The sequence below is a fragment of the Phasianus colchicus genome, chromosome 5 (genome assembly GCF_987193195.1).
Source record: "Phasianus colchicus chromosome 5, bPhaCol1.hap1.1, whole genome shotgun sequence".
Classification (NCBI taxonomy): Eukaryota; Metazoa; Chordata; class Aves; order Galliformes; family Phasianidae; genus Phasianus; species Phasianus colchicus.
In genome coordinates this window covers 3,600,256-3,722,151 of record NC_143440.1, presented here as the reverse complement: position 1 = coordinate 3,722,151, position 121,896 = coordinate 3,600,256, and the positions used below count along the sequence as shown (strand labels likewise).

The 121,896-nt window shown below is 38.1% G+C and overlaps 1 protein-coding gene and 2 long non-coding RNA genes across 14 annotated transcripts in view; 1 reads left to right on the top strand and 2 right to left on the bottom strand.

Moving 5' to 3' along the window:
• Positions 1 to 8,839: 8,839 nt before the first annotated feature.
• LOC116237893 (uncharacterized) lies at positions 8,840 to 67,977 on the bottom strand. 7 transcript variants are annotated; one of them, XR_016466603.1, is made up of 5 exons: positions 67,916 to 67,977; positions 63,011 to 63,096; positions 62,510 to 62,596; positions 53,298 to 53,408; positions 8,840 to 9,849 (listed from the first exon to the last, which is right to left on the bottom strand). It is a non-coding gene; the product is annotated as an uncharacterized LOC116237893 (long non-coding RNA). The 7 variants fall into 7 exon arrangements; XR_016466606.1 differs by lacking the exon at positions 8,840 to 9,849 and adding an exon at positions 15,166 to 15,363; XR_016466604.1 differs by lacking the exon at positions 8,840 to 9,849 and adding an exon at positions 44,050 to 44,871.
• Positions 67,978 to 76,247: 8,270 nt separating this feature from the next.
• The window catches only part of ANO5 (anoctamin 5), a 50,341-nt gene continuing 4,692 nt past the window's right edge, over positions 76,248 to 121,896 (top strand). Inside the window, exons 1-21 of one of the 6 annotated variants that reach the window (XM_090140188.1) lie at positions 76,248 to 76,424; positions 85,294 to 85,338; positions 87,731 to 87,801; positions 92,471 to 92,518; positions 98,170 to 98,214; positions 99,536 to 99,649; positions 103,853 to 103,921; positions 105,029 to 105,313; positions 105,651 to 105,764; positions 106,859 to 106,974; positions 107,725 to 107,859; positions 109,404 to 109,509; positions 109,599 to 109,659; positions 111,140 to 111,291; positions 114,689 to 114,763; positions 115,375 to 115,597; positions 117,386 to 117,555; positions 118,645 to 118,742; positions 118,985 to 119,115; positions 119,891 to 120,096; positions 121,115 to 121,296. In XM_090140188.1, the coding sequence (XP_089996314.1) occupies positions 76,364 to 76,424; positions 85,294 to 85,338; positions 87,731 to 87,801; positions 92,471 to 92,518; positions 98,170 to 98,214; positions 99,536 to 99,649; positions 103,853 to 103,921; positions 105,029 to 105,313; positions 105,651 to 105,764; positions 106,859 to 106,974; positions 107,725 to 107,859; positions 109,404 to 109,509; positions 109,599 to 109,659; positions 111,140 to 111,291; positions 114,689 to 114,763; positions 115,375 to 115,597; positions 117,386 to 117,555; positions 118,645 to 118,742; positions 118,985 to 119,115; positions 119,891 to 120,096; positions 121,115 to 121,296 (2,507 nt within the window). In that variant the 5' untranslated portion in view covers positions 76,248 to 76,363. The other 5 variants (XM_090140189.1, XM_090140190.1, XM_031607178.2 and 2 more) reach the window with 5 other exon arrangements.
• Positions 96,280 to 121,896, bottom strand: part of LOC149917662 (uncharacterized) — a 48,874-nt gene continuing 23,257 nt past the window's right edge. Inside the window, exons 2-3 of the long non-coding RNA XR_016466602.1 lie at positions 100,923 to 101,032; positions 96,280 to 96,759 (exon numbers count right to left, since the gene is read on the bottom strand). This is a non-coding gene — a long non-coding RNA (uncharacterized LOC149917662). The remainder of the gene's footprint in view (positions 96,760 to 100,922; positions 101,033 to 121,896) is intronic.

The following is a 121,896-nucleotide window of genomic DNA, read 5'->3' as shown; positions in this document are numbered from 1 at the left end:
TGTCTCTAACTCAGTACCACAAATTGGAATTGTTTTCAACTAATTCTGGTATGAGAAGTGACCAGCAGCTAAGCTGACATCTACAGTCATAGAAAAATATTATGTTGAATTCACACATCCTTTTAAGACATTTTCAACATAGTAACTGACCTGCAGATACTGAGAATGGGGAATTCTCAGTGGTGGGAGTTTTCCTCTTGGAAACGATGCTACTGCTAAAACAAAGATGTTGAGTTTTCACGGTATTAAGATGGGTATCCCAATACAAACCATCTTCCTTCATGTGTAAAACACTGTCATTAAACTATAAACACTCACACAGGAAAAGAAAGCATGCCAAGGAAATTTATTCAAAATACCTAAACTGCTTGAGTCTGTAAGATCTGGCTGGAAATACCATGACACACATTTTCTAGGACTGGTAATCAAGGACAAAGAGAAACCATCTTTTCTCTTGGTTCGTGATTCATTCCCACTTCTACTCAATTGTGCTTTCTACTAGAGATTATGACCCCACTTGCTTGCATGGAATTCAGTCAGAATGAAATAAGGCTACAGATGTGTACCACAGAGGATAACACACTTCTGAAGAAGTTTGCCATTTTTCAACAAAAAAAGCTCTTAGTTTTTTTTTCCTAGGAGCTTGCTTACATTGTTTGTATTTGAATGTGAACACACCAGCAATTAGTTAGATGACCATCTATGATAATTCTTTCCATAAAAAAATATATACAATAGATAATGCCTTAACAAGGAAAAAAGCCCACAAAATTAAATACAACCAATGAATCCATTTCTGACAGTGGTATAGCAGGGTGCAAGAATTTCCAAACAAAAGTATTCAAACACCGCTAGTTTCATTCCAAAATAAACTTTCATTAGTAAGCCTGAGAAAAGTACAGTAATATCGTAAATAAAACTCATTCTGTTAGAAGCATTTATATTAATAATCTCTGACTAGTTCCCCAATATGTGCCATCTGGCATTTGTTCATCTTCTTGCCCAGCACACAAGTCAGTCACGACTCAGAAGGGACATGCTGGTGAATTTTTTAGAAGATGCTAAGGAATAGTCTCAGGTTCCTTTCATTCTTTAGAATGATTTTTTCCTCGACATACAGCTTTATTTTTCCCTTTCTTATTTTTCAAATTGAGGACAAATTACAACAGCTACCTCAAAAGTACAGATAATAACAGATACAGTGGCCAAAGACCTGAAAAAAAAAAATCACAAAAGAATCAAGCTTTTTTTTTTTAATCTGAATCCAAAAGACTCTAGCATATGCCTTGGCTTTAAAGAATGAAGACGACTTTTCAGGCATAAGGGGAAGAAAGGGAACTTAAAAAAAAAAAAAATCACAACTACAGGTGTACTCTCCCAAAAGCTACTGTCATGGTTTTATGTTTTTTAGTTTTCAGTATTCCACATCAAAACATCACGTACTGGAATTAAAGTGTAAATGCTCCGATTCCAGGTACCTATCCCTATACATTACAGAAGTCATGGCTCTGACCCTTCCGAGTGGGGCAGTCTCTTACTGCCTGGCAGTGGGTGCTGGAGGATGCTTTCCTAACCATTCCAAGCTTTTCATGTTTGACTCAGTCTCAGGAAGTCTCTCTCTCTCCCCTATCTTATTTATTAGTCTCAATTTCAATTAGATTGTATTATATTGTGTTATCTTGCATTCCGATATCATAGTTAGTAAAATAATTTTTCCTCCATAGATTGTTGCCACTGTTTTTTTTCCCTCCCTTCCATTTTCGTGGGGCAGGGGAGTGGAGGGGCAGGGGCCTACTGCCCCCTGTCATGGGCATAGATTGATCTAGTTAACTCCGTGACAGCTACCAAGAAAATTTTACATACACAATGCTGAGCGAGACATATATTTGGTTTCCTTATTATTTCCAGGTGATCAGTTCTGTGCACTAGATCAGTGCATCACTGTCCAGGAGGTACCCACAGAGTACCCAAGGTTTCATCACAGCTCTATAGTTTGGTCCCAGTTGTACAAACACTACAAATATATTTGTCAAAGTGTCCTGGGGAAAGATGACAGTTTGAAGTTCTAGGAGAACAAGTGTTTTGATGCACTACTGGGAGAATATTGTGTGAGAATAAATTCACTGAGAAACGTTGTTAGTACCAGTGTTACCCAGAAGGGAGAAAAAAAAAGAAGAAATCACATTTCTAGATTTGTCCTCTTCTTGGTGCACACCTCCAGCATGAAGGATCACTGCTGACATGAGCAGTGATCTGTGCATCTGTTTAACCTTAGCACTGTTATGTATTACAAGATAAATACAAATGATAGCTTTTTTTTTTTTAAGAACAGAGATGAAATACCAACAATTAACTTGTAAACTAAAAAGAAAAGCCAAGCAAGAAATCATTTAACTCCTCTTGCATATCATTAAGTGATTAAGTTATCCATTAGTCTGGGATAACAACTCACTCATTTCTTTTGCCAGCAGGAATATCATCTCATTTCTGGGTGGATTATCAGTAAGAGTCCTCATTAAAGAGGAAAATCAGTTCTTCCCATTTCTTCTCATGCAAAGTTGAGAAGGGACTGAGCTTTCACATGGAAACGGAATGTTTTCATCAGATCTCACACTTCAAGACAGCAATTTGAATTAGGTGAGCTACTGATAATGCAGTAGGAAGTTGATTTGATCTGCTCTCTTTATCTGTCTTGCAAAGTTCCAGTGATTTGCAGACATTAACATTTAACTTTTACTTTCTTGTTTGTTATTTTAATAAAGCCTTGGAACTTGAGCCCATTACCTCAGGGCAGAAGCAATTTCACTGAGAAATTGGAGATAAACACCCAGCTCAATTTTTGATGTTATTCTTTTGTCCTTACTAATGTAAAAAAAACCCAGCTCGTATAAAAATGACAGTCCTATGGAGTGAAAAATCACCTTGACCAAGCGTCTATTCAAATTCCTATTTATTGCTGCAGGCTGACGGATGGGTTTTTACACTGACATTTTTACACTGTGAAATTCCACTCTTCAAAGCCCCAAGTGAAGTCTGTCTGGCTGTGTGACAGGAGAAGAAACAAAGAGTATAAGATCCTGTTAACAAGTGTGGTCTCACGCAGCCACACACTGCTGTAGATCCCACACCTGTGATCATTGTTTACAGCCCCTTAGTTGCAGCCAGACTAGCAGTCCAGGATAGAAAATAGACCTCTGCTCCTCAGCAGCCTATGTGAGCTAGACATCACATTATGGAAACGTCATTTGATGAGATACGAGGTGCCATTTGAATAAATGTGAGAATTGACCTATTTGTCCATGCAGTTCCCATACAAATCTCACATATCAAGCAACTTTTAAAGATGCAAAACTTTAAAAGTTTTGAGACAAATATAATCCAGTGCCAAGTTGGGTTTGTTTTTAGTTTTTCCTCCAGATCTGCATCACACGTCTGCAGAGAAAGAAGAATTTTGAAAAACTTATCTGCAAAGCAGGCTCCATTAGAGGGGACTGAATTCCCAGGAGACTGTTTTTGAGTGTCATATTCAGATGAGATAAGGTTTCCCTGTAGAATAAGGCAAGAAATTTCAAGGGAATTACCATGCATCAATAATGAAACACAGAAGTTAAACAATGAAAAACACACTACAGTCCTGCATGCTTTCAAATCCATGAACACTTGGAAGTTTCCAAAGCATTCCTCTCCATGGAAATACACACATGCCTTTATCTAAAGCACCTGACCAAATTCTGATAAGCATTTCTTTACACATCTCCCATATGATGGAAGAGGCCAAGTAGAAGGGGAAGCAATTGACAACAGGCATTTTACAGCCCTAGCAATCTCAAAATGCTTTGTCATGGTATCAACCCTCATTTCTCCAGGGCTCTGATAAACCAGTAGGAGAAACTTGCACTTGAACTGTAGAAAGCATAATAGATTCTTTTGTTGCCAAAAGGAGAAAATACCTCATTGGATTTCTCCATAAGCCTAGTTCAGCTCTCATTGAGAGCTGTGTTTTGTCCACTGACAGTTCCTCACCATGGACATTTCTGGGAACTCACATGCCTCGGGGATGATAGGGCAGAATTTGATTTAGTTACCTAACCTTTCAACCTTCATAAGACAGAGCAGGCATCAAAATCTCACACCCACGCATAGTTTATCATTTAGGCTTAAATCTGGTAACAGGGCAATCACATACAAATTTTAGATAACATCTAGGATTTAGACTATATTTTAGCTGTGGTAAACAGCACTATAATTTTGTAGGTGTATTTATACTGGTCTCTGCTTGGAGTAGTAGCTGAGCATAAGGCAGCTAAGAATGTTAGCATTTTGAATCCCACACAGAGTAAAATTTAATACACCCATAGAATAAATGTACAAGTCTGTGACTTCCGTCTGGACTAAAAGCAGTTCAGAGGCACAACAAAGAGCATTGCAAGTCACAGGTGTTCCAGTCAATATAGCCATGATACACTGAGAAGTTTGATTACACATGAGCTGAGCCCTATACTTATGCAACCATCATTTACATTCAGATTCTACTGTTTGTAGTACCACTGCATTTCTTGGAATTACCTTGAAAACATATAATATACTTATTAGATGGTGTCAAAAAAAATTTCCTCATTTCTCTGATTGCACATTTTCAATCCTGGCCCCAATCAAAATACAATGTAGTATATACATCTACTTGCCACTAGAAGTATACCCCTACATTAAACTCAGTCTTAAGAGGGAAAACATTTGTATATATTCCACTAGTATAAAGAGTGATTGTAAAGTAGACAAGTTATCTCATCTCTAACCTCCATTACTCATGGGAACTGATTAAAGAGATAGATAGGATATCACCTTTATTATGTGATTAGGATATCACCTGTTAACAATTAATGACTACACTGTGATTGCTTGCACAGAGACAGGAGTATTTGAATTAGTGCTAGGAATCCTGCATCCAGCCTGTTTCTACTTTTCTTCTACAAAACATTGTTTTTTATTTTAAAACAAACTAATTCAAATATAAACCCCGTACGTCAAAAGCTTGTTCAAATGAGCTACTTATTTCTAGAGCACTTATGTACAAGTGGTTGTTACACTATATAACACAACATTTTACCCATATAGTGATGGTTCAAGTTGTGTTTGAGTTTGTATTCTACATAATATTAAACATTATAAGAAAGTAAACTGCTTTTCACCTAAACATACACATGTGATAATAGACAGGGTAGAGCATTTTGACTAATCGTTTTGCCAGTTTCACAAGCAGCTGGAAAGAGATCACATTCGTTTTGTTTGGTTTTCTTTTTTAATTTAAAAACCTCACACAAAATTCAGTCATTTGTGAAAATCATCTTAGTGTAATTGCTACGCCAATACTATTTAGTATGCTCCTTTCTCTTTCTTCCTCTGGCTGAAATATAGATGAAGTAATTACATGTAATTAAACTTATTCTTTCCAATGATCTTTCTTGTTTCCTTTTTACATTTCATTACAATTACTGCAGATTTCCTTTCACTAATCAACTTGCACTTTTCAAAAAATTTCACGTGTTTCACGCATCTGAAGAGACAACACAAAATTTAGTTGCTCTTTCAGAATAATCACCTCTGTCATCACTCTACATTAGAAACAAGCTAGCCAGAAAGCCATTTTCATAGTTATCTTTCAACTGTTTTATTTGTTCTAAAGAATGCTTGAACAAGAATCTCTTAAGAAGTAGGTTCCTTTTAGTTTGCTCTGGCAGAAGGCTGTTGCACATAAAAGATCTGTACTGCACATTAAAGGTCTCACAGTGAGGTCCACACAGTAAAAAGAATAAAAGTTAAACAACAGTACAAAATGATTTTTTTTTTTTCTTTTTATTGCAGGTTAACATTAACATGAATCATTAATTACCACAAAGAAACCTCAGAAGTTAAATCTTGTAGTTCAACCAGTTGAGGCAAAAACATTTGAAAAAATCTGCATCCTACCTTTCTTAAATTGACTTATTTAGTTTTGAGGCTTTTTGAGATAAAGACAGTCTTTTTATATATTCTATTATAAAACCTGAATATGTCTAAAGATCTAGTAATACATAAGTAACACTGCAACATGAACATCAATAAACAAAAGAGTCAACATCAGTAGGATATCTGTTCTTTATGAAGTTATAAATGCTGATATTTTCCTAGTCCTAAACACTCTAGGAATGTAAATACTTCCCAACTAAGATTAAGTGATACATTATCAACATCTCCTATATTAAAGATTAAAGAAATGCACTACAACCTCAACTAAAGTAGTTAATACAACTCCCATTCTTATCTTTTAGAATTTGCTTGTTCAATTTCTATTAAGATAAAACACAGTTGCTGTGTCAACCTAAACATACAGGCATCAACATCAATGCTAGTAAACTCTTTCTATTGAAGACTGGTTGTTTCCAGTTCTTTCACATTGGAGTAAGATAACAACACAATCTACAACATTATTCCCACTTAAAACTTAAGCAGCAAAGACATATTAAAAAATCAACCAAACAACAACAAAAAAAACCCCACAACAAACTTACCTAAATCTCAGCTCTCCCTAACCACAATTAAAAAGACATCACAAGCAAACATCTAGCTTGCTTGTATATATAGGAGGTTGATGAGCTCAACCCAAAATTCTCTACCCAATAGTTACACCACAGTGGTTAGTGCTCACCTGTTTGCTATGGTAACAGAGGCTGTAATTAAGTGAAGGTATTAGAATCAGCTGGGAGCTTTGACAGTTGGTGGCTCTTGAGGTCATGTTCTGAAGGTGTTTGTTACTTGTTTTAAGTCTAACTTTTTTTTTTGCTGCTCTGGGAAGAGTTATTTTCAGATGAAATATAGCCAATAGTCCCACACTGTAGAAAACTAAGCTCTATTATCTGTAGGTGGGATGTGTCTTTGATTTAACTGTAATGCTGAGCAAAAATATCTAAATGAGGGGAGCAGCTGGGGCTTGGTCCTGGATTCAGGCTTGGGTCAGTATTAATATATCCTCAGAGAGGTGTCTGAAGTACTGGAATTAGTCATAACTAATCTGCTAAAACAAATGTCTGCAGTTCCTCTATCCCTGGGCATGTATAGAAATCCACCTAATCTCTCCTGACCCAGGATGTTCCTTTCCTGGAGCCTTCCTTTCCTTTAAAGCTATTTAAAAAAAAAAAAAAGATAGTAGGAAAATAAGCATCGATTGAAGGAATCCTTCTGCTTCATATAATGCACTGGTAACTTAATTTAGTTGCATCTTCTAAGGTATCTAGCCTTTTTAACAGCATGTAGTTGATTTTTGGTCTTTTTTTCACAGGGAATAGTTAGGCTAAAGGGTTTGCTCAGAACTGAAATTTAAACTACGTAACAGATGGATAATAAAAATTCAGCCATTTTAGAAATAGGATTGTAATCAAAATGCTGCAATGTCTTTCCTTCTACTTTAACTTAAAGAATTATACCCTTCTGATATTTAAAGTGAAAACTTAGAATGGGATAAGAATTAGACTCTGAAAAAGCAGAATGTCAGAAGTCCTCTTCACAGCTGGGTTCTGATTAGTCCACAGTTACAGAGAGGATGATGTAAACAGTAATCGATTCCTGATGTTATTATTTTTTTTTTTTTTAAATGTAGAAATCAGTTTCTTGGCTATAAATAAATATAATAAATTAAATGTTTGGGCATTCCAAAACAGAAATAGCTAGAGAACAGAAATAGCTAGTGCTTGATTTGCTCCTTTCCCTTGGAGATTTACCTTGAGCTGTAATTAGGGTCAGGGTTAAGGTTTGGAAAACAGACAAGATCTTAAAAGCAAAATCTTTTTTTTAAAAAAACCTTTTTTGTTAACTTCTATGTGCTTGTACAGTTAGGAAGAGGAATGACATCAGCACTGGCTAGTGCCCTGTTTTGCATCTTATTTTGGGATTGGTCACAGATACAACTGTGGTTAGTATTGAGACTGAGATTAGGGCTAGGGTCCAGGCATCAAAACCCCAGTTCTTTCTTGCTGATTTCCAGAGCATCCACAAATTTGGATGCAATTCTGCTTTGAAAAAGTACCATGTCTTATTTTGCTTTCTATTTTAAGAATTCACAGCTGGATCCCCAAAGAATTATAGTATAACACCACTGCAGTGCCAAGGATTTGTTTATCTACTGGCTTTAAGTGCCTCAAGGGAGGGAAAAAAAAGAAAATAAAGAAAATACATGTATGTCCATCGGTGAGCTAGGCCAGCTGTTTGGCAGTACAGATTTGAACAGGTGCTAATGCTGGGCAGTGGGTACACAAACTATGGTTACACCAAGTGGCCATTTTATTCTGTGCTGTGGGTAAAATGATATAGATGTAGACATAGTTAATCAGCTAGAAAGCTTAGCAGATTTGCCACCTGCCCAATCAAACCTCGAAGGCAGGGCTGTCTTTTGGGAAATGGACTCCTAAATCTGTTGTGCAGTTTCCTGAGACAGCTGTTTTCTGTGCTGTAATGCTGTTCCCCACCAGATGCGCTCTGGCATCTCTGGGAGTCTGTGTCACCTGCTGCTGTTAATGGATAAAGCTTTCAACACCATCTTCATACTTTTGCCCTGGGTGAAATGGCAGAACATGCAACTATGATTCCAGTTTTCTACTTGGTGAAAATTATTCACTGATTTCACTATATGTATTTCATGAATATTGTTTGATCGGATATGTATAACAATAAAATTCACAGAAAAATATTATATATGATGAACTAATACTCACTTGAAAATCTAATTTAAATTAGCTACTATTTCCTTTTTATGTGAAATTGCATGAAACACTGAGAAGTAGTTTTTAATAAGTAGTCTCTAGCTCTCAGTAATTCAGCTCCTGAGTTTGACACATTTAAAGGTAAAGACAAACCACCTTTCAGTGCAGACAATGCTGTGTGTGCACAGCAGGTCCTAGGGGCTGTTGAGGGCTGTGCTCTGGCTCCCAAAGCTTTTTCACCTCAAGTCCAAGTGATGAATAGGGGACTGGCCTCTTACTTTTGCCTCTAAAGATTGCTGCTTCCGATTCTTCCCAGTTTTTCCCTCATAGAGGATTTAGCTCAAAACAATTGTTCTCACCTTGTATTTTCCTTTGAAAATTTGTGCTTTTACTCTGCATCTGAAAATGTCTTTACTAATACTTATGGGCATAGGAAAATACATTATTTTTCTCAACAAAACTATGATACTGCTATACAGGTTTACGAGGAGAAGTTTATTTTGCCTTTCAAACATGAGGCATTGGCCAGCATTCAAGGAAGCACATCCATCTGGATGAACAACAGGCTTGTTCCAGTACTAAGCCAAATTCATTGCTGGAGTAATACCAATTAATTTTTGAAAGGGTACACAGGAGGTATGAATTTAGCCCATCAGAAGAGGCTAAATTGATATATCTTAAGTATTCTGGCAGGACATACCAGTAGGCTGTGTTCTACAGTAAACAGCTATATGTAATATGAGATACACAGGTTTCCTTTACAACAAATAGGGGGAAAAAAAAAGGTAATTTTGCAGCTAAGTGTATATGTCCTCAAAACAGAATTGCTACGGTATATGCATTCAGCTGTTTTCCTCAACCCTTTTCCGATAGAATATAATAAATATGTGCCACAAATATTTTTATATATGATATCATTGAGCCTGTATGAGTATTTCAGACCACACATCCATCAATAACTGCAGGCACATATGCTGAAGACTGAATCTATGCCACTAAAACCTGGATTCTTTATGGATGCTTGTCTTGATTCGTTGGTGTCCTTCAGATGATGAAAAGTAGTAGGAAATCCATATGCTGGAGCTCACTGCCTCCCGTGTAGGGGAAAATGATCATACTGGGAAAACAAAATTGCAATGAAGAAACGTGCCATGAGAAGGAAAATGCAATATTGCAGGATGTGTGTCAAGAGGCTATTCCAGCCACTGAAACCTACAAAATCTGTGAAATTCATCTGAGTTTCCTGTCTGATTGACTTACACTGAAAAGGATTATTAAACTTGATTATTCAGGCTTTCGGGGATAGTTGGTCACAACCTTAATGTCATAAATAGAGTTTTCACACTCAGTGGGGCAGATAGCAGGAAAATTACCACTTTCTTTGTCTTGCCATGGTGTAGATAAATTTCAAAAACAAGACATTGAAATTACATGCCTAAAAGACCAAAGAATTTGCAGTGTATCTCATAAGCTGTGATGCAGTGAGACACTGAATTTCTGCATCAGGTTTAAAATTACCTGCAATATCTTGGAGTCACGGGGACAGAACTTATAGTTATGTTTGCAGTCTGGAAAATATCAATAAAAATGAGAGCTTAGGTAAATATCATTCAGAAGCCAGCTGGCGCTAAATAGGACTCCCATACATACCCTTAGGATTTCAATAGAAATTCTAACTGTCTTCAGCAGGAAACTTGTTTGATATGAGAACCCATATATGAGATTGTCAGACACTAAAATTATAAAGCTTTGATAGTGACAAGAAGCATATTGCACTTGCTTCGATTACCCAGCATTCATTATTGCTCACTACTGAACCAGAAAATATCATACACAAAAAGCCTACATTATTGAAGTATCAAAAAAAAAAAAAAAGAGGGATAATAGATATTTTGCTATAAAGTACCATAAAACACACAACACTTTTAAACATATCTTTTAAACATATACCTCATTTTTACTTTCAACAAAGGATTTCTGAGTTGGTGTTCAACATACATAGCATATCATAAAACAAGTCCTCTGCAGTATTTGCCTGGCAACATCAAGGAAAAGAAGGTGATCAGGAGCAGTCAGCATGGTTTGTCAAGGACAAGCAATGCCTGACCAACCTGACTGCCTTCTCTGATAGAATGCTTTGATTTGTGGATAAGGGGAGAGTGGTGGCTCTTATTTACCTTGACATCAGCAAGAGTTTCCACACTACCTCCCACTATGTAGTCCAGTTATGGTCTGGATAGGAGGATAACTAGATAAGTAAAAATAACTGGCTGTCTGGATTCAGCAGATAGCAGTTAATGGTCATTCTCTACCTGGATGGGGTAGATCCCCTGTTAGGCATCCAGGAGTCCTGGCAGTGTGCTGAAGCATCACCTCAGAAGACTGTACTGAGACCTGTCCTGCTTGACATCACAGTTCACACATCTCCTCCAGTGACCAGAAAGAGGTGGAAGAACTCAGCAAGTTTACAGGTGACCATAACAGGGGGACCAACTGATTCTGTCAATGGTGAGGTGGGCAAGCCTATCACTCAGAAGCACCTAGATTTCCTGGAGAATAGGACCAACACGAACATCATTAAATTCAACAGAGATAAAGTCCTGCAAGCAGGAAGAAACAACCCCTAGCAACAATCAAATATTCTATCCAATGCAGGAGAGACATCAACAAACTGAAGCAATTCCAGCAAAGAGCCAGCAAGATGCTCAGAAAGCTGGAGTGCTTGCTCTATGGGGAGAGACAAAGTAATAGGGCTTGTTCTGCCTAGAGGAAAGACAACTTCTGGGGGATTGAACAGCAACTTTCTAATACCTGTGAAGAGGCCCTCAAGAAGATGGAGCCAGGCTATTGGTAGGACTGCACAGCAGAAGGATGAAAGGAAGCACATATCTCTGATGATGCTAATTCTAGAATACATGCTTCTGTGGGAAACATGAAAGGAATTAATCACATTTCCTCTGTTCTTTTATTGAATGGATAGGAAACCTTTGCATGACTTTATAATCTGTCATGCATTTCAAAATGCGGTATTCAAGGAATCCCTGACAGAACTCCAGAAGGAAGATGTGTCCCAAGGATTAAGAATTTTCGAAGTATCTTCGAAACATTTTTTTCTCCCTTGTCCACTAATCTGCACTACACAAAGTTCATCTCTAGATGAGGATAAAATTCTCAGTTTTTGCACATAACTCCCAGTGGTATAGACAATGAATTTTTAGCAAAATAATTGCTCTTCACAGTCATGTCATATTTATTTAGTACAATATTTGCGAAGATGTGTTTTAGGAATTATTCATCAGCACAGTTTCTCAGCAGAGGTTTAACTGGGTAGCCTGATTTCTTATAACTGTTTCTGTTTTGGGAGGAAATAAGTTCTGAGTTCTCCAGGATTAGCATGCAAATTATTATTTTCCATTTCAGTTTTGGGTCCTTCCTTGCTCATTGCACACTGTTTTCTAGCTGTGAAGGGGCATTTTCTTTGCTAGCCATGAAGATGAAAGAATTAAAATGCAAACTGTAACTTTTGAGAAGAAGAATCATTTTAAAGCTCAGAGACTCTGTGACCCTTTCTCAGACCATGAAAAAGGGAATTACTACTTTATGGAAAATTTAGCTTTTAAAAAACAGATTATTTTTTGATCATCAGTGAAGACTCTGATGCTTATGAGAAGCAAGGCTGTTGTCTTATTAGAATCTTGAAGCTAGTGTTGACTCATCTGCATTAGTAAATAAAAACAGCACAGTATGACTCATGTGTGTATAGTTCCAAAACAGAGAAGTTGTGGCCAAAATACCTTTTCTTGACAGTCCCTAGCTCATGCAAATCACTGAATTGAGATTGAAAATTGTCTGGGAAATTCCTGACTGTCAGAGGGCAAGAGCATTGCATATAACTTAGCAACTGTGGGGAAAAAATCCAACTCTGTATCTCAGCATTAGTTATTATCCCACTAAGAGGCATCCAGGAAGCTTATGAGTATAAAGGCACAACAATAAAAGGAACATACACTCTTTTCTAAATCTTGCTAGAGAAGATATTAATAAATATTTTAGCTGATATTATCAGGCAAGTGTTAAATATGGGGAGAAGGGGTCGAAGAACTTTACCTACTCTGAATTGAAAAATGTTGGTATAACATTAATGATTTGAACAAAGCTAATCTGTTCTGATAATGAAAAACCAACAAACAAGATCAGTATGACTGTGGAATTTTACTAGGCTTTTACAGACTACACTATAATATTTTTCCCCCTGACCTGTATTATTCTAATATTCAGTTTTGTTCTCTTGTTAATGTGCTTCTCTTATCTGTTACCAATGGATATTCTAATACCAGATTCTCCTCCAATTGACTTTTATCACAGCTTCTTTACATCTATCCGACAAACTTTCTACAATGCCAAACATGCCAAATACAGAGAAACACAAAATATGTTCATAGAATTTCAGATGGCATCCTCCTCACACTATAAATACAAAATATCTTAAGACTTTTCTAAGAAGCCATTTTGTCACCTATATGAAAATGGAAGCAGAAATTTATGCCCTGTGAGACTTCTCAAAAATATACAAAATTCTGCATTTTCAGAATGCAGCCATTGCACATCATGCAACATGGAAGATTTGCACAAGATACCTCTGCGGATCTATTAGCTCACACACTCTGAGCTGCTTTATCTGATAATGATACGTGCCTGAAAAGTTCAGGCTTGTTGAGTAAAATGATGGGTACTGAACATCTAAATCAGTGAAATTATTATGCCTTCACACTGAACAAATCTTTTAAATAAATTCTCTTTTAAACTCCTTTTAGTCTGATCAGTGGCTTCCCAAAATTTCACTGTAGTAGGTCTTTCAGATTTACACTGATAGAAATGAAAAATGGGATATAACTGGCTCTATGGACTAAACTTTCTTCTGTGCATAGTCAATGAAATGTGGAACAGTAGGTTTTGCTGAAAACCTTAACATGGAGTTCTTCAAAATATAGTTCTCTATATTATTGACAAAATTTTGTCTATTTGTCTATAGATCAGAATCATTGTTACGGAACCAAGTGCTATAATGGAGAAGAGTCCAGCTACAAAGAGCATATCAGCTGCAGATCCATTTAAACAACACAATTTACCCTTGATTTATGCTCTTCTAATTGGAGTTCAACCCTGCTGCTTCCTCCATTTCCTATTCCCTACAGTACCCACAGCTTGGGTCAATCAACTGCTCCAAACCCAGGTGGACTTTATCAAATCTCTTACTATAACCTGTCAGACCTTCTAATCATATTACTGATTTTCCATCATATAACATCAGTAATTATATTATTAGACTTGTGGGTTTTTTTCCCTGAACTGATATAAAATTACCTCTGCATATTAATAACTTTTCCATCATGAGACTTTAATGAAGCAGAATATCAATGAGATGTGTGATGGTGTGGAACACTCTTAGTGATATAAAAGATGTTCAATTTTAGAATAGGCATATCATTCTGCCCTATTACATCTTATTTATTTTTCTTCTTTCATTTCCCTCAATGTGGGACAACTGTAAAATTTTATTTACAATTCATAGGGAGAATGATTAAATAGCTCTCATCCTTTGTCCATTGAACAGCACTGCAAATCACAAAGGCATTCACTTGGTAAGAAGAAATTACAGTTATATTGTCTCATTCTTAGCATCGTTTGTTGCTTTGAAAAACATAAGAAAGTATGTCAAAATGTGGCAGAGATTGTAGTTGTATCAAAAATAAACTTATTAAAGAAGACAGATTTTTTATTAACAAGTCAGAAACCGAATGATTAAACAGCTTTCTCTCTGTCTTGAATACCAAACAGAAATCAATATACATTATACAGTACTGGCAGCTGAGATTGCAGAAGATCCAAGGACAGCATAAAGATTGTAATTTACAGAAAATATTTCACCAGGACAACAGTTGCAATATGAAGTCTAGTTTTGCCCACAGAATATATTCACTTGCTCTTTTCAATATGAATTTAGAAAAGTTACTTGCATAAGCTGTAAGAAGGTGGTGTTTTTGTTACAAATCCATAACTGTCAAGTGAAAAAGAATTGTTTCTACATACAAGCAGTTGCTCTAGAAAGCCTTATAGAATATTATGTATTACAGCCTGATGGCAAACACTGTCAATGATTTTATTACTGCAAGTTGTGACAATTACAAAAAAAAAAAACAACAAACAAACCAACAATAGAAAGCCTACCTGCAAAACACTGTTTCTGTAACTTCTTTGCAACACTCAGCAGAAATATCATAAAAAGTCTACATTCATCCAGTTTTCACAGTAATTCACTAATTATCAGCTTCATGTAGAACTTCATGACTAGAACATAGAGTGAATTTTATTCTACCCATTCAAATGTCTAAAAGATTATTTCCATATAAGATTACTATCAAAGGACCTATAACATGCAGTAGAACAAATGACAGTTGAAATATTTGAAAAAGTGCAAGAATTTGGTTTCCTATAGCTTTATTTGTAGCAGAGGTGTGGCATACCTGACATACGGCAACTATTCTTTCCAAATGAAAAATATAAGATTTTACCTAGTTTTATGAGTTGTCCTTCATTTTCTTTTTCACTTACTGGATTTAACATGGTAGAACTGAAAATAAAATAAAAATAAGTAATAGAAATGTGGGGCATAGTGGCAAGAAAATGCTGGAAGTGTAACAAAGAGAATATAGATATATGCTAATCACCATGATCATCATATTCATCCTATTACTTTAGCTTTAGCAATATCATTGGAAATTATTTAGTGCTAATTTTCAGCATCTTACTTAACCAACCGAAAACAATACCACACAGAGAAACCAGCACTTTTGTAAAATGGTTTGGTGAAAAGATTCATGTGCATCACATAACTCATATACATTTAACTAGTCACTACCTATGCATATGAGCCATAAACTAACACTACAAAATATGGTTTGTTCTCTGGGGTTCTCTTTGTGTTGTCAGAGTTTATGTTACCCAAGATTAGAGTTCAGGTGTAATATCATCTCATTATTGGAGGCACATAGCCAATGTCTGGCAGCCCACGTTAATTACCACTGGTGGAAATTGTATTCATATCTTGCTGTAGGATAAGAAGGTTTTGTAACATCAAAAAATAACAGAAATCTTAGTAATTTAGGATACAATCTCTAATAGTCAAAAGCTATCAGGATTAATTATGTTGAATACCCAAACAATTTTAAAAGGTTAGCCTCCCTCTTGTAAATAATTGTCATATTTTCTTTAATGCTCCTTTAATTTCCAAGCACCTCACTCTATTAACGTTCAGGAAATAGAATCTTGTTTCTGTATTTTTTAATGGTTATACCTACTGCACACAGAGTCTAAGCCTGTATCTTGGAGATAGTTAATAACAGTCATGAAAAGATCTGCTATATTTCTAATTAGAATTTCAAATGAAAATACAGAGGCTTGTAGAAATGGGATTATCTGCTGATAATTGGTTGTTTTACATTATATATGTTTGTGCTATGAGGGCACAGGAAAAGCTATTGGAGGAAAAACTAGATGTCTGGTTCATTCCTAAAATGAACCTAGAATTCCAAGCAAAATAAAAATCTCCCAAAAACTTGCTGAGCAAGTGAAACAAAAACATTTGCAGTCTGGAAGAAAAGATAGGTAGTACGTGAACAGGAAAATAGAGACCAAATAAAACTTATCAGAAACACACTGCAAGCCAGTGGCAGACAGAAAGACATACTTTTTCCCCCAATTTACACTCCCTCCTGTGTTGTATTGTCTCTTATACTTTTGGGAGAAGTTAAGAACTCAGTAGAAATTGTTTTTAGAACTGTTTGGAATAAATTGGTCAGATACATGGCAGATAGTTCTGCAAACTCAATAGTTATGTGATATGGAAAATTGTTTTAAACAGTGTTGATGATTTTTAAGGTTGAGTCCCATTACATGCTCAGACAATTGTGCTTCTAGATACCTTTAATATTTTAACAGTACTCCCTTCAAAGCACCATATTGACCACTAAGGAAACAGATTTGCAGCTGTTCTACAACTGAGCAAGAGTGTTCCCTATTATAATACTCAATGGAGTCTCAAGAAAGCATAACTAAATGAGGATTGTTTTTCTAATTCTTTCATCTGTAGTCAAAACTGCTAACTCTGTTAATCTTCTATTATAAAAATACCTTTTAAATTTACCAATTGCAATGTTAGACACTTATAAATTCATAATTTAGATAAGAATCAATATCATAAATGGACAATAACCCAAACCAAAAATACCCAGCTGTCATTAGCACAGTCACTCTCAGCATCATATAAATCTGATCCTCACTAAGTTGTACAAAAATCTGCAGGATTGTTGTTATTAGGTAACAAGACTGGTGAGATGTGTACAACAAGTTTAGACAATGAAGCCAGTATTAGCTGTTATTCAAGATGCCAAGAGCCTCTTTTAGGAAAGTACTTAAAAACAAAATTTTCAACGACAGCTGTATGATTTCAGAATTTGGATAATGTAATGAATATGCCTGGTTTAAAGATTCTGTGTATTAATTTAAGAGGGCAAGACTGCAGGCATGGAAGGCCTAAGCTAAATAACATTTTTAACAAGTTAAGAAGAATTTATTTTAGAGTCTGCCAAGTCCTGTGTTCTAACTGAATATGTGAAAACCACTGCTAAGATGGAAAACATTAGAACCACAAAAATATATCTAAGTGGGCTAAATTATAAAGGAGAACAGAGAGAAGATAGCATAGAAAACATTGCTAAGTGGTTGCTGAAAGTCGTCAGAAAGATGATATAAGAATTGATTGGAGCAGACCACAGGTCTATAAAATCCTGAATTAGCAAAGAAAAAAAAGAAAGAAAGAAAGAACAGTTTAAACCTGAGCACCAAGAAAATTAAGAAAATTCTGATGGTCTCCAGTACTAAGTCTCACATATCCAGTTCTGCGTTCTTTGCAGGAACAAACCTCTGTAGCTTGTTGACTGTTGTTTTGTTGTTTTTATTGCTGTTATTGCAATTTTCCTATATAAATAAAAAGGAACAGGGAACAAGTCTCCTTCACTCTGTTTTCCAAACAAACTGCAGCAGTGTTAGTGGGATGGAAACACAAGGTATGTCTGTTCCAAAATGGAAATGCAAACTTAAACCCACACTGCTACCAGCAATTCCAAGTGATTGGCTTTGCACATGTTCTGTGATTTGAATGATGTGAAGACTTGAACTTTACCTGCTAGTCACAAAGGGCCAAATGTAGAAAACAGATGATATTGGGAACATTATACATGCCTTTAGTGTATAAAGCAAAGAATAATCAAGAAACATGTCAGAAAGATAGAGAGTAATCTAAATTTCCAATTCTTTTTGAGCTTTTATTTTCCTGACTTCGAAGTAATTAAGTTGAAAGATAAGAATACAGTAGAGTTTGGATAACAATTCCTGAGCTGAATTCATCAGATGACAACTCAATGCTGCTTGTATGGCATATTTCAATGCCAAAAAAATGCCTCTAAAAGGCTTTGTGCAATTATCCAACAATGACCAATATCCATTATTTTTTCCTTTCAAAAAGCTTACAAATCCCTTTTACTGGTAGCCAGAAAGTTGAACAGTTTTTTTGTTATCTAGAGAAAAGGCTAAAGCAAAAAGACATGGATTTCTCAAGATGACTAGATGATTTTATTTCTCTGCTGCTTTTTAACACAAACTCAAAAAGAATCACACTATGCACTGCTTGACACAATGAGCCTCTGCATGAAGACAGCAAGCTTCCTATTCCAGTTGGATCGTGCATCCGCTTTTCAAAACATGCTGAAGATTCAACAATATGTGAACACTATGAAGTAATTTCCCACTTGAAAAGGTTAATATCCATCTATACAGAGCTAAGTCCATTTATCATAATAAAAGATATTTTCTAAAGGCTTAGCCATGGACAGGACCATCCATGAGGACAAAGACACCTGAAGCAATTCTCAAAAGAAGTTAAATATATATCTTGCCTGAGCTTTCTTTCCCCTCCTTTCTTTTTTCTCAGTAACCCAGGCGGTAGTAAGATATTCAGGACAAGGTCACTCTGCAAAACTGCATTTCTATAAGAAAAAAAAACTATATTTCTATAAGAAAAGTGCTCTCCTGACTCAGATTCATAGAAAACACTTCTCAACAGCATCTTCTGCTGTTTAAAATAACTAGACCATCAGCATTTAAACACCTTGCCTGTTGTGAGGAAAAGGTATGCTGATTGTGCTGGTAGCTCCATGGGCTCCTCATGCTCTTTTAAGGGGTTACACCACTATGAGTTCTTTATACAGCTCTTTCAGGACTTTCTGTGGGGTTAGAGCATCACAAGTCCACATCACCCACCTTATCTCCTGGAAGATAAAAGCTAACCAACTTTGCTTTGAAGATACATTGCTTATTATTTGGTAAACACTACGCCTGGTGTCTCCACAGCCACTAACGTTCTTGCTTGAAAAAGGCTTCCAATCTGCTTGTGACATTTTCAAGACATTTCAGTTAATAAAAGTGGATCCTAAGAAACTTCAAGGCCATTGGAGGTTATGCCACATTATGATTTGTTTTATGCTCTTCACTAATGTATCTCATTTTTCCTTTCTCTGTTTTCATTTTTTGTGGTGTCAGTTGCATTTTGTTTCTCTGCAGACTTCTGGAATTTCAGGTAGGCTGAAGTTAAAGAGAAACAATAGTGTATGCTTGGATGACTAAAGAGATACCACTGACATGAAAGGCTTTCAGCTGAATCCTGATATGTTCCAGTATTTGAAAGGGAAAAGTAAAGATCTTTTCCTATGCTTAACTCCACATGTGTGGACACAGATCTTTTACACACTTCTATCACAGTAAAACATACTTGCTAGACATGAAGTCATTAACAAGACCAGAAAGATTTACTGGAATGCTATAACCAGTTCTAAAGAGAACACACGTCCGATCACTGCTCCACCTTCAGGACTTGTCCTGTTTCTACTGGGGATCCACAAAAGAGAAAAATAAATTTCAGTAACAGTTAAGTAATCAAGAACAAAGCTTTTAGGTTTGTAAGACTGTAAGCAAGAAAGAAAGTAATGTTACTAGTTTGCTCTTAACATAACTTACTATACAATATACTAAACTTTTTTTGTTCAGTCATCAAAATTATTATTAATGAACTAGGCATCAAGTACTATGAGTGTACAGTGATGAATATAAATGATAATCTTACTGGATCCAGGAACACACAGGAATAAAATTAGTTGCAATTAATGACTATTCTTAGCTATAATCTTTGTTGCTTGGGTTTTGGTTTTTTTTTTTTTTTTTTTTTTTTTTTTTCACAGATCAAAATAAGATTCGAGTGTTACATGAAATCACTTTTTCATTGTTGCATTGATCATTTAATACAAATAATTCTCCTGAAAATTGGGCCATTTTCCAGACACTGTAAATTAATCCTCCAGCTACACAATTAAAGAAATCATGCTGAAGAATGAGGTAGCAATTTTAGGTAGTAGCTGATTTAGATTCAGCCATATGTGACTCAAAGATATGATGTACTGTACCTTTGCCCCCTCAGCAGAAGCAGCAGTCTGAAAACCATTGTCCACCAGGTTTCTTTGTTATCACTCTCATTGAGAAAGCTGCAGTGCTTAAGATAGCAAGCAATTTGCTAACAGTAGAAATAGTTTCTTTCTTTATTACCTGTTATAAAAGCTAATGAAATGCTTATTTGTGACATCAAACTGATGGTCTTGAAGACAGATTATTTATTCTACTCAGAGGATTGTCACACCATAGACAGAACCTGGATCAGCTTTCTTTCTCACTGCAGCAAATCAGCCTTGGCCAGAAACAGCTAATCTGCAAATGATGGAGCGTATTCATCTTCAGGCCTATTCAGTTCTGGGTCTCAGTACAGAAACTGCCAACAAACATGTTAATTAGAGAGAGTCTAATTCTGTAGAAGCTGCTGCCATTGGAACAGAGGCATTAGTATTTGTATGGACTTGACAAGTGTCTGCCATGTGATACAAAACGATGGAAATGCTCCAAGAATAGGTAATGAATGTATAAGAGCTTTCAGCTGTGACTTCTCCTTCTAGGTCACATCTCTTCATCATTTAGAGCAGAGGTCTGCTGGTCTCTAAAAATCTGGCAGTTTCTGGATTTGAATCAGAGTAGGTAGGGGGTGCTAGGAAACAGGAAGAAGAGACTCAAGGTCAGATTGGGCATTTATCCAAACCCAGCTGTGGAAGGATTTCTGAGAGAGACAGGAAAATTAGGCAGATGTCACAACATGGTACTGGCAGAATTTCTTTTTCCCAGTTTCTCTTTACTTGAGGCCAAGAACATCCAGATCCAAACCTGTTAGAGCAGGAGAAGGAAAATCTAGCCAAACCAGCCTGATCCAGGAAGCATGGGCAGCAGAACTGGAGAACAAGGTACAAATGAGTCCAGTTCTCACAACAAGCTATCCTTTCAACAGCTGGTTCAAACAAAGGCACTGCAAACAGCTATAGGGAAGAAGAAAACTGCAAACTGAAGCAAGCAGTTGATAATATACTAATTACTTTAAAATATGAGGCATGTGATCTAACTACAATTTACACCGTGACTGCTCATATAATCTTTGTGTCTAATATTCAGCATTTATTTTTTTAGCTGTGTTGTGTGAGTCATTATTTAAATCTATGAGCTTTGTACATTTCCATAATAGTTACCTTGTCTCAAAACTAGTAAGGAACAGAGAAAAAATTATGGATTAATCATAATATATAATAGAATGTGTGGAACTTGAATGGGTTACAAATATTTTAAGGAATTCCTGAGAAGTACAAGAAGTCCCTAAGTAACACGATTGCAATTGATAGATAACTCAGTGAGCTTAGGAAAATGCAACATTAACATTGTACCGTAGTATTTCCTGCCACATTCAGTATGGCTTCTTTTACATCTTGAATCTCCTTCATTTAAAAAAAAAAAAATTGAAATGGAGAAGATTTAAGGATTGTAAGCATTATAATACTGACATCATATACAGATGATTAAACCTCTTTTTCATTGAGGTTTTAGATCCTGCTGAATAGCTCATCACTTGTCTGTAGTTAATATACAAGGGAGCACTCTGACATAATTTTAGAAAGGATAAATGAAACTGTCATAGAGGTTTTTGCATAAGAATAAGTATTAACATAATCACTCTAAAAATATTTAAAAGAGATAAAGGTCACTTGCTGACCCTTCACATCTAGGAATATATTGAAGTTGACCTCCCTCTCTTGACAGTAAACTGATCAAGAACCTGCAGTATCCAGATATAATACTGTCTGCTAATGCTTTTGCAGTTAAGGAAGGATTTTCCTTATCATTCACAGGATTTTCCTTATCATTCCTTGGTTTTGGAGATTTATTTCTCCACTTGCTTATCCTTTACTATTAACGCAGTAAATTTGCCACTGTGTAAAATGGGATTTAATTACTAGATTTTTTCGATTTGTGAAAGGGACAAATCAGATTATTTTCAATTTTGAGAAAAATATTACTTTTGGATTTGAGGTCAACACACAGACTTCTGCAGATATCTAACACCCAGAATTACCAATCATTCTGTTTTCTTATATATATGGAGTAAAAAAAAATCACATTAAGATCTGATTAGAAGCACTGACAAACCAATGGCTGTCTCATGTGCCTAAATTTCCGTTTCACATGAGATAAATTCAGAACTTATGCAAAGCTGCCTACGTCCCCCAAGCCACAAATTTTGAAAAGCAGCTGCTACTCCAACCACAGTGTCATTAAGAGGTCTTGGTATTTGACACTGTAGAAAACCAAGAACTTTAATGTGGGGCTTAAGTGTGCCACAAGCGCTACAGGGATTCTTGAACAGTACCTTTGAATTCATCATAGTTAATTCTTCTAGGGGTGATTTTTGCCTCCGGTGTGTAATAATTAGTTTCTTCAAATGTAGTATGCATATAAAAATGCATGGCAGATCAATGCATGGGAATAAATTTCACACCTTACACATAAGAAATCTTAATTGCATTTTTGTCCGTGTCTTAGATATCCCTACTGGAAAGCTGTGACCACTCTTTTAGTTTGGAGAAAGAAGCACTTTTCTGAGTGGGTTTCATAACAGAAAACTCTTTCAGATGCAGTTAGTAATGCTGCCGCACACCAGCCTAATGAAACAGAATTTTGTATAAACAAGGAGGTACTTTTTAGATAACGTGTTATTTTCAATTGTAAGGCAAAGCAGGTCATGATGCATAGCATTTATTCTTTGCTTTGCATCTTAAAGTATTTCAGAAGATAATTAATCCTCTGAAGTAATTAATACTAATCATTTAGTAGATGATAATTATGGTAGTCTATTGCTTTCAACTAATTAGTTGTAAATATTTTCATGATACACTATAATGTTTTATGTGCAACTGTTATGGTCTGCTGGGCTATAATGCATATTTTATGATGTCTATTTCAAAGTGGTCCACTGTGCACATGCATGGCAGGTCACAACTATCAACAGATTATCAGATGCACAAGCTAGAGGACCAGAACTTGTGTGCTGGAAATGCTAAGCACAGAGTGAAATATTTAAGCCTCCTTATGCTAGGTGAGGAATCAGTAAGGACTTCAAAAATCAGGGGCCTTCCTGGCATGCTTTTGGCAGAGCTTCAACAGATTTCAGCAAGTGTTTTCTGTGGTTGAGGTATTCAGTAAAATGCCTGATTCATGAAATTCAGCAAGGTTTAGGGATGAGAAAGGCACAGAAGTGCTTAGCACTGCCAGGATCGATGAATGCCTAAGCTCATGCTGGAGACAGTGACTTCTTTTTGCCTTAGACTATTGCTTTTGCTGGTGAAGAACTTAGTATCATTTGAATGGAAGTAGTACTTCAACAGCAAAACAAAGCAAAGTTTTAGCATTAAAATGTGTTTAGAGTAAGAAAAGCAATGTGTCAGAAAACACTTCTAAGGGTTCTGTCTTTTATTCTTCCCCCCAGTGAATCTACATCAGATCAGATAGGCTTGCAAAACAAATTATTTTTCTAAATGTCATCCCTGGCATACAGAATCTCCAAGATTGAAAGTCAGCACATGTTCATTGTACTTCTTGCACAATTACCAATAATCATTTTGCAGTCCAAATCTGAAACGGCAGTTTTTGACAGAATGGAATTTAGCTCAGCTCTCTACAAAACCACTGTTTTAGTACCAGCTATAAAAAAATGTTGGATCCCCACTGCAAATTAAACCACAAGGCTACACTTTTTTTTTCTTTTTTTTTTTTAAATGCAAAGACTATTTAAGCATTCCCCTTCAAACACAGACTTTCACCATTTACCTTAATCCAGCAGAAAAGAATTTTCATGAGAAGAAATTAATGCGGGGCTGAAGCCAGCATTGGCTGTATATGTACTTATTTATAGGAGTACAAACAGGATCGATTCACTGAGTTCACAGTCAGATACTGCAATGCTTTCCTACCTTACAGCATTTTAAGTCTAGAAAAGCCCATTTCAACCATGCACTCTAACCTCTTGTTTAGCAGTGGCTGATTTTCATGCACCAGTTCCAGCTTCTAAACATTTTAAAGCTAAAACTTTGCTTTCTTCTGCTGTTGAAGTACTACTGACTTTCAAATGATTCTTAGTTCTTCACCGTCAAAGCAGTTGTAAAAAGGAAAGACATTTTCTTTCAGAAACACAATCAGGTTTGATTCTATTATTTCCCAGGGATTAAAACACACCAGAATTCTTCACAAAGTGCTCCTCCTATTATTAATTAAACTTTACAATTTGAAACATACATGTAATAACATCCTAAAATTATCTCGTCTTTTTGCCCTTTGACTTTGCTGCATTTTTCTACTTGACTAAACTGCCTTCTGTTAATAAATTTTGTGCTTTATATATAACTATTATAAGTACTATTGTACTTATAATACCTGTACACAGATACTGCTTAGAAACAAAGCTTTGGGGAGATTCTTTATTATTTTATTGTATTTCCAATAGTCCTATTTAATATTTTTTAATACTTATCAGTATGTATAATACTGTACCTAATCTGGAGCTACATCAGTGGACTTGACTTTGTCAAATAAGCATTTTCAGACCAAAATTTTAGATCACTCTAGGTAGCTTATGAGGGGCCCTGTTTTAGATAGATGTCAATCTGAGGTAGAATGTGCAGACACTTTCTGGTAACTATTTTAGTACACAGATGTGTGTGCTTAATTTTCCTGAGTACCCTTTGGCATTTCTGAAATGTTATCTTTGCCTAGTTACATTAAAACACAGTTTTATTAACACAGTTTAAATTAAATTGAAGCTAAATTTAAATGCAACTTCAGTGCTTTCCTGTAAGCAGTAAATCAGACAAATATTTGGACCTTTTTGATCTAACAGAACATAAAGCATATGGTTACACTGACTGTGTTGGCCTGAACTTTTAGTTCTCTGATGAACTGACTCATCCTGGGGATATTATTCAAAGCGTATCTGAAATTCCAGAAACATACTTCTAAATATCCTTCTGGACTTTTTCAGACTATTTACTCTAGAGAACTGCAGAAAAGAAACTGTCATTTTTTAAACATCTCTATTGAAGAAATATATAGAGAAACTTGTTTTTTCTCCACATCTTAACTGACAGTAGAACATAGTGGTCAACGAAAGCACAAAACCAATGAAAGCAAATGAAAGAGCCCCTACAATAGGCAAACTATTTCTTTTTCAATGAACAAATGAAAAAAATATATTTTTCCAAACAGAAGAAAACTTTGAGTAAGGCTGAATTAATCACTTTGATGAATAGTATATAAAAGAAGCTAACAACAAAAGACAAGGGTGGGGATAACGTTCCAAAAAAGAAATGGGTTTCTTTATTCTAAAATGAAATTCATGCTTTCATATTTACGGAGTGAGGGATTTTACCAAGGTACTTTTGTTGTATAAAGTCTCCTGAATCTATTTTTGATGAATTCAGTTGGATGCTAAACATTTTTACAGTGTTCTATACTTATTACTCAAAACCTCCTTTTGTTTTATACAGAACAATTTGTTTCCTTGCAAGTTTTATTCTTGGTTTTAGAGTTTCACATTGATTAGTTCACTTATGTTGGATGCTCAAATAGCATTGGGAAGCCAAGAGCTTATCTAGAAAGAAAATTGAAACTGTCTTTCCAAAACAATCATTCTTATAATAAACCACACTTTCTTTGTCACAGCAGGATTAAAGCTATTGTGTTAATTCTACATAAGGTACGGGGGAGATTTTTGGACACATTTTTCTGTACACAGTGAAATGTTGTCCTTGAATTTTACTTCCCACTCAGGCATTTTTTTTCTATTAAGATTTTTATTCTTTCTCTCAGCAGTTCTGAAAGTAGTTTCATGCTTTTCTTCCATGGGCACAGTCTTTACCTAGCTTTACCATCTTATGCCTGAAATGCAGAAGACAATTAGCCTTTGCTAATTGTTTCCCTCTTCCCTCCCCCCCTTCATCTTCAAGGATTCATGTCAGTGAAAAACTCATTTATCTGAAAAGTTATATGTAGATCTGGTCACTTAAACATCTCAGTTTCCAAGTCTACTTGCTACCCTCCATATTCTTCCTCATCTCTGAAGTCTTTTTTCTTCCCATCTCCCATTCTTGTTATTTACTCTCGGACTATCAAACAATCCCTTCAATAGATAGAGTTAATATCTATTGTCATGCCGCATCATTAATGACATAGAACCAAACTTTCAGATCTCCTTTATGGTGGAAATATTACATTCTTTTAAGACCACTCTCACTTCTTCATTTTCTGTTCCCACCAGGTTTACTGTCATGTTCTCTGTAGTAATTTTTAAACATGACTCGAATCTTCTTAAACATATGAAGTGCAGTCCACTTTTCTCATCAGCTCAAAATCTGTCATGAAAAGTGTGCTTTTTTCCGATCAAAAGACTAGCTGTATTTCAGGAATTTTTGGCTCTTTCAAATTTCAAGTTCCTACTATAATTCATTGAAATATTAGGGCTTTTCAAAATAGAAAGAAAATAAATTTATAGATGAAAGTATAGAGAAAATAAGTATAAGAATTTATCTCATTTCCTGTAATGAATATTCGTGAGCCTTTGCAAAGAAGAACATCTGCACAATGTAAGCCAAATTTTGAAAAAATTCATACAATTTTAAAAATATGAATAGTTGTGCTGAATTTATGTTGTACAAACCAAGCTTTCTTTCTTTTTATTCTAAGACAAACTTAATTCTTTGCAAACCTGAAGAGAATGTATTTCAGCAGGAAAAAAATTATGCTGACAACACATTTGAACTGCTCAATATACTGCTTTTTTGTAATAGATATTATGTCACAGTCACATTACATACAACCCATAGGAATCTCAGCTGAGCCTCGAGGTGGTATAGAAAAGCTCTAAAATTTATAACCAAATCAAAACTAAGATTTTTTAAAAGTCTTGAATTGTTTTCATTACAAGAGTTTCTATTTCACATTCTTGGAATATGACTTTGCAGACTCAAGGAGGTACCTTGAATGTTTCGGCACTGGATTTTGTATGGTTTTCCCTAGAGCAATGGATTTATGTGGAAGTTCTAATACTGTAGTAGAGGAACATAAACTTACAATATTCTGTAGTGTGGTTAGTGGTAATTCTTTGTTAAAGCTTTACTTTTTAAAAAATATTTTTGCTTCAACAATTCAACTGAACTGACCATAACAACATGGTTTTCTACAATGAATATTTTTTTTTGTAATAAATGGCTTGGAGAATTATATATCTTCCAAGAAGGTTACTAAAATGAACAAGAAGCAGCTGTATGCAGATAGTTTTTTTTCCCCGTATTTAGACTTCCTCATTCAATCTGCTCCTTCCAGTCTTTCAGAATCAAAACTTGGTTTCACTCTTGAAGCCTAGTCAAGCCTAATAAAACACAATGTATTTATATAACTAAAATCTATGGCTGGCTGCTTTTCACTCTCTTTTCTGTATGTGCAGAAATACACTGCTAAGCATTGTCTCTCTTTGCCACCTAGCGGGAAGCTTGATTTTACAATTGTCTTTGAGCTACTTCCCAGTAAAAATTATCATAATGGGATCCCACACCATCATAAAACTTGCAAAAGATTTTGAGTGGGCATTTTGGAAGCATGGTCAGTGTATGAATGATGCCTATAGTATATATTATAGGGAAAATTGCACATAGAAGTCTTGAAGGCTGCTGAAAAGACATATGTGGACTTGGAAATAAATAAGAGGTTCTTTTTTTAATTTACACCTACTAGCAAAGTAGGATTCATTTCTGAAAAATTTCTGAAAAATAACGTAGTATGATCCTTGTATACTTTCTTGTGTTGTCTGTGTATGTCTGCTTATCGATTCCCTTTTCTGAAGTTAAGTTGGAATATCATCAAATCTTTCTTCAGATTATATTTTTATGCAAAAAAAAAAAAAATTGATGTAGGTAAAGACTAGAAAAATTGCTAATATTTTATTAAGCTTTCTTGGCCATGTTATGGAAATGGCAACGCTTGCTGATCTATACATTTAAAGAAAACAAAACCTTTTTCACATCTCTCCATACATCTGTTAACTAAATTTTCTTTAACTTTACAACTGGGCCAAAATTCAAGGTCAAGTCTTGGCAACTGTCCCCAGTGCTACATGGATGCAAACAGTCAGAACTCAAGCCCTGAATAGTAGTGTCTCCTGTTTGTGCTTGTCAAGTTTGTCAAGCCAATTGCTGTTTCTATGTTTCATGTGCCTTGGAATTATTTAAACTGCTCGCAAATGCCCCAACATCATACTAACTGGATCCATGCTATCAATGTTGTAGATTAATTTTTAATCTATTTCATATGTATTTGATATTTAAAACACATTAGCAATGACTGCAGAAATAAAAATACAGATCCTTAACATTATTATTTGCAACTACTACTTGAACCTATAGCATATCTATAAACCATCATGTCAAATATTTACTGAAATTATACATAACAAACAAAAGTCTAATTTGTGCAAAAGTTCACAGACACAAGCCCCAAAAAGGCAAGCACCCACTGCCATGTGGAGAATATTCAAGAGACCCTGAGTCAAATGTTTTATATGTTTTCACTCTCTTCAGAGTATATATCGTAACTCCAGCTATTTGCAGTAAGTCTTCTTGAATCAAGTCAGTAGAGATTGGCATCTTGTATAAGATGTACTCAAACGCACTGTATTACTGTTTGTACTATAACAGGGAAACAGGATAACAGCTCACATCTCCTAGCTAACATGAAGCATGTTGACATTTTTCAGGCTCTTACACAGAAAGAAAATTACTCATGTCCTCATGTCCCCTTTCTACAAAACAGTTTTATTTAAATAGAAATATCTTCTCCAAATTTCCATCTTGCTTTAATAGCTTTCTTATGCTTCTTTTTGTATAGAAGAAAGCTTCAAGCAATCATTCTTAATTCTTAAAATTTGATAGAGATGGAAGTGGTGATTCATTACTTTCTCAGTTATGTATCAGCTCTTGATTTTGGTCTTTTTCCAGTATTTCAGTGAAGTTAAAGACAAGGGAAATCAAAGAAAGTCCTTAATCATGTTCCAGAATATCAGAGTTATTCTCTGCTTGGCATTCACTGAACAGTTACTGGCACGAATTCATTGCCTGGAGATGCAACTTATAAGTGGAAGTGGGTCAAGGAAGACCCACAACTGATTTACCAAAGGACTGCTTTGATGAAAAGACAGAAAATGCATTTCATTCATCTTTCATTTCCCCAAAGTCAGTTCAAGTCTGTTACACAAAGGTAAGTGATTAGAAAAAAAGAAAGAAAAAAAAAAAAAAAAAAAAAAAAAGGCCTAACAACCTTCAGTGCTTCTAGCTAGTTAAGAAATGACTGTATTCTACTTAATGGTACTAACTTTTGGAAACTTTCCATATACTAAAGACTGTTTCTAAAGCACTTTGATATTTACAACAGCTTCTCCTTCTACAGTTTGCTTCCATTCTTCAGGCAGACATCAGCTATACTAGAAAAACATTTTCCACATTTAGGTTACACAAAGCATACAATATAATAATCAATGTGATTTTAAAAATGCTAAGCAAATAATTTTCATGATCTCTACAATATTGGTCTGTACTATTACTATAAATTGCATCAGCTTCCAGCTCTAACCAAGGAAGCATGCAGTTATTCTGATTTATGGTGCACTCATCCAAATTGTATTGACTCAGCTATGTTGGTTAAAGATGAAGCTTATTGTATGAAGTGCTGGGCTGGTATAACATGAGTAGATAATATTGGACATGCTAAGCTTACATCTACTCAATTTGAGCATCCATTATTGCTAACACATATTGGTGGCATTATGAAACAGCTGAATAACACAGTTTTGAGAAACCAACACAATCTCACAACTTTATCCTTGTTTTTCTCACCATACTTTAAAGGGCATCTTTGCCAAAATAGTCAAAGTACTAGAACTATTGTTTCTGCAGTCCACAGAGGCAAAAAAGAATGCTTTTTCCAAAATACAAGCTTTAGATACTTAAGTCAACTGCAGCTAACAAGAAATTGACAATCTGTTAAACTGATCTTGAAACACAGTAGTGTAAGGAGATCAATAAATGGTAAGAATGTAAAGAAAATAGATTCAGTGAATAAGCATAGATGATAACATGATCATTTAATCCAATTAAGATGTGTAATTCAATAGCACAACCTTCACCTCACCATCAATTTCAAATGTATTTCCAAGTGTTTTTGTATTATATGCAACAGATTACTGATGGTCGATCCATAGTCACAATGATTAAAAAGTAGTGTAGAACATTTAATGTTCAAGAATTTTATGGCTAATGATAACATTGCCAGAAAAGAACAGTTCTCAAAGAGATCAATAACTGACATGTCCAAGCACAGGTGACTAATCCAGAACCTTAAAAAGCTCAGTGCTATAATATTATCTTGTAACAAATAGTTTTTAAAAATCAAAATTATTGTGTTCATTCCTGTAATTTAGAAATAAACTGCTTCTTTTCCCTTGTATTTCACCATCTCAGTTATTTCAATACTTTAACCCACTTATTATTCAGATACTCAGAAGGCCTAATAGCAATCAAAGAATCAGAATATTCCAAGCTGGAAGGGACCCATAAGGATTATCATGTCTGAAATAAAGTAACTGGAAGTTCTATCTATATCAAGCAAAAAATATATACATTACAAATTAAATACAGCTGGAAACACATACAAACAATGCTCCTATAGTAAAATAAAGTATAATTTTCTTACAGAGCCTCCACTTTCTGCCTGTTACAACAATCGGACAGCCAACATAAACCTTAAAAACATGAAATGTCATATGTATGCAGTAAGCATTGAGCACAGTGGTCGTAAACACACGCAAACTTATCAAAAGCTTTTCCATACTAAAAGAACAAGCAGGTTGGAAACAGAGATAAGTTGTACTTAAAATTACTATGGTATAAATGAGAAAGAACTAGGATTATATAGTTCCACTCACAGAGTATAAAAGATAAATCACCACAGGTTGTTAAATGAGAATGTATTAAATATATTATTGTTGGTGAAGAACATGAGTGAAGTATTTTCCAAGGGAAAAAAAAATGGGTTACAGGAAACTGACTGCTAAAATTGCTTGGAACAATATTAACTTAAAATGTTAGCATTCTGAGATAAGGAGAGGGCATGAAAGGCTACTAAATTCAATAACGAGACTAATAGAGAAGAATGGTCAATAAAAACCAGGAGGGCAATAAAATTTGGAATGGCTTAATTTGACTTAAAGCATGGGCACACTAAGCAATTAAGCATTGAGAAATACACATTAATGAGCCTGTGGGGAAAAAAAATGAATGGGAAATTTATACATAATGGCCATATGTTCCAAAACTTTGAGCAGGAGTAGAATGTGGCATCATGGCGGATAAAACTAAGTATTCTTAGCACAGTGCTTGAGGCTGCTAAAAATAAAATCAAAAGAATGAAAGATCAAATTTCAGAACAAGTCTGGCTCTGATGTGAGAAGGTGAAAAACTTCTAGGATTAGCTTTCTAGTACAATATAACATACTTGGTCTAAATGTAGGCCAAGATGTCTTAGGTGAAATTTCAGGACGTATAATTCTGTTGTTACACAATGCATCAACATTTCATGACAAATTCTTGGCCCAAAACATGAAATTCCCTGGTTTGACAATCATGTATGTAACATGCAGATATTTCCATTCTCTGAGTAGATTTTTTTTTTTTTTTAATCAGGTTATCAAAAGGAATGTTTTAAGTAAGCTTTTAATGTGTTCTCTATAATTCCAAAATTGCTTCCATGATTGTATCATACCACAAGTTGGAAGGGGCCCACAAGGATCATGGAGTCCAACATCTGGTTCCACACAGGACCACCCAAAAAACCAACCCTATGTCTAAGAGCATTGTCCAAAACTTCTTCAAGATTCAGTAGCTTGGTGCCATGACCACTTCTGTGGGGAGCCTGTTTCTATGCCCACCACCCTCTGGTGCAGGATCTTTTCCTTACACCAAACCTGACCCTCCTCTGACATAGCTCCATGCTGTTCTCTCTGGTCCTGTCACTACCACCAGAGAGCAGAGATCAGCATCTGCCATTTGTTGCTCTTTGAGGGAGCTGTAAGGGCATCATGAGACCACCCTTCAGTCTCTTCTAGGTTGAACAAACCAATTAACATCAGTATCTTTTCATGTACTTACCCTCTAGACTGTCACCATCTTTGTAGCCTTCTGCTGGGTGCTTGCTAATAGTTTTATGTCTTTGTTATATTGTGGCACCCAATATTTCTGTACAAGTAATTTCTCCATGGTTGCAGATATGTGATTTTAAGTGTAGAACATTTACATGTGCTCAAAAGAAAAAATGGGCTTCTGTTACTTTCATTGCAATTTGGTAGCAATATGGGCCATGATCTTCTTTAAAACAGTTTCCATGACTGTTTGGATGCTGAGACGTATAAACAAGAAACAGGAATTTCCAATGATCAGTAAGGCAGCAAACCTGCCATGGCGGATCAAGACAAAGATACATCTTTATTTCTCAGGTACTATCTCTATTAAGTATCAAAGAGCCACTAGATACAAATGAGAGCTAACCAAAATAATCGCAGCTTTCATTATAATGGAAGCATCTGGATAAATAAATAAGATCCACTAATAAATTCAGTAATTTTACATCTTATCATGAAAACTTTGTAAAAAAATAATAATAAAAAAAAAGTAATTTGATTTTATCTAACTTTACCTCCACAGTATGTTCCTATTTAATGTACTGGAACCTATTGATCGCTAAAGGCATAGAGAATTCTCTTGGACTTGTTATGCATTTTCCTCAGTTTGATATTTTGTAAATATCTGAACACAAATACATTAAAGTGAGTACAATAAAAAATGAGAGTTCTAATTATTGATTGTTTCTAAGACTTACTGTCACTTTGTTTAATTTCTATTCTGTTTTAGGTAAAAAGATGCCATACAGGATTATTTGTGACTACTGGTATGAAGTCACATCAAAGAAAAAGCTGAAATTTTCTTTTGCTTTAACTTTTCCTACACTTTAAGTAATAAAAACACTACACACTGGCACAATGCATCATATTTTGGAGCACTCAGAATATCTCAGAGCAATATAAGGTATTATGTAATTTCTCATGAGGAATGGCATGCACGAAGTTGATAATGTAATAGCATTTACTGAACCCAGAAATAAATCCTAATATACAAGCTCTCAAGAAAACATCATAGTTTTGTTTTTTTTTTTTCACTTGTGGTCCTATACTGAATAATATGAAATGTAATAGTGTAACTGAAATTATAATTAATATGGACAAATAGCAAACCCCAGATATTTTTTTGTTATTTTATTTCTGTTACTCAAATGTAGACTATACAATTGTAAAAATATGTGACAGATGAAAAACAATAAATGCTCATGTCCTTTGTACTTCTCACTGTTAAGAATAATACCATAAGACAAACAATATATTTTTTTAATTTGTGGTTACACAGCAAACACAATAAGACAATTTCTACTAGGAAATGTGGTTACTGGAAAAATTTCACTGAAATAATATGGATTTCAGACAGCTATTTTGATGTAATCTGAGATTACTGAAATAGAAATGTATTCAAATCCACAACTTTCAGCTGATGACAGCATGAATGACACAAAAGTAGAGCAGTAAGTTTGAGTAGAACTATCTGAAAAATATTTGAAACCTTCTACTTGTATAGACCATTTTCCATTATTTATTCAAAAATCAGATGTTGTTAATAGAATAGATGTTTTTAGTAATTTCATTATCACTAAGATAAATTAACAACATTAGATTTTCAGCTGATGGAATTTTTTCCTATTTGATCTATATTTTTGACATATATTAAGTCTAAACTACTTTTACACGAGCAGTAATCTGTTCATCTCAACAAAACACAAAGGATACTTAAAGAGTTGCCCATTCCATGTATTTTATCTTAAACTCATAGTGCTCATTTTATACATCTAGCCAATTTCTTTTTTCCCACTCACCTACCTATAGCTTATTATATAATTGAAAGGTGAGATTATTTCCTGCCACATCTTATTCTTTATTTTATTGTTTTATTTTTTGCTTGCAAATACAGAAGTGAAGCCTATTCCATCTGGAGAACTGTGCTGGAAGTGAAGAAATCCAATTTTGCAGTAGCTAGCCTTGTAATTTATTATTAAGATAAGCTGTATTTTCAGTCATTATCAGGCATGGTTCCCTAACTTCCCATTTATAACCACATGCAACTTACTCATTTGTCACCACTTTCATTCCTCATGCCATTTCTACTTATCGTTTCCCTTCTTTTCCTAGGCTTATGCTAATTCAGAGTCACAATTCAGTTTTACACATCCGCCATGACTGCATACATTGCAACTGCATAGGAGAACAGACATGGTTTCTTTTCATGTTCACGATATTCATGAATGAGCTGCAGGTTTTTTTTGAGTTGAAGAATGCATCAAGCTAGATTGATAGCTCATTTAAATCATAGTGATAGGGTAAATTTGTGAAGAAACTTATTAACAATAACTAACGCAGAATATTTTGGGCTAAAGTATTTTACTCACTAAATTTCATCCTTGCAAGGTGTAGTTTTGTCTCAAGGTATTTAGACCTGTGTCTTCAACTTGTTTTGCTCATGCTTTGGGTGCAGTCTGAAGTGCTTTTGCACTAGCTTTTAACAATAATTGGTACCAGTAGATCCACTCAAAGTGAAAACTGTGAGTGCCCTTAAGGCTGAATAATTCCTTTCCAAATTATGATCCAATAAAGAAACTATGTCCAAAAATATGTCTGCTTTCTGACTCTATCTGTTATTCTGATGAAAATACTATCTCTTTTGAAACAATTTGACATACTAAATCAGCTTATGTTGCCTAACATAATGACCGTATAAGAAAGAGACCTTTAGCACCAAAATAAAAGTCTCTACCAGTAAACCTAAACAAACATGAATTTCTGCACAGCAGTAACTGAACTAAATATATATATATTTATATATATACACATATATATACACATATACCTGTTCTTCAAGAGTATTATTAATGGGAAGAAATAAGGAAGTAGTCAAACAGGTTTAGTTGTAGAAATAAACCAACGTAGGTAGGTTAAAGTGAAAGAAGCAACAAAGTCAACATCCCAGCCCCTCCTCTAGGCATTGACTGTGAATTATTATTACAGAATATACTCTAGGCTATAGCCACAGTATACAGGATAATTAAAAACCATTCAATTTCTTCCCTCAGATTAATTTTCATCAAGCTAAAATGTGACACAGAGGAAGAACTGGCTGAATATATGTAATCGCTACATCTTGAAATACTTTATTAAGTAAAGGCATTCAATCTATTAATTAGTGTATTGTTACAGGCAATTAGAAACCACAATTCTTAATCCAAACAGAGTAAATTACAAATGAAGAAATACTGGATTACCATTTGCATAGATATTTTGATTTTGGCTCACAGCATTGTTTCTTGAATTCAGTGATGTACAGGAAGAAATTAATATGAAAATTACAATGAAGATATTTCATTACAATATGATACAGATCCTCTCTTTGTGAGAGACATTCTTTGTATAAGCCTTAAGCCAATATCTGGCTGTTATCTTATTTGTACAAGGCTGTACTTGAAAATCAGGGACAATAACTGAGAATGCATTATTTTATTTAGTTGTATTATTTTGGTTCCTTCTCCTGCATTGGATTTGTGCAGAGAATATTCAACATGTTTATCAAAAAATTCACAGGGTCTGTACAACTTAAGGCTTTCAATGAGACTTCAGTGGTGCATCAGCCCATTACATGTGAGTGACTTTCACCATAATTAATGCCCCTTTTGGAGCAAGGTTTTCATCTCTAATTAGAATTTGTTACTCTCCAAATAGAAAGCATTTTGGTGCTTCAATGGTGTACCCTTTTCTCTGTCCAGGACCGCAGTGGCTCTGTATCATGGACGCCTGCCATTAGTAATAACATACAGATGGATTGTGTAATAATTCTTAATAAATTATTAGGTGTTCAGGAAATTATTGGTATGATTGCCAGATTGATGCTTTTTCCAGCTTGTTGATGGCCAGAACTAGGGCTCTCTCTATGAGTAATAACTGCACTTTTAGAAAGAAATTATCAAATAAGCCATATATGCTACAGGACATGAAAAAGCATGCACTAGGAATCAGTTCTCCTTGCACCTCTCCTTGCACAGAGCTAAGAAGTTTAGCATTTCTCTCTCCTCTGCTTCACCTGGTATATTTTAATGTAGAAATTATCTTAGGCAATAATTCAAAAAAAGCAAGATCTTTTATTTGAAGCAGGTGAAAATAAGCATTTATATTTTGAGACACTTTTCATGTACATCTTTAACTTTTAAATAGGCCTTTTAAACTCTGTCCGGGATTATGTGATGTTCTTGAAGGAAATATGTTCACTGAGAAAGAAGGTAGGGAGTGGGATGAGCAGAATCTACTTAAATAATCTACTGATCTCATTTAATAGAGGGAGAGAGAAAGAGAGAGAATGACTCTATTACAATAAGAAGGTTTCTCTCTATAAAATAAGGAGAGATTGTTGCCATGGCATCAGCAAAATTCATCCTTCACATAATTGCACGCACATGAACCTTTCTTGACAGAACAGAATTATAAATGTAAAAGGTAAAATATTTTCTATTATGTTTCCTTACAGAATTTTAAATAGATATTTGCATTATATTTAGATGAAATCATATAGGTAATTATCTCTTGCAAATATCTTCCAAAGCAAAGCAACAAATATTGTGCTGACATGAAAATGCACATCCTCAGAAGGCACTAGGTAACTCAAAGCACACAGAAAAAGATGCATTCACTTTCAAGCTATTCTCCAACATAGATTTCTCATGCATGAGAAACCCTCTCAACCTTGACAAAACCATATTCAACTGATAATCAACAGGCTTAAAGCTGTTCCTGGAATGACTGAACAACTCAGAGTCATGTTCCTGGGGATGTGTTCTTCATATTCCTACTGTTATTATTACTACATGGGCTAAGAAAGTATAATCTTATGTTCCACTCTATTTGTGTTTACAATGCATATGGTATTTTATGACAATTTCCCCAAGTGCTCTGAGTACTTAGCAGAGAAACTTTTATTAGAGAGTTCTGAGACCCACAGTCAGATAGCTATTCAGGGGCCTGAAGTCAAAAGGCATTGCTAGATTTTCAATGCACTTCTCCATTTCATGCACAGAGATTTCACACAGGTCTTCAGTGTCAACACAACACTGACTTTATATGGTGGTATAATATCATTGCTCACCTGATACTATTAGTCCTTGCAGTTATAGTGAATTTAAAGATAGCCATTTTGAAGACAAGAGGAATCACCTTTAAAAGGCAGCAATCCAATAACCCATGTTCTTGTACAATACGTGATAAATAATTGTCTGCTATGCTAATTTCTGATTAAGTAATAAATGTGTATGTTCAAAAGGATCACTGATATGTTGATGATCCCAAGTGACTAGAAGATTTCCAATCATTGAATAAGGTCTTTAATAGGCGGATTTTTTGTTGGTTTTTACTGTTTTATATATACATATATAAATATAAAATTAACTATATATATATATATATATATATATATAAAATAAACTCCTTTACAAATGTAAGCATAATTTCTGAGATTTGTCTGACGTTAACTTCTAGCCATTAGACTGTGTTGCATTTTCAGTCAGCTTAAGCATTCTGCCCATGTAATACACAGGTGTAATTAAGCCATCTTTTAAAGTAGACAGACTGGGCTTCTTTAGGATGCAAAATAACTTCCGCACAACAGATCTGGAAATAACAACCCCAAAGTATTTTCACAAAAGCCACACATGCAGGTAGTATAACCTCCTAATTCCTAAAGGAAAGTTCTTTCTCCATAAGACCTCTGAACACATGATTTCTCATAGCCAAAGCTCTGCACAGGGAGTTCACAGTTGGTTGATTATCCATTATGATCGGAAAGTCTTTTCCAGAGGCAAGACCATTTTGAGCATAGTCTCTCAGTCTGACAATCTGACCTACATTCCCTGCTCCTAGATGCTTGATGTTGCATTTAGTTATACTGAAGTTAAATTTGGACTTTCCAGATGAGGAAGCCAAAATATTCAGATGATGCTGTATAATTGGCTTCTCTTTGAGTGGATGAAATTTGAAACTTCACATTCTCTCTGCAGGATCTGTGGTCCTTTTCTATAAAGATAAGAATTCACCCTTCAGTGCTCTCTACCTCACAGTTTCTACCAGCATGACACTCTTGGAAAACATAAGGAGGGAAAAAAAGAGTGCAACTTTGTATAGTGATGTCTTTAACCCTTCCTTTTGCCAGCTATCAATCCACATCCAACCACTTTGTATCTTCAGTGCTAAAGCTACCCACCCTGTAGGAACTTTGCTGCACAGATCTAGAACTCACATTTGCTGTGCTGACCCATCAGTCTTTCCTTTCCTTCGTTACATCAGAGTGAAAACAGATGTGCTTTGCTGCGTTCTAACATGCCATGTGTTGCAGACTGACAAGAAAGATTATAAATAATATAGAGCTTCATTCTCATTACAGTGATTGTAATGAGAATGATAAATGGGTTCAAATAAAACCATTCAGACTCCAGTGATAAGATTACTATCTCTTCTGAATGTGTATCTAACCCAATTTCATGATATCATTATCTTCCCTGAAATGCAATGGAATATATGGCAATTTAGAGGATCAATCCTCATATATTTTATATATGCTGTGTTTTCTTTAGCACAGGAAAAATCCTTTCACTTGATCTTCATTATGACTACGCTTTTAGGTATCTCTGCTCACAAATGATAAAATAGATTGCTATACATTAACACATACATTGATCTGTGCACACAAGACAGTTGCCTCTCGGTTGGCTTATTCCTTAAAGATCAAAGATCTTCTGTTATGACTTGTACTGAGCTGAGAAATGTAATTAAACAACACTGAGGAGAGAGAAGAATTAGAAATGCCTGAAGAAAGAAACTCATTTGTTTTTCAGATGCAAGTAACAATTTCTAGCAATATAACCACTCTGTGTACTTAAAACTTGACATGACTTTTTGGCAAAGTAAATTTTGTTCTCTTTCCTTCTTCTTCATGGAAGCTTTGTAAATTTCAGTAGCCAAAACGTACAGAAAGACATAACTAAAACATGGACATTTTCTCTGAACTTGTGGATTGAATATTACTTCTCACCAATCCATAAGCCTGAATGTTTATCACAATGTTTACACAGCTTTTTGTTCTTTGCAAAATTATCAAGTCTTTACTGACTCGGTATTTGGATGAGATTTACCCATGTTGACTCAACTAAATGTAAAATAAGAAATTAAACACCATTAACAAAACCCTCTGATTTGAGCCTCCATTAAGCACTAGGTTTCCACAAGCATTTTCTTTACATCAAAAATGTCAGAGAATGAAAGTAACTCCCCTCCTCTGGGCTGCAGAAAGGCCCTGTATCATCTCTTCTTTCCAGAAATGACTAATAATTCCTGTATATAATATAACTGTAATCTTGTGTAAAATATAACTGTATCTTCTGTATGCATGAAAGTGCTTCAGGATGAAAACTGCTGTATAAATGTAAGCTGCTATTAATTATGGCACCCAAAGGAACGTTCAGATAGCTTAATTTTCAATCCGAGCCTATATTAACATTTCTGTGTGTTCTAAATTTCCTTTTCTCCACACCTTTTTATTAGCCATTCTTTCAAAGGAATACAAATTCACCAGTCCCACACAACTCCAGCCACAGATATACACTCCATGCTGATTCAACTGCAACAATTAACTAAGGTATATAGTATTTCTGGAGATCAGCTGAGGCTACTGAGAGGCAAAGACAAGGGAAAAAGTGTATGTACATATACAAATACATATAAAAAGGGAGATTAAGAATGAAGCTGCTGTATATAGATTTTCTTCAGATTTCCAATTGATTACATAAAATGTGGGAAGAAAGAGAGGTAAAAGATGATAGGGTTATAATCAAATTTATCATTTGAGAACGCCTTCAAAGCACTTCATTACAGAATCAAATCTTATATGACATAAATGTACTAAGAGTCTAAAAAGTATTTTCATCCATCACCAGGATAATTATCTGGTAGATAAACACTCAATAACAACTAGAGAATAATGAAAATGAGAAGTCAATCTTCAAAAAAGATTAGGGCAAGAATTCATCAGCAGGATTGAGCTGGACAAGGCAGCAGCCCTAACACCTCTAGTGCTGCAGTGAGCACCATGAGACTTTTGCCATAATGCAGTATTAGGCTTTTCTAATGCAGTTGACTATGGAACTGATTTGTTTCTATGATCCACAGCAAAGGTGTGATTTTGACTACCAGATATTTTGTGATGAACATAAAATAGCAGCAATTTCAACATCTGGTGGCTTCAGAATTGTGAGTTCTCCCTTTGTGTGCTTATTAGTTAGCAAAATTAACTTTCTACACATACTTAGTATGGGGCTCTCCTTTAAATTCTTCACAGATAAAGCTGGAGAACTCATTTTTAAACTTGAGTGGTATGCTAGAAATGTGGTACCAAGTATTAATTTCAGTATGACATATAGTCACACTGAGAGGTAGTTCTCTTCCATTCCAAATTTCTGTTTGCCAGGAAACCTGCTCTGTCTGAACCTTTCATGTCACAAGACAGAATGTTCCCTGAAGTCTTGTTCCCGTTTTGATCTGGGCCATTACATCAGGTTAGAAAGATTTCAGACTGAGTGGATAGATAATTTTCACATGCTGAGGCAAGAGGTAGTTCTGTCTGTGATCAAATGATTGATTAATTGAATGTTTCATAGGTTTAAGCTGCATTGCTAATGTGCATCACAGTACTAAGAACCTAGGCTGAGGAATTTGTCTTCTAACTATAGATAGGATCCACTTGCCCCCTAAGAAACTGTTTCACCCAAAGTGCATCTCAGAGAGGCAAGAAAGACCTTTATTACCTTCCTTACTTTACACTTCTCTTCAGGAAAGCAGTACAGGCAGCTGCAAGGTATTCTTTTGGTACTTATCCAAACACGAGAACAAAAAGTAGAAAATCATTTCACATCTCTTACCAGCCCAATGGAATCTCCTTGTCTTGCTTGCACTGTCTGCTTAACTGTTTTTTCTTTTATTTTTCATCTTCTGTCTTCCACATTACACTTTGTTTTAGACTGATGGCTATTTCATTGTAAGAAACTTAGAACTGGAGATCATAAACCAAATACTGGCAGTGTCACGCAGAACAAGTTTTCTAGACCAAACTATACTCAGCAGTTACATCTACTGTCATATCCTCACGAGCCAAGGCTGCCCAAGTCCCATTGCAGCCCCAACAGTGTGTATCTGCTCTTTAAGCAAGCAGCATTAAAAATTGTGTGTCACAGAGGAAAAGAATTTTTAAAAATCTATTACCCCTGCTTTACCAAATGATTAATCCAAGTGTTGTTTTAATTTTTCATTTGAAGAAAATGAAAAAAATATTAATTTTTGGCCTTCAAATTCCCTTATTTCAAATTAACACAAGATGCAAAGTCAAGACTGTTGACTCAGTTCTTTCTTAATTGGATGAAAAACTGTGGACTACCCAAAGTACAAACCAATGTTCAGAAAACTCCTTCCCTGGACACTTGTAGTATAATAAATTATTTCTCTTCAACTTTGTGTGTGGAAAAAGAAAAAAATTAACACCATTGTCAATTGTCACTCATCCAGAACTACTTACAGGCACAATCCATTTTGAAGCCCATGCTAGAGCAACTTTTAATTCAGTGGGTAACAGTCTACTGTTTTGCTGCCAGAGCATGTATTTCATTTCTTCCCTTTTGGTTATTATTGATGAAGCAAGAAAATCACCTCGTTATCTTGTGTAAATCTAATCTCACACAAAATTGCAATTTAGAAATCTACAACATTCCCCAAATATAAAGCTGCTGCAATTCAAGGCGTTGTCTCTCTTAACAGTCAGAGAACACAGTGTTCTCATTTAATCTAAATACCATGGATGATTCAGATTTAATTCTGATTAGAGCTGTGGATTTCAAGTTGCAGATAAAGACTCAAAGATGGATGTTAAAATTGAGTTTTACCATGTGTATAGTTTGGGAGGGCACAGCTGTGTTACATAACTTAGCAAAAGTCTGACAGTGAGTGATGAACATTGGTAATCCAGAGAAAGTCCCATGACAACATTTTTCTCCTCTAATTGTCAAGCAGGTCTTACCTAAACATGAACTATATTACATGTAAACACTCAAATCAGTGACTTTTTGTTGTTCTGCCAGTAACTGCTGAATAAAAGGGTATAAATTCCATCATTCTGTCATTACCAGTTTCAATTTTTACAGGATTAGTTTGTTTTTTCTTCTTAGAACTCTACGATTTTATGGTGATTTAATGAATAACTAAAAGGGATCCAGACTCAGTAAGCCTCTGACAGATGTTGTTTAATATCATCATCATTCTTGTTCTTTTCAGAGCTTACACCATGGGGATTATATTTTGTGGTTTGGTATGTGATCTTTATAAGAATTTAACTATTTCATTAGTTTATCATATGAAGATGCTATGTTAAATGGCTGCTATTCCTGCTAATTGTTGCTGATTTTTTTCTTTCCCTTGCATTTCCCAAGCATAATATCCTGTAAATCACCTGTCTTTACTTCTCAATGACATAACAAGACTGCCAAACAGTGACATATTATAGATAAAATGGTGTCAGCCAGTAGCTGTTAATGCTGTGCAAATTTAGATGAATCGATGCCCTTCCTCTGGATCTATCAGTTATCTTCAACTCTTCCCTTACACTAGTTTACTGTTGCAAAAATAGGATTAATTTAATTTTCTGATAGCACAAGCATCATCTTCAGTTCTATACATCAGGGAAGGAAGAATGGCAGACATAGAATAAGAGAAATATGATAAAACTCAGGACACCAACAGACGGACATGTAAGTAGATATCCTACTCGACTTTTTTTTTTTTTTTTAATGTACCAGAACCATAGATTTTTTTTTTTTTTCCCATAGGAGGAAAAAACAAATAAAAACAGCAACAAAAAAAACAAACATACACATAATCACAAAAACAACATCAACAATCCACAATGATTATGAGATGGCTTTAAAAAAAATGAGAAATATTGCAAATACCTATCCTCTTCCTTCCTGGCATAGCAACCAAACACTATGGGTACACTTAGAATAATTCATGTAAATCACGTAGCCCTCAAATACAACAGAAAAATGACCCTTGAGCTTCAGCTAAACAGCAGCCTTCAAATATTAGCACCAGCTGTGTATGTGTTGATTTTATTGAGTCCTGCAACAGTACTGTGGAGTATTTCCTGGTAACTCATTCATAGCTAGTAAAATAAGGTCACCCATCAGAAAAAATGTTGTATAATAATCTGACCTCAAATAGTCCATGTTCCTTGCCTGTCTCCAAAGATTCCTCATTAACTGCCTGGTACAACTTCCCTTCTGGAAGTACCTCCCTACCAGCTCAAGCTTCTCATAGATTTTCTTCTCAAGAGTTCATTGTCTTTCTCATTCCTTCTAAATTGTGAAATAAATAAATAAATAAATAAATAAATAAATAAATAAATAAATAGAATCCCTAATGTAAAAGATGCTTTTCTAAAAAACTATTCTGCTCTTGCTTATTCACCTTAACAAAGTTAAGAGTCATAAATGTTTGATTACTGATATACACAGCTTTTTCTGCATATTATGGGTTTTTTACTAGTGTAGTGGGGGTGCTGAGGCCGGGGGGAAACTTAGTTATATATTTCACCTCAGTGCTAATTCTCTAGCCTGTTTTTTGCAATAACTGCAGCTGATTCAAAGCCGTTACTTACAAGGTTCAACAAGATGAAAATTCCCATCCCAGAATCCAATCAGGTTTTCTCATTAATCAAACTGCTTGGGAGCTCCTGCTCCCTAATCACCTGTATAAATGTTGCTAGTTCCAACCACTTCTCTTTCAGATGTGAACTGAAAATATCATATTTAACAGAATGTTTTTACGCAGCTTAAATACTATTTCATGTAAAGAGGGAATCATTTTCCTGTTTCCATTTCTTTCCTTTCTCCATGTTACATGAAGTGGTTATATAGCCACATCTTTAATTATCTCAATTAGCGGTGCTTTTTTTTTTTTCTACTTTAGTGCTATCTGCTTCCTATCTCTGTATTTTCCTGTCATCTTTTATTTTCTTCCTCCTCCCCATATTTCTTCAACTGTAACAAAGGAAGAGAAGGTATAAGCTCAGTATATGGCTACATCTGTGTTTACAAGTTGTGCAAGACAATGCAGAAAAAAACTATTACTGGCATCCAAACTACGCAAATTTCAGGAGTTTTAATTTGGAGTAACTACAATGAGGATCCATTAATGACTAGGGTACATTATGTGCAGTTCTTGAATCTGCTCCTTCACTTTCATTGGAAAGGAAACTGGTCTGCATGTTCAGAGACTACCCTGTGATACAAAATACAGCATGATGAAAGAAGACATTATTGGAAAATCTCCTTTAAAAACAGACTCCTGAGTTAAGTTATTCATGTAGACATATTCTAATGCACTGAAACCCAAGTAGTTCAGGTCTTAGAGTTACAATTTTCTTACAGTGAACTTCATCAAAAACCACAATTAAAGGACTCTGAACCTTGATTATTGAACAATAGCATAGAGCTTTTATCCAGGAGGCAAGAAACCCAAATGCACTTCACCACCTCAATATGAGCAACTTGTCACTGTATACAGCCATGCAATCTACATCATCAATTGTTAATGCTGTAAGAAAAAAACAAAGTATACTTGACCACTTTCATAGAAGATGAACTAAATTAAAGATTTAGAGGACCAAAAATGCATACTAGGAGACAGGGTATTCATCTAGAAAGAAAATCTGAAGGCTTACATTTCGTTCTCACAATTGTTTATATATTTTAAATTGCCCAATCACTGACTGAAAAAAAACAGAAACCATATTGTGAGCAAACTCCAGACTCAGGTAATAGTTTCCTGTCTGACAGAAAGTAGTAAATGCTACATCAGACTTGAAGCAGTCTTGCACCTGAAGGATACTTACACGTGCCACTGAGAGGCTTAAGGCAGAATTTAGGCACCTTTGAAGCTTGTGTTGGGCCTGCAGCGGAGCAAGGAATTTGCACCAGACCATCTACCTCTCTTTTCAATTTCTCCAAACATGCTAATGGTTAAAAACCTCAGAAATGCTGCACTTCAGAAAGTAGATATTTCTAGGGTGTTAAGGGTACTAGAATATGAGCTATGTAGACTGCTTCCTAGACCTGGCAACTACATTCAACCTGTGTCTTACATATGAAAAAAAAAAAAAAAGGAAAGACGTATGGTTGGCTTCTACCAACTGAGGTACAGTACTGTGATTAGTACTAATGCTGATGAAACATCAACCTTTACATTTCTGCATATCCCTCTCATTTTCTTAGTTACATGGAGAAGCCACCAGCTTCTCAAATTCTTTGCTTCCAGCTTTCTTTAAAGCTAAAAGGCCCCGTGACTCAAGAGATGCTCATAATGTCTGTCTCATTCTGAGTCCTGAGGGTGAATAGTAAATTGCAGTGAAGCTAGCAAGCAAGAGACATCTCAAGTTTAGCTTCAATTTTAAAATAACAGACTCTTCCACTAATGGAGTTTACTAATTACCATGGGATCCTTAAAAACATGAGGAAGTAGAATTTTTATGATTGTTCTTTTTAATAGCAAATGTTTTTCTTCAGGGTACAATCTTGGACACATCACAATTTCATACAGTAAACAAACACAAATATGAATTTGAGAGGAATTCATTTTCACAAGTATTTAAAAAGGATTGCTTGCACCCAGGGAACGTGCCTGTTTGGTGATTTAAAAGGTCTTTTAATCTGCATCCAATTTTGTCCTAAATCTTAAAGCAGCCTTTTCACAAAACGCTGTGTGACGTATGGCATACATAAAATGTTGCCCTGGCTCAGGCTTTGAGCTAGCTGCACATTGTAACGGAATACGGAGCTCTCATGTGCAGTGCTATTTCAGAATTAAACTTGATGAGAGACTGAAAGCACTTACTCTTTTGATTCTCCATGGTCTGTGCGACTGGATTTTCAGTCCCTCCTCTAAAACAGTTGAAAACTCTGTGAAATATCACTGCCTTCACTGTCTCACATACTCTCCCCAAGGCGCTCAGTGCTGGCTAACATTAGAGACAAGATACTACAATAAATGAATCTGACAGTGATTGTTATGCATTTTGTGTTTTTCTGAACTTTTACTAGATCATAACTACCTCACTTTATCACGATCACCCTTAAATTATACATTTTTTTTGAACTCAGTAAAAAAAAAGACCAAAGCCTAATATTCTTCCTGCCATAAGCAACGCAATTGTTCTTGGTGCTTTAAGTAAAAGCTTCATCATGTTTTAATACAGAAAACTGGAGAATGAAGAACCTGAAGTATTTTCACCTTCTCCAAGGTTATGTTTTGGATCAGACTAAGGTTTTTCATAGTGCAAGAATTTTCGTCTGTTTCTACTTACCCAAGAGGAACAGAGAAAACTTAGCACTAGTCATACGACCAATGACTACCCATGTAACATCATTCCTGAGAGACTGTCAGAGAGATCAGCAAAAAGTATCTGTGTCAGCTGAACTACCATAAGACACTTGCAGGCAAAAAAACTCTGCAAATATGTATGTAAGAAGAAAAAATATTTAATAAAACTTTTTCCCTAGGTCTACAAACACAAATTATATTCCTATCAAACAGACTTAAATGTATGGACTCAAAGGCAAAATAAAGATGCTAGGTAGCATTTCACCGTAGAGCTCTAATTATTCACATCATTTTCCTCAAAATGTTAGAAAACTGTGTAGTGAGTAACATGAACACTGTATTCCAGCTGGAACAATTCCAGCCTGAGTACATAAGTTAGGTTTTCAGTCAATGAAACTATGATATGATCGTAGTCATTAAATCTTAGAATGGCCTGGGCTGAAAAGGACCACAATGATCATCAAGTCAAACCCCCTGCTAAATGTAGGGTCTCCAACCACCAGACCAGGCTGCCCAGAGCCACATCCAGCCTGGCATTGAATGCATCAGGGATGGGGCATCCATAACCTCCTTGGGCAACCTGCTCCAGTGTGTCACCACCCTCTGAGTGAAAAACTTCCTCCTAATATCTAACCTAAACCTCCCATTTCTCAGTTTACAATTTCCCCTTGTTCTCTCACTATCCACCCTCATAAACAGCCGTTCCCCCTCCTGTTTATACGCTCCCTTCAAGTTCTGGAAGGCTGCAATGAGGTCTCCCCAGAGCCTTCTCTTTTCCAAGCTAAAAAACCCAGTTCCCTCAACTTTTCCTCATAGGAGAGGTGCTCCAGCCCTCCAATCATCTTAGTGCCCTCCTCTGGACCCGCTCTAAGAGCTCCACATCCTTCCTGTAGTGTGGGCCCCAGGCCTGGACGCAGTACTGCCGATGGGGCCTCACAAGAGGGAAGTAGAGGGGGACAATCATCTCCCTCTCCCTGCAGCCCAGAACACAGTTGGCCTTCCAGGCTGCAAGCGCACACTGCTGACTCATATCCAGCTTCTCATCCACCAGGACCCCCAAGTCCTCCTCCGCAGAGCTGCTCTCAAGGAGATCTTCCCCAGTTTGTATAAATACTGGGACTGCCCAGGCCCAAGTGCAGCACCCTGCACTTGGCCTTGTTTAACCTCATTAGGTTTTCATGGCCCCACTTCTCCAGCCTGTCCAGGTCCCTCTGGATGGCTTCCCTTCCCTCCAATGTATTGATGGCACTGCTCAGCTTGGTGTCATCAGCAGACTTGTTGAGGGTGCACTCGATGCCATCGTCTGTGTCTTTGATGGAGATGCTGAAGAGCACCAGTCCCAAGCACGACCCCTGAGGGACACTGTTTGTGACTGGCCTCCACCCTGACACAGAAGCATTGATCACAATGGTTCTTTGGCTGCATCCAGCCAGCCAATTCCTAATCCATCGAACAGTCCATCCTTCACATCCATGACACTGAAATACCATTTCAGAGTCTTCTGGACAGCACACAGAAGTACATTTGGTTATTTATTTGGTATAGAATATTGTTTTGTTATGGAGTGGTTATTTTGTACTTCCTCCCAATGAGAGGGAAAGAGTCACACAAAGTCCAGTCCGTGTTTAAATTACATTATCTACCTGTACTTGGGCTTTTTTTTTTTTTTTTTTTTGTCTTTAATGATTTTAATTGTATATGCCAATGATTCAAGGCTCTGGTATTCATCAGAAAACAACACATTAGAGACAGGTTTTCAAAATGGAACAGCACGAATCCAAAGGCATACAACTACCTGACTCCAAAGCAAAACCCAAGAAATCATCAGCTTTTGTTCATCAGTCTTTACCAAAATCTCTTCTTAATCCAGTCCTCAGAATGATCAGTTGGTGGAAACTACAATAACTCCAGTGGTGTACACAAAATAGCAGCTGGTGTCTAGGGCAAGTCCTAATGAAGCTAATGGCAGAATTCCCACTGATCTCAATAAGACTTGAGGTAGAATGTGACAGCTGCATATAAACGAGGGCAGACTGGTAACAGCATTTTAGCTCATTGTATTTCCTCGGAAACACACAGGGGCTTTCATACATCTTTTTGTCCACTCCAGCTCCTCAAAGGAAATTTACAATTACCTTGAGACTAATGCTGAGCAGTACAGGTGAAACTGATTTTTAGTTCTTTTCTGAGTAAAAAAAGTAAAAAATGAATGTTGTCTCAGTCCTCAGATGGACTTTCTAGACTACTAAAATTCTAAAAATACTAAGTGGGCAAAATTCTGTATGATTTAAAATGTTTTTAAAATGTTTTGCAATGCAGTTTAAAAATAAAAACATTTTGTTCATTAATTTAAACATCAAAAAAGTAATTTTGATTTTAAAACTTGTGAAGGAGTTTTTTTTTTTTTTTAATAAAAGATATCACTTCATTTTTGACATGAGCTAGCTGGAACTATGCTTACAGAAGTATAAACTTCCTCTCCACAAGGATATTTCTCATGTGTTGAAATTTTGACCTTCAGATGGCATAAGGCTTGCAGAATGGGTCACAGGATGCTTCTGGACTCCTTCCTAAAAACAAGTGCCTTGGGATATGTAAAAACATGTCAAGACAGAAGATAATTGGATTCAGTACCCATAGCTGATGAGCTGCTCCTGTTGTCATGTGGCTACTGTACCTTAAGCTGAAGGAAAGGGAGAACAGGACTCCTGGGAAAAAACAGAGACTGGAAATGGATTTCCTTCAATCAGGTTTGTTAAATGCTTACTCCTCTATTGCACTTGCATAGAGGGATGAGAATTTCCTTCTCTCCCAGCAAACTAGTTTAGCAGTGCTGTATTCAGTCACACTACTCTGTAGGGTTACCTAATCATGCCTACAAAACATCCATTTCACCTTCTCATTTTCCTACTATATCTTTGTCTTTATAGCTCATATCACAGGTGTTCATTCAGCGGGAAGAATAAGGTCAGGATCTTCTCATTCACTTTGAAGAGAGTATCAAAAATCTAACCTGTTTTTTCTTGATTTGATTACTTTGTGAGGAAAGCTCTCACACCAGTTCTGTTACTGTTGTTTTGCTTCAGTTGCTACTTGAGGCCATAGCATAGCCTGCATCAGATATGCCTCTAGGCTGTTTTGGCCTGCTGAGATTTTTTTTTTTTTTTTTTTTTTGACACTCTGAGAACTACTGATGAGTTTTCATACCCCTGCAGCCATGCAACCTGTTTCCTTGGCAGCTAAAAATAACACTGCACTGGTTGGACTGCTCTCCAGTATGGTTAATGTATTCTTTTCTTGGCACATAATTTCCAGCAGGTGTAATCATGCTCTAAGAGGCCCATGGTAGCAGCCTGTACTACAGTAATTGCTTAAAGGAGCTGCTCTTTTAGAAGAAATGATGCCTGCATTGTCATGCTGGCTGCTGATCATTGCCTGGCACCTCTGCCCCCAAGGCAGGAGTCCAAACAACTTGTGAGAAGGCACTTTGCCATTGCAGCAGATGGACATGAGCATAAGCGGCTTAGGGACTACGCCTGCACATCAAGCATAGGCACTGAGGGCATGATTCCTAGCCAAGAATACTGCAACTGCTGTTTATCTTCTGCTTATGAACCAAGAGTTGTTTATATTCTGCTTACCAACCAAGAGTTCGGGGAATGTGTCATTGCTAATTAAGACCTGGGGTGGCCTCATATTCAAGAGCATAAAACATGACTGTGCAAAACAAGTGTCTGACTGGCTTGAGTCAGGCAGCAAGTCCTAACAGGGGACAAGGGAGTTATCAAGACAAAATCTGCGCTGGAGCTGACCAAAATAGTCTGTGCTGGAAGCAATACCCCCAAAATGCTGCTATATCATCAGATTCAGGAAACAGAGTAAAGCAAGAGTGAACAGCAATATGAATGCTAGTATGTAGGTGTACTTATTTTTGCTCAAAAGAAGAAGCAAAACCTTGGTACACACAGGCATGTAGTTGAAATGGGTAAAAATGTAGACCCAGTTTAAGAAAAAAATCCTGACTGTAAATTGCACGAATACATGGAAAAATCTCTGAAAGGAAGGTCAAAAGCATTTTTGTTTATCAATTGTAATACTTGAAAGAAAAAATCCTCTAAATAAGAAGACTAAACTGCATCCACTAATAGAAAACCCAAACAACCTGAAGGAATTTTTCCTCTCTCTGTTCCACAAATCAGATAAGATGTTGACTGAAGAGCAGTGGGACTACAAGTCTTATAATGTTTATGGAAAACCGATCTAGAACTAAGTGCTTCAGAGGCTGTGTCCTTGTAAAGAAAAGATGCGAAGCTGAAGATCAGACAGTGTATTATCTAGACCATAATGTGACCTGCTTCTACCAGTGGGAGCCAACCACAATAGCAGACAGCAAGATCAAGGGCATGCTGAAAATATACTGGAAACATTAAAACTGGATTTTGATCTTGTTGTTATCTGAGAAGCCAAGTATTAATTTAATATCACAAAATCTTGCATGCTCCTCTACCTTTGTAGCATTAGAAATAGTTAAAAAGAGGGTAAGGAAAGAAGTCAAGTACTTGCTTTTCTGATGAAAATGGAAATTATAGACAGATGGAGAAAAGCAAATGAATGAAAACCGCAAACCCCAAACTTAGAGTGTTGCACTGCATGATGTTTTAGTGAATACTTGAAACACAGCATCCTAGTAGAGAAAAAGTTGCCAGAGAAGTGAAAACCCAGGGAGCAAAACTGAAGGATGTGCACAGCTCACATAAGCTCCCCTAAAGGTTTCTTTTTCTTATAATGGAGGTCACTGAAAGGAAGCACACTGAGAAAGGAAGCCAGACATTTCTGAGTATTCGCGTACAATACAGGAAGCATACAACTTGCAGAAACTTTGATGTCTGAATGCAAAGAGTTGGAAAACAGCTCGAAGTAATAAAATATATGTTGTAGCTCTAGAGAAGGATGTTGAAACATGCTGCTTGTTCACCAGCTCTATTGACGAAGACAGACAGTATTCCCTTGTCTTCACTAAAAAGTCTTTCCACAGTTCTAAGTTTTCAAAACCAATGTATTCCTCACAGCTACTTTCCCTATCGCTATATTTGTATCTACATCAACATCTGAATTTATATTTAATATATTGAATTTATATATCTCTGTGACCTACAGACATAAGAAAAATGTATCAGAAAATATTTCTGATAGTTAGAAACACTGTTAGATAGAAATGTTGCAAAACCATCACATCGTCGAGTTGTTTCTGTGATAACATACGTATTTTAAAATACAAAGTAGATTAGGAGTCATTTGTAGTTCTGCCCTTCACCGTTACTGTGCACTTCTTCCTACTATGAATGTTTAAAGTCTGACTCAAAGACGTGAAGTTTAAATTTGCTCAATGAAATAAATTTTTATGTAGCACTCTTCAAGTTACTTAATTTTCATCTGAATATCCTGTACACCAGTTGGACTAGTGTAACTCATCTTCTCAAGCTGCTCTACAGTGCAGTCAGGACCCCTCAACACAGCAATGAAGTTCATTAAATGGATATTCTCTGCTTACTTACAGAACATAGGTCAGCTCACAGGTCGAAAATGATGCATTATCCTTGTCCTCTCCACTAGCTGGCAGAATATCTAATATGGGTTGGTTTTGCAAAGATGTTGAGAAAGATCACAAAGCACAAGATAATGAAGTGATGGCATTTTGTAAGGAATTTTCTGGAGGAAGGCAGCATTTGAAGAGCACCAAGTAAAACAAGAATCTGAAGTAGCCAGTAATTTAACAGCAACCATCAGTCCGTTGCATACAGACAATTAAATGCATGTACCAAAGTAGTACTTATTTCTGTTTTATCTTTAGCTTCTCCCTCTCCACCTAACACACACCACCCTCCACAGTATCAAAGTCAAAGGTAGCAAGGAGACGAAGCACCTGAAAATCAGGCACTCCACAGTCATACCAACTCTCTGAAAGGTCTCCAGATAGTTGCATAACATACCACAACTGCACAAGCTGTGCACAAGGAGGTAGAGCAACCAAAGAAGGCTAAAATGCATATTAAGGATAGACACTAGCATTCTGGTTCTTCTCAAGGTTATTCGGTCCCTTTTTCTAGTCTCCAGCTTCTTGTTTTCTTGAAAAAAGGTTCCTGTGTCTATCCTCTCACAAATTCATATATTTACTGTCTGACACAAGCTCTAGTTATTCATCTCAACCTCCAGCAAAGCAGGTGTTGCACACCAACTCTCATCTGGCACTCTCATTGCCTACCTGGAAACCAAGGGATCTAAACTCCTGCACTAAGGAAGGTTTGTATGCCCCCCTCCCCACTGCTCACCTCAGGCCTTGTGTCCCAGCTCATAGAGATTTGTTGGAAGTATGTCCTTTTCTTATGTAAACCTGTTTTCTCATAGTCCTCATGTAGCTGCTGCCACAAGGAGAGAGCGTGCTGGAAGAAAAAAAAAAAAAAAAGGTAATCAGATGGATTTTCCTTGGGCATTCTGACACTCCTGATATATATTTCAAGAATTTATTCTGTCCTATGGAGAAAGGTGGGGGAGGAGGTGCTATTTGAAAGCAGCTGTTATAGGAAACACTAAGCATGAGGATGTTTGAAATGTGACCCTGACCTACTCTGTGCTTCACATTTTGCAGGAAAATGCTTTTATCTACTGCAGATTCACAGATTTTAGCCCTTTCCTGAAAGAAAGTGTCTGTGACCCATCTTTGAAATAGCTAAGCAGGGACTACTCTTTTTCTTTTTAAAACACAGTTGAAAGGGGAGATGATGAAATGGCACTGAATAAAATATGAATTCTCGGAGAACTCGAGCTATCCATCTATCATGTCCTGCCCTACCCATGAAGCTTTATTCATACTCCTATTATCTTACTGGCCCAGTCAATCTTGAGTTCTTTTCAATATAACGATCCAGATTCACCAGAGTGCCTGGAGAACACTGCCCACACATATATGCAATTAGCCACCAGAACCAGGCAAGAAAATAGGACATGTGGGTCTGAACTCTGTAAGGCAGGAAAGGAAGATACATCTAATTCTTCTGCAATTACAGGCTTCTACACACAAGGCTGTGGGGATCTTCCTTACAAAAGGAAATGACATCTTCCACTGTGTTTTGTGGTATCTTTCCAGCTTGCATTTAACTAGGTGGGCTGTCTTTTGAGACTTAATCGCAGGATTATCTAATTTCTGGATCTTGAATGTGAAGCCCATCAAATTCAGGTTCTGAATTGTTACTTGAGTTTGGTGTCAAGACAAGGCAGAGTAATGTGAACTCTAGCAGAAGAGGGAAAAGAAACATACTGAAGTATCATCAGTTGCAGCTGAACTCTGAAAGCAAACAGCAGTCAAAAGGGCCAACATTCAGACACAGACAAGGAAAAGGCAGAACTGAAAAAGGAAAAACATAACAAAAATGTCATGAGCACAAGACTCTTTTATGTTTCTTATTAAGTAAGTGTGGTCCAGCAAAGCAAGGATAATGTGAAATACTGGTTCACTAGTTAATATGTTAAGTAAATTCTTGCTTCAGAATTCTCCAGGGAACAATTGTCATTAAGAACTGTCACCTACTGTAGTTATGAAGCATCTTAATAGAGAAAGAGGATATTACACTTTTCATTTAAGAATATCTATCTGCTGTCTCATGGTCTAGATAAGAACTTCCCATGATAAATGTATTTAATTGAAAAGACTGCTCCTTGCTACAGATTATTTCTGGCTGATTTTTTTTCCACTTGTCTTTCTGTTGTTGTTGTTGTTTTTGTTTTTTGTTTTTTTGCTATTTGCTCCATATGGTCTGGAAGCATTTGCTACTGGAGAGGAAAAATATGTTCTTTACCAAAACAACAGTTAATGCAATTTTATGACGTATCACTGGTAGCAGTTAGTATGAGTTACTTCAAACAGAACAGAATTTCTTGTACATTTTCCATTTAAAAATTTGGAATAGTAGCCTCGATAAGAAAATTCTGGCTTAAGCTACAGTATGAGTGTGCCCTGAAACATCATGATTTATAGTCATTTAAATATTGTAACACATTAGTATTAATAAGTTCTAATTTTAGTTATTGTAGTTTGGTAATACTGGGACATTTTCAATTCATTTGCAGGCAGTATTTTCCTCTAGTATTACTTCCTCCTAGTTCACCAATCATGAGTTAAACTGCTCGAGAAGCAGACTGCTTTCCATATGTTACTAAGAAGTTTTGTCTACAGAATACAGAAAAAAATCTATCAAAGAGTTCTTCAATAAAGAGCTAGAGAACCTCTCTCACCAATTTTTCAAGTTGTTCATTTTGGTTCATGGTCTTGTGTAATTCTACATAAACCACTAACTACAGTCTGCATTTGAACAACAAGCTATTAGCTTGCTGTTTAACAGCTCTTTGTGTTTTTAGCTTAAATTCCCAAAGTCAGATTGCCTCCTTTCCTCTGGACTGTTCTGTTCAGGTAAGTTCCCCCCCCACACACACACTCCTTCCACCTCTGTTAGCCTTCTAAATCAGAAATTAAATGTGAATTTGTAACATACACAGGAGGTCTTCAAACTGGTTCACCCAACACAGACAGTCATACAAATGCTTTACGCATTCTGATCAACATCAGTGTTTTTGAGAAGAGATTTCTCCATACACTTTCATTCTTTTGCAATTGTGAAAAAAAAAATAAAAAAAAATCAGTGGCATCAATTAGGTATTTTGTCAAATATGTTTTGATGAGATGAGTAGCTGGAAGGATATTTGACTTGTTTTGCATTTGTGCTCTCCAGCAGAAACAGCTCATTGGCTTAGATTGCATGTTTCAGTGGCAGAAAGCATGGAATGAAATGTCATGAGTCTGTGCTGGGTTTTATGCAAGGTTTCCCAGCATTATTAACTTATTTTTTTTTTATTTTTTTCCCCTCTTAGTGCAGCATGCTTCAGTAAACTTAGTATCTGACTTTCATAACTATTTTGGAAATTACAAATACCTCTTTTCTGAAGCACTATGAAAATTCATCATCACAAGTCCTACAAAGAGATACTGTAAAAAAAAAACCCAACAAACAACACCCTTCATTAAAAGTGCATTAGGTGCTAAATGAATCTACAAAACTACACTCATAGACCCATATATTGCCTGTATGGGGAATAAAATGTATAAAGTTCGCAGCTGGCAATCTGTTATTGAAATAGAACATCAAATGTAATAGGAAGTATCTGCTTGCATCAGCAAGACTACCATCATAAACTTTACAGAGTAATCTCCTGCTGTTAATAGTATTTCACAGGAATCACTATAGACAACACAGAAAACATATCCACTAGAGAAACACATAGCAATATCCAATGGATACTCCTTTCTCTTCAGTAAATATAATGCAAACTTAGAGAGATCAATATTTCAAAAAGTTCAACACTTAGATTTGATTCCAGATCTCAGAAGCTCAAAATATGAGGATAGGGTACAAATCTAATTCAGATTTCTCATTTTATCTACAAAAAAAAGAAAAATCTACCCTGTGAATTCAACACTGGAATCTAGTACTAAGTATATAAATGTATGGGAAAAATTGAGTTATGGCCTGAACCACTGATTGAACATCTGGGGAAAGGACCTGGTCAGCCCTGGGAGCACAGGTGAAAGCTTCTCCCTGTGAACCTAGAATGTTCTGATATGGGTGAGCAATCTTCTTCCCTTCCTTTATAACATCCCTCTATTGTGTCAGTCTTTCCCTCATCTTACCTTTGTTGTAACTCCTTTACCACTGCACTAATCTGCCTAATTGCTACAGTAAGAAAGGAGGAAAAATTCTTAGACATCTCCCATTATGTTAATGGTTTGCAACTGAAATTGTAATGGATGTGTACATTCAACAGAAATCTCTAAACCAAATCCTGAAACCAGTGTAATTCTGTTACAGTCCAGATCACAATAACAAAATGCATCACCAGTGAGTAAAAACAACCACAGGGAGAACAACTTGCTTAAACTCATTTCACTGAATAAATAAAATCCCAAGGTCCAATAACTTCAGCAGTAATGAAGCTTCAAGTGGCATTTACAGAGAAATTTCTTAAAGAATCTTATTTTGGAAACCAAGAAAATACAAACCACATATTGTTTATCTTGGTTTTTTGTTTTTTTTTTTTTTTTTAAATCACTGCAACATTCAGATGGAAAAATATGTGATGTCTAATGGTCAGGCTCCATTTATACTTCATAGCAGTGTGCAATGGTCCTTTCTGACCATCTTGAGGCTGGAAAGCATTTCTATATTACTATTTCCATATCTTGAGTTCTTCACGCTTAAAAACTGCTGATTCATAACAGATATTCCTCTTCCTTTCTCGCTAAAAGTTACTTTCTGAGCATGTTCAACTCCATGAAAGAGGGAAGAGGATCCATCCATAAGGTCATTAAAAGATTTATTTTGATATATGAAAATCTGGGTTAAAAAAAAGTTCCACAGCAGTACAAAACATGGGCATAACAAACCGACCAGTAGGAGAGTACTGCACTGCAAACTGCAGAGCAATTGGTTCTCAGTCTTTCCTTGTAAAGCTTTTCTTTAGCACAGAAAAAATATTCATTTGTTTGAGAGAAATTCTTCGGATTTATATGGTATAAGACAAAATGAACTAAAGTCTATGAGAAAAATCAGTATTTGTTTCTTCAAAGTAGAGCAGTTTCAACAAGGAAGCTTAGGAGAGTCATGAGAGAGAGTGCTTCTCAGAGGCACTGAAAAGGACTTGCACCTGGTTCATTCACTTCACTAGCCTTTCTGCACCATTTAGCTGCTCTGCCATTTCTTCATGCATAAGAAACCCCACTTTTAGGTGAATGTTAGATCCAAGAATTGATGACAGAATTCATAAACTTGTCTCAGAATTATGAATTCCTCTAGCTGTCTGGAAAATAAAAAGTTAATACTAAGCCATGTAATTCCCACAACAGGAATTCACTTGAGAACCTACCCTCGATGTCTCAGTTATGTGCTGCCCAAAGACAGGCAGAGGTCAGGTTATTCTACAGAACAGGACATCATCATAACAACATTGTTTTTGTCCACAGAAATCGCCATTGCTACAGAAAGGAAGAAAACTAATCTCTAATTGCAGGTTGTCAGAACCAAGCGATTTTCACTGGTCAGTATAATTGGGTTCAGCACTACCAAAGTGATCCCACTTCTAGAAAACGTGACTTATTTCCTTTTTTTGACTTTGAAAACACTGAAAAGCCTTCATCTGATTAAGAGGGCATAGCTTTTCAGAAGCACAGAGTACACATTTGTCTGGAGTATTACTAGATTAGATTTCAGGACGGTCCTAAATCTGTATTAGAAAATAACTAGGCAAACAACTACAGTATGATTGCATGGAATGCTCCAGAGTAATTAGCAGATTAAAAAGAAATCAGCAAATTTTTAGAAGGCTAAAATCTAATCTAATCAAACACAATTCAACTGAACTTCCTGGAGGAAAGGATAGTGCAGGTGGTCCACTTAGAAGACTTACCGAGGATTTTTATTTTTATTATTTTTTGGGGGATTTTCAGAAATATGGATGTAAAGATGTGACTCAGTGCTTTCTCAGACTCCGTGCGGAGTTTAGGAGATTAGGCTATTTCTACCTATCTGCGCCGAGCCTCTTAACAACCTGTTACTGTGAAAGGTTTTGCCCTTCAGGCACCCCAAGCCCCTCAGAAAGGGCGCCAGCCTTCCCGCCTTGAGGCAGCGCCCGCCGCGTGCTGCCAGCGCCCCCTGCCGGCACGCTCGTGCTGCGCAACGGAAAGCAGCGCGCCGGGGCCTGAGCCCTGCTCGCAGCTTTTGGGAATATCCCTCAAACGGGTATCTTCTACAAAAATAACATAGTGAAAGTGAGATTTAAAGGTTTGAGTTCTCTCAAGACTGCTTTCACTTAAGAACGCAACAAATTTCCCAAAATGTTTAATGTCAGTACGTGCAGGAGGAAAAAAAAACAACTTGTCTAATGCCCAAAAGTGACATCTGTGAGGGGAAAAAAACAAAACAAAACTGTGCTATAAAGGATGAAAAGGACATCTAGTACAATTTATCTTCACAAATGCCCTTAATAGACTACATTTGCAACTGTTTTTCTACCCAGTTTCAATAACAATTTCTTTATTATTCATATTACTGCTTAACTAGCTCCGTGCAGCGCAGTAAATCATACTCGTGCTATGCTAAACAGGCAGGCATTTCTGCTGCCCTTACGGACTGCCTAGGTTAGCCATCACAGAAAGTCTTATCAGCATGTTTCTCCCTGTCACGTAACCTCCATCTAGGAGCATAACTAAAATCAGTAGCTGAGATTTCAAAGGTTCATAAGGAAACCTGATCACCACAACACTGGTTTGTCACACAGCCAAAGTCACATCGCCCTTTCCACAGATCAGATACTGGTGCTGCAGGCCGAGAAAGGCGGTCTGAATTCAAGCAGCAGTCATCTTCCCAGAACAGCATCTGAAATTTCACTTGAGGCACATAGTAAAGTCGACTAAATTAACATTTTCACCATTATTGACACTACAAGATTTATTACTCCCTATTCAATTTAAAGAGATTCCCCAGGGAAATTTTTAAGGGGTGTTTGCTTTATTGGTTGTTATCGAGTTGGACCATTTGACAGCTGGTGTGGAATGTCTGAATAACAAAATCCTTGCTTGGAAGAAATCAAGAGACCTCTGGTGACTGATATGGAGGATAGTGATTTGATTTTAGTGTGATGCATTTAGTTTTCATTGTTAAAATAATATAACAACGGATTAATTTATAGAATGAATAGTAACCATATGAAGTGTATACGCAGAGGAGCCTGTCCAGGGCTGCTACTAAAGCTTCTTGTTTCATAGAGCTCAGTTCTTGATCCCCTAGTAGGTGTTTCAGTAAGACTGCTATGTAGAGTTGGATTATTATGGGAAGAATCAGGGCTGAACCCTAAAACTTCTAAGTTTGATTTTCCTAGAATCACTCCAGTAATGCATTACTGTGCATGTTAGGTGAGCAGAAAATGAAAGACAGGAAAGGAAGATTTCTCTTATCTTAGAGCTCAGGAATTATTTTCTTCCAGCAGAAAGTATTAAGAAGTCACGAGACATGCTTGTATAATAAGACTATTGAAACAATACAAATACAGGTGAATTAAAGTCATGCAGTCTAAAAAGTATTCTTGGTATTAAAATATAAAACATTTAGCAAGGCACAAAACACTGATAAAAAATGGAAATGTTTTCTGAGTGATTATGAAGAAAACAGAGAAGATCTAGTAAAGTGGAAAAAGGAGAGACCAAGAGTGCAATTAATTCATCCAGACGTACAAATGTTTATAGAAACATATACAAAGACATTTGCTTCTTCTACCTTGCTGATGAAGAGAACTTTCAGAAAAGCACAAATGCATCAAGTTTACCTGCTACCAGCACTGTTTACTAGTTGCCATAATCACTAAGTCCTTCATTTTAGATTTAGCCATTACAGCCATAAATTTTACCACTGCTATCAAAATGGTTCTCAATCTCCAAAGAAAGGATTGGTGAATATTTTACACCAAGAACCAACAGATAGAGGAGGGATGTAATGTACTCAGATAGTTGAAATCAACTCCACTGAAGCTTAAACTAAAAGTTGAACAGTTTTTGAAGGGACTTGAAATATATCCTTGAAAATGCTCTAGAATGTCTGGGCTGTTTCAATTAAAGGTGAACTCTCTGCTGGATGGGCAGAAGCTAATACTGATTCTAGGTGAAGAACAGGACTAAGAGACCCTTTTCCATTGGTTTCAAGCTAGGCAAGAATTCCTCAGCCTCACACATTTGTCTTCCTCCCCGACTTTGCCTATGGCAAATTATAGTTGTGGTAACCTGGTTGATCATCTCTACAGCCCTAAGCTGCAACCACTGAGTTGGAAAAACTTCCCTGTAAGCAAAGGAGTTTATTCATTCTGTGAGTATTCTGGGGCATATCTGCTATGAATTTTCTACTCTTGGCGTTCATCTGAGGCTTAATATGAATTGATCATTAACTCAACATCTGTGCTGCATACTGGCTTTTGGCAAAGAAAAAAAAGTGTTTGAGGCAAGTATTTAGATTCTACAAAACAAAGAAAGACTGGAATCTGCTTCTCTAAGCACACAAAGGTTACTCAGCAGGAATAGTTTTGTTCCCACTGTTTTTCTACTATTGTATACTTTGTTGTGTGCAGCTGTTATAATTATATTTAAACCTCTCTGTGTTATGTATGCTAATGTAATTTTCAGTACTGTGTTTGAGTTATCCATAATTCACTTCTGCTTCTCTAAGAGAAAGTTTTGTGCCTATGGGGCTGGAACATGAAGTTGGTTTCCCAGTATGACAGATGAATGCCCAGCCCAGTAGATTAGAGTAAGTTCCCTTATCCTTAACTCTGTCACCAACAAGTTTACAAAGTTAAGCCATTTTAAGATCAAGAGATTCCCTGGGGTAGGAGATATTCATAAGCAATAACTCTACCTCACCATTTCTGGTTATCTGACATTTGTCTTTTATCAGGCCAATATCTTGATATTGACCAACAGTAAGAGATTCTTTGCACTTTTGTCTCAAAGCTTACTGAGGAACAGAGATAGGCAAATCCAGGTCAAAGTTGGAAAAATCTTTTGTCTGAAGATCTGCAGGCCAGGGGCAATGAGAGAAATAAGCAGCAGGTTAATGGATGGGAAGCAGTCTTTCGTGTGGACTCATCTTGAGGGAGATTGCCATCTCAGGGGTGCTGCACCTGACTCTTACCAAAGTGTCCAGGAATACAGCATTGGCAGAAGGAGGATAAAAAAGGGACCTACAACCAAGAGGGTAGGTGTCTGACATCAGATGCCTCATGACGTGATGCCTGCATGCTGATGAAATCTCCTGGACTTGCTCTGTCTGTACCTGCTTGCTACCTAAGCCACTCTGCTGCTACTCTCCCCTGCAGTTTTGCCTCAGACCATCAAAATGGCATGCAACAGGATGCTGCTGGATCCTGGTGGTGACTATCCCTGCTTTACGTAATTCTTTCTTCTTTCCTATCTTTCTTATTGTCTGCTTTCCCTTCCCCATCACCTTTATTCATAATAGTTGGCAGCCACCCCTTTCCCATCTTCCTGATTAAGATGTGTAATAAACTGGTCGATCAACATTTGAACCGTTGTTTCTTAATCTCACATTGGCTATACATACATCAAAGAACCTCCTCTGTCTCCTATAAATTGGAGCGAGACACCAACCCAACTACCACGTAGTAATTTTATTTTTTGTTTTGACCACAACAAGAAAAATCACTTTTTTTTTTTGAGAACAGAAAGATTCTCAGGAATAGTAAGTTTCTTTCTAAAAGCCTCACCTTTAAATAATTAACGTTTATTGATGAAAATCAATGTTAGATTAAATAGATATGGCTCTTATATCATGTCTGAGATCAAACAAAGCCAGTGAGTGACCATGAATCTCTAAATTCTAAAACAGACAGAAAAAATATTGTACTGTGTTACCTAAGTGAGAGCTTTGCATACCTTCGTAACAAAACTGGTGAGTCTGTCAGCAGAGGTGCTCCATGAGGTGCTGCAGTGCTATTCCTGCCATTACACACTGTCATATCACTGTGAAAGAAAGAGACAAAGCAAGAATACTTCTTGAAAAACAATTTAACAACAAAGCAGAAGAAGAACACACTCCTTCACAGTATATCAAATCAAAATACCACGTACAAGATCCTAGCTGCAGATGACTAAACGCAGCAAATTGCATGATCATATTATGACAGATTACATCCATGGATACTGTGCAGCAAGAAGTATCCTGAAACCAAGGAGCAGCACGTAAGATCAGCCTCACTGAGAAAAATGATTTATTGCAAGCGAAGAAGGAAAACATTAAACTGAATAGCTTTTCTGGGGACAGTATTCTTCTCTGTGCTTTTTAAACCTGCAGAAAAGCCCCAGGGAATTTAAGATGCTAATTTCAAAGAAATGAAAATTATTTCTAAAAATTATTTCTAACATGCCGTTACAAACCTTTATAAAAAGCAGTTCCATTCACTCTGCCTCTAACGCCTAAAGACCTCTGCAGTACTGTTTGTTTTCTCATTGCTTCTCCTCATCTAAGAAAGAGATAAAAATGAATGCTTCTGATGGGCTTATTTTGCTTTTTCAATTACATTATTATCACAACAAAAGCCTTGAGCCAGTAAGTTTAATGCAAACTCTGTCTAATGATAGACAAACTAAGCATTTAAGGATTAGATCCATAGAATTACATCATCAGTAAGTTCAAACGTGAACATTTATTCACTGCAAATAGGACTAACACTTGCAAAGTAACTGTGCTGGGTGGGAACAAAGCGTCAGGAACAGATGATATTAGTTCAGTTCTGAAGCAGTCTGTATTTCCATATGTAAAATATCAGATACTCACAAAGAGACAAGGGTGTATCAGAGGTGACATAAACTGCTTGGTTGCTGCTCCACAGGGATAATGCCTAACACCAGAAGGTGAGAGCATCTAAGCCCTGAATCAAAAATCTCTTTCAGAGAGCAGGAAACCTAGTTTGCTAGGCAAAAAAGGGGAGAATATGTGGAAAATGTGCAAGAAAAGCAGAAGGCCAACTGTGGAAGCAGCAGAAATCTTATATTGCTTCTATATCCTTGTTTCCTCCGTAAGGGAAAATATTGCAAGTCTGAGATATTCTGAGCTGGTTGGGAAGAGAGTGATGAATGAACCTGAGCATATGAGGATAGGCTGATTAAAGAAGGAATGAAAGAATGAGGGGTATCAGAAGCAGGTGAAAAGAGAAGGGATCCAGACGTGGGTAAGAGGAGACAGATAGTACCCGAGGGATGGAAAGAAGTAGGGAATAAAAGACTCTGGGAAGCTTAGTTGCAAGCCAGAAGAATCTTTATAAAAAAATAAAATAGAAAATAATTTAAAAAAAACAAACAACAAAAAACCACCCAACTTTCACTGACAAAAAAAAACCTGTGTGATGCAGCAATAAATCTTCAAGATTTATGGTTTAAATTACACGTAATTTTCACTCTGCATAGATTAACATAAAAAGAAGAAAACGAGCGCTGCGAAGGGTGAAACAAAGGGGGGGTGGGGAGGATCTTGTTTTTGGGGGGATTATGTTTTCTATATACTGAGAAAAACATTTCCATTCTGAACAATTGAAAAAAATAAATAACAAGTGCTCATTAACAAGAATACCTCAGTATAACCCTTGTATATATGGTACCTGGAGAACATAGGAGACTAAACATAATGGAGAATCTTCTCTGTATTATATATGCCTCTCTCTCTTCTCCTTAGCTTTCTACTAGGAAGCATTTATACTGTTCACAACTATTCATAAATGAGGAACAAATCCTATTGATTGAATTTTGATTTTGTAGGAAGAAACATACAGGCAAATAGCATTATATACTATACTTCCCACACAGTTACAGAGCTTGAAAATTTGAAGGGAAAATTGTGAAATAAATTTTGTGTATCCATGCTACGGAAAGTGAGTTTTGTCTTGAATTTGATGGGGAATTACAAATTGGATGTTAGCTTAGCTCTTATGATTTTACAGACGGACATTTTGTTAACAAGTAAGAAAATACATTTCTCTTAAAGTAACACAGGTATTGCAGGCCTGTACATGACTTCAGCTTGGATACACGCTTTTTCAAAGTTAACCATCTAGAGTTGTTTACACATTTACCTTGCTTTATGATTTGTTTTGCCTGCTATTTTCTTTCTCCCTTCTTCCTTCTCCCTTCCATCTGTTACATGCATATGCTTAATTATCCCCAGGTATTCATGGGGCACATATAAGAATCATCAAGGGCAGTCTGGAAGTGAAGCTACTATAGGGCAGAGCTGACAAGGCAGCATCAAAGCTGTGAATTTATCCTTGTGAATTACACAAGTGAAAAATTAGTAGGTGAATAGATTTTTTGTTTCTTTTGTTTTGTTTTCACTTGGAATCCACTAAATTATGCATGAACTGGTTTAGTTTTTAGGGTGACCTAAATAGGTATGAGCTGGGAGAGACTGATGTACAAACTTAGATAGAACTAAAGAACTAAACTATCATTAGTTTCTCTGCCAGGAGTTAAATGCAACACTATTATGGACCATAACACTAAAGAAATGGTGAATCCCCTACCTCCTTGCAACTCCTGCTGGTTACTTTGCTTTTTGAAGCAGCAAAATGGGGCTCCAGCAAAGCCATTTGTTTGGATTTGGCACAGATTTATTTACACCCCGCTGAAACAACTGATTCCACTGGCAAATTGATAGTAGCTTGAAACATATCACTTGGAAGTATTTGTTGCACAAAGCTGAGTTCTGCTGGCCAGGTTCACAACGGGTGTAATAAACCTGAGGAAAATCTATCACATTTTCCATATAACTCATGCAGGACCCTATTTCCTGACGTATCCCTTAACTGCTAGCTGGGTAACTTTTGAGATGCACAGTATGGAAACATGGAGCAATGCTCCTGTAGTTTACTATTTTATCATTCACACCGCAGTTGATAGATTATCACTGGACTGTTTCTATAAAATATGATCAGTAGTGACAAACTGAACTGTTCCGGAACAGCAGTGGATGACACTGCTTATCTTATCACTGCCTGAGACCATTTTTTTGTTACAATTAAAATCAGGGGTGAAATGGTCAGCGTTAGGAATCCACACAGTGAAAATTTTAAATCTAGCTTCTCAAATGGTGATTTCATTCAACGTACCACATAATCATGCAAGGCAAGATGGCTGTGTTCCAGAGTTTCATAAGAAAGAAAAGCAATAGAAAGAATCAGCAATAAAAAACAACAAACGACAGTGTATGGGAACTGTTGAGTCACGGCCTGAACCACTGATTGATCACCTGGGGAAAGGACCTGGTCAGCCCTGGAAGCACAGGTGACAGCAGTTCACCTGCATGACCAGAAGGGTTGGAGCCTGGCTGCTTCTCTCTTAGACCTCATTTAAAGGCTGACTGGCACTAGGGAAGAATCTTCTTCTGGAGATCCTTTCTTGGTCAAGCTTTCCCCTGTGAACCTGAAATCTTTTAATTCAGGTAAGCAATTTTTTTTCCTTCCCTTATAGCACCTTTCTATCTTTCTGACCCTCCCATTGTATTCATCTGCCTGATTGCTACTGACAGCAACAAGAAAAAATGTGAATGTTGATTGGAAATACATGAAATAAGTTTCTCAAAACATTAGAGAAGTGTTCATGAAGCAGCTTGGTATGCTGACTCTATTGAAGACTGAAGTAAGTTCCAGGAAAGAATTGTGTAAAGCTTGCTTGTCTTTGGAATAAGAAGTTCTCTTGTGTTATTTTAAACGTGAATCTTAGAGCATTTAGATAGAAAAACACTCTTATCTACTAGCATTTCCTAGGAGCTATGGTGTGAAATACTAAATGATAAGCAGTCAGAAATATCTTTCAAAATAGTATGGCTGCTCTTAAATGCAAGGAGTAAGAGAAATTCTCTGCTTGGTTCAGTGTTCATTTAAGCATTCAGGAAGAATGTGAGAAGGATATCAGTTCTACAAGGAAGAATGCAGTTTAATAACATCCTTGCATTGTGAAAATATGAAGAAAATTAAGAAAAAAGCTGCTTCAGACTGAGGGAAAAGTAGCTAATATAGATGGAGCTTCACTGGCTAATAATAGATAGAGCAGTGATTACTCACTGGTTTTAAAACTGTCGTACTACTTCAATTCTCAGGATGTCAGACTCAGAAAAATTAAATCATATCAGAAATCACAGGCATACTACTAAAAGGCCAATTTCTTAGCAAACTCAATTTTAACAATGTACTGCATCCTGTTATGGGCTCCTCAATTTGAGAGAGTCCAGCAGGTGGCTGTAGAGATGAGGGGTTTAGAGCACTTCCATTACAAGGAGAAGCTGGGCTCTGGGACTATTAGTGCAGAGAAGACTGAGAAAGGATCTTAGCAATGCTTATAAATTTCTAAAGGGTGAGAGTCAAGTGGATGGGGCCAGTCTTTTCAGTGGTACCTCAAAATAGGAGGAGGGGCAACGGGCACAAACTGGAACATAGAAAGGTCTGTGCAAGCATGAGGAAATACTTCCCGCTTTGAGGGTGACAGAGCACTGGAACCAGATGCCCAGAGAAGTTTTGGAGTCTCCCTTTTTGGAGATATTCAAAACCCACCTGGACATTTCTTCCTCTAGAGAATCTCTTTAGCAGGGGGGGCTAGGGTTGGACTGGACTATCTTCAGAGGTCCCACGCAATCCCTACCGTTCTGTTACTCTGATTCTATGTAACTAAAGTCCATTCAATTAACTTGGGATGGTTTTAGTGAATGTCAGGCAAAAATGGGCTAAGAACAATTGTATTTAGTATCACTTGTGATTAATGTAAGGAGCAGATCAGGAAAAGCCAGGGTTACTCTCCTATTCAAAGTCACGTTCACTCCTGTAACACACGTTAGAACTGATGGGGCACAGTATGAAGCAATTCAAAGCAAGAGCACTGCACTTGCATCTCCTGATAGTGGAGCTTCTTCAGTAACTCACAGAAAGACACGAAAGAAAATACGATAACAGAGTCCTTCTGCAACTGACTGTTTTCAAAAGCCAGGTCAAAAAATGCCGTGTGTTTTATACTAGTTCAGTTCTTAATCACACTCCATTTAAGCCTATGAAACACAGACTATTTTTCTGAGATGCCAGTTATTTGAAATATCAGAGTTTATGTACCAGATAACACGTGTATCACTTTCTCTCCTTAAATCTACAATACAGAGGGATATCAGTGAACATTTGCATGTTTAATCTATTAAGGCTGATGAGACAGTGGCTTGTACAATCAATGAATATACAGATGTTATAGTATACCAGAGAGCTTGGCTATGAAGTTACTACACTAAAGCAGAAAAGATAGAACACTTACCCATATCCTGTGCTCACTTGTGAAACTCCAGCAGAGCAGATCTCCAGAGGAGATCCTTCCCCACTGGTAGTCAGCTCTTAAATGGGTCTAGGAGAGGTGGAGCCAGGCTCCATCCCCTTCCGGCAGCACAGGTGAATTGCCTTCACCTCTGCTCCCATGGCTGACTCATTGCTCACCTCAGGTGGTTTATCAGAGGTTCAGGCTGTGATTCAGCAGTTCCCATACAGTGGCTTTTTGTCCAACGGGTTTTCCATCGATTCAGGTAAAGTAAGTGAGCACTGTGAAAAGAAAAAAGTATTCTTCAGAGCTTTTTGGATAGCAATACTGAATTACAAGTTGGGAAACAATATATCTAGGGCAGTGGGGATGACAAAGACAAACCCAGAGTTCTCAAGCATTTCAGAAAATATCAATGCTCAGAAGACTTGCCTGAAGATCTAACTTAAAGAGAATCATCCCAAACTGTATTTGTAGTAAAACCTGAGGATTTCAGGAAATGACCCAATCAATGATTACTGGATAAGTAACTCCCATATAATCTTCTTGCCCCTTTTCATATTTAAACAGAAGTATGAAGCAGTAGGACTAATAAGAACAATAAATTACAAATGTGACTCTTCCAAATATGTTAAGTACCTGCATAGTTACTCAAGAGGATATAGAAGTTTACCACTAGTTTGTCTTCTGATAAACAATACAATATACATTTCATAGTAATGACCTCAAGAAAAAGTATTTGGCTTTAATTAGAGATGGCAGAGCTCCTCTTATGAATTCAACAGTTTGACAAGAAAGTTAAGTCCAAGAATTAACATTCTTACAGACAGCCATGGGGGAAAAAAAAATGTTCAAGTATAAGATTTGCTGTACAGAAATTATAGAATTATTCACTGGTTTATTTGTTTTATGTTATTTGAAACTAGAGGTAAACAACATAAGAAATCATACTATTGGCCCTGGTAGGCTTCTTTGAAGCGAGATACAATAAAGAATCACCTTACGTTTTGACGACTTTCCTCTGTTCCCCTGAAATTTAAAACATACTTTGCAGCCAATGAACGTTTCACTTTGATATTACCTTTTTCTTATTTATTGTTTCCAATTTTTTTCTTTTCAGTTTTCATCACAGTCTGTTTGTTTGTTTTCCTGCTTATAAGGTATGCGTGAATTATTTGGTTATACTGAAATCTTACTATTTATACTTATCTTACTTACAAAGTACTGACTTTTGGATACATTTTTTTCTACTTCAGTTTGTCTCTCTGCTTTCTGCCCAATCCTTCCAATTACATTTGAGGGTGCCTGTGTGTTTCCACTCCTGCTGCTCCTGGATGCTTATCATGTTCACAGGGTGCACATAACTAATCTATATGCTCAGCATGCACTGTGGCTGGGAAGGACAGGCCGTGTGGGCAGCCCTGACAACCCTCCAGTAGGGTTCCCCTGGATGGGGAGATAAGTGCTGCATTTTTTCAGACAGGATCTGGTGTAAGGACCTGCTAGAGCCTAAGGAAAGGCTGGAAACATTATCTGGTTACTATATCTGACACAGCTGCAAGGGAAAACTGTGAAGATGAGTACAAAACAAATTGGAAAGGATGCAGCAAACAAGAACTATAAGCTCACTGCTCAGTTTTATTAGGATTAATAACAAGTCTGTATTAAGTCATACTGGATCAAGGCTGACATCATACTACTACTGTTTAATTTCCTTACAACAAAGGGCCCCTTCCAGCCTGTGATTCTCTTGTTACATCTATCAGGCTACAGGCCAGCACCAACACCTCCAACCAGCAGCACCACCAAACATTCAGCTGGGTTGTGAGATAGCATCAGCCAGTGCATGGCCCTAAGAATCTGGGAAAACTTGAGTGTTTGGGCAGGGCAGAAACACCTTAGTCACCTTCCTTTCTGTCTATAATCATCATAGTTTTCCCTACAGCAGACAGCCCTACATACACTCATTTTGTTCTTGTCTTCTTCTCTATCTTTTCTGTCTCCATAGAAAACCACATATGCCTGTCTATCTTCACTCATTTCTGCTTAAAACTGCTTCTTGCAGTCTTGGAACTAGACCATATTAGGCAGGAGGCCTTGGCAGCTTCTATTATCTGTTCTTGAAGGGGAAGAAAATGGGTATGCTAGCAAAGAACAGGAAAATACTAAGATGCATGCGATCAGAAAAGATGGAAACCATCAACCAAAGGATTGGAGCTAAACTGTGGAACACTCTCAAGGAGATGGGCTAAAAAGAGACTATACAGCTTGATAATTTGATGTCAAAGAAGCCCACATCAGAAGAGGCTTCCATTGTTTGGGTTGTTTTTAGAGTGCCATGTGTGCTACATGGGTGGAAGCTTTGAAAACTTGCTGTAAGTCTAAGAATTATGCAGAATTGGACAATAATTTATAACAGCAAATGTGAAACAATTTCTTAAAACTTGCATTTTGAATACAGTTGTTCTTCACAGAGAATTTTATAAACAAGCGAGCATGTTAATTCAATATAATCCACAGGATTAGACACTTGTATCATTATTTCTATTATTCTCACCAGCTTGGTAGCTGTGAATATCTTGCCCAAAATAAGTTGTGCTTTAGTATCTTATACCTTATTAATAAGCATATTCAAGTTTCCCATTTTCCTAGAAATATTTACAAAGTTGCTCATCTCTTTGTACAATTTTAAAAATCTTAGCAATAAAATATGTAACCAAGCAGAGCTAAAAGCATGCATATGCAGGAGAACAAGTCATTAAAAGGTGTGTTCAAAAGTTTGACTACACTTTATCTCATACAAAACTGCAGTGTTTTGTTCTCTTGTATCATAGAACGACCTGGATTGAAAAGGACCACAGTGATCATCTAATTTCAACCCCCCTGCTATGCACAGGGTTGCCTATCACCAGACCAGGCTGCCCAGAGCCACATCCAGCCTGGCCTTGAATGCCTCTAGAGATGGAGCATCCACAATCTCCTTGGGCAACCTGCTCCAATGTGTCACCACTCTGAGTGAAAAACTTCCTCCTAATATCCAACCTAAACCTCCCTGTCTCAGTTTGAAACCATTCCCCCTTTTCCTATCACTATTCACTCTCATGAACAGCTGTTGCCCCTGGTCCTGGCAGACATGGGAAGCCTGACCACCTGTGAAGACTGAGGCAAAGCACTCACTGAGTACCTCAGCTTTTTCTATGTCTGAGGAAGCCAGCTCCCTGTTACCTTTCATCAGAGGGGGAATGCTCTCCTTGTACCTTTATAGTGCCTTTATAATTCCATCCTGCTTTACTTTTTAAACTGATGTGTATATGATGATGTGTATATATAATTCAACTTCATTTTATCCATTTATAGCCATGGCATAATCAACAGATACAAAATAAATAAATAAGAATCATGAAGTGTCAGCATACCATAATTTCACAGGAGAAATCACTACTACCACAGGAGGGCACTAAACTCTGAGAAACTATAACAGGAAGAGAGATAAAATGGATGAGAAAGCAGGCTGGTATTTATTAAAATGGTGTAATTTCTTATCTTAACGTTATTTAAGTGCCAGAAATGATGAAGTAGCCCTACTGATCCCTACTGCATTCAATATTTTTGTTGTTGTTGTTATTATTATTATTATCATTATTGTGAATGTAACTATCAGTGCAGAACCCATAAGAATTAAATACTGATCTTCACTCATGCTATTTAGGAACAGTTTAGCAAAATCAGTGGAATTGTATTCATGGAGAATTGACAAGAGTGAAGAATTGTGCCTCAAATGTAGTTAATGAGTAGACTTTTTAGATATTAAGGTATCTTTATAATGTCTCCAGTAACATGAGGGAGATGGGCTCCCTCTACTCCTCACTAAATTGCAACATAGCTTTCTTCTTGTGGTCTTTCTTGTGATTTCCTTGGGTTATTTTAAGAAGTTTGATGTCGTTTATAAACTGAGGAATCTAATTATTAGAGTGCAATTGCATAATTACATATTTAAAATGTGTGTTTGCATGTGAAGTGGCATACCGATTTCTGTTAAGATTACTTTGATCTCTAGCAGCTCTTTTGAAACCTGTCCTAGACAGTCACACAGAGGGCACAGAGCTGGTGCTGTCTCACACTTTCCTTCTCCTGGAGCAGTCAGTACCCATGAGATGTGGCTGGGTTTAGCTGGAACCACACCCATGCCATTTCCTTGCCCTGGGGTAGAGCAAAAAACAGAGTTAATCTTAACTCTACTGTTGCACATTTGAGGGAGCTCAGGACAGTAAAAAGGCAGACCATAGTCTGCAAAAGCATCTGTTTGCTCAGATATCAGAGCTACTATTCTTACCTGCAGCACCTACTACATACAGCTCACAAATTGAAAAGCGATGAAAAGGAAAAAATGTAGTAATTATGTATTTTTGTATACCATGTACAACTTCCTTCCTTTTAGAACTGCTAACATTCTGCCATCTCATACCAGAGCTACTGACAGCATCCTCTTATCATTACCATTTCCTGATGTTTTTTGGGTTGCCTGGCAGAATGCAAATAGAACCATGCTGTCCTCATGAACAAATTCAAATGCCTGTTCCTTCAGTAAGCACATTTCCTGGGCTCCTGGAGTGCATGGCATTCATGCAGCTGTGTTTACCCTTAAAAGCTTCACAAGAAGAGAGTCAGATGTCAAACAGGCTGAGTAAAAAGCAGAGATAGTTGAGGAAGGCTGGAGTGAATCTTCAGAAAGCTAAAAGCTCCCTTGGGTTTTTCTCTGACCAGTGCCTATTACATTCTTTTCTTTACTGTGCCAAGTGTAACAAGAGAGTGCATTAACAGGAGAGTTCATGGTGCTTCCTCCAGTAGGTCACAGAGATACTCTATGGGAAGGAGATACTCTGCTTTCCTTTTCTACTGTATCTGTTTTAAACTCACATTTTTTTCTTTCATCTGTTTCAAAATTTATGCTCACAGTCTGATGTGAAAACTTACTAAAACTCTAAACACCTATAAAACTTTCCTAAGCAAAACAGTACAATGAACAATACACATATTTTCAGCAGCAGAAAGTTACTACACCCTCTGCAACTGTGATGGAGATGCTGCCATGTGCAACATATGGAACCCTGAAAGCATGTGCTATCTTAATAACCTCTGGGTCTCCAGGTGGTAAAACCAACAGCTGTATGTATTATATTCATTCTCAGTAGGTAGATAATAGATAACAAAAATTTTCAAAGCATCTAACTGATACACACAAAAGCTCTATTTTCTATATGATTTAAGACTTGAGGCCATATATTCTAATATGCTTTGGTGTCAAAAATTGAGTCAGTCCTCTAACAGGACTTTCAAAAGCAAGGATCCCAGAGTGTGAGCTATGTTTCTGAGCAGGTCACGGAGTACCTTTCTGAGATGTTGGAGCAGAGATGCCCTTAAAACCTGGCTCTCCAGTGCCCACAGTTCTCTGCATTTGTATAAGTTTTGAAAATATGAAGGCTCCTAAACCAGTTCCATGCTTTTGAAAAAGCCTTTATACAGGCGAAATATAAGATTTCATAAGGGCTGCAAATTATCTGCTCTCATTTAGCATAGACAGTTAAGGATTATGTTTTGCTGCTGAGCATTGTAAGAAATCACTGCCAGTGATTTCTGCTGATGCTTGCTAATATACACATAGTCTTCTGGTATTTTTATTTTTTTGTTTTATTAATACACTGTATTAGAAACAGTATTTGAATTCCAGACCACCAAGTGCAGAAATACAATGGCATTCTTGTATTTATTTTTTTTTCCAATTGATATTGAAGGACTAAAATCATCATGAATAGTGTGGTTCCCCATTTCTTTATTTTGGCAGTACCTATTGCTAACAGTGAGTCATTGAACTGAAAAGCCAGAAGAAAAAAAAAGGTCGGTTAGCTGAACAGTTTGACCTCACTCATTGCATATATAGCTTTATGATCATCAGTGGAAATGCAAGGAGAGAGAGAAAAGCATTGTGCCTTCTGAAGGAAGAATGATCCTGCATCACTTAGGGATGCTCTGAAAGCAAGTAAGACAGTGGCTCTTTAAACTTAGAATAGACAAGAAACTTAAATGCTGGGTATTGCATGTACCTCCTGCTTGCATGCCATGGACACAATGTCTTTCATAGAGCAGATGATTGTCCCCGACACGAGCTACAGTATAATTTACACAAAATTGGTTCTTCCAGAAACCATGCACTTGTGCAATTACAGAGACCTGAAAAGCATCCCTGGAGCACTCACACAGGTTTGGATACTGACAGCTTCACTGCCGCACGTGCTGGGTGGAGTGTGTCATTAACAGGCACAAACCAGTGATGGCCACCGACAGCCCTGCTTGCTAAATAAAGAGTTCTAATTTCATCTGCTGCAGGGCATAACAGCATTTCTCCTGTACTTAAAGCTCCAATAAAATTAAAGCCTTGGAAAATACAGCCTTTGAGTTGAACATTGTCACTTGCTGTTGTGAGCTGTCCAAACATTCCCATCAGCATACCACTGTGGTGTGCTTCGTCCCCACACCCTGCATAGAATCATAGAATGGCCTGGATTGAAAAGGACCACAATGATCATCCAGTTTCAATCCCCATGCTATATGTAGGGTCGCCAACCACCAGACCAGGCTGCCCAGAGCCACATCCAGCCTGGCCTTGATTACCTCTAGAGATGGAGCATCCACAACCTCCTTGGGCAACCTGCTCCAGTGTGTCACCACTCTCTGAGTGAAAAACTTCCTCCTGATATCCAACCTAAACCTCCCTGTCTCAGTTTGAAACCATTCCCCCTTTTCCTATCATTATCCACCCTCCTAAACAGCCGTTGCCCCTGGTCCTGGCAGACATGGGAATCCTGACCACCCCTGAAGACTGAGGCAAAGCACACATTGAGTACCTCAGCTTTTTCTATGTCTGAGGAAGCCAGAACCCGTTACCTTTCATCAGAGGGGGAATGCTCTCCTTGTACCGTTATAATTCCATCCTGCTTTACTTTTATACTGATTAACGCACACTGAAGTGAACTGAGTTTCCAAATGTTTTTGCTAGACCTCCTTAGCTCTCTGCAGCATTCCAGTGCTTGGCCTTCACACACTAACCTTATTTAGTCAATCCACAGTCCTCTGTGTTTAAGAGGGCTCCAGCTCTCTGATCATCTCAGTACCCTCCTCTGGACCCACTCCAAGAGCTCCACGTCCTTCCTGTGCTGGTGGCCCAAGGCCTGGACGCAGTACTGCAGATGGGGCCTCACAAGAGCCCAGTAGAGGGGGACAATCACCTCCCTCTCCTTGCTGGCCACCCCTTTTTTAATGCAGCCCAGAACACAGTTGGCCTTCCGGGCTGCAAGCGCACACTGCTGGCTCATGTCCAGCTTCTTGAACACCAGGACCCCCCAGTCCTTCTCTGCAGAGCTGCTCTCAAGGGGTTCTTTGCCTAATCTACATAAACACCTGGGATTGCCTCAACCCAAGTGCAACACCTTGCACTTGGCCTTCAGTAGGTTCACATGGGCCCACTTCTAAGTCCTTCCGGATGGCTTCCTTTCTCAACATCTTCAGATCGAAAGCCAAATTGAGCATCGCAGATGTTGGAGTGCCACCAGATGTATTTTTAGGCCTTGCTCTCATCTAAAAATATACTTCAGTCATACACTTCAGCAATGCACAAAGGTCTAATGCTGTACGGGGAGCGAAGCACAGCCGGCTGCTGTAACTGGGTGGCTCGACACGCCTGACTTGAGCTTTGTGATTAAGAAATCCTGCCCTGAAACTGCTGTTGTGCGCTGGTTGCTCAAGGAACACAGCTCTGAACAGGTTTGTTGCACAACATTGTTACTTAAGTCAGAGAAATCTGAGTGTACAAAAAGCTAATCTGAAGGAAGGCTTCAAGATCTGCCCTGAAGTGAAATAAATGCACTGAGCCAACAGAGGGCTGGAAAGTACCCCTGATTACTGAAGAGATGAGAAAATGGGGTGATAGCCTGAGGGATGCAGGTGGGAGCTGGCTGTGCTTGGGGGGGGGAGGGGAGAGGGTACAAATGAACTACAGAACAGCCACGTTTCTCAATATGTTGGTCTTTTTTAGTCATATCTTTATTTTTCCTGAAAGAAAGAAAAAAAAAAAAGTAAAAAGAAAAAATCAAAAAACAGCAGTGCTAATGGTGCCCGGGCACCGCCCTAGCCAAAATGTCCGCGCCTGAGCACAGCCCCGCGTCGAGCCGCCACAGCGGGAGGAGCAGCAGCCTCCCACCGCTACCACAGCGGCCGTGGGAGGGAAAAAAGGAGAGAGGAAGCGGCGGTACAAAGCGAGCTCCCCAGGGAGAGCCCCGGCTTTCCCCGCTCCGCCCCGCGGCACTGCGCATGCATCGCCGCCCCTGACTCACCCCGCTGAGCTGCGGGAGGCGGGCGAGCTGGGAGCGGGTGAGAGCGGCGCTGGGGGCAGCCACCATGAACCGCCTGGGCAAGAAGGCGAACGAGACGCTGATCGAGATGGCCCTGTCGGCCGACGGTAGGCGCGGGGCCACACCTAGGGGCTGGGGTTGGGGCTGATCGCGGCGCCCGCACCGCGAGGGGCCCGAGAGAGGCGGGGATTCGGGACAGCGCCTTTGCGAGGCAGCCCCACCGCCGCTCCTCCGTCGGGGTGGGAGGGCTGAAGCGTTCGGAGGGGATGCGAGGATGCGGGTGTCGGCTGCGCCCTGCCAGCGCGGGGCGGGGGTTGGGTTGAGATGGTACTGTGCCGTGGAAAGATCTTTCTAAAAATATGATGGGAACCGTGCTTTGCCACCGATCCCAGAAGCGAAGACCCCCTTGCACGGGACAGCTACCGCCCCGTGTGCTGGGGCTCGGTCTTGGGAGGCGTTTCTCGCTCGCAAGCTCCGTGACATCACTTCTCTTTGGGAGAACACGTTTGGAACTCCTCTAGTAACAGTGTGGTTGCCAAAACCATCGACAGAATTGTTTGAGAAAGCAGTGCCTGTGGGTGCTACCCAGGGGCGGCCAAGTGGGAGCTCCCCGTGTGCCATCTCTGGCGCTACAGCCTGCAGGGTGCTTCCCAAGCCCTGCGGGGAGCCCTGAGTCATGGCCCGACCCGCTGACTGCCAGCACGGAGCAGGGCTCGCCTGCTTTCCTGAAGGAGCTGGAGACCGAAACGTGTTTAGTCAATATGTGGTAACCAGGCAGGGAGTGATGCTGAAAGTCAGGAATGTGAACTTAGTTCCACAGTGCTCCGTTTTCCCATGAGTGTCATGCGTTGGGCTTTTTTTAAGTTATAAACCTCGAACCTAAGGAGTTGGGATGGGTTTCAGTGTGTGAATGTGATATAGCAGCATACACCGTATATTGTCACATAACTGTACACAGTCATGCACCAATTCAGTTCACTTTTTAATCATGCACTTTTCTAAAACAGATAAAAAAACTTAATATGGGCTAAAGGGAGTGAACTTTTAGAAGCTTGCTAATGTGTTATTAAAAATAATTTAAAAAAAAAGTATGGATTTGCAATAAATAAAACCTGCCCTTCTAGCTGTGGTCTGCAAAAGTTAGCAATATGCATCTGTTACCACTGAGGCTTCTCCAAGATCTGAATGTATGCTTTGTACTCTTAAGGTAACTTCCTAAAGAGGCTTCCAGGCATAGATGTCAGGTGTGCCATCACACAGTAGTGTCTGGGTAAGGGTAAATAGGAAAAAGGCAGAAGGAAAAAGAAAAGCTGCATTTTTGCCTTAAAGACCCGTTCATATCTTGATGGTACGTGTGTATTTAATTCTGGATTGCTATTGCATTTCCTTAAACTTGAGTCTGAAGAACAAGTTGTGGGAGTGAAAAGCTACTTCCCAGCAGCAGAAAGTTGAGCGTGCACTCTGTGTTCGGAACTCATGTGCCAAACCTTCTTCTGCAGAGGAAGTTCTCTTGCTTCCTGATGAATGAGACCAGTGTGAGGTAATAACTTCCACTTTAAAGTGTGTGATTTTGCTTTTTATTCAAGATGTGCGTCATCTACCTGAATATTAAGGAAAAAAAAAAGTGAACTTGCAAAATTCCGATGTAAGTATCAAGGGAAGAAGATGCAGTATGTTATTAGGAATATTTCTTTGTGCTGCCTTTCAACATTATATTTTCTGCTTAAGATACCAACGCCACAGCTTCTGGAAGCTGGTAATTGGCTCTGTACTGTGTTTTGAGATGTAGACCCGTGCAGATGAATGCAGCTTAAGTGCATGGTACACATAAGGGGAGCCCAAATCCAACTTCTGCTCTGCAAGACAGAAAGAGGTTATTCACATTCCCCTTTGGTAGTAAGGAATTGGACTGAAGCCATGGCTCATCTAAGAGGTACCTGACAGTTCCATGTTCAAATACTCACCTACGTGCTTTGTTGTCTTGCTTGTGTTTCCCCAAATAAAGGCAGAAACATACCAGGAGAAATTGATGATGTGACTTCCAAATAGCACTTGTGCTGACTGCTAATAATGCATCACTGCTAAGGACCAAGTACTGCTGATGTTTAAGAGAAAGTTGCTGACTTAATTGAAATTGATTTGTACTCACAATATAAAATATAAGCCTGTGTTCAAAACTATAGCTGTCTTTAATTACTGAGGGAATAATAATTTTTGATCTGCTTGTAGAAACTCTGAGTGGGTTATCACCCACAGGACAAAACTGGAGGGCTAACTAACACAAAAACTCTGGATGAGTATTCCCAGGTATTGAAATAAAGCTCCAAAGCATTTAGGCATAGTTCAACATAGAAAAGGCAAGTGAGAAAATATGCCATTAGCCTCACCAAGCAACATGTAATTCCTGCATGAGATTTCTTTACTCGCAGAGGTGTCACTGCCAGGCACAGTTTAAATACATGTTGGGTATCCAACAGGTAAGCTTTGTTTAAACAGAAAACTACAGTTTGTAACAGAAAAATCTGCTTTGTGGAACAGATTCCAACAATTTGCAAAGTACCACCTTCTATATTGGCATGCTCAGTAAGATAATTTTGCTGTGATGCTATTAATGAAAAACTGAAAACTTAAATCCCAATCCACAGCAGAGCTTAAATATTAATTTTACCCAGAGACTGCATTAAAAAATAAAGATTCTTCATTGGATTTTATAAACGTTTTCTGCAGCTCAGTTGGTAGCAAAGTGGAGCAGCTCCATTGGAAGGTCTGGGTGCTCTCACCTGCCTTATTTGTCCTCTGGCAGTTACATGAGATGTTCTGGACTCTTCTGAGAGCTGAGAAATACAGGTGAATTCAGTCAAGTACAAGAGAACTGAACTGTTTCTCCCATCTCAGATGAATGCTGTTCAGCTTCTGTGTAAATAAGAAAAGGGATTTGCAGCTTCACTTATAAACAAAATGCTAAGTTTGCTTTCCAAGCAGTCTGTCTGATGTAGCCAGCTCCTAGTAAGAACTGAAAGGTGAGCTAAAATATGGATTTTTGCTGTTTGTAATTTGATCAAGTACAATAATAATACTTTTTTATAGTAGTATTTAACCAGAAGGGCGCCTTAACTTTTCCATACAGATGATCAGTAATTACTAGGACACAAAGGAAAACCCGGATAAGTTGCAATAACTGCTGAAACTGCACTTTTAAAGTTACTGCTGGCAGATAGTTTGTAAAAAAAAATATTTCTTTATACGTAGTATCTAGTTAATGAATTGTCTACAGGTGAGAACAGCAAGTCTCCTACCGTAATTGTATAGTTTAGAAAGTATACTGGTAATCTCACCTGGTGTGCAACTGTTGCATTGTTTTTCTTACATTATGTGGCAAGGTGGTGATGTGCAGTGAACTTTTCTACTGTTTTTTTTTTTATTGTTACTTAGGAGCTGAACTGAAGAGCCATGTGATTGTCAGGATGTACTTTTCTGTCTAGCAGCACCTTCAGTGCATTTCAGAATAGCTTTTCACATGTGGAAATTCAAGAAGAGGGAGAAGGGTCTTTGTGCCCTCCTGATAGGGATGCCTCTTGCAATCATAATACAGCTATGTAGAGATTTTGAGATGTTAGCTAAAGATGCAGAAAGCTGAATAAAATATCAGGAGATGTTTGTGAAGATGAATTCTTGGAGTGGTGGGATGGAATCTAGTTTGGGACTTGGTTACTTGGGATTATACTGTAGGCATGTTCATATTTTCTTAATCAGCCTCCTGCAAGAACTTTGGGCTATTAGATGTTTGGTGTTGGTGCTGTAGCATGGTGGGTGTCAAGAGAAGGTGTGCTGGTTGCTGAATTGGCTGCAGCTGCTGAGATGGCCTAAAGTAAGGCAGGCTGTGCAAATCAAAGTGGAGATGTGCCCCTGTGCAAACCGTGGTGGTGTTTTTAAAGTAGTGATTATCTTTCTTAATGTAACATAAGGCAATTCTTAATTTACCCATCTGAGCAGGGTGAGGGATATGACATAAACATCTATGTTCAAGTGTTCTTCTCGTGAGGAGCTGAGAAAATAGCTTGCCTCTGTACCAAAGTCAATTCAATACTGTGGTAATCCAGTGAAGGATTTCTGAATCTATTTATATGCATTCAGAATACATCCAAGGGTGAACTTGGATCACTTATCACACTGCACTGGGATAGAACTGGAACACTGGCTGCCTTCAGACTGTCTCTCTTTAGTCCTTGCTTTGTCAGTAGTTTATGCTACCAGAGAATTTGATTTTAGTTGGAACCGATGCACAAGGAATGAGGGAAGAAACTTCCTTAGCTCCAATATGCACAGTTGTCATCTGGTGTTCTCAACGAATCTTGTAGTTTATTGGGTTTATGGGATTTCAGTTCTTTTTGGTGAAGGGGGGGAGGAAGTTGAAATACAACAGTGTAATACAGATCTGTACATAATGGAATAAAATAAGAATAGATGAGCATCTATGGAGAGAATCTTAGGATAAGGTGCTGTTTGTAACTGGAAATGCCCTGTGATGCCATGTCTCCCTTAGCAGGCTCCCAAGGGTAAATGTGAAATTGGAGGCTTCTGGCAAGACAGCAGAATGCCAGCAAGCACTGTGGGTAAGGCTTGTGGTGCAGATAGCTGGTCTTTAATTTTCTGCACTACTCCAGAATTAGAAAAGGCGCTGTGGTTTGTTATTCAAAGAGGCTTTCTTAACTATCAGTTAGGAAATTGGAGAGCCTCTTTTTGCTCATTTACAATGTACTGGAAATATACCACACTGACAAGTAATGACAAGCAGATGTATTTCACAGGCCATCAAAAAGTTGGATGTCTGTGCTATTTTGGTCCTGCTAATCAGCTGGTGTCTACATCAGAAACCATAAGTGATGGGAGCTGTGATCTACCACCCTGCTTATTTTCTTGATTAGTAGGGAACGTTTGTGTGGGTCTTCCATATGACTTCCATGCTTACACTATCTCGTTTGAGTGAATAGAAAGCATTGTGTTGCAAACTAATACACCAAGATATTTCTATGTTATTTAATAAGAGAAAGTGAAGCAAAATTCTCAGTGGCACGTGTCATTGGAAGTATGACCAAAAGGGTGCAAAGCAGAGTATGGGGACAGGAAGGAACCAAGAATTGCAGGTGAAATTCAAAGTACATCTGAAATTAAGTGTGGTAAGCAGCTGAGGAATAGGGCCATTGGACAGAAAATGGATCATGTAGTTGTTCACGAAAGCTTTTCACTTTCTTAGTGAAGCTACGAGTCAAATATGTTCCCTGTAGTTCTTGTTGCTTCTCTCCCCACTCTGTTTTTCCCCACTATTGCTCCATCTGTAGCTCACTGTGTTGCTTTGCTCATACAGCCTCTGTAGATTTCTCATGCTAGGATGTAATGTGTGTCCATAGAATGAATGATACCTGGGGATCCCCACTGTTTATGAGAACTGCTGCAGAGGCTGAAAGAAGTCAGAGATTCCATATCACATTTCAGTGCAATCCATGAATGAATAATGATAGGAGATTTTAAATGGGCTTCTAGAAAGCAAGCCTGTACTTAACACTTTAAGTGCTTGTAATTCCCTTGAGCTGTGATGAAAAGTGATAGCACAGTTGTCCGTTCTTCCTCTGTTCTGGAGTGTGATCAGCATGCACCTGGCATTTCCATATATGTGCACAGCCATTGCTTGTGCTGCTTGTCTGCTTCTGCAGTCAACACTGATGAAAAATGGCCTTTGGCATATAAATAGTCTGAATGCAAACAAACACTGCCATAGTCCTTCACGAGCTGCCAGATCTAATGCAGGCTGCTGTTCTACCACCCTGCTCTTCTGAGGCTTATTTGCCATCTAGGTCCTAAATCTTACACGTGTAAAAATACCTCACTTTGTCCAACTACTTCTGGTCTGGGCTTTCTCTTTTTTTAATTGCGTTTGAACCTGTCAATTGGTTGACCTGTGCCATTCTGCATAATGATGGTACCTGGAAGGTATAAATGCCACGTTCCGTGCTCACAGCACATTTGATGCAGTGGCTTAGACCGGGCTTACAGTGTGGTAGTAGTTATTGCCTTAAGCACATTAAAAACGTCATTCAGGTTCTGTTACAACACTGTGCTTGTGGTTTTTTGCTAAAAACAGATTTACATAGATCTAACATGTTAAGCTTTGTGCTCTCTAATCAAGATGGGAGGTTCAGTGGGTTTTATAAAAGGAAGGCAGCTAGGAGTAAACTTTGAATTCTAACTCAGAATACCCATTTATTATACTAGAGGTTAGAACTACAGACTGTATTTCATCCAGATTACCAGATTTTATTAGTTAGATTTTTCTCCTATATTTTTGTCTATTAAAAATACTGGTTTTTTTCTTTTACTACCTATGTGTTGATAAACACCTGTTCTGTGCAATTGCCCATTTAATAATTAAACACATGATGGCCATGAAGTAGGTAATAATTGAAAGTGGTTTTTTTTTGTTTTTTTTTTAAGGGAATCATGAAGTTCTTTCCTTATGTTCCTAGTACATTATCTTGGATCTGTAAGAAAATCAATGTTTTTACTGTTTAGGAATAGCTTTAAATTTTCAGGAGCAGCTCAGTGTGTATGTATAAACCACTTCAAGCATAACCTTGAGATGAAATCTTTGGTTCAGGAGTGCAGCTGTTGCTCTTCAGATGATATCAGATGAAATAATAACATTTATTGAACTTGCTGGTGAGCTAGCAGTCTGGGTAGGTCCCAGTTCCCCTAGGCAATGCTGTCATCCAGCTTGGGAATCTAATTGGGCTCGGATTCTAGTCCCAGGGATCCCAGGGAACAGGGGTGCAGCAAGTCTTGCTTTATTGCAAGTCAAGCCTATATGACTATAAAATAGTCACTTTGTGGAATGAGTGACCTTATTCTGGATCAGTATTTCTTCAGTATGCATTTTTGTTGGTGACTCATTGCTGAATCAGACTCCCTGTGAGTAGAAATCAGTCAGAGTAGGCCCCAGCTGACAAGTTCAGCAACAATCCCATGCTGATCTTTTGGGAGGACAGGACACAATGCTGTAAATCATGTACTGATTTAGCAGTAAGTATTCATTCTCTTGAATTGATTCTTCTCTTCCCCTCAGAAAGGCAGGTTGCTGAATAATGGAGGAGTTTACTGAGATGGTATCTTTAAGACATACAGGAATCAAATTTTGCTTGACTCCTTGGTAAGGGTGAATATGACGAGTTGTGTTTATAGCATAAAGTAGCTACCTCATTTAAGTTTGTTAGTTTTACTTCACCTAGAGCATCTAGACCTCGCTCTAGGAACATGCATAGGTGTGAACTGAGGTGTCAGAGGTTTGCAGAACAGTATAATGGGTCTCAGAGTCCCTTTTACCTGCTAGTTTTTGCTGAGTAAGAAAAGTGCTATTAACATGTCTTAAGACTGGGTTCTGCTTCGCCCTGGGACCATCCAGCTCCATTTTGGTGTTCATCCTTGGGCACTGCTGAGCTGTGCTGCTTGACTTGTCCCACCTATCGGGTGACCACAGGAGGCCTTGATTTCCAACAGCACCATTACTTTTTTGTGACAACACTGAAGAAATTGACTCATATTATTAGATTTTTATAGATTAACATGTCAAAATAAACAATTTATGTTGCACTGTTTGTTTTCTTGCAAGTTATTTTAATTCTTGACTACGCTGTTAATACAGATTTTATAAAATAAGAGAATTTTTCCACTTCCTGTAATAGTGTAACATGAAGGGTAGGTCAGTCATCCATGTGGCCTTCCATCCATTTATCTCATTTTAAATGTGTGACTTTCAGGCATATCTGTATGTAATACTTCCTTCTGTAAACTGCAGCTACTGTAGTTATTTTAAGAAACTGTAATCTTGGCAGTGCCTAGTCTGTTAAGGGTTTTTGGCCCTTCAAAGTGGAATGCATAGACAAGTTTTGAAGGACAACTTGCCCATCATATTAAAACACTTCATTAAACCAAATAGGTTTGAATGTGGAATTGCATTGCTTTCATTTCTTTATCTTAAAATGCCAGTTTTACTATGTAGGAAAAGTGAAGTGATTTGGGCACAGTAAGCAAATTTAGACTACTGTAGAATAACTCACCAGTTCAATGCACAAGAAGAAATTCTTCATTCTTGCTGTGGAAATAAGAAGATTCACTTAGTAGAAATATTGCTTGTTTGTGGAGTAAGCCATATAAATTCTGACAAGCTGTATCACTCACACTTGTATTCTGCAATCTTCAGTCCCGGATGCTAATTTCTGTGAACTGTTTTGGATTGCTGTTGTTCATCTAGGTCTGTAATTGAAATAGAAGTGAACTGTAATTCTTCAGGATGACACGTGGAAAGTTTATAAGTAGATTGCCCTTCAGTTGGGTACAGTTCAGGACAGTGTATGTTAATGATAGTGGAAATTAAAATTACAGGTCATAGGAAGCTCGCTCATTTCCAGTAATGCACAGCACTCAGGACACGTTTATTCAATGCATTAGAAATAGCTATGCATGGAATTGTAAGGCTGTTGGAGACCATTCTTTTAGGTGTATGAATGATTTCATATCTTGTTACATACAGCTGAGCAAGTAGTGTCGAAGAACAAAGCAGTTCTGTTACAGATGATGGTTTCATCATTGTATCATTGCTGTTTGGATATAAGAATGTAATTTCTTGAAGTGTTTTCAAGATATTTTCTTGGCTAGTGGAAACTATTCTTGTCTTCCCTGTTGCTGGTATGGGAAAGCAGAAGCTCAGCTTATGTTGCTGAATGAAGGGCCTGGACTGAAAGCTGAGGATCAGGAGAAGCCTGCTCTCTGCCTTCTGCCTAATCCATAGTTCCTTCTGCAAGCTCATCTGTTCAGTTGTTGAGGCTTCTTCTGAATAATAGAGGAGGCTTATTAAATGTGTTAATGTTAGAAGTGGATTTGACTTGAGACTTTTGGTTTTAACTGAAGCGTTTTTTCCTTTTAAAGATGATGTTGCAGTTCTCACCAAGTTCAAGCGGTCGCGGTCAGAAGGTACCACGCTAAGCAGCATTACACCTTCCTCCTTCCTGTGCATGTCCTCTACCATTACTCTCCTAATTTTTTTTATTCTTTTATTTATTACTGTTGTTTTTAATTCTAAAAGCCTCTTGGTTAAAACTGACTAGGCATCTCCATTCGTGGTATCTGTTGCAGTTCTGGGTTGTGGCTTCTTTACTCCTAGATATGTGTTTTCTTGTCTTGCTGCCTAGGAACCTGCTTCTATGTTTGTCAAGGAGTGAACATTTAATAATGTTGTACATCTCAGCTACTCTAGGTTCTGTATTCTCTTTTTGCCTTTTTGTATGCTGCACCAGCCTTAATTCAGTTTTATTCCCCTGGATTAGAAATACCAAGAGGATTTTTTCTCACAATTTGTGTAAGTTATTAGCTGAGCTAATAACCAAAAAAAGCATTTAATAGTAAAACTCTTAATCACATTCGTTCCTTGGGGTTAAGTTTTCCCAACAACAGAATTCATAATCCAGAGAAGACGATCATCTAGGCTGTTGTAGGCTATGGAGTTGGTTCAAGTCAGCAGCACAGGTAAATGGAATGTCACTGCTCCAGGGCCAAGGTGCCTGGCTGCTTCTGCTGTGGGGAGCTGTGTGATGTTGGGGCTTTCTGCTCCTGGGTTTGATGCCTTCAAACAAAGTTGCAGTAGCCAACTGCTTCCCAGTGCAATGGGCAAAGCGGGCAGTGGAGTGATGGTGATGCTCTCTTTCTTTTTGGCTGTCCTAGGCAGCTGCCTGGTTGGCTTGTGCTTAGAGCCAGCCCTATATCAAGGTAGAGCCTCTCTACAGGAGTATTCTTGCAGAAACAGTATCTCAAGGAAATTATTCTGAATATTTTGATAGTTGCTGCTTTTTTGAGTTCTAGGTTCTTATTATGTTTTTTTTCCCATTTTGTGTGTTTCTCTTGTTTGAATGTTTATGTTGTTGGGAAGGTGACATGGGTTCTGTTCTGTTCTGAAGCTGTTGCATTAAATGTTTTCTGTTGTTGGTGTTCTGTCTTAGAGTGTAGTGTTTATGATGTAATTGGGTGGGAAAAGTGAACCTAAATTAGTTACTTCCTCACAAACTTTTTGTAAATGACTTGACACTGGTCTTGATTCTTATATGATAGAATTATTAAGGTTGGAAAAGACCAGTAAGATCCCCAAGTCCAATCCCAGCCCATCCCCACCATGCCCATTGATCACATCCCTCAGTGCCACATCTCCATGGCTCTGGAGCACCCCCAGGGATGGTGACTCCCCCACCTCCCTGGGCAGCCTGTGCCACTGCATCACTGCTCTTTCTGAGAAGTTGTTCCTTTTATGTTCTTGCACATCAGCATATACAACAAACTTTTCTATAGGAGCACATATAAAAAATTATATGTATAGGCATTTCAGGCTTGTAAAAAAAAAAAAAAAAAAAAAGTTGGTTTATGTTGTTGGTAGGAGTTAAGCTAACTGTAGTTGTTAGAAAGTGCATCAGTCTAAGCTGTGATATTCTGTCCTGCCTGAGCTATACCCACTGATGCTTCCTCACTGTCTAACAGGGAGGAGCATAAGTCCCCTGCTGCAATGAAGAGGCAGCTTTGTTGATTCCTGCTCTGGGTTGTGATGAGCTATATACAAAGCCATTTATCCTTTTCCATTTATGGTGGTGGAGTTATTTAGATACCTGATCTAGGACACTGGTCTGTCAGTCTGATAAACAGGGACAAGATTGTTTGCAAAATCTTCCTAGAGCAAGAGCCCAGCTTAAGGGCTCAGGATTGCTCTCCAGAGGAAACTGCTGACAGCGGGTTCAGCCAACCTCTTACAGTGATTTAAAGGTATTTAATATAATTTCCTTCATTATGTTAATATTTAAGTGGTAATCTACTTGGCAGACCAACTGTATTTGTGGGAAAGTCAACTTAAGATAATATTCTTGATTCTGCTATCCTGTCTCCATTATGTGGACACAATCTGTAATTGTGACGTTCAATGCCATCAATCCCTTAGCAACAAAAAACAATTTAATAGTTAACACACAACAACCAGGATAATTGAACTTTGATTACCAAAGCAGCAAAGGTCTGGGCGTTGGACCCTCATTAGATGGTAACCTGTAGGACATTGGTGGAATAATTTTTATCTTCTCAAACACAAGATGCTGATGGGTTTTGTTTATCACTGTTAGGAATGTTTATGTGACTGCAAGTTAATACATGCTGAATGTGATGTCTCATGGTGTTTTCTCCCTTCAAAGAACCATTCACATAGCTCATATTTTTCTAGATGTTGCTTTTGCTTGCTCATAGTTCCATGCCTTCTGGTTTTACTTCGCTTTCAGATACAAGGATATTTTTAAAGGCCTGTACTTACACAAATCTCTCTTTCAATGTTCTTTAGGGGAAGAAAGCAATGGACCTTTATGTGAAACCATTTCAACTGCAGGATCTGAGGCCCCAAGTGGCTCTGAGGTAAGGTACAGTACAGGATTAATGTACTACTGGTAGAATGAGAGAGAAACAGTGCTGTGAAAGAGAAAATTAGTTTTGATTAAGAACACTGCTACTAGATTCTCATATGTATATCTTTATCCATGTAAATGTGTTTTCTTCCTATAATATTTTGAAGGAGCAAAATTGTGAAAGTAGTGCTTCTACTCACTGAGGAATTTCACAACACAAAGCTTTAACAGTAGTGGAAAACAGTTTGGGACTTTACAGCACTTTCAGTGTCAGTCTTCAAAGAGGAATCACATGGTTGCTTCAGTATTTTGTTAATGGGGAAAACATCATGCTCCTCCACAAAGCCAGTACTTAGTTTTATGCTGTGTGTTACACTACTAGAGAATCAAGGCTGTCTTCCATTCCTGTGCTGTAGGTATTTTTAACAGGTCTTTATGAGAAAGCCAAAAGAAGGCAAGTTGTAAGAATACCTCTCCCTTGCAAGATGTGCGAACTGAAATGCATCACCATTTGCTCACTTCTCTCAGTGCCTCATTGCTTAATACAGGGTACACAATGAATAAATAGGGGTACGTGGATACTATTCAGTTAAGAAAGACATTAAAAAGAATTTTGGAATATTTTCTGAAATGGATGTTTTAATTTCTGTTCTCTAATTTCTTAATTGTTACTGTATGTTTAGAGGAGGATAGGAAGAGTTTTATATAAGAATAGCAGTATCTGCTTTGCTGAAGTACAGTCTTAAGTTGCCTACAAGCCCTCATCAGAAATGATATCATAGAATTGAGTGCTGGCAAAGTGTAGTTCTGTTATGTTTCTAGAGTACCTTTCCTCATCTGCTTTCGAGAGGTAAATTTAAAGTTGACCCTGTGAAGGCAGAACAACACATCCTTAGATTACACAGATCTTTGTTCTGCTAGCATGTGCACAATATCACCCACATGTTTTTTATGAATCTACCGTGTTTCATCTGTTATTGTGTTCAGTCTGCTTCCTCCCCATCTATTGTATGAGTCCCATAAGTAATATTCTTCTCCAAGAAACATTTTGTTGAACAGACATAGCAAATACTTCACTGAACCCAAGCAGACATGAGCTCAAATTACACTGTATGAATCATTGCACCATGATAGGCAGCAGAGTCTGAAGCTGTGTTAAGTTCCTTTTGAGTGCCTGTGTTTACATGAAGATTGCCCATTTCACCAAGATCTGAAAGAATTCAGTTTCATGTGGGAAAGGGCAGGAGATGTGGGAGAAAGACTGTGACTTATTTAATGTTTGGGGACATGGGATTTTAACTTTTTTCTGTGTGTTCAAATGTTACAGAAAAGGAGGCTTTTATCTTCAACATTTTCTTGGCTGGGAGGCAGTCTGCTTGCAAAAAACATATCTGGTTTTACTCCCAGATGCTCTCCAGGGTCAATTCATGCTGTATTTTCTCTTTTTCTACTTACATATGTTCCTTACCTAGTAATTTTTCTTAATTTGTTTTCAAGTATCACAAAGAAATGTCATACTAACACGTCCGTGGTTGACTTAATGACTTTCTCTCTCTAAGAGGAGACAGCATAATTTGGTTGTTTCTTCAGTTCAGCTGGCCATCTGACACTTTTTACATTTAAATTGATACTTCTCTCTGCTTTATATCACCCTACCCTGTATCCTTGAACACAGTCATTCATCAGATTTTTGCTTTCTATACATAAACTTGGCATAAATTTATACAGTTGCTCCTGATCATCTTGCTCAGCCCTGTAATCAGCCATGACAGCCTTAGTTTGTAATGATGAATGTCCTTTATATCCAAGTGAAGTGTTTCCATGAATCGATTCCAACAGTAACATGGCTTTCATTTTTTTCATATAATGCTAATCCTTTATCTTGATATGTCTTCACAACTTCAGTTTCTTCTTTATAAACCAAAAGACTCTACTTTTCCTCAGTTCTTTGCTAGCTTGCCTTTGTCATCCTTAATGCATTCCTAGCAGTTGAGTAGGCCCATCAATCCTGGCATGTGAGAAAACCCATTCTCTCTCCTCTTTTTGCAGCGACCCGTTTGAGCTCAGGTCAGTGTGCTCTGTTGTTTTGGCAGCCAGTGTGTTTTTCTGTTTTACAAATTTGGTGATTCATAAAAAAGATAGTGGAAGAGAGTTACCTGAATTTCTATCAAGTCACAATTACAGCATGCTTGTACTTTGTTTTTTTCCTCTGCCCCTCCAAAAAAACCCCATAACTTAGGATAATGTCATACTTTTAGTAATAGTAGTAGAACTAAGGTCTCCTGGCTAATTTAGAAGCAGGGAGGACTGGGTGAAGTTAACATCTGGATTCTAAAGAGAAAACATTATCCATAATATAGTGGCATATTCCTGACTTTTGCAATTTGTACAGTAAAATGATTTGTATACAAGGAACAGTGGAAGTAAAATAAAAAAGAAGGTAAAAAGCAGTCTGTGGTGAAGCCTGTCAGCATTTATGCAAAAGTCAGATGAAGTCCAGAACTCAAAAAGCAATGAAATCTGCAGTCAGCAGTGCTTGTGGTCCTTCCTTTATGATTTTGCATTTGTGCTCAAATCCGTTACTACTTTATTTTTTTTCTTCATCTGCTTCTTATTAGTCTTTTTATTTATTTACTTCACTCCCAGGGCCAAAAGAAACAAAGGGCACTTAGAGTTCAACAGACCTGGATATTAGAAGCTTTACAGCATGAATCATTTCTAGATGCTTTGTCATGCAGGGAGGCAAGGAGATCTTTTCAGCAAATAGCAGAACTGGGAAAGGGGAAAAAAGGGACGTGGTAGGAATGTTTTCAGATAGGTGCTGCAAAGGCATCTGTTTCCAATTAAGTCTTTGTGAAATCAATTCATAGACAGCCACTTCCATTAGGAATAGCCAACTCTCCTAATTCAGTCTTGAAGCAGAATCTACTAAATTAGCCTTTATAGAGTTCCTGTTCCAAGAAACATGTAAATGAATCTCAAAGATTTCAAGCAAATGGGAAAATGAATGAAATAAAAACTGAAAATCTGTTTTCCCTCTACTTAATGCTTGTGCAGTGGGAGAAGAAAAAATATAGCAGGAGTCCATTTTGTTTGATAGCATATTTGGTGGGAGATCAAAACGCAAACTCATTTGTAGTTTGTTTACATCTGTAAGAGGAATAAACGGAGGAATACTTTAGAGAAGAGAATATGTTTGACTTAGGAAGGAAGATTTTGAAGTATGAAGGACCAGGTGAACACTGCTACCACCAGTGTCAAAGTGTTTGATTTTTGGCTTTTATTTGAAGGAGTTGGGGTTATTTGAGTGTTTCTGAAAGCACTATTTAGTTCATGATCTCGAGATTATACTCTATAAAGAGAAAAGCCCTGCTGTGCAGTGCATGGACTTCAGCATGTAGTGGAAAAGTGGACTCTCTACAGGAGTTTGAATGGACAAGAAAAGGTATGCTGACTTTGAAACATCCAGCTTCCATGACTTACTAATTTCAGTTGTACTGAGAGTGAAATAAGTTCCCTAGATTAGTAGGAAAGCAGTTCACCAAAGTCTAGGACTAGACTTTGCCTGCTGAATGCTCTCATTTCACAGCTTACTCTTTCACTAAGTATATTCAAGCTCTATCTTTGAGTAAAGCTGTGTGGGCAGCTCTTCAAGGATGGTTAAGGCCATCTTATCGTGGCTGACATGGGAAGCTGTGAGCGGAAGAAGTACAGGAAGGAGAGGTGGAAGAAGAGCTGATGGATGGCTTCTGCCGTGGACATGGGCAGATCAGGAGCCTCGGGAGATCACTGACAGCCTTGGCTGTGCCTCCACTGGTTTCCAGTTTGTACAGTACTTTACATGGCTGATATTTGCAGAACATAACTGGAGGAAAATTTGTAATTAAATATCTCAGTGTGCATTGCTCCACAAGTCATAGAATCATTAAGGTTGGACAAAACCTCAAAGATCATCTGGTCTAACCCATCCCCACCATGTCCACTAACCGTGTTCCTCAGCACCACATCTCCATGTTGCTTGAAAACTTGCAGGGATGGTGTCTTCACCAGGATACTGTTGTCTTTCTTGACTACCTGGGCATACCGGTGGCTCACGTTCAGCTGGGTTTTTTCCAGTAGCAACAGTAACATGAGAGTTAGATTTGTAAATCCTGTTCAGACTGTCTTAAGATGAAAGAACAATAGAGCCATTATATTGGCGCTGCTTCTCATGTGGATTTTTTGCAAAAAGAAAAATTTCTTTCAGTTTATCTGGCTGAATTCAGAAAAGGGTATTTTTGCTTAGATGAGCAAATGCTCAGGGATGGTATCATTAATGAAGAATGGAAAAGGGTGTGTTTGCATTCAACATAAACAGAATCAAAACTAGTGTTTATTTCGCAAAATTATATGAGTAGACCTGTGTAATTTCTCTCAAGTAAAGTTTTAGTTGAAAATAAAAATAAAAAAGTTAGTGAACTTGTAATCTCTGTAGGCTTGGGATCCCCAGTTACCTGGGGAAGTAGAGTTCTGCTCAAACGTTGACTATCTGAACTGAAAATCCAACCATGATTTAGAATAACTTTCTAGTGATTTAAACTAGAAGCTACGCAGTTTCTCCTCAAATAGTTTTTTCTTTTTGAAGCGTCATTTGCATCATTGCTAACAATGTTATGTTTTTCCCATGATGCCCCTGGCAGGGTCTAAACAGCACTGAGACTACTTTACTCATCCCCGATCATCAAGTGGTAAGCAGTAAGCAACATTCATGCTTCCTTGCATGAATTCGTGTGAACGTCTTCTGTTACCATATGCCAAAAAGTCCCTCACTAAAAAATTTTCCAGTTTCAAGGCAGCCATCCTTCCAAACAAATTGCTTTTCTAGCGTGTAAAAATGGATGTGGCTTTTGAGTCTATTGGCCTCATGACCACATCATGTGATGGCTTAATTGATGAATTCAAGATAATTGAAAGGGTTCAGATGGTGGATAAAATGTCAAAATTGAGAAGTTAACTGTTGGTGAAGAAAACTGGAAAGTTTGCTTTTTTGTTATTCTTTTGGGTTGATGGGATATAGGGCATTCTAACTATGGTGTGATTAACTTGGGATCCCTTTTTATCATAACATGCAGGATTCTGAGTCAGCATGATACTTTAACACGTTTTAATTACTGCCTGTTGGTAGTAATTACCAAATATGTTAGAAAACAATCTCCGTTATTTTACAGAGGGGAAAAAAATAAGAAAATTTGTTTAACATAAGTGGAGAAGTACATGCTGAAGTGTATTCAAGTTGCTTGCTTACATGGGGCTCTGGTGTCTTCCATTAACATATATGCTCTGTTAGCATACTTTTTAGTTTTCTTTTTTCTGTTCCTGCTCAGTAGTTTCTTTCATCCAGAGAGGGTTTTTTTCTGCACATTCAACTTGTAACGTGAACATCCTGAGTGTCCTAAACTGCTCTGAAATGCATGTTTTCAAGCTTTTGTGTGTTTGGAATTAAAACACAAGTGTTAGAAAGATGCAGAAATAAAAATAAAAAGAGATAATAAAGAAGGATGTGGGGGTTCCCTTTGTTTCTTATGATGGCAAAGGTTATAGTTTCTGATGCAACTTCGTACTTTGCATGAAGCATAACTGCAAATGGGGCTGCAGAGAGTTGTAAATGCACTCTTTGGAAGTGGGTAAGTGCTTCAGTTACCTGGGTTGCTCAAAGGAAGAACACTGAAGTGAACCTCATGCAAAGTGGTCTCTGATGTAACAGTGGCTTTGTTTAGTGTGCGTTAAGTATGGAGGAGTTTGCTTTTTCCTCTTCCTTGCTCTGTGTACTTGCAGTTGTTGTGTAAATGTGTTTACAGGAGCTTTTTGCTTTTCAAAATTGTGTTTTATTGAGTGGTTACATTTGGCTCGGCAGAACTCCAGTCACCTGTAGCTGTCAAGATGTTTTGTTCTGTGAAGAGGAAAGTACATGCACACTGCACTCAAATTTGTAGTGATAGTGTTCATTCTGTTTTTAAGCTGCTGGGTTTTTCTTGCTCTTTCACATCTGGAGGTTTTTTTGCCCCATGGTTCATTTTTAAACCCCTAATTTTGATTTCCTATATTCTGCATTTCTATATGGTTTTTTTCGTTCCTGCAATGGATTGTTAGTGTATAAGTAAAATCATAGAATCACTCCAGTTGGAAAAGACCTTAAAGATCAAGTCCAAACATACTACTAACCAAACTAACAACCTTCTGCTAAATCATGTCCCTGAGCACCACATCCAAATGGTTTTTAAACACATTCAAGGATGGTGACTTGACCACCTCCCTGGGGAGCCTATTCCAGCACTTAACAACCCTTTCTGTGAAGAAGTGTTTCCTGATATCCAACCTAAACTTACCCTGGTGCAACTTGAGGCCATTTCCCCTCGTCCTGTCACCAGTGAGAAGAGACCAACCCCGCTCTCACTGTAAGCACCTTTCAGATATTGGAAGAGAACAATAATGTCTCCCCTCAGCCTCCTTTTCTCCAGACTGAACATCTCCAGTTCCTTCAGTCTCTCCTCATAGGCCATACTCTCCAAGCCCTTCACAAGCCTTGTTGCCCTTCTTTGGACCTGCTCCAGCATCTCAATGTCCTTTCTGTACTGAGGTGCCCAAAACTGAACGCAGTACTTGAGGTGAGGCCTCACCAGTGCCAAGTACAGGGGCAGGATGACTTCCCTAGTCCTGCTCACCACACCATTCCTGATCCAGGCCAGGATATCATTGGCCTTCTTGGCCACCTGGGCACTCTGCTGGCTCATATTCAGCTGACTGTCCATCAGTACTGTTCATCAGTAAGTGGATAAATGCTTTATAGTGTAATCATTCTGGTTTGTTATGGTGTGTACAATAAAAAATGAATGGTGCATGACTATCTGAATTATGCAATAAATAAATGTTTGCTTTGTGAACTATCTTGCAAGCAAGTAAATGAAATGTTGCATTTTTTCCTTGTAATCTCAGGAAGTTTTCTTACCTGATAATGTAGGACTGTGGTTATGCAATTCTTAGATGTGCTGATGGGGTGCTGTTACTGATGTAATTTAGCATTACTCATAGTTGGGGATTCTTCATTGTAGTATAACTACTGTAGATAATATTGAGATTCTGCATCTTGGATTAGTGCTCAGTACCTCTTAATTACTGAAATGACAGCTCTAAATGATCTTTCCACTCTTGAGATACACAAACTAGAAGGCAATGAAGGACACTGACCCCTGGACCTCCAGTCCCAGTGCTGCAGAGTTGGACCTTTGTGATACGTGAAGCTCTGGAGGGAGGAAGGGCTGTACTTGGGAGCTGCATTTCTTAGCATGGGCCTCTGAGAAAGCTCAAGTTTTCTGTCTGAATTTTACTCTGAAAAGTATTTCCCTAGGCAGTTCTTCTATTTGTCAAGTCCAGACATAGAGAGAGAGGGCTGAAACACTTAGTAGCAAGGTGTGTTTGGAGGAAAATTCATTTTACATAATAGAGAGTTATCCCCTACAGCGTATAACAACTTGATTTCGTTGTTATGTGAGTGACCAGAAATAGAAAACCCTCTGAATCATGAGAAAATAAACAGGACTGAATCATCTGTGCCTGGTGTAGTGGCACCTGAAGAATAGACTTGCTTTTCCGCTACTTGTAATGGAGCACTGAAGAAGCTGACTGTATTAAGCAAGGTCAGATGCCTGTTCAGGTGAGTCAGTAAGGCTAAGGAAACATTTACTACAACCTGTGTCACTCAGCTTCAGCCCAGAGCTGTTTTTCTGAGGCACTCTATTAAGGCTTCCAGTGGTCACCAGCACTTCCAGCTGCCTGCTCTCCCCTGCTCTTAGTGGTGACAGTCTTGTTTGCTTTGGACCTGGCAGAGCATATCTGAAGCCCTGTGGGAGGAGGCAGCCAGACCTGCTCCTGGAGTGCTTGGAGAGCGGTTAGCGTGTGAAGAAGTTTGAAGGGAGCTCTGTTTAGAGAACAACTGCCAGCTGGCATTTACACACTTCATCTAAATCTGTTTGGGCAGGAGTCATTGTAATATTTGACAGCTTCGCTTTGTGTTGAGCTGAGCTTTGTTTATTTTCACGCTGACATTTCAGTCTCCCCCGTGAGTCAGGAGCTCCTGCTGCAGGGCTGCACTCTGTCTCATACGGGATGGCAGTCTGCTTACTGAGATTGCTGGGCAGTTAAGCAAGGTTGTGTGCTCTGATGTCAGGCAGGTGTCTAGGCAAGCTAACAATTAATCACAAGATCAACTATAATGATCGGTGTAGTTCATATGTGCCCGGTTATCTTGTAGTTAGGTGAAAAGAAAATTTAGCCAGGATGTTAGTGCGTTCAGCTCATCTGCCCAGATGCTATGAAGTCACTTCACTTTTAGAGAGGTGGTGAGGCTGGGAAAATTGAGAAATAACTTCAGAACAATGAGTAGGCCTTGTAAATCTACTTTATTCATTTTCTGGAAGCGCTGGCACATGCTGAGCACTGTCACATTGCTTCATGGAGTCATGCAGTGACTTAGATTGCAGATGAGCACTGGAGGTCTCCTCCTCAAGGCCAGGCTAACTTCAGATGTGGATCAGGTTACAGCCATAGAATGGCTTGAGTTGAAAAGTACCTTAAAGGCCATGTAGCTCCAGCCCCCAGCTGTGGGTTGCTGTCAGTCAAGCTGTGGATCCAAAGGATGTAGGTGATACAGTTTCGGCAACCTGTTGGACCTGTTTCTGCTCAGCCACTCCCTCAAATCCAGCAGGAATTTTTCTTGTTGCAACTTGTGACTTTCACCATACACCTCTGAGAGAAGGCTGGTTCCATGTCCTCTGTAATTCCTCACTGGGCACCGTTTAGTTAGTCAAAGTTTTAATTTGGTTACTTGTATTACAGGAAAAGCCCATCAAAAAACCCATCTGCTATGATGAGAGGTATAACTTAATAACCGTGGCTCAGCCATGATGAGTTTTGAACGCAGTTCTGAGAAAACCTGTGAAGAAATAAAATGTAATCCATAGCATTGTATGATTCACAAATACAATCAATGCAAGTGATCACCATTTCAGGCATTTTAGCCCCATAAGTGCATATTTAGGCACAGAACAGCATGAATATGCAAGACCAATCTTGTTCTTCCTGTGAAATTCAAATGTAGCACACTGGGAAGGAATAATGTATGGGTTTTGTGAGTACGCCTGTCATTATCTATGACGAATAAATCTATGCACAGGAGAAAGCTGAGAAGTGTTCTTCACAAAGCAGATCCAGAAGTGACTGCTGCATCTTCTTAAATTGCTGCTGAAACCTTTAGTGACTGAATGGGATTCTGACACGTCATGAAGAGTAAGCAAACTTGGATGGCACTGAAGATAAAACAGTACTTCAGTTGTGGGGAATGATCTTGTGACTATGCTACACACAGAATTTTGGATGCTCATTTGGCAAGAGCTTTTTTTGAAGTTGTCATAATATTTGTGTATATGGCTTTTGTTTGTTCATGAGGACAAACTCTATGTGAGCATCTCTGCCTCATTAAATTGGTGGTTGAGATTAGATGGTGCTAGAGTGCAGCTTAGGGTTCACTTAGCTGTAACATTAAATAATTGCAGTACTGTTAATACTGTGGAGATTTCAGTGTGGTTTTATGTGCTAATCAGGCTAACACTTAACAGCTGCAAGTTACACAATTTTTTTTTTTTTAAATGAACAGAACTGTAAGAGCTGAACCAAAGAAAGAATACCATTCCCTTCCTCCTATTGGATTTCATGATTATTGTTTCAGGCATGTGAATCTTGCCTGATTGCATGCTACGTTTGGAAGCAGCAGTGTAGGTGGTGAAGGGGCATAAAGATGTACAACACGATGGAAACACGGGGATTGCATTTATTTTTCAAACTTGAACATATTTGAACATAAACACATTTCTTGGAATGTGTGAACATTATGCATGTAGCCTTTTCAGCTCTGGGATGACATGACTGCTATTTTCCTTTTACTTTTTAGCAGATCCAGCATAACACGGGTATAATAGGACTGTGCTCCATTCATTACCTACTGCCTGTTTCTGTTTTCATATTGTTGTCTTTGCATTACATTCAAAAAAAGTCTTCCTACTGTTCTTCTAAACTACACTGAAGTATCCAAATAATGGTAATTAGCGCTCTCAGAGCTGTTTAAAAACCCAAGTTTATTATCAGAATGCCAAGACACTTTTCCCTTTAATAAAAAGCACAGTCATGCTGTTTGTGGATGGTCATGCTTTTGCTGATTCTTGGAGGCATTTCCTGGCTTTGTTAAGCACAGCTCACTGACACCAAGTGTGGGGTGCTGCTGGAGGCATCTCCCTTTGGGACTTAAAGAGGGACGGCACGCTAACTAACTACTTGTTGGTTATTCCAGCAGAGTGGAAGGAGATATAATCTGTTCCTGAAGCGACGACTCAGGGTAAAACAGTGATGAATGGTATTGCAAGTGCCTTGGATGGCTGCAGTAATAACATGCTTCACTGTGTGGTGTCTTCTGTTAACTGGGAGTGAGGTTCACCATTGCAAATATTTTGTGCTTTTCCAGAGCCTTTTTTCACATGCTTCCTTTAAGAAGGAGAGAGATGTATCTCTCTGAGTTGCTCTTTTTTGTTCCTGCTCTACTAAAATAAAACCCACTTGGGTTCTGTATAACTGCATGCCAATTTGTTGATTTCATTAAATAAAAATAAACAGCTGAAACAAACCAACTTCCTTAGCATGGAGTTAAATTTAGCCCTGAGTTTATCTGCTACAGAGAACTCCTTGCCATTTGAACCTGGAGTCCTTTAGGCAATTTGGTAGACCTGAATGTCGATGCGATTGTAAATAATATTACCTAATATTAATTTTCATAATAGAAGGAGGTAATTATCGTTCTTTGCTGAACATTAACTATTCTGGCCTTTTGCAGAATCACAGAATGGCCCAGGTTGGAAGGGGCCTCAAGGATCATGGATATCCAATCCCCCTGCCACATGCAGGGCTACCAACCTGCCCATTTAATACTAGAGCAGGCTGCCTAGGGCCCCATCCAACCTGGCCTATTAGTAGATAAGATCAATATTATTGATACAAAATTCATATATGCTGATCAATGAAAACATAAGCCTCTGTAGTACAGAGTATCAATTTCCCTGTTGCGTTAATGTGTTTCATTCATTTTTTTTATTTATATTTTTTTTCTTCAGGGAAGTAAATATACAATTTTGAAATATAACCACTGTGTCATTTGTGTGCCAGTTTGTACATGATCATTCCTGGGATGTAATTCTCTGTGGTAGCTGGCCTTAGTGACTTTTGTTGCGTAGAAAGAAACGTATGGGGTTTCACTTCTTGCTGCCTGCTTCAAGTTGTTGAGCTGTGCCCTCCAATGCTTTGGTGCAGAGTGGTGTTCCTACTAACTGCAGAAAAACTCATACTGCAGAATAATGCTTGACTTGATCACTCGTGACGCATTCTAAAAAGTGTGTAAGAAGAAATGATAGCACTGTTCACAGGCATTGCTGCGCTAGCATGCATTGTGTTTACTTTCTTTATACCAGCTATTTACATGTGATGTTTGTGGTTATAGTCAGTTAATGCGAAAATGATTGCAACTGCATATAGGCCTTGTTAAAACTTGCCTGCAGCTATGAAGAAACTGAAAAACTGAGGCAACTTTAAGGAAACTGCTCTGCCTTTTGTTATTTTAGAGCAACAGCAATACTTGATTCTTAATCATGCGCCCATATCTTCTGCAGATCGATAAAAGACATGAAAGTAAAGATTCAATATTCTTCAGGGATGGTGTCAGGAGGATTGATTTTGTTCTCTCCTATGTGGATGATCTTAATAAAGAATGGGAAAAGAAGTTGGTAAGTTTGCTTTTTTGAGTTCTCATCAATTATCTATTGTAACCTGAATATCAATTGCTAAGCCTTTCAAATCACTGCACTCAGCTGGAACTGAACTTTGTAAAAAGATCTCTTAAATGTGTGAAATGCCATTCCGTGTACAGAAATTTGTGTAATGTACTGTTGTGTGTTTGGAATCAATTTTATTGGATTTTGGGGGACTTCATTTACTAAATTGATCACTTAGTTGTTTGGGTCGTTCAATACATTATACAGTCAGTTTAATACCAAATGATTTTGCTTTCTTCTTTCAATAATCTTAGAAGTAGGTGAAGCCTTAGCGAGCCTATATCTGTATAGTGTTAATGAAGGAATTTTCTTCTAAGTAAGGTGTTACTTGTAGCAATGACATATATTCTTTTATGCAAATGGGCAGCGTTTTGATTTTTCATCCTTATCTTCCTTTAGCAGAAAGATAGCTAGATTAGAATCCATGCAAGAATCAATGCAATTCTCCTTTTCAGACTTCTTTAGGACTCTTTTGTTACTGAACAAGCACAGCATCTCCTCTCTGAGCTTTTGCTTGGATTTTATTTGCTCTACATATGTTCTCACTGCTCTAGTAAAATATTTAATGTGACTTTGGTAAGGAACCTTCTATGGAACAAACATTGTAGCTGGAACAAGCAAGCATGGGCTCCCTCTAAAATGTCAATTGGTGATCATCCTTGGGTTTCCCAGCAAGATCCAGTTGCCTGAATGACAATAATTCCTGTGGCAACATAGGTTCTTACAAGGGCATGCTTTATCAAACCCACCTTGCTTCCTGGCTAGATTCATTTTTCTACCATAAAGTAAAATGCATGTTAAAAAGAATGAAGAGAAGATCAGTCAGTGTAGAGAGAGGAAATATATATCAATGCGAAATAAGTGAAAGCAACTCTTAAAATAAACCTTTTCCATTAATCATGTTCAAATAGCATGAGGGAAGAAGTGGAGACTATTTAGGTAATACCTAAAACTGGAAGGAAAATGAGCCAGTTGCTCAGTCTAATTACTCATTCTTGTTGTTGCAGCATTTTCCTTCTTATTGCTCATTAGTGGGTGGCAGTCTTAGCCAGTGTGTCATTATTTACTGAAGGAGAAAAAAAAAACATACATGAAAACTAGCGGCTAATATTGTAGTTCCTCTTTGAGGTAAAGATGCATTTGATAAGAAGAAGCCTCTGTCTTGCGAAATTGCAGAACATGCCTACATCGAGTTTTGTGGGATTTAATTCTCTATGTCTCTTACCACAAGAGTTGGCAACTCCTTGAAAGGAGGCCTGTGGTTTGTGTCTGTGCAGGTCAGCTCTGCAGGTGTCACTGGTAGGGCACATCACCTTTCACGTGGTCCTTGGGAATCTGTGGAGAAAACAAAATGTACCCTATATTTATGTCCAGCAAAGACCTTTATACAATGAACATGCCATTAAATGAATGCAGGCTTTTGTGCTCAGGAGTACTGTGCTGTCGTTTAAATATTGATGTAGTGCAGGTTGTGGAATTGGGTTGAGATCCTGTGCTGGCGATGGCACGCTTTCTGTTGCTGCAGCACAGTGACGCATCAAAATGTAACAGCTAAGAATGCAAGTGTTCATCGGAAGAGAAAAACAGTTCTGACAAAGGGTTCTGTTTCCTTGTCTCAAGGAAACAGCTTTATTCTGCATTTCTAAGAAGGGGATGAATAATCCGTTGTGTGTTTCAGCATGGCCCTGATACAGATGCATGAGGCCAGCTGTTCATCTTTCCCTTAGCTTCCTGCAGAACAAACACCATCACTTCTCTGATGAAACTGACCAGCTTGAAGTCTATTTTGTCTTTGCTTCCCATAGTCTACACGAATAAATCCTAACCACAAGATCGCTGTATACAAAAATTATGATGATATTTTGATGCAACAGTAGCTTTCTTTTTCCTTAAAGCCTCTAGCAGAGAGTCAGAAGTATTTTATCGATACATTAAAATGTATGATAATATGGAAAAAATAAATAACATTCCAAAAACATATCTAATAAATGATTCATATAGGACCAGAGCATGATGGTTGTTTGTAGGGTTGGTACTCCCTACCTGACAGAAAGGGCAAAGTGAAGAGAGTGAGGGAGGTGAGGGTTTGGTTAAGAAATTTGTTGGAAAACTTAATGGCTTTATTCTTCTGCCACCAAGGAATAGATTTGTAATAGATTTTTCTATGCATCCTGGGTAACTAAAGATATAGTGCTGCATCTGCATTGGGTATTTTAGTGCTGCTGGACTTTGGCTCTTGCCTTGTTAATCTTATCAGGGCAGTTCGTTGAGCTCAGACACATAGAAGGTAAGGTTACCCTCCCCAAGCCCATGGGCTAGCCACAGCAGAGCTTAGAGAGGTGAGTGCTAGGTTGCTCTCTACCCTATTTAGGCCACAGTTGTCTCAGAAAATGGGGTTTCTGTCTTACTGGTGCTCCTGAGAGGTTTAAGAAGTGTGCTTAAGCCAAACATGAGGAAGGGGGTTGGCCTGCCATCACTGTCTGTCCCACAGAGCTTTTTGTGTCCCTCTGGAATAGCAGTGCAGGGTCTGAAGTGGAAGACCAAATGTGTGCCCCAGAAATGTAGCTTTTTGTGGTTAAGGTAGTGAATATAAGATTGTTATATGTATATATTAAAACACAAAAGAAAATGGCACTGGGACAAGGGTACTTTTTGTCCAGCTTAAGCCTTTGCTAACAATGAGAGGAAATAGAGTGTTTGGATAGAAAGGAGGGGAATTTTTTTTTTTTTTTTTTTTTTTGCTTTGTTTGTTTTTCCAGCCGATTGATTTCCTTTGAAAGGTGGCTGTTTCAGGTGGCTGGGAAGTACATTCACAAGTGTTTCAGGGAAGGTGGCACATGAGAAGAGAGCATGGTGGTAAAATTTCTATTAGGCATTTCAATTTATCCTGCTATGTCTACAGTAAGAGAAGCAGCGTCAGACGGGGCTGCGTCCTTTGGCTCTGCCAGTGATTAAGCTGCACAGATTAAAGAGGAGCTGGGTGAGAGCATCCCTGATGACAGAGGCCCTGAGCTGGCTCTCTGGATCTCCTCTAGGGTTTGCCAAGGAAAGAACACAGGCATTGTGCTTTGCTGGGAGAAAATGGCATCCAGAACAGCACATCTCTTTGGGTATGAAGGTCACCTATTTGCTAGGTTATCTAGTGTCTAATTTAATTACTAAATATATTTGGCAAAATGAGATGTTAGAGATAAGGTAGAGCCTTGCTAGTAACGTACTAAACGTATCAATGCATTTTAGCATAGATCTGAGAGCTGTTCCTCAATCTGCATTCACTGATCCAAGTACTTTATGCAAACTCAAATGTAAATAAGGCAGCCTGCTCCTCTCAGAAACAGCAACAGAGAATTGGCTGGAAACTGTGCTGGCTTTTTTTTCCTTCATCATGTGTGTGTTTAAAAAACATCATGGAAGACTGTGGTAGAGAACACATGACACATCATTGCAAGTTTTAGCAAGAAATCAACTGGTTGTCCATCTGCTGCTTCCTAATGAGGCCAGGGCCTGATATTTAGTATAGCTTGCAGTTATTCTGGCACTTCTTCAGCAAATTTTATGCAATTAAAGGGAAATTAATTCAGTCTCTCAATAGGAGCAAAAACTGCTCCTGCGGAGAAAGGGGAGGAAAATGGTCTTGCCTGAAGACACTGCCTACAATTACTGGCAGAAGTACAGGGCTCGAGCAGGATATCTCCACGCCTATTGCATACTGCCACAGGCATGGTTAGTTATCTCTGCCTGAAGTCCATGTTGACTTGACACAGGCAAAGCACATTTGCACTCCCCCATGATGATTTTGTAGTCTTATCTACCTGTCCAGCTAAGCTGTTTATGAAACACATTGAATTGTCTGCAATTGGTACCTTAACATTTGCATCAGGCAGGGTTATTAAACTGGAGACACTGTAAACATTAACAGATAACTTTAACCCTAACCTGAATGCTTCCAAATTTTTTCTTAATATCTAGTTTTTCCATTCTACTAGAAATATTGCTGAATCTTAATGATAAGACTTGCACCAACTCAGAAATGCTCAAGACTTGGCTTACTTGTCCACTTAACAGGATGGCACAGCATACAAACCTGTTTCTAACCAGTGGGTTAGGAGCCATTGTGAGTTGGCCAGTAAATAAAATGTGTTTATTTCTCTTCAGGAAAGAAGAAAAGAATTTGAGAGCAATCTGCAGAAGGCTGGTTTGGAACTAGAAACAGAAGACAAGAAGGTAGGAAAAGAACAGAAAGCAGCTTGAAAGAAACTAGTACTAAACAAATAGACCTGCAGATAAGTACTTAGCATATAGCACTTTGTTGCCTTGCAAGAAAAATTACAAAAAGCTCTAGCAGATTTCAGTAGAGCGTGACTTAGTTAAATCTAGCTATATTTGTCTAGTGGAATTATTTTTCCAGGCATGTTCCTAAGGATTGTGCAAAGAAAGTCATTATGTTTCAGGAAGAAGTGATTGTTTTTGAATTCAAAACAGAAAGAAATTGGTCCCAAACTAGCTTAAACCTGTGTGTAGGGTATGCTCACAGCTAGATGTTATCTCACCAGTTAGAAACACATCTGGGAGATGATGAATAGATTAACATCTGCTCACTGGGTGTGGCAGTTCCAATAAGGACAGACCCTGGTGTAACAATTTCAGGATGTTTGATCTGTGTTACTGTTTGGGTTTTAAGTGGAGAGCAGATGCTGCTTTTACAATCAGTATGTTTTTGGATTTTTATTTCTGCCAGAGACTGAGTGAGGCAAAATAACCTGTGATGAAGTCCATGGCTCTACAGCCTTAGATGGAGATTCGTGGAGCAATATTTTATATTATCTGATGGCTGCTTTCTTCTGTGTGCATATATGTGACATGCTACAATGACACACATAGGGTGACGCCTCATGATAAGATTATTCCTTATCATAGCTGCAGGGCTGTAATGGATGTTGCAGCTCTTGATAGTGTTGGTCTGCTTTGCTGTATAAGAACTGCTCCTCCAAGAAAGAAATTGGCCTGAGAACCTGCAGGACAGCTGGGCTGCCAAGTGGCTGTGCTGCACAATGAACCCTCACATTTCCAATGCCCTCAGCATGCAGTGAGCATGCTCAGGCCTTGCAGTGCAAGGTGAATGTAGTCTGAAAAACATTTAATGGTGCAAAGATTATCTGCATTAACAATCAGCCATTCACATAGCCTATTCAATGTTTAAAACTTAAAGTCTGAAAGAAAGAGAGGCTTTCAAAACTGTAAAAAGAAATAAGCAGCATGTAACAACTATACTGATAAATCTTGCAGTAAAACACAGTAATTCTGATGTCAGCTTTAACTTCTGTGGGACAGGAATCTGAAGATGGCAAAATTTACTTTGTGAAGATCCATGCCCCCTGGGAAGTTCTGATCACATATGCAGAAGTGCTGAACATTAAAGTTCCCATCAGGGAAAATGACATTCCCTCAATGGTGGAGAACCCCCTGGACTGCATGCTTACACCATTCAGGCTTCCTGAGAAGGTGATGCACCCAGAGCCAGATTATTTCACTGCACCGTTCAGCAAGGACAAGCAGGAGCTGTACCTCATTAATGATGAAAGCACTTTCTTCTCACCATCCATGAGAAACAGAATAGTACGTATGTGACTTCTGTCCACTTTCATTTACATGTTAATTTACACTGACTGTAGGAATACATGTTCAAGGAAGGAGAATGTAAGCTGTTGAGCCTGTGGGTAAATATGAGGAAGCCTAGATGTCGGCACAGTTTTCTTAGAATGCTGAATTAATGTATTTAAAAGTGGCTCTTTTGCACTTCTGCAGAGCAGGTCATGCAGGGAAGGACCTTCTGAAGAACTACTTTTTCCTTCACATATTATTCTTGCAGATTACACATAGTGCACAGCCATTAGAGTTCTGTTAAGTGGCCTTAAAGCAGGAAAGGACTGAAATTCATGTGTTTGAATCTCAGGTTAATTATATACTTACACGCTGTCCGTATGGAACAGAAGAAGGGAAGAAGAAGTTTGGGATTAAAAGACTACTGAATAATGGCACCTATTCAGCTGCTTACCCTCTTCATGATGTAAGTATTCTAGCATTCCACTCTCTTGAGTATTTAGCAATGCTTTTTTCTTTCACCTACTGTGACATTGCTGTTTACAGCAGAAATGAAAATGTGCTCAAATCCTTTCAGTTTGTCCTGGTAATTGATTCTGTTTTGCAGTACACAAGAAATATCTGCCAGTCTTACTGCTGGGCTTTTATGTTCTGAGAGGTTTCTTCCCACTGATGAGTTTCTAGGGTCTACTTTAAAAAGTCAGTCCCATAATTTCTAGGAAATTTATTCCATAGTGTATTCCTATAATGTTTATTATACAGATTATGTGGTAATATGTTAGAAAGATAAATGTAAGTTTATAGGGAGAGAGTGTAACTGATGAGACTCTAGGCTGTACTAGTGCCAGAAAGTACCTCCTACTGTTGGGAGCACCAAAAAACAGTAAGGAGCGGTGCTGTGAAAATCTTTTCTAAATGTGATGAACATTACTAGAGTAAATTAGTGTTAGAATTTCATTTTGTGTGTATTTTCATTCAACTTCAAAAAGCCCCAGCACTGAGTACATGCTAGTGCAATGACAAGGGGCAGGGGACAGCTCTGACTTACATTCTCTGGCTGTACAGCTCTCAGTGAAATGCTTTCAGCTGTGGAATTTGTAATGAGGGACTGCTTCTGAGCCATAGAGGAAAGGATTTAAATTTCCATTATGTTTCCTGAATCGGGAGTGAAATGGTGTTTTTCTGTTTCTGGGAACTTCTGAGCTGCATATGCTGGACCAGCGTAAAAACCATTTACTGCAGTAACCTACTGGAGCAAATGAGTATCACAGTACACATGCTGTACTAGTGCAGCTTTGGTGTAACATAGCATGAAGTCGCTCCATACAGTACAGGTTCTTTTAATGTCTGTGACGTTTACTGAAAATGCAAATTATCTTAGAACATGCATATATGAAGAAGTTTCTACTTCAGCTGCTAAAGGAGAGCGTGGTTGAGTGAATTGCAAATTATTTTAAATCCCCGTTAAGACATGTACGTCATTATTAATGCTTACTTCTTTCAATTTAGTGTTTGAATCTGTCGATGAGCTGTTTTGCCTTTCCTCTGATTTGCTCACAGTGCCAATACTGGAAAAAGGCAAGTGATCCAAACTGTGACAACGAGAGATACACGCTGTACATGGAGTGGGCCCGTTTCTTGCGGTTCTACAAAGAGCAGCCTTTGGATCTCATCAGGTAAAATATTGTCTCCCTTGTATTACAGTGAAAGCCAGTTGAATATAATAAGTTTACAGATCTGAATTTTTTCTTGCTGGGAAATTTTTATTGGGTGAAGACCTGGTGAGAATCAGGCACATAAGAGGGCACTGAGGTCCTTGGAGGAAGTAGTATGCGTTTTAACTAGCAACTGGGAAAATGCTGTTCTGCAAGTAAAGCCTTATCCAGTCTAGCCAGCACTCCTGGGATTGATAGATGTGAATGCATATAAAGAATATTTTTCATTTTATAATCAGTATCTGCCATAATTTTTAAAGAGTGATCTGAAATTTCCAAATTTCAGCGTAGACTTGAAAAAATGTTGATGAAATCATTTTCTGAAGCTTGAGTCATAACTCAGTGTTAAATCTGAAGTTAAGCTAACCTTACTCAAGATTTCTTTGATTTGTCTCATATCAGCTTAATAGCGAACACATTACTAAATTCATGAGTTGCAGCTGCCCTTCTGCCACACAACCAGTTCTATTTCTGTGATAAACTACCTTTGCATTCTAACTGTGTGATCAGAACCGTTGTGCCCATTTCTATGACTCCATGGAGAATAAAAAGTACATTTTCATTTACATTATCCTCTGGGAAAGAGAATGATTGAAGCTGGAGCTCTTGGTGGAGGATGTGGGAGTGGGGAAGGGGGATCAAAAGAGGCCATGTATGTTATTCAATCAGATTGTTTCATTGGTTTGGTTTTTTTGTTTGTTTTGTATACAGGAAGTACTATGGTGAAAAGATTGGAATCTATTTTGCCTGGCTAGGATTTTACACTGAGATGTTATTCCTTGCTGCAGTCGTTGGTGTAATTTGTTTTCTTTATGGCTTGTTTACAATGGATGAAAATATGAGCAGGTGAGTGTAATGTTAAAAATCTCCTGAGCTTGCAATGGTAAAAGATAAGTAAAGCAAACACATTGTTCATGTAGGAAGACAGGTAATGAGCTTTTAAACTCAGCAGACAATTTTGTTTTTCACCTATCCGCATTGACCTAAATCGTTGTGAACAATCAGAAGAAAACTGACTATTCTAACTGTTAGAATCATAGATACATAGAATGGCCTGGGTTGAAATGATCATCTAGTTTCAACTCCCCTGCTATGTGAAGTGTCACCATCCAATAGACCAGGCTGACCAGAGCCACATGCAGCCTGTGGCCTTGAATGCATCCAGGGATGGGGGCATCCACAACCTCTTTGGCCAACCTGCTCCAGTGTGTCACCACCCTTTGTGTGAAAAGATGCCTTTGAGATGCTCAGCAAAAGGTGCAGGTCTTCGGCTGCACTGGGATCAGAGAGCAGCTCCTACAGTCCAGCAGAAAGCTCTCCAAAGTCTAAGCAAAATCAAGTACTTCTGCCTCTGCTAAGGGCTGGAAATGTGAAACTCAACTTGTAGACGAAAAGCAGTATTTTATTGCCATTTGGCAACAGCTTCTAATATCAGAGTACCTACAGTACATAAGGGCTAAAGAATGCCACTGACATGTCTCAAAATTGTTTGTTTCAAGTGTATATCATTGCATTATGCTTTTATATTTTAATCTGTCTCATGGAGTATCTATTGACCATTTTATGTAGGTCATCATTTTTGCTGACTACTAGAAGCACAAGCGCAGTACAAGTCAGCAGTGTTCTGCCATCAGAGATGACTTGATTATGGCAGAAGCCAGAGTTTCCTTCTTTTTAAATAAACTTATTGTTTTTTTCAAGGACCCCAAGATTTACTGTATTCAGGGATTTGGTGTGGGGCAGAAAAGAGAGTTGAGCTTTAGGTTTTTCTAAGGAGTCTTTGATAAAACGTTAAGTGTAAACTGCAAAAGGTAGAAAATTAGAACTCAGGAGCTAGCTTTTTGCCTACATTTATCTCTACACAGAATACAATTGCTGTCATCTGTTCTATTCTGTCACTGTGAGATTTGCACTAGTTACATTCAGAATTCGCTGGGGAATAGTGCTGTGTATGATCAATTTTCTGTGGACAGGAGAGGTATACACTGGATTATAAAATTCACTCGCTTGTTAAATTTAAGTAGCAAATCATATTGTAAATGGCAGGCTGAATTAACGCTTTCTTTTGGAAAAGGTGTTGCAGGCATCTTACTAAGCTGATGTGAAATAACGTGGTTTGTATCTCACGTAAGAGCAGTGCAGTACAGCTCCTTTCAGACTTCTGTTTCATTACTGGAAAAAAACAGAATGCCCAAGCCAGGGGATTAGCTAGTTAGCCTCCTTGTAACAGCTTATTTTTCTTTGCTTGCCCTTGGCTTCTCTGTTAAGCTGCAGATGTTGAGCTTTGAACAAAAGAAGCTTCAACATCTTTGTTTTTGAGGAAATACATTTCATATAGCAGCTCTTAAGATGCTATAAAAACATATACTGTACAATGTTTCTGTTCTCAGCAAAGAGATCTGTGATCCTGCAATTGGAGGAGAGATCATCATGTGTCCTCTTTGTGATCGAGAGTGTGAGTACTGGAGACTAAACACCACCTGTGAGTCCTCAGAGGTCTGTACCTGCTTCTTAAGCCCTTTCTCATGTATATTTACACTGAAAACTGGTTTGTTACTGAATGTTTCCTCTGTATTCTGTTGCAGTATTCCCATTTGTTTGACAACGTGGCAACTCTTTTTTTTGCCATTTTCATGGGCATATGGGGTGAGTACTAATAAGTTATATTAGTATAAGTTATATTATATGGGGTGAGTAGCTAATAAGTTTTAAGTCAAGCAGTAGAGAAATCTTGACCAAACTGTTGAGAGAGGTATGAAGATGGAGGATGGATGGCTTTAATATCCTGCCTCCAGTGAGAAGTGATTATTAGCAGCACTGTTAGGATGAAAATTACTTGGATTCTGTTCCAAAGAAGTTTATAGATTACAGTGCGTTTTCAGCATTGTTAGGATGAAAATCACTTGGATTCTGTTCCAATGAAGTTTATAGATTACAGTGGGTTTCGATGATGTGGAAATGGATGAATTTTCTGAGACTGGCTGTAAGCATGGGCTCACACTAACTGAAACTGGCTCAGACTTTAAAACTAGATCATTTTGCACATAAGTTCTTTTCCTGAAGTTCATACATCTTTATAGATGCAGGATACCAAGGTTGTTATTCCTCATTCCCTAAATGCCATGTCTGCTGGGTGAAATACTATATAAGATGCAACTAAGTATGTCAATTTGGTTACAAATCTTCCATTAACAGACATAGATCTGTGTGCTAATGTATTTGTTATCAAAGGATCTAGCAAGTCACCTTTTCAGAGATTTCTCAAAAAAATAATTTTGAGTAAGATGATTTTGTAATGCTGTTTTCCTAAACTTGCTGTGGTTGTAAGCTCTAGCCTTTGAGTGACATGGATTATTCATTCAGGAAATACCAAGAGAAGACTTTAGAACTGCAGAAGATAAGGTTTTCTGTTGGCTGTATAAGCTATGGAGTCTCTCCACCTCAAATAAGAGCAATCAGATGGCCAAAGGTTTACATTTTAGATTAGTTTATAGAAGGCTTTTAAAACGTTATATGGTAATATAACTTTTATAGCTGTTTACATATGAAATAAGTTCCTTCTAGTATCTATATATATATATAATGTTAATAAACAACAAACTTAAAGCTAAGCTCCCTTTTGACCATACAAAGCATTGGACATCCCCTATGTCTAGAATAACCATCATATCAAATAACCATCCAAAAGCAACAAAAATCCTTGAATGTAATATTTGAAAACAGCTCTGCTTACTTGTAACAGTTGTTCACGTGTTACACAGTTATACACAAGCAATTAATTGAATTATCACAGGGTTTTTTTTTTCCAATTCTGTATTATTATTTGTATGTAAGAAGTAATGACAGCTGTAATTGGGCTGTAAATGGTTGTTATAACCATGCCAATAGCCATTTCCTGTCTTGGCATTTCCCATTTCATCCTCTTCTGGAGTTAAATTAACTAATAAATGTACTTAAACTGTGTTTAAGTCTTAGCTTGGAAATTCAAAAGGTAGCTAATAAAAATAGATGAGTCATATTGTGAGAGAAAATAACAGCCTGAAGAATAGGAGCCAGTACAGAAACAAGCTTAATTGGTTCAGGTTTTTCACTTCTCTGTTTTAACTATACTTAACACATCCAACAGTTACACTTTTCTTGGAGTTCTGGAAGAGGCGGCAAGCAAGATTGAAATACGAGTGGGATTTGGTTGATTTTGAAGAGGAGCAGCAACAACTCCAGCTGAGGCCAGAGTATGAGGCCAAATGTACCCAAAAAAAGAAGAATCCCGTAACTCAGGTAACACTCAGACTGGGTGGACACACACATTCAGTTGTGTGCTGCCAAGATAGTTTGATAGTGCGTGAGTTCTGTATCTAATCACTAGGTAAAGATCCATGCAACGAGTATGGATTGCATTGGAAGAAATGATTTCTCTGCTGAAAGCAACTGACAACAGTGTAGTTGTGCTAGCATGCTGCAGTTAATAACCCTGCCTTCCAGGGGGCTGTTAGCCCCAGGGCAGCACTGTCAGGGTGTGCCTGCACTGCTTCCATGGCTGAAATGGACAGGAATCAAGGCCTATCTGCACTTCAGCCTCTCACATGATGGGCATGGTCCATCCCTTAGACCACAGCATGTGTTAATAATTTTCATTTATTATCCTCTAAGAATTTAAATTTCTCCAGGAAACTGATGCATTAAATCAGGAAGACAGAGGCAGTGTCTATACCTTTCAGTTGGCTAACACCATCTTTATGGTGTCCTTTACATTTCAGCACAGTTGTCTCTGAAATTTTCACACCTTCCTAAGCATTCTTTCTCATGCTTTTACAGTGTATTAGGGAGCAGTTGTCTTCACCTAAAGACAGACCAGTGTGACCAGCTGTGGTTTTTCCTCAGATACACAAACACATTGCTGGGGAACACTAGAGAGATGAAGGTTGCTGAAGATCATGCTATGAAATCTAATAGAGATCTAATTAACCATGCTTTTTGACTATGCTAAATAGTCTAAATACTTACTAGAAGTTAATCATCATCATTTACATTTAATTTAGGTAGGAATTATTTCACAAATTTAAGGCTTAGATAGTTGCCTTCCAGTACAACATCCACCACCTTAATTTGAAGTATTTTTAAATCATGAAATTGTGTATAAATAATTTACTTTCCCTAATCATGAGTACAATAAGGTAACACAGTCTTCAGAAAAAAAAAACAAACAGAACTGAGCCAGAGTTTGGGAAGCATCATCTACTGTTACATCAACAGTAGACTTGTTTTTCAGGTCTGTCTCCATTCTTTTTAGGGAATACGCATGCTAAACTTATTTCTTGTGAGTTTTTCCTGTCTCTCTTTCCCCCTCTACACATTCAGCATTAACATTCTTGCTGTCATACCAGCAACTTGCACACTGCAGTCATACAGAGATCTTTGAAGACAAGCGCTATGATTTTCAGCATAGCTCTGCCAAGGTATTGCTTTCTGCATGCTCAGGAAAAGAGTTTCAAGCAAATGATAATTTTTGCCAAGTTAGTTCAGCTAATTACAAACAGGTGCCTACATGCTGTGTGCTGTGTGCTAGTTTGCCTCCCTGTGAACACTTCAGTTCAAAACCTCCACTTTCTTCCATAGCTGTGCAGTAGCAAAACGCAACGGAACAACTGTGGTTCTGCTGCCATGGAAAGAGAGGGGAGATCAGAAGTAGTTCATGGCCCTGGTGTGCTCTGAGGTCCTGTGCTGCAGCAAAGTATGGTGGTGTGAGGATAGGGAAGTAATGGCCTGGCTTGTGGGCAGTGCTTACCTACAGTGGAGACCAAAACCTGTGGGCTGGTGAAATGAAGCACCCACAGCAGTCAAATGTGGCACAGGTTAATGTAACTGTCTGAGGGAAAAGGCTGTTCTCTCTACATCCACGCTGCTCTCGTAAATCAGGCAACCTGTTTGGAATTCATTCAGGAGATAGAAATTGGACCTTGATATGTTTTTATCTGTGACCGAGATACTGTGCTGTTCTGCGCTTTGTAACTGTGTATTAACATTTGCCATAAAAATTCAATGGCTGCATAATCCTTTATTTTATGACACATAAATTTATTACCTTGGTGGATTTTCAGAAGCTTTTGTGCAGCTGGGTTTAGCAGTGATGCTTATCAATTCCCAGTTACAGCAAAGCAAGCAGGTTGGCCACACCGTAATATAATTTCACTACATTAGATAATGTGCAATACTGAGCAGTGACTTCAAATAAATTAATTCTGCAGACTGAGTAAGATGATATAGATACAGGTTACTGAGTTTCTTGCATCCCAAGGCTAGCTTTGCTTCAGTTACAAAACCATTTCTTCACTGTTTAGCTATGGGGAGACCTCACTGCAGTCTTTCAGTACTTGAAGAGAGAGTATAAACAGGAGGAGCAATGACTGTTTACAAAGGTGGATAGTGATAGAACAAGGAATGGTCTTAAACTGAGACAGGGGAGGTTTAGGTTAGAGATTAGGAGGAAGTTTTTCACACAGAGGGTGGTGATGTACTGAACAGGTTGCCCAAAGAGGTTATGGATGCCTCATCTCTGGAGGCATTCAAGGCCAGGCTGGATGTGGCTCTGGGCAGCCTGGGCTGGTGGTTGGCGACCCTGCAAACAGCAGGGGGTTGAAACTAGATGATCATTGTGGTCCTTTTCAACCCAGGCCATTCTATGATTCTATGATTGTTCCTGGCCATGATTTGAAGTACTAGGTGCACTGAAATAGAAATTAGCCATCTTCAGGCTTTAATTAACACCTCATTTGCTGTTAAAATAGTATTGGCATCATCCTCATGGTGCTAAACAATTTAACTAGAACGTAAGTGAAGTCTGCTTTTGCTGATGATAGCAGAATCATTGTGATGGTGTGCTTAATATTGTGCTGGCCTGTAGTAACTAGGGTTTCTTTGTCCAAGAGGGGCAGAAATATGCCACAGTGCCCTGGCCTGAAGATTTATCAAATTCAGATTACTTGCTACTAAATTGTATTCCATTGGCATTAATTTTTAAATGAGCATTTCTTAATACGTGCAATGTGGTATTCTAGGAATTAGAATTGATTGAGAAAGAGAGACCTTTACACCAACATGGAAAGCTGTTCTTGTGCTATGTGGGAATACTCTTTTGGGTAAGACCTAGCTGCCTGATGCTGCGGCAGAGATGGGCAACTAATGAGTGTAGCCATTTCTTCAATTCTAAAATTGAAGGAGTGGGGGAAAATGATTTCTGGCTGTGTGGAAAAACATGGTACATCCAAGTAAATGATTGTTTTGTGAAATCTTGACATTAATTTCCTAAAATTTAGGCCAGTTCTGACCTCAGCACTCTACGACAGCTTACCTATCATTACAGTAATGGTTCTGTTCTCTTGGTCTTTTTCCTTCATCTACTAATTGATATTTTGCAAAGGTTTAGCCATTCTTTCCAGGTACCATCTTTATTCTTTGCATTGTTATGGCCACTTCTGTCCTGATGTTTTTTTTCATTATTTTTCTGCTCAGAATTTAAAATCCTATCCTATCTGCTCCTTTAGAGAGACAGTGATTCTGAGCAGTTTTCCTTGGATGTGGTTACTTTCACACAGCTGTTGAGAGCTCTGTGTGCTGCTTGAAGTTAGAATAAGATGATAGATTTGTGAACTGTGCTGTGCTTGCTTGACTGTTTCAGGAAATGGAGCCTTATTTGCCTCTAACAAGCCAGGCTGTGCGGTTCTGCATCTCAGGAACTACAGTGTTGTTCTGGGTGAGCATCTTTTTTGAATCATCACGTTAACATCTGTCACAATTGCTGATCATCACTAACTGTGGTATTAACACATACTAGAGTGGTAGCTTGCCACCTGTTACTGTTCTGCTGATTTCCTGCTGTCATGCAAAATGCATTTCGATTCAGAGGGCAAAGAAAGGAAACATTGGAAATCCATCCATAAGTAGTAATTTGAAGAGACTTTATAGCATAGGGGTAACTTCTCTGACTTACATGCTATAGTGAAAAAATTGTGCAGCAAAGGTATATAAAGTAAATATTATTATTCATTACTATGAAGTATAGAAATATCCACAGAGTGAATTTCAGGGTGGACAGTATAATCTAACTTGTCCTACCCATTTCCATTTCTGAGTCTGTATCCTTCTGCACAATTCCGCTTGTCTTCTGCTTACAAAGTAATTTTAGTAGCTTTAATGTATCTAGTATAACAAATTCTTTGTGTACTTTGCTTTTCAGTGCTGCTGAACTCATAAAGAATTGAATTTCTCATAAAATTCATAAAACTCACAAAGCATGATGCTGACCTTATTTCAAAAGATGCATGTGTTATAGCTATACTGAGCTGAAATCTGTCCTTTCCTTAGGTGTCTCTGATCATAGCTAGCATGATAGCTGTGATCGTGTATCGCCTTGCTGTGTATGCTGCCTTCGCCAGCCTCATGGAAAATACTCAGACTCTGCAGCCCATCAGTGGATTACTGACCCCTCAGCTGGCAACTTCAGTCACAGCTTCTTGCCTCAATTTTGTCATCATCATGATACTGAATTTCATATATGAGAGAATAGCTATCTGGATCACTGATATGGGTAAGCAGTGTAAGTGAATTCAGAACTCAGAAGGAATGGCTGGAGGTAGAACCTGTTGAAAATAGAGTATTGTTTGCAACTTTATTTGGTATCCATGGCCATGTTAAACATTTTCCCTGCATTTCAGTAGTTATTGTAAGCTCCTTTCTCATAGTGCTGCATTTGCATGTACTACAACTAGCCTGACGGAGTCAATGGCAGTTCTGAACATAATTAAAATAATTAAAAATCATTATGCATTGAGTTTTTAGGAAGCTGAAAATTATTAGAAAAGTTAAAGTTATTAGGTGATGATTGTACAGCTGTCATAAAAACAATTGGGTGATTATTTTTGCATTTTGAGGTTTTACAAGTAGAAAGGAGAATTGAAAGGTGTGTGTTACAGAAGCTTAACGGGACGTTACGTTGTCTTTGTTTTGATTATTTGTACACAAGTTCTTGTGTCAGATATGTGTTGAATACCTCACCTGACCAAATTAGACCAAGAAAAGACAGAACAAGTCATAGATGTTGGTCTTTCTTTCTCAAAAGGCACAAATGACGATCATGAGGGCTCAGTTACGTTATTTTGCTGTTTGGAAGCATGGGGGATGAATTTCCTAAGAGAGCGCTGCCTGTGTTAAGAGAGAAAGGAATTCATTTACTTCTGTGGGACTGCTGCCCTCCCGTGGCAGCCCTATGAAATACAGCTAGCAGAGGCTTAGAGGTGTGGCTTGTGTCCCTGAAAGACCACCTCACCTTTCTGAGCACTGCCTGCTCTATAGAACGCAGATGTCAGATTTCAAGTAAATTCCTTCTGTTTTTCAATCACACAAACTTAAACCACAAACTTAGTTAACATGGCAGTACTCAGATGTGAAATGACTTCAGCATAGGGGGTGGCGAGGTCAACATATTTTCCTGAAGGGGAACTTGAACTTCTGTGGTTTACTTTCTTCTCCTTTCTTCTAGCCTGAATTAGTTGTATGTTAGCATTTAACAGGGTATTTATTAATAATATGCTTAGGGCTGCCTGCTACCTTAAGAAGGTAAACATGATGGAAAATGTGATTATGGAGGTAGGCAAATCTTAAGCAAAAGCTTAGTGATGTCAACTGCCATGAAGACCAGGTTGGAAAAACCTTCAAAGTCATCAAGTCCAGCCATCAACCCCTGCTATGGCGTTCTATCACTACACTATGTCCATTAGTGCCATGTCCACGCATCTTTGAAATAGTTCCAAAGGTGGGGACTCTCCCACTTCCCCAGGCAGCCTGTATCCTACCCCATTCTTCCCCACTCTGAATTTCTCATTTGAGAAACACTGGGCCTGTCCAGTTTCAGCTGATGTCAGTTTAAGCTTCATGTATGCAGAACATTGTAAAAATAGCACTAACATCATTCTCTGCAACAAAGCAAAAATATTGCTTATCCTGCCCATTGTCAACATTAGAATTTTCATACTCTGGAAGACTCTACTAGTTGCTGGTTGAGATGTCCTATTTCTGATATAAGAGATTTGGGGGTAAAACAAATGATAGCAGATAGTATGAAGAAGTCAATGGAATTCAAGAATGGATTCAATAATGAATTCCACTTGCTTGCCTACTCAGACCAGTGCCTTGTAAATTAAAAGTAGGATGCCTCAGAACAGGAGCTCCAACTGCTGAAGTGAATTTGGAGGGTATTTTTGATTTTGTGTTCATTTTCTTTGGGATGTACGGGCATTGTGGGTGATGAGAATTTATGGAAACTCTATCCCCTTAAGAGAATGAAGGAAAATAAATTTACTGTTTTCTCATTTCACAGAGATTCCCAGAACTCACATGGAGTATGAGAACAGGCTCACTATGAAAATGTTTCTGTTCCAGTTTGTGAACTATTATTCATCCTGCTTCTATGTGGCCTTCTTCAAAGGAAAGTTTGTTGGTTACCCAGGTGCATACACCTATATGTTTAATCGCTGGCGAAATGAAGAGGTAGGATTTCTTGATAAAGGTGGAATTCATAATAAAGTAATTAAACTCTCCAGCCCTTTCAGCCTTTGGAGTTACAAATTTCCAGCTGCTGGTCTGGTCTGCAGTGAGCAGGACCTCAGGTTGGCGGAGGGGGCTTCCAGATACTCTTCCTATTGGTAGTCAGGGAAACCTTGGCAGTGGAAAGTTGTGACTCTCAGCCACATGAGTGAGAAATCTGAGTGCTATTCTTGGCCCCATTTTTCCTGAATTATCAGTGGATCTCACCATATGTTTTAAAAGTAATTCTCTGCACTGAGAAAGACTAGGAGAAAAGGAAATGGCTGCTGGTTTTTGGGTGTCCCTGCTAATTGATAGCTAGATTTTTCACAGAAGCCATCTCGTAAGAGGCAACTCTGTAAGGCTTTGCTTCTTTCATACATCATTGCTAATTATGCTGACTGTACAGAGATGAAACGCAGTGTTTAATGAAGTGTTATGTGGAACTCAGTAGTGGAGAAAGAACTTGAGGCAAACTACAAAGAAGTAATAGTGTGATTAGTGATAGAGCATCTCCTAATACAACTTGGCTACTAAACTGTTAAGAACTCCACAATAAAGAGCTGAAGTTTTGAAGATAGCGTTCTTGGCAAACAACAGAGACTGAATACTGGCAGTTATTTAAATGTCCCCAGTGTAGGGAAATGAACAGAAAGTGCAGGTGCTTGCTAGGTCAGGGTTGGCTGGTGTTCAGAGCTGCTCATGCACTATAGATTCCCCTGGCTGGGGCTGTGGAACAACTACTGCACCCAGATCCTGCTACTCCCTCCTCATAGTGACCAGTCTGAAGCATCTCTGAGTTACTCTCTCTTTCAATTATCATTATGTTTGAACATGTGCTTTATCAAGCATGCTGAGCATTTAATGCCTGCCTATAACAGCCTTGCTGAAAACTGTATCTTAGCTGGCAGGCAAGGTGAGAATTAATTATCATCCTAAGAATTTTTAAGATCTTTTCTTCTCTCCTTTCTTTAATTTATACAGCAGTAGAATGTATTTTGTCTGAACAATGTCCGTTATTAATGTCTATTAATGCCCCAATCTGTCTGTCAGTGTGATCCTGCGGGCTGCCTGATTGAATTGACAACTCAGCTCACCATAGTCATGGCTGGCAAACAGATCTGGGGAAATATCCAAGAGGCCATTGTACCGTAAGTTCTCTTATACTGTGATGTCTGTGTTATAAGGAAAGGAGTGGTAGCAAGCACTGGCATGTGATGAAGCTAAGAACAATGTGTGCAAATTAACTGCATAGAAAGTAGACAGGTTTTTATTTTTTTTTGCTTCTCTTTGTGAAAATGTTTGTAAAAGCATATTGAAACAAGGAGATTGCTAGGAGAAAGGAATGCTTGATCTGCTTTTCTCATTCTTAACTTTTTCTTCCTAAATGCAGCTGGATTTGTAACTGGTGGGGACGCCGCAAAGCCAGAAGTAATCCAGAGAATTTGTATAGTCGCTGGGAGCAGGACCATGATCTGCAGACGTTTGGAGCCCTGGGTCTTTTCTATGAATATCTGGAAATGGGTATGTTTTAAAAGTACAGAATTGGAATGAGGATAAGATACTTTGCACTGACACAAGAAGACTGCATCTCAACTAGTTGTTGAGGGTTAACTGCACCACTTCAATCTAGTAAACAGGAGAGGGTTAATTGGTCTAAATGATTAAATAGGGAAGCCCAGTTATAAAAAAATGAAAAGGTGCTTTGTACATCTTTGAATGGGAGGGATGTCACAGAAACACTGTAAACACTGTTTCCCTCATTCGAATGCTGAGCATTTTTCTCATTGCAACTAGCTGTCTCAGTCTGTATCCCATTCTTGTTTCCAAGCTGATGTCAGTGGAAAATCAAAGTGGTGGATGAGTGCCAAATTTGCTGCAAGGGTGTGTGCTGCAGATGTGAGATCTGTGAATCAGATCAGAGGGAATCCATTTGTTTTAGGTGTGCTCTGAGATAGAAACCAGCAGGGGGAGCACGACTAACAAAGAGTTTTTCAAAAGGTTCTGTAAACAGGACGTACATATTAAATTTATTTACAAAACCTGAGTGTGTTAGTGTATTGGGATTTATTACTATCTGCTGCTTAAACCAGACAAGAGGTTGTGTTTCTTTTTCTGTCTTTAAAATAAAGTGGCAATATTAGGTCTGCAGTGAGGACTGTCACATTCTGCAAGAGATGTTTCACTGTGGTAATGAAGAAGACTTGTGCAGCCCGATAGAAGTTTGCTGTTTGTCTGCAGGTGGCAAGTTGAACTTTCCTTGGGATAGATTTTGACAATTTTCTTTTCTTGCTTACAGTCATTCAGTTCGGATTCATTACTCTCTTTGTGGCATCCTTTCCCCTGGCTCCTCTTCTTGCTCTAATGAATAATATCTTGGAGATTCGAGTAGACTCCTGGAAGTTAACCACTCAGTACAGAAGACCCGTGGCTGCAAAAGCACATAGCATAGGAGTGTGGCAAGAAATCTTGAATGGAATGGCCATCTTGTCTGTTGTCACTAATGTAAGTAAGCTAACCATGCCAAACCAACTCTTCCACTTTTTTATGGGCTCAGAATGTGCAGATTTAAAAGCCAGCTAATGCTTTATCTCCTTCATCGACACCATTCACTTTATCACGTCACCCTATGGAGATATGGTCCATTTGAGTCTTTTTCTTGTCCATGTGCTGATATGTGGAGCTTTCAATCCATTTTCAATTTCATCTTTCCTTCACATCTTCACCTTCTGTCATTTGGAAATGGCAAAAGCCAGTCTGAACCTTAGTGTGGTGGTAGGGGTAGTAGCTTAGAGTACTTATTATACAATGGAAACAAAATGATATGTCAGTATTTAAAATTAAGTATAATGTAAAGCAGGCTGCTGATCAAGAATTGCTTCTTTTTTAATGCAGAATATTCAGCAGTATCAGATCTGTAGATGTCTTAGGCAGCTAGATTACTCACAGCTATTGCCAAACTAATAAGATACCTGAGCATTTCAAATATCTCAGGTTTATAGTCAAAGTGTGCCAGAAGCCATAGTTGACTTCTTAAATACAGCTGGAGAAAAAGGCTCCCCTTCTTTCATCAAATAACTTAGCTGGTTCCCTCGCTGAATTCACATTCAGCCTTTCTCACATGAATTCAAACCTGCATCTCCATTTTCACCGAGGAGTGTGGTTATCACTGTTAGAGAATGCTATTGCTTTGGGGTGGGAAAGTACCAGGAATTTGTCCTGTATTGCATACAATAGCTGATATTTCTTAAATGAGAAGAAAGGGGAAAATGATTTTTGAAGTCAAAGCATTCTTCTAGAGAAAAGGATTGGCTGCCTCTTTAAATAGCTATTCATATGTTTTGTTCACCAAGTGTTTAAAATTAGCTGGTCCTTATGGCAGAGGATAAAAGCAGGTTCTTTTCCAAGACAATTGTACTCATCCTTACTTTAGTGGATCCTGGGTTATGTAACCAGTACCAGAAACTTTATGGATCCCCTCACAAATTTTCGTGCTCAATTTTTTCTCCAATTTTATTTTCAGGCTTTTATTGTTGCATTCACATCAGATATGATTCCTCGTTTAGTTTACTACTATGCTTATTCTGAAAATGAAGACTCACCGATGTCTGGATACATAAACAATAGTTTGTCAGTGTTTGAAATCTCAGATTTTCCTGAGAGAAACAAGCCAAAAGAGAATCCAGAAGGTTTTGAACAATGCAGGTTGGTGTTGGTATAATAATAAATATTTTGTGCCCTTGTATATAGCATAAAAAAGCCAGTACAGTTCTGCGTAGCTTACTAGAAATTAAATATCATTTTCATTGTTATGAAATTTATGTCCCTAAAGTTGCAGCTTTGGACAAAATTTTCTAAGGATTCTAGGCTGCAGTGCTCTCATGACCATGGAAGTATGGACTCCAAAGGTGGAAATGAGATACGGCCTTGAAAGTCAAAGTATTAGAGGCTTCTAGAAGAATTGGAGAAGAAGTTCAGAGAAGTCCTGAGTAGCATTTATATTTGATTTGGTGAAGACAAAAAAAAATAAAAATCAAGCTAGAGCTCTGTGATGATTTTGCTTTAAAGCCTCAGGTGTCTGTCCTACTTACATGTGAGTGTAGAACACCTGATCGAGACTGTGCTTCCATTAAGCCCTGCATCTGTTCAGTACACAATATGTCAACATCTGTTGCATTACTCTATATTTGTCAATTATTATGTGGTAAGTTCCATCAATCCTGCATTATTTGATTATTGCCTGGTAGAGAAAAGTAAGCTGTATCCAAAATTTCACTTCTCACACATCCTCATTTATAAGCTGAG